The 119,845-nt window shown below is 44.1% G+C and overlaps 6 protein-coding genes and 5 pseudogenes across 11 annotated transcripts; all 11 read right to left on the bottom strand.

Annotated features, from left to right (window-relative positions):
* Positions 1–14,887: 14,887 nt before the first annotated feature.
* Positions 14,888–15,856, bottom strand: LOC311529744 (olfactory receptor 10A4-like; the record flags this gene model as incomplete). The annotated part of the gene is made up of 1 exon (XM_084645942.1): positions 14,888–15,856. The coding sequence occupies one exon, from the start codon at positions 15,854–15,856 to the stop codon at positions 14,888–14,890; it is 969 nt and encodes a 322-aa protein (XP_084502068.1).
* A 7,507-nt stretch (positions 15,857–23,363) lies between these two features.
* On the bottom strand, positions 23,364–24,526 carry LOC311529472 (olfactory receptor 4D1-like; annotated as a pseudogene). Its single transcript has 2 exons — positions 23,943–24,526; positions 23,364–23,604 (listed from the first exon to the last, which is right to left on the bottom strand). The product of its transcript is annotated as an olfactory receptor 4D1-like (transcript).
* A 7,328-nt stretch (positions 24,527–31,854) lies between these two features.
* On the bottom strand, positions 31,855–32,823 carry LOC311529747 (olfactory receptor 10A4-like; the record flags this gene model as incomplete). The annotated part of the gene is made up of 1 exon (XM_084645945.1): positions 31,855–32,823. One exon carries the CDS (start codon positions 32,821–32,823, stop codon positions 31,855–31,857), a length of 969 nt encoding a protein of 322 aa, XP_084502071.1.
* A 7,474-nt stretch (positions 32,824–40,297) lies between these two features.
* Positions 40,298–41,460, bottom strand: LOC311529471 (olfactory receptor 4D1-like; annotated as a pseudogene). Its single transcript has 2 exons — positions 40,877–41,460; positions 40,298–40,547 (listed from the first exon to the last, which is right to left on the bottom strand). The product of its transcript is annotated as an olfactory receptor 4D1-like (transcript).
* Positions 41,461–48,824: 7,364 nt separating this feature from the next.
* LOC311529746 (olfactory receptor 10A4-like) lies at positions 48,825–49,793 on the bottom strand (the record flags this gene model as incomplete). The annotated part of the gene is made up of 1 exon (XM_084645944.1): positions 48,825–49,793. The coding sequence occupies one exon, from the start codon at positions 49,791–49,793 to the stop codon at positions 48,825–48,827; it is 969 nt and encodes a 322-aa protein (XP_084502070.1).
* Positions 49,794–57,271: 7,478 nt separating this feature from the next.
* LOC311529469 (olfactory receptor 4D1-like) lies at positions 57,272–58,434 on the bottom strand (annotated as a pseudogene). Its single transcript has 2 exons — positions 57,851–58,434; positions 57,272–57,521 (listed from the first exon to the last, which is right to left on the bottom strand). The product of its transcript is annotated as an olfactory receptor 4D1-like (transcript).
* Positions 58,435–65,802: 7,368 nt separating this feature from the next.
* LOC311529748 (olfactory receptor 10A4-like) lies at positions 65,803–66,771 on the bottom strand (the record flags this gene model as incomplete). The annotated part of the gene is made up of 1 exon (XM_084645946.1): positions 65,803–66,771. One exon carries the CDS (start codon positions 66,769–66,771, stop codon positions 65,803–65,805), a length of 969 nt encoding a protein of 322 aa, XP_084502072.1.
* A 7,498-nt stretch (positions 66,772–74,269) lies between these two features.
* On the bottom strand, positions 74,270–75,432 carry LOC311529468 (olfactory receptor 4D1-like; annotated as a pseudogene). The gene is made up of 2 exons: positions 74,849–75,432; positions 74,270–74,519 (listed from the first exon to the last, which is right to left on the bottom strand). The product of its transcript is annotated as an olfactory receptor 4D1-like (transcript).
* A 7,368-nt stretch (positions 75,433–82,800) lies between these two features.
* Positions 82,801–83,769, bottom strand: LOC311529745 (olfactory receptor 10A4-like; the record flags this gene model as incomplete). The annotated part of the gene is made up of 1 exon (XM_084645943.1): positions 82,801–83,769. One exon carries the CDS (start codon positions 83,767–83,769, stop codon positions 82,801–82,803), a length of 969 nt encoding a protein of 322 aa, XP_084502069.1.
* Positions 83,770–91,251: 7,482 nt separating this feature from the next.
* On the bottom strand, positions 91,252–92,414 carry LOC311529467 (olfactory receptor 4D1-like; annotated as a pseudogene). The gene is made up of 2 exons: positions 91,831–92,414; positions 91,252–91,501 (listed from the first exon to the last, which is right to left on the bottom strand). The product of its transcript is annotated as an olfactory receptor 4D1-like (transcript).
* A 7,364-nt stretch (positions 92,415–99,778) lies between these two features.
* On the bottom strand, positions 99,779–100,747 carry LOC311529743 (olfactory receptor 10A4-like; the record flags this gene model as incomplete). The annotated part of the gene is made up of 1 exon (XM_084645941.1): positions 99,779–100,747. The coding sequence occupies one exon, from the start codon at positions 100,745–100,747 to the stop codon at positions 99,779–99,781; it is 969 nt and encodes a 322-aa protein (XP_084502067.1).
* Positions 100,748–119,845: the final 19,098 nt, after the last annotated feature.

The following is a 119,845-nucleotide window of genomic DNA, read 5'->3' as shown; positions in this document are numbered from 1 at the left end:
ATTTGGGAAAGTCACACCTCACAGCTGAACCTCGCTCTTCTGACTGGCTGGAGCAGGGGACCTGGTTCCAAACAGGAGAGAATGGTAGAAATCTACCCCTTATATCCCATCTGACCCATGCACCAAGACTGGTGCTAGAATCAAAGACTCTCTCAAATCTCCTGAGCTCTACTGAGCCAGATTGAGAGAGTTCCTGCTTCAGAGATTTGAGAAATGAGTTTTTCATTTTGTTTCATTTTATGTATGTTTCTTTTTAGCCACTCATGATGAACAGGCTTTGGAAATTTACCAGATTGACTGAGCTTGAGACAAAGAGGCTCTATGGGGTACAGGGGCTGCTTACGTTGACCTAACTGTCAAAGTCTCTTCACTTAAATTTGGCTCCTGCCAACATAAGTGCCCCGCCACACTGATTTAATAACACCACCTCCCTGAGTGGCACAGAGTCATGGTCGATGTAAATGATACATTCTAGACACTTAAACGGCAACTGTTATTAGCCCCCAGGAGCTGACCCACGATGCCTCACACTGATCATTCCGGTCACCATTGTGAATTCAGCTGCCCAGGGTTCAGGTGGACAGGAAGCCCCTCCTCCTCTTTAAAGCCCTGCAAATTTTTGAAATTGTTTTTCTTGGTTGCCCAACATGGCAAGCCCACCCAGCAGCTCTCATTTCTTGAGTGTAACTGCCCTGTTGACCATACTGGCTACATGTTGGAGACGTGCTCCTGCCTGTAGTATGCAGGAGATATTGGATTTCTTGGGCCTGTGGGGAGAAGAAGCTGCGCAAGCACAGCTCTGATCCAGCCATAGAAATGTGAACATCTACAAAGCCTCCCTCAGTCATCTAACTCTGGGTTGAGCTTTTTTATATCCCTTGCTCTGGCTGTTCAAATTCACCAGAAAGCCACTCCACCCCAATGGAAACGTCTCCCCCTTCGCTTCACAGATGTTATGAAGGACAAAGGAGGAAGCTATAACCATTGGGATATATTTCTCACTGAATTCCAATCTTGTAAGTACACAACACCAGTGTCCCTTCATATGACCAAAGGCACATTCGTCTGTCTTTCTGTAGCTGAAGCAGTCCTTGGTGCAGTCAAGGTGGCCGGTGCATGGCTTCATGAGCCATGAGAGCAAGGGGTAGTCTGGGTTGCCCGGATCACTATAGGCATTTCAACGTTCCCAAAGGCTTGGGTAAAAAAGTCCCTGCTTGCAGCTTTTTGAATGGGCTTGTGTTCTTAAATATGTGCGCATCATGCACCTTCTCTGAACAGAAAACACTGATGTTGGTGAAGCATGCCTGATGATCCACCAGCACTTGCATAGCCATAGAAAAGTAACCCTTTCTGTTGCTGTACTTTGTGGCAAGTCTGATGCTAAATTAGGGACACCTGTGCCATCTCTGGACCCATAGCAGTTCGGGAATTGCTGCAAATCCATTCACTATGTCCTGCACATGGCCTAGAGTCACAGTCCTGCATAGCAGGAGTAAATTAATGGCCCCATACACTCGCATGAGAGTGGTCTCTGAAATGGATTTCCTGACTCCAGAATGATTCTCAACTGACCGGTAGCAATCGTGTTGCATGTTTCCACAGTGCAATTGCCATTCACTTCTCAAGTGGATCAAGTGGAGTGTCCCAAAGGGTCGGTCCTCGGGCCAGTTTTGTTCAATATCTTCCTTAATGATCTGGAGGATGGTGTGGATTACACCCTCAGCAAGTTTGCAGATGACACTAAACTGGGAGAAGAGGTAGATATGATGGAGGGTAGGGATAGGATACAGAGGGCCCTCGACAAATTGGAGGATTGGGCCAAAAGAAATTTGATGAGGTTCAACAAGGACAAGTGCAGAGACCTGCACTTAGAACGCAAGAATCCCATGCACCGCTACAGACTAGGGACCGAATGGCTAGGCAGCAGTTCTGCAGAAAAGGACCTAGGGGTTACAGTGGACGACAAGCTGGATATGAGTCAACAATGTGCCCTTGTTGCCAAGAAGGCCAACGGCATTTTGGGATGTATAAGTAGGGGCATTGCCAGCAGATCAAGGGACGTGATCGTTCCCCTCTATTCGACATTGGTGAAGCCTCATCTGGAGTACCGTGTCCAGTTTTGGGCCCCACACTTCAAGAAGGATGTGGAAAAACTGGAAAATGTCCAATGGAGGGCAACAAAAATGATTAGGGGTCTGGAACACATGACTTATGAGGAGAGGCTGAGGGAACTGGGATTGTTTAGTCTGCGGAAGAGAAGAATGAGGGAAGATTTGATAGCTGCTTTCAACTACCTGAAAGGGGGTTCCAAAGAGGATGGTTCTAGACTGTTCTCAGTGGTAGCTGATGACAGAACAAGGAGTAATGTCTCAAGTTGCAGTGGGAGAAGTTTAGGTTGGATATTAGGAAAAACTTTTTCATTAGGAGGGTGGTGAAACACTGTATTTAAGAAGTTGTTCTCTTTTACAGTGTGTACATGCCAATACAGAAACACTGATATATGGTTTCCATAGTCCCCATTTGATATGTTTTAAAGCTTAACTCTTTTAAGTGCTCTAAAAATCCAAATAGTTACTTGGTTTGATCTGAAATTTAGTGTGTCTCATTGGGGCACAAAGTCCTGTTAATGTTCCAGATTTGGGTCATTTGACCATGGGGTTCACAAGTTACACCTCACCCAAAATGGTTTTTTTCTGCTGCCTCGTACAGTTAAACTGAGAGTTACTAATTACTGGAGGAATCACGGACCTCACTGAGATTGCTGGCTGTGAATTTGTGAGTTCTGGGTGGCGGTTTCATTTTGGGGGGATGTAATCAAAGTTGACTTTCTTCTTGTTGCTAACATACCTGAAGAAACCCTTCTTGTTACTCTTAACATCTCTTGCTAGCTGCAACTCCAGGTGTGATTTGGCCTTCCTGATTTCACTCCTGCATGGTCGAGCAATATTTTTATACTCATCCCTGGTCTTTTGTCCAATATTCTACTTCTTGTAAATCCAGTAAGGATTTCACTGTTAAGCCAAGATGGTCGCCTGCATATTTACTATTCTTTCTACACATCGGGATGGTTTGTCCCCGTAATCTCAATAAGGATTCTTTAAAATACAGCCAGCTCTCCTGGACTGATTTTCCCCTCATGGTATTCTCCCAGGGGATCTTGCCCATCAGTTCCCTGAGGGAGTCAAAGTCTGCTTTTCTGAAGTCCAGGGTCCATATTCTGCTGCTTTCCTTTCTTCCTTGTGTCAGGATCCTGAACTGGACCATCTCATGGTCACTGCCTCCCAGGTTCCCATCCACGTTTGCTTCCCCTACTAATTCTTCCCGGTTTGTGAGCAGCAGGTCAAGAAGAGCTCTGCCCCTAGTTGATTCCTCCAGCACTTGAATCAGGAAATTGTCCCCTACACTTTCCAAAAACTTCCTGGATTGCCTCTGCACTGCTATATTGCTCTCCCAGCAGATATCAGAGTGATTGAAGTCTCCCATGAGAACCAGGGCGTGCGATCTAGTAACTTCAGCGAGTTGGCGGAAGAAAGCCTCGTCCACCTCATCCCCCTGGTCCGGTGGTCTATAGCAGTTTCCCACCACGACATCACTCTTGTTGCTCACACTTCTAAACTTAATCCAGAGACACTCAGGTTTTTCTGCAGTTTCGTACCGGAGCTCTGAGCAGTCATACTGCTCCCTTACATACAGTGCAACTCCCCCACCTTTTCTGCCCTGCCTGTCCTTCCTGAACAGTTTATAACCATCCATGACAGTACTCCAGTCATGTGAGTTATCCCACCAAGTCTCTGTTATTTCAATCACATCATAATTACTTGACTGTGCCAGGACTTCCAGTTCTTCCTGCTTGCTTCCCAGGCTTCTTGCATTTTTGTATAGGGACTTGAGATAACCCGCTGATCGCCCCTCTTTCTCAGTATGAGGCAGGAGCCCTCCCCTCTCACGTACTCCTGCTCGTGCTTCCTCCCGGTATCCCACTTTCCCACTTACCTCAGGGCTTTGGTCTCCTTTCCTCGGTGAACCTAGTGTAAAGCCTTCCTCACTGGGTTAGCCAGCCTGCTTGCGAAGATGCTCTTCCCTCTCTTTGTTAGGTGGAGCCCATCTCTGCCTAGCACGCCTCCTTCTTGGAACACCATCCCATGTCCAAAGCCTTCTCTCCAACACCACCTGCGTAGCCATTCGTTGACTTCCACGATTCCACGGTCTCTACCCAGGCCTTTTCCTTCCACGGGGAGGATGGACGAGAAAACCACTTGCGCCTCAAACTCCTTTATCCTTCTTCCCAGAGCCACGTAGTCTGCAGTGATCCGCTCAAGGTCATTCTTGGCAGTATCATTGGTGCCCACTTGCAGAAGCAGGAAGGGGTAGTGATCCGAGGTCTTGATGAGTCTCGGGAGTCTCTCCATATGTCTATTAACCGTGATCTTGGAATCTTCCATGAGGTTAAATATGGCATAGTGGTGTTAAGAAATAAGAATCTCAGACAGAAAGATAGACAAAATTAGGCATTACAGGAAGGATATTTAGCTCATGTAAATTACCATAACTCCATTGCACTAAACTAATTCATCCCATCTTTGGAAATGGCAGAATTTACTATTCTGGGGTTATGTCTGGTTTACAGCAGCTAGGAATTGATTTCAATGGAACTGCAGCCATTTACAAAAGGGGGGAACTGACCCATTTAATCCAGTGGAGCTATGGATGGACCCATTGACTCCAATGGAGCTACACTGGTTAACACCAGCTGGACTTCTGGTCCTTTATAACTGTTCACTCTCTCTGAGATAAGTACAACCCGTAGGAGTTAAATGTTTTTAAAATGCCATGCATTTTGTTTTTGTGTCATCTGAGTAAAGGTAAAAAGAAAGAAAGAAAGAAAGAAAGAAAGAAAGAAAGAAAGAAAGAAAGAAAGAAAGAAAGAAAGAAAGAAAGAAAGAAAGAAAGAAAGAAAGAAAGAAAGAAAGGAAGGTCGGGCCATCCATCCCAGCAGAAGTTGAAAATCAGATATAAAAAATCTCTGCAACACTGAATTCCTCCGATATTCTGACCCAGTAGGACTGAATCACTGTGTAGCCATTAAAAGTTCCACTCATGTAAATAATCCCATGGGACAAAGAGCCGTGGAAGGTGTTATAAATATAAACGGAAGGGTAAACACCTTTAAAATCCCTCCTGGCCAGAGGAAAAATCCTCTCACCTGTAAAGGGTGAAGAAGCTAAAGGTAACCTCGCTGGCACCGGACCAAAATGACCAATGAGGAGACAGAGAGAAAAACAAAGGGTCTGGGTCTGTCTGATACTTTCAAAAGCTGGGAGGAGGGAGAAAAACAAAGGGTCTGTGGCTGTCTGTGTCATGCATTTGCCAGGGACAGAACAGGATTGGAATCTTAGAATTTAGTAAGTAATCTAGCTAGGTATGTGTTAGATTATGATTTATTTAAATGGCTGAGAAAATTAAGTTGTGCTGAATAGAATGAATATTCCTGTCTGTGTGTCTTTTTGTAACTTAAGGTTTGCCTAGACGGATTCTAGTTATTCTGTAAGGTATTTACCATCCTGATTTTACAGAGGTGATTCTTTTTACTGTTTCTTCTATTAAAGTGTTTCATTTGAAGAACTGAATTTTTTTTTATTGTTCTCAGATCCAAGGGTTTGGGTCTGTGGTCACCTATGCAAATTGGTGAGGATTTTTACCAAATCTTCCCCAGGAAGTGGGGTGTAGGAGTTGGGAGGATTTTGGGGGGAAAGACGTTTCCAGACAACGTTTTCTCAGGAACCCAGATAAAGTTTGGTGGTGGCAGTGGAAGTTCAAGGGCAAAGGGTAAAATAGTTTGTACCTTGGGGAAGTTTTAACCTAAGCTGGTAAAAGGAAGCTTAGGAGGTTTTCATGCAGGTCCCCACATCTGTACCCTAGAGTTCAGAGTGAGGAAGGAACCATGACAGAAGTGGAGATGGGTTAAGAACTTTTGACTCATCTTTCTTTCAGAATGACAGGCAAAGATTATGGATCTGAAACTGTGTAACAGAGTGGATCCCGAGTGGGAGAAAATCAACCACAGGTCTGTGGAAGTCAATGGGACAGATCCCCAGGTGTTTTAAATCATTGTAGTTCCACTGAAATCGAAGAACCAGATCCGTAGTTGGCATAAATAGCCCTAACTACTCTGGAATCAGTTGAACTGTGTCAGTTTACACAAGCTCAGGACCTGGCCCTTAGTTTTCAGTCTTTGCTTCTGGTTACCTCTTATAGTATGTCTGCACTGCAATTAAAAACCTGCCACTGACCCAAGCCAGCTGATGTGAGCTCACTGGGCTCGGGCGCACAAGCAGTTAAATTGCCATATGGATGTCTGGGCTCAGGCAGCAGCTTAGGCTCTAGGACCCTGCAAGGTGGGGGCCGACAGCTGGGGCCAAGCATAGATGAAGATGCAAGATATGAATATTAAGCTCACAACCATGACCTGGGCTCCGCAGATGGACAGAGCCTTGTGCTTCCCTTCTTGTGACGTTTGTTCTTATCTTTAGTAAGATGACAGTGTAGGAAATAAGCAGGAGGATAAATATTATTTTGACAAGCCCTCTGCCATTAGAGACCATCAGCAACTCAGCCAAGTAGAACTATTTCCCCATGTTTCTTTTTCCCCCTACTGTTCTTCACACATTCTTGTCAATTGCTGGAAATGGCCCACGTTGATTATCACTACAAAAGTTTTTTTTCTCTCCTGCTGGTAATACCTCACCTTACCGCTGATCACTCTCGTTACCCATGTTCTCTGTATATATAAAATTCCCCTACTGTATTTTCCACTGCATGCATCAGATGAAGTGAGCTGTAGCTCACAAAAGCTCATGCTCAAATAAATTTGTTAGTCTCTAAGGTGCCACAAGTACCTCTTTTCTTTTTGCGGACACAGACTAACACGGCTGCTACTCTGAAACCCATCAACCAAGTAGGTGTCCATGCAGGCCAGTTTGATGATTTGAGGGACATGACGGTAGAAATTGTTCAGGATGTTTGGACCACAGAATGGCAACTGGAGGATCAGTCCAATCTGAACAGCAGAGTGAGCCAATCTACCCAGCCAAGCCCTTGCCACCAGCCCCATGCAGACACCATGGTTCATGATAATCAAGTAACGCAGTGGTTTATAGATGGCCACATATCGAACAGCAGCCATCACCATGAGGACTCCAACCATCGCACCAGCGATGAAGTGGAAGAAGAACATCTGGAGGGTGCACTCGTTGAACAAGATGGTTCTGCACTGGGAGAGGAGACCCAACAGCAATTTGGGAGCATTAACTGATGAGTATCTGACATCTAGGAAAGGCAAGCTGGCCAGCAGGAAGTACATGGGGTGTGGAGCTGGTGGCTGGCGATCACAGTGGTGATAATGGTGAAGTTTCCCAGTCACGTTGTCAGATAAACTATTAAGAAGATGACAAAGAGGAATCACTGCACCTCAGCAGTTTGGGTGAGGCCCAAGAGGACAAATTCTGTCACTGTGGTAGGGAGGTTCTCTTGCTCCATTCTGTGTCTTTAAATTGTACCTGAAAAATGAAAAAAATAGTAAATAATAGTTATAATAGTGATTAAAAAGTTCTTGTTTTTTTCTCCCTTTATATTATATTTTCAATATTAACTTCACCTTAAGACCAATGTTGTGTTTGTGAATTTCCTAATTTTCCTAAATTTAACACTTTGTCCTCAGCCCCACTGTAGGGGAACCCTGCTTTAACTAGGAGGGCTTTGCAATCATGAGGTAGTTGGGGGTGAGGACAAGTGGTCTGCTCACCAAACAGGCCCTAGCAAATCATAGACTTCAGTCATGACCTTGCACCCCTTCCATGTTCTACAGAGTCCTCTTGGTATCCAGAGGCCCTGTCCTGGGAATGAGTGGGTTGCACTTATTCAGAAGTTCTCAGAGTCCAGGGATTCTCAACATGAGGGTCACAAACATGTTTCAGGTGGTCACAATGAGCAGACTGATGTACACGTATTGTTCAATGGCAGGGAGATCCCTGCTAGATGAGAGGGGATATGGAACGGACAAGCTTGAGAGCCACTGATTTAGGGGATTCAGATGCTGAATTTATGAACTCACTATCAGAGTTACTGAGCACCTGCATTCCGCAATAACACAGCAAGCAACTTTGCTCTTTCTAGTGGCTCCTCCACAGAAGCAGTTTGAGCCTCATTGAGTGAAGTGTGAAGAGCAGGTGCACCCTACCTCTGGTCACTGTATATTTTATGTTAGTGCCTATGGCTTGTGGTGCTTGCCTTAAATCCCACCATTTGAAATTGTGAACCCAAAAATTTCCATGTCCCTCAGTTCCCCTTACAGACGTGGGGATAATATTACTGTCCCCTCGTTTTGCTGTGAGGCACTCAGGTACAATGGTGATTAGGTGGACAGCTTGAGGGGAAGCCAATACAGATGGCAGCCATTCCCTGGAGTCCTCAGAGACTGCCTTGTCCAGTCCACTTCTTACAACATGGATGTTTGCGTGGCATGTCCATGAGAACTGAAAAACATGAGCTTGTATTGGTTGAGATAAACACTCAGCCCTGGTAGCTCAAAGGTTGTAGGAGTCCCATAAGCCACTGTACGTGCTCTAGTCAGGAAAGGGGAACAGGGAGACCTGCACCCTGCTCTGGAGACATGTCTCTGAGATCAGAGCACCATAGAGCTTCCACATAGGAGAAACAAATTCTGAGTGAGCTAGTAACAGGAAGGGCTAAAATGACCATGGCAACAAAGGTTCTGTGAGCTGTTCTCCCCCTAAATCATGAAGGCTTCTCCGAAAACCCTTTAAAAAAGACATCACTTTTTAAGAGCTAACTTCTTTACCTCCAACCTGGTCTCCCTTTCCTCACAGAGAGAATCTCCCAACCCTCACCTGCAAAGAGAGGTGAACAAACACCTGCTAGTATTAGAATCATAGAATATCAGGGTTGGAAGGGACCTCAGGAATTCATCTAGTCCAACCCCCTGCTCAAAGCAGGACCAATACCCAATTAAATCATCCCAGCCAGGGCTTTGTCAAGATTGACCTTAAAAACTTCTAAGGAACGAGATTCTACCACCTCCCTAAGTAACGCATTCCAGTGTTTCACCACGCTCCTAGTGAAAACGTTTTTCCTAATATCCAACCTAAATTTCCCCCACTGCAACTTGAGACCATTACTCCTTGTTCTGTCCTCTTCCACCACTGAGAATAGTCTAGAACCATCCTCTTTGGTACCACCTCTCAGGTAGTTGAAAGGAGCTATCAAATCCCCCCTCATTCTTCTCTTCCGCAGACTAAACAATCCCAGTTCCCTCAGCCTCTCCTCATAAGTCATGTGTTCCAGACCCCTAATCATTTTTGTTGCCCTTCGCTGGACTCTCTCCAATTTTTCCACATCCTTCTTGTAGTGTGGGGCCCAAAACTGGACACAGTACTTCAGATGAGGCCTCATCAATGTCGAATAGAGGGGAACGATCACGTCCCTCGATCTGCTGGCAATGCCCCTACTTATACATCCCAAAATGCCGTTGGCCTTCTTGGCAACAAGGGCACACTGTTGACTCATATCCAGCTTCTCGGCCACTGTCACCCCTAGGTCCTTTTCCGCAGAACTGCTGCCTAGCCATTCGGTCCCTAGTCTGTAGCGGTGCATTGGATTCTTCCGTCCTAAGTGCAGGACCCTGCACTTATCCTTATTGAACCTCATCAAATTTCTTCTGGCCCAATCCTTAATTTGTCTAGGTCACTATGAACCCTATCCCTGCCCTGCAGAGTATCTACCTCTCCCCACAGCTTAGTGACATCCGCAAACCAGAGCATTAATAAAGATGTTGAACAAAACCGGCCCCAGTACCAACTCCCAAGGCACTCCGCTTTATACCGGCTGCCAACTAGACATCAAGCCATTGGTAGCCCGATGATCTAGTCAGCTTCCAATCCACCTTATAATCCATTCATCCGATCCATACTTTTTTAACTTGCTGGCAACAATACTGTGGGAGACCGTATCAAAAGCTTTGCTAAAGTCAAGATATATCACGTCCACCGCTTTCCCCATATCCACAGAGCCAGTTATCTCATCATAGAAGGCAATCAGGTTGGACAGGCATGACTTGCCCTTGGTGAATCCATGTTGACTGTTTCTGATCACCTTCCTCTCCTCCAAGTGCTTCAAAAAGGATTCCTTGACCACCTACTCCATGCTTTTTCCAGGGAGTGAGGATCCCGCCCCATGGACTTGTGCATGTCCAGCTTTTCTAAATAGTCTTTAACCTGTTCTTTCGCCACTGAGGGCTGCTCATCTCCTCCCCATACTGTGCTGCCCATCCAAGAGCAGCTCCTGCAGAAAGTGGTGAGTCCCATGGAAGGGGATGGCATTCGGGCACTAGACTGTGTAAAATGGGCCTGACAGATGACCCCAGTGCTTTCCTAGGCACTTTTTAGTGGGAAGCCACGGGAGTTGGATGGGACAGGGCAACCTGGGCCCTGCTACTGTCTCCCTACTTAGATGGCAAAGCCCAAATAATCTATATAGCCCTAAATGAAGAGCAGGCCAGGAATTATGAAGCGGTAAAGGCAGCCATTCTTTTGGGTGGAGCTGTCTGCGGAGAAGTACCGCCAGAAGTTCCGAACAGTGAAGTGGATGTGGGCTTGCAGCCCTGGGCATTCACCCAAAAGTTAATGGACTGGGCAACCCAGTGGCTGAGGCCGGATGCCTAGACAGTGGTGGAAATCACTGACGTGCTCATTCTAGAGTAGTTTTAATAGGGTCTCCCCAAGAACATAAAGCTGTGGGTGAGGCGGCACCAAGCGAATACGGTCAAGGCAGCTGTAAAGCTTACGGAGGAGTACACAGAGGTGGACTTTCCAGGAAGGAGGGATGGCAGAGGAAAGAAGTGGAGACAGGGAGAAGGCCCATAGAAACCCCATCTGGGAAGGGCCTGCAGAATAAATGGGAGGACACCTGAGGGGCTCCCACGGGGTTCAGACCGGTGGTCTGCTGGCGGTGCGGACGACCGGGACACAAGAAGGGGGCTGCCTGCACATGGATTGTGGGTGGAATTTTGTGGCTTTGAAAATCCTGGAGGGCAGGGAAAGGGGCAGAAGCTGGCCACCATTCCAGTAATGGTGAGGAGGAAACCTCAGCAAGGCCTGGTGGACTCGGCCTTGGCCTGCTGTCTGGTACAAAGGAAGCTGTTGAGGCCACACTGGTGGATCCCCAGTGCAAAGATTGATGTAGAATGCATCCAGAGGGATAGGAGGCTACCCTATTGCCCAGCTGCCCTATGAGGTTCGGGGCAGGCATAAGTGGCAAACTGGCAACGGGTCGAGGTAGTAAAAGGCCTACATTATCCAGTGGTGGTGGGTACGGACTGGGACCCCTTCCCAGGAAGGAAGGTGGGCAGAGGGAGAAAGCCCAAGAAAAGAAAAAGGGGAGAACCCCTGAAGACGGTGTAGAAATCCCCGAGCAGAAAACCCCTAGACAACAGAGGTGGAGAAGGGAAAGGGAAGTTATGGTCCGGATGTTCACCCCAGGGTCCTTGACCAGAGAGTAAGGCCCGGCAGAGGTCCTTGTTAGCTGACCCCCAGAGGAAGAGACCCAGGCCCCATTGGACGAGCTTGGGGGACAGGAAGCCCTAAGTGTCTGGGAGAGGGCAGGGACCAACCCCAAGCCCCTGATGGAAAGGAAGGAGGGAAAATAAAGGGAACACCCACGGAGCTGTGAATTGTGTGAGGACCTGTGAGTCGGTGGATCTGTGGCGCCATCCAGCCCCCACCCCACACACAGTGTAGTTTCTGTGGGTGGGGGATGAAAGAACCCCACACGGCATACCCTGGAATAGACCCAAAAGAGCTGAAAAGACTCCCCCGTAGAGCTCCCCCCTGCCTCAGGTAGAGGAAGGAAAGGATGCAGAGGGGAGAACCTGGCAGTTGGAGAAGGGGGAACATTCTTCCATCAACCTCGTTACCATTCCTCAGGGGGTTGGAGTTATGACACTGTCAGAAGAACCCCGTCCATTGCTGTGGTATCTTCTGTGTAGCGTCTACACAATACATTATGGCACCATAGCTGGACTCCTAACATTGTGCTCCCTTGAGCTAAAACTCCCTCAAATGCAGATGGCCACCGCAATGCATCACTTAAGAACCAAATCCAGTGCTCAACAGGTGTCTTTCTATTGACTATAGTGAGTACTGGGTCAGACCCTAAAGACCAGTTTTTTAAAAGTATTTAGGTGCTTACAGATGTAGATGCAAACCTAATGGGATTTAGAAAGGTTCCTAAGCAGGTTAGACACCACATTCTTTCAACTAAATGAGAGCCAGGCACTGTTGAAAATCCCTCTAGGCACCTATGTGATCATTACGCACCGACATACCTTTAAAAATTAGGGCCCTTAGGCACTTAAAATGCAGTTAGACTATTAATAGGATTTTTCAAAATCATTCGGGTGACTAAATCCCACCTCTCTAAAAACCTTTCTGTATATTCGAATACATTTAAAAATCTGGTCCTAGCTCCGCTTAGGTGCTTTGAAAATCCTACAAGGTGCTTATTTGCATCCTTAGGCAACCTGGGCACTGAGCTTCCATTTGATTGTTCAAATCCCTTATCTGGCTTTGAAAATATCAGATTTGACCCTTAAAACCATCTATTACTTGAATAAGTTTCTTGGAACATCAGGCTCTCTCCCTCAGGTCCAAAGGAATGGCAAAAATAATTTGTTTAATTTAAATTGTTGCATGGGTGTGAGGGCGCTGGGTGGTGTTGGTAGCAAGTGACATACTTGGAGGTCAGGCTAGATGATTTCATGGTCCCTTCTGGCCTTAAATGCTATGCTGCTTGCTTATGTTGTTAATTTGTTTTCTAGACTGCCAAATATTTTGTGTTGGTCCTGAAGAGACAAACAATAAATAATTGTACTTGATCAAGTTACTTTTTATTTACAGAACAATTTAACTGCCTTTGGGTCATAAAAATCTTTCCTTACAGACAGAACTACTTGAACTATTTTATTGTCAATTACAAACATCTTTCTTTCTTTCTTTCTTTCTTTCTTTCTTTCTTTCTTTCTTTCTTTCTTTCTTTCTTTCTTTCTTTCTTTCTTTCTTTCTTTTGTCTACATTATTGCACCTTAGCCATACGTGAAAATTTATAGCAAACATAAGGGAACAAAATAGTTCTCTGAGCAGTTTATGATCTATTGCTCAATTAAACACAGAACAAATAATAAATAAATAAAGAAGACATGGGGAAGATGATGTTACTTGAACATACTTGGGGCTTGTCTACCAAATAGCTGGAAGTTGAATCTAGGCAAATTCAGACTGGAAATAAATTGTACATTTTTAATGGTGAGGTCAATTAACCACTGGAAAAAATTATTGAGGTATGTGTTGGCTCCAGGCAATACTGGATGTTTTTACTAAAAGTTATGCTTTAGGAATTATTTTGAGGAAGTTCTATGGCCCATGTTATACCGGAGGTCAGACTAGATTATCACTGTGGCTCTGTCTGGCCTTAGAATCTATGAATCTAGATAGACTCCAGCCAGACAAGATATATAAGAGGTGGCAATGGGAGAAAACCCTATAAATGATGTTATCCAACACTTTGATTACAAGACCCCATTTTTAATTCCTTATAACTTCCTAAAACTTTAACCATTTGGGCTGATAGTTTTCGTGTTGGGTGTCTGCCTCAGTAGAAAATTTTCTTAAGGGTTCTCCCAAAAAAGGTTCAGTCATTTCCAAGAAAGAGATTACGGGAAAATACATTGGTTCCCCTGTGTTAACAAAGAGGAATAATTCTCTTTCCGGACACTCTAGCACCGGTAGGCATTGAAGCAAATAAATTAAATATGAGGGGGGGGTCACCCTGGTGTCAGGGATGCACCTTTTGCTGGTATAGGGAACAACACCCAGACTTGGCCAAGTTATGAGCATTTGAAAAAAATCTCAGTTTCAAGCTCAATAGATGCTTCTTAGAGTTCCGGGCTTAGAGCTCCTGTCCATCACTGGACAGTGCATGCCCATCCCCACAGAGCGTGCTCCTGCACGAGGCAAAATAAGCCATGTTGGACATCCCTTGAAATTGCTGATATCAGACTAGATAATCAAATGGTCCCTTATTACCTTAAAATTGATGAATCTATGCTATACACCATAATCGTACAATCTGATCTGCTAGTAAAAAATGCTATGGAAGTCAAGAGCCATCTCCCAGAGTTGTTGTGTGATCTGATCAGGTTGGGCATTGAAAAATCTATCAGTGTCATAGGAAGCCATGCATAAGTGCCGAGGAATGTTATTTTAAATTAGGCCAAGAGGGAGCACTGGGGAAATGCATTCGACTGCCGAAAAACCACAGCCCGACCCAAAACCTAAAATTCTGCACTGGACTTCCAGAGCAGGAAAAGGGGAAGCCTAAATGGACTTTTCTATAGAGCTGGTTGGAATTATTCAACAATTAAAATTTTGGTGAAAATTGTTAAATTCCAACTAACCAAGATGAACATTTTATGAAATGTTTTTTATGTTAAGTTTTTTTTTTCTTTGACATTTCAAATTTTGAAGATGTAAAATCAGGACACTACTTTGATTAAAGATTATCATTTGATTTTTCAATGATCTTTAGATCTGGTCAAAAGGTTCTGGCTATCAAAAGTTTGAAGAAATAAATATTTATTTATTTATTTCATTTAAGAAAAGTTTCTCTTCCTATTTTCCCAACAGGTTTAGAACAGGTCAAAGTTTTTCAAATGGAAAAATTCCAATTAAAAAAGTGGGGGGTCATCGGGAGAAATTCAACAAAATGTTTATGAATTGCCCTTAGTCCCCCCATTTTGATTGACTCTGCTTTTCATTCTTTAATTTATCTGGTTGTGTGAAGAGATGCTCTTCCCTATTATTTTTCTAAAGGCTCCCTTCACCTCTTTGTTCCTCAGAGTGTATATTATGGGGTTCAACACTGGGGTGATAACTGTGTACATGAGGGAAATCATTTGATCACCCTCCGGGGTGGAGATCGACTTGGGCCTCAGGTAGGTGAAAAGGGCTGTTCCATAGAACAAAGTCACCACCATGAGGTGGGAGGAGCAGGTGGAGAAGGCTTTACGCCTTCCCTCTGCCGACGGCAGTTTGAGGATGGTGGAGATAATGCAGATGTAGGACAGGATTATCAGCAGGAAAGGGCTCAGGATAAACAGCACGGACAGAGCCAAGACCACAATTTGGTTTTTGGATGTGTCTGTGCATGCCATCTTTATCACTGGTGGGATGTCGCAGAAGAAGTGGTGGATGCGGTTGGAGCCACAGAAGGGAAGGCTGAAGATCCACGTGGTTTGAGCTGCTTCCACCAAGATGCCAATGGTCCATGAAGCACCCACGAGCTGTGCGCACACCTGGCCACTCATGATGGTTCTGTAGTGCAGGGGGTTGCATATAGCTATGTAGCGATCATACGCCATGGCTGCTAGAAGGCAGCATTCCGTGAGGCCCATGATGGTGAATATGTACATCTGGGCAGCGCAGCCTGCAATGGAGAGGGTCTTTTGCTCCACCAGGAGGTGAGCCAGCAGCTGAGGGACCACACTGCTTGTGTAGCAGATTTCCAAGAAGGACAGGTTGAGCAGGAAGAAATACATGGGGGTGTGAAGTGAGGGATTTAGCTTTATAAGGAGGATAATGAGCAGGTTCCCCACCAGGGTGACCAGGTAGATGACCAGAAACACCAGAAACAGAAGGATTTGGAGTCTGGTAAGGTACGAAAACCCCACCAGGATGAACACATCAGAAATGGTCTGGTTCTCATCAGGCTCTCTCTCAGAATATGTCATCTGCAAGGGTGACAAAGAGAGAGAGACACTGGAGCTGAATCTGAAGAATACCATATATGTGAATGTGAATCATACAATTCTTACTGGTTTCCTACATGTTTTGGACGCGTCAGACAAAAACTTGCTGCAGTTCTGTATATAAAGATGTAACTGGGCCCAATCATCATTGAGTATAAACTGGTATAGCTGTATTGATATCAATCAAGCTATGACTTTGTAGATCACCTGGAGATATGACTGTGACACTGCTTCCCATATTTTTGATAGTAATAATATGATATGATTGTGTCATAATCCTAATGTATTTTATGCAAAATAGCTTATGTGAGGTATCATTGGAGAGGTTATGATCTACTGAATATGATTAGCTTATTTGTATGCAAGTATCATTGCTGTATCTAAAGTTAGCAATATTGACTATACATCTGTACTACAAAAGTGTTTGTATCTGGGGAATGCCCACTAGACAGAATGCAATCATTCTGGCTGGCTAACTGGGAACAAGTCAGTGGACCATTAGGAAGAACAATAGGTCTTTAAAGATGCTAATCTCCCACCTTCCTGAGAAGCTTTCCAGGGAAGCTACAAACTGCCTGTGACCTATGGCTGCTTTGACAGTGCACGGTCATGTGTTCAAGTCACAAGGTTCTGGTTTCCATGATAAAACACCAGTATTTTTCCACTGAGGGGTGTGGGAATAACACTGAAAAATAATAATGGATTCCTGCCATATGTAAATCTTATTTAAGTCAGGGGAGTGAGATAATTAGGGTTCGTTCTTCACTGAATCCCCGCCCAGGATGACTGCTGGAAACACCTAAGGAACAAAGATAAAGGGGGGATAAGGGCTGAGCCCAGGTTGAGAAGGTGTCTGACCTGTGAAAGAAATACCTGGAGTTTTAAGCTGCAAGCAAGAGCAGCATGCTTTCAAGAACGTCTGAAATCTGCCTAAATCAACATTTAGGGTGAGAAATTACTATTTGTAACGAGTTTCTTTAGTATATTAAGCTTATATTGTGTTTTTGTTTTATTTGCTGGCTAATCATAGAATCATAGAAGATGGGGGTTGGAAGAGACCTCAGGAGGTCATCGAGTCCAACCCCCTGCTCAAAGCAGGAGCAACACCAACTAAATCATCACAGCGAAGACTTTGTAAAACCAGGCCTTAAACACCTCTAAGGATGGAGATTCCACCAACTCTCTTTTGAGTGCTGGGCAATTCCCTAGCTGAAGCCTTCCCATGCAGTTCTGATTTCAGTGTCTGTTTCTTTCCACAGCTGGATGTGTCCCTGCCTTCATTTGTGCTGGAGGAGGATGAGGGCCTGGCTCAGCAGGACAATGTAAGGAACCCCAGGCTTGTGGAACAGGTGGGCTGAATGTTACCCCAGTACATCAGGTGGCACCTAGGGGGCGGGGGGGCAACGCATCACAATGACCACTTTGACACCAGTGCAAATACAACTGTTTTACAACACATGGGGATCTGATAAATTTACTCTAAAGGAGCTATATCAGTTTATACCAGCAATGGAGGAATACCAGTCTCCAATAGCAGGGGTTCTGTTCTTCCTCTTCGAACACATTTCTTTTCTGTCTACATGAAAATTCAAAAAGGGAGCTTTCTTTCTTTCTTTCTTTCTTCCTTTCTTTCTTTCTTTCTTTCTTTCTTTCTTTCTTTCTTTCTTTCTTTCTTTCTTTCTTTCTTTCTTTCTTTCTTTCTACAGCCACGTTTATCAAATAAGATTTCTCAAATGAGGGCAAATTCTGATCTCATTCAGATCTTAATCACGAGAATTGTGATACGAATGCAAGTATTCCCACTGCAATTACAATTCACATACGTGAGGACTACTCACATGAGTAAACTGATGCTGCTGAGTCCAACATGATTGAAGCACTTTAAAGAATGAGAAGTGCAATAAATGGTGAAACAATGGGGGATTTTGAACTTTTGTGTACTATTAAAAGTTATTCTTCCTTAAATATTAGAGAACAACGTAAATCATTCCTGCCATTACCATCACAACATTTGTAATGCATTGGTTTCTCTCAATATTCAAAATAAGAGCTAGGGCCAAACCCTTTGCTGGTGTAAATGTTAACCGCTCCGTGGGTATAAAAAGAGCTATACTGCTTTACAACAGTGGAGGATCTTTGTCCAATCACCTTGCTACAAAGAATTTTAGAAGGAAGGTCCTATAATGTATGAAGAGATGATTTCCAGAGAAGTTTTACTTCTAGGTTATTTGTTGACAAGGAACTTCCTAATAAAAGGCATGACAGTGAAATGACAGAGTTGAAATAAAAATGAGCAATAACAATTATTGTATTTTGCATATCCTTACCACCTTCAATATGTGGCTCTCAAAGCAATGTGTCAAATAATAGTGAGCTACTAAGCGGGAAACTGGGAATGATAGGGGTCATGATAGGGATGAAGAGACTGGGTTTACAGAACGAGTCATCATTCCTGATACGTGAAACTCTAGCATAACCACAGAACCATTCTCCTGGAAATTGAACACACTCGCACACAGTCAATGAAATAGAGAAAATTAAATCCAACAACCAAAGCATACTGTAGCGGTGCACTGTGCACAGTGCACTACCTAGAACAACTTAAAACAAAAAGAATTATGTTCTCTAAATAGGGAGACCTGGAGAAGAGGTGGAAATTCTTCAGCCTCTCTTAAGACCTACTTTGGGGAACCTCTATTGAAGTTTGTGAGTACTTTCCTCAGCATGACCTTTGCGGTACGTGCGGAGCTGGCTGGAAAATGGAATTTCCGTCTCTTGGGAAATTCCAATATTCCAATAATTGTTGTCATCCTGAATTGATATGAAAAGTTGAAATAGCGAAAACCTTAAATTTGATTCAGAAGAGTCCACATGAAATCGAATGGAAAATTGAAAACTGACATCAACATTTTCTCATGGAAAACATCAATATTGATTAAACTATTTTTTCAGAAGGGATTTGTATTTCTTTCTTTATTTGTTGGCTGACATTTGGAGTGGCTCTAAATAAATGGAGAAATGTACTCATCATTAGGAATAAGGTCTGTATAGCTGCTTGTTGCTGGCAGTTTAGTGATATTTTCTGAGTTCTTCAAGGCATCTGGACTCTCCATTAGTACACAGGAGAACATGAAAGCAATTAAAGAAGCATAAATTTTGTGGAGGAAGGTTTGAGAAAAATTCAGCTAAAAGAGACACCATTTAACTCTTGGGCAGCAGATGCACAGCATGCGCTATGGTCGTATTCTGGGAGTGGACTCTCTTATTAGAAGAGATCAGGCTGAATCTTCCCAGCCTCAATTGTATTCAGATCCATATACAAGACCCACTTCAAGAAACAACTTTTCCACTCAGACTCAGTCAATGATGATGACAGTTGAGGAACAGAGGGGAGTATGGACGAGATGAGGGAGAAGCAAGAAACCCCAACAATAACACAACAACAAAAATAGTAAGTACAATCATGGCATGATGATGACCATGTTTGGTGCTTATCTATCACCATGGTGGGCGCTACGGAATTATAGGACCAGAACTTCGCCTTGTGTAAATTAGCATAACACCACTGAAGACAAACTCATGACCTGATTCATGATTATTAAACTAGTTGAATTCTGAATGGTAGATTCAGAGACGAATAGCTAGACTGCCAGATGGATTTGACTAGATAGATAGATAGATAGATAGATAGATAGATAGATACGAACACAGACAAAACTCATGTGCTCAGACACACATTAAGATTCTCTGCCCATGTCTGGAAAATTCAGATGAAGAAACCAATGACATGATCTTGCTCCCATTGTAGACTGCGGCACAACACCCATGGATTTCAGTGGGAGAATGGTTAGGGGCTTAAGTCATTCATTTATAACCTACCTTGTTTAAGAAGAGTAGTTCTGTCTCCTAGCTACAAGTGCAATATGTGTTGAAGGAAACACAGGTGTTTTTATTTCATTCATTGGCTTCTGGGACCTAGTCCCTGAAGGAAATTTCTTATAATATTCCTCAGAGGAAGAACAATTCTGCATCAAAGTGCAACAAAACAAAATATACTAGCACAATCATTTCAGAGGAGGTGGTGTCATCATCATCAATCATCATAGTCATCATCATGTGTGTTTTCTAGATGAAAATTGTAATAAGATTTACTAAGTGTGGTAAATTGTGTGACACTATTTTGTCTGGAAAGAGGAATGATTTGTCCAAGGCAACACAACACAAAGAGTCAGGGGCAGAGTCAGTAACAACACCCAAGGCTTATGACTCCAGTTCCCTGATGTTCAGATTGTGCGCCCCACTCCTGTCTCAGAGCCATGATTAAAACCCAACAGATCTGATTCCCAGTCCCCACTACTCTAAACATTATACCCCACTCACGTCCCAGAGCCAGGAACAGAACCCAGGAGTCCTCACTCTCAGACTCTACTGCTCTTACCAACGGGCCCATTTCCCTCCTTGAGGACCAGATACAAAGCCCATAGAAGTCAGTGGGACTATTCGCTTTCATACAGTAAGTTTGCAGCGGAACCAGAATCAGGACTAGTTCCCAGGAACATTAGAATAAACTCTATATATGTGGAAGCTGAGCAGTGCTAGGGGGTAGTGTGCTTCAGGGAGTGGGGTGATGGGCTCATCTGGGAGCACTCTCATTTCTTAAACAGTTCTGACCCCATTACTCCAGCATGGCCATAGGGGGCTGAGGCTGTGCTACTGAGAGTGGGGTGGAGTGCTCAGTTTGGGGCACTCTTCCCCATTAGTCTGTGTGGCTAACAATGACCCCAGTGTAGAACTAGGGGGTGCTAAAATACAGGGATGGGCCTGTAGGGCTCTGTAGGCTGTTCTCAGGTTGTTGGACTCCCAATGTCCCAGTTCAGCAATAGGGGTCGCTGTATTTGAAGGGAACAGGATGGAGGACTCATTAAGGGACATTCTCCTCTGTGGGTCAGTAATAAACCCAGTGCTCCAGAGCAGCTCCAGGCTGCAAGGAGCTGGGTGAGGTTTCATTTCGGGGGCGCTGTTGTCTCTTGGTCCATGCTGACCCCTTGTGCTTCAGCAGGGCACAACATGGACCTGTGCCAAAAGGACCAAGGGGAGGAGCTCAGCTGTGGACCTGTTCCCGTCAGAATTGCTTCTTACCACAGTGCTCCAGCGTGGCTCTCAGGGGCCCTGTGCTGCAGGGGTAGATAGGGTGGCTCAGTACGCGGCACTCTCCCCTCGGAGTTGGTGCCGACCCACAATGAACCATCACAGTGGAAGGGGGCGCTGTTTCTGGTGGCTGTTATAGCTTTTGGATGAACTGAAAGATCTTTCCCGACCACCTGTGGTCATTGACAAGTCAGTGAGGCAGCAGTGGCATGTACACAGGTGCACTGAACATGGCTCATTCCCTTTAGCACGGGGTGACAGACGTACACACACACACTGAGCAGGGTGCATTCCTGTGTGGTTACCTATCTGCTGTTTGCAACACTTGTGATAATGACAAAACAATAAACAGAGCCTTGTAATGTTTTGTGACTTAAGGTCACTGATAGTTTACTTCCTTATGCCAAGTCATTGAGTAACTGCTCCTCTTCAAGCTAGACGGCCTTCTACTTCCCCTAACTGCTTAAGCCATTCTTGTATGCAGTGCTGTTGTAGCCGCCTGGGTCTCAGGATACTAGAGCCACAAAGCGGATGAGGTAATATCTTTTCCTGGACCAATTTCTGTCTCTCTCACCAACAATAAAAGATATTACCTCACCTACCTTGTCTTTCTAAGTAATTTTTACAAGACTAGACCTATAGGTCTCTTGTGTTTCTGATTCCATTTCCTCAACCCTTTATCCTTTACTTCCTATATAACTATCATTATTGAATGGCTATGTAGTCATTGCATGAGCTATAATTGTCTCCATCACACACACATATGGACAGTTTCTATTTGCACAAGGTGTTCTTTCCTTCCTGTCTTAATCATCCGTTGAACAGTGTTGCATGACGTTATATATTCTGCATCCCAGAGGTGCCTCCATTTCAGTGGTTCAGCACAGGGCCCGCCAAGTAAAAGTTCTCTTTTATATTCATTTGATGCCTGGCTAATATACTCTGTGGGCCTGTGTAACGAAACCCAACACAACGTGAGACAGAGGCGGTTGGATGAGATAATCTAGAGGTCCCTTTTGTCCTTAAACTCTGTAACTCTCTGACAATATGAAATACATCAGTGATATGTGACCGTAAATGTTTGGGATGAAGCAAGCACAGATATAGTAGAAGTGAATCTTAAAGACAAACAAAAGGAATCTCTGACTGCCAAACAGCCCCAGAAGAGTAGGAGTGATTATCTTGTGTTTTTTTCAAAGACACAGTCTACACTGCCAACTCCGTAGGGAAATGATGTTAGGAGGAAGTTATAGGACGTTTCATAATCCTTGTTCCTCTACATAAAATGCTTCAGCAGGGCACAACATGGACCTATGCCAAAAGCAGCAAGGGGAGGAGCTCGGCTGTGGACCTGTTCCCATCAGAATGGAAAGGTTATGCTGCCACAGGTGATTTATTTGTTTCCTTATTCTCCAGACTCTGATCAAACCCTTGGTTCTAATTTACAGCAATATTTGAGAAGTAAATCTCCTACTGAAGTCAATGAGACCTCAGCTCCTGTGCAAATAAAGCCCATTCTGAACTGTGATGAATGGAAAATGATCAAAGACCTTGCCAGGTTTCTTCTATTAAAGTGTTTCTTTTGAAGAACTGAATTTTTTTTTATTGTTCTCAGATCCAAGGGTTTGGGTCTGTGGTCACCTATGCAAATTGGTGAGGATTTTTACCAAATCTTCCCCAGGAAGTGGGGTGTAGGAGTTGGGAGGATTTTGGGGGGAAAGACGTTTCCAGACAACGTTTTCTCAGGAACCCAGATAAAGTTTGGTGGTGGCAGTGGAAGTTCAAGGGCAAAGGGTAAAATAGTTTGTACCTTGGGGAAGTTTTAACCTAAGCTGGTAAAAGGAAGCTTAGGAGGTTTTCATGCAGGTCCCCACATCTGTACCCTAGAGTTCAGAGTGAGGAAGGAACCATGACAGAAGTGGAGATGGGTTAAGAACTTTTGACTCATCTTTCTTTCAGAATGACAGGCAAAGATTATGGATCTGAAACTGTGTAACAGAGTGGATCCCGAGTGGGAGAAAATCAACCACAGGTCTGTGGAAGTCAATGGGACAGATCCCCAGGTGTTTTAAATCATTGTAGTTCCACTGAAATCGAAGAACCAGATCCGTAGTTGGCATAAATAGCCCTAACTACTCTGGAATCAGTTGAACTGTGTCAGTTTACACAAGCTCAGGACCTGGCCCTTAGTTTTCAGTCTTTGCTTCTGGTTACCTCTTATAGTATGTCTGCACTGCAATTAAAAACCTGCCACTGACCCAAGCCAGCTGATGTGAGCTCACTGGGCTCGGGCGCACAAGCAGTTAAATTGCCATATGGATGTCTGGGCTCAGGCAGCAGCTTAGGCTCTAGGACCCTGCAAGGTGGGGGCCGACAGCTGGGGCCAAGCATAGATGAAGATGCAAGATATGAATATTAAGCTCACAACCATGACCTGGGCTCCGCAGATGGACAGAGCCTTGTGCTTCCCTTCTTGTGACGTTTGTTCTTATCTTTAGTAAGATGACAGTGTAGGAAATAAGCAGGAGGATAAATATTATTTTGACAAGCCCTCTGCCATTAGAGACCATCAGCAACTCAACCAAGTAGAACTATTTCCCCATGTTTCTTTTTCCCCCTACTGTTCTTCACACATTCTTGTCAATTGCTGGAAATGGCCCACGTTGATTATCACTACAAAAGTTTTTTTTCTCTCCTGCTGGTAATACCTCACCTTACCGCTGATCACTCTCGTTACCCATGTTCTCTGTATATATAAAATTCCCCTACTGTATTTTCCACTGCATGCATCAGATGAAGTGAGCTGTAGCTCACAAAAGCTCATGCTCAAATAAATTTGTTAGTCTCTAAGGTGCCACAAGTACCTCTTTTCTTTTTGCGGACACAGACTAACACGGCTGCTACTCTGAAACCCATCAACCAAGTAGGTGTCCATGCAGGCCAGTTTGATGATTTGAGGGACATGACGGTAGAAATTGTTCAGGATGTTTGGACCACAGAATGGCAACTGGAGGATCAGTCCAATCTGAACAGCAGAGTGAGCCAATCTACCCAGCCAAGCCCTTGCCACCAGCCCCATGCAGACACCATGGTTCATGATAATCAAGTAACGCAGTGGTTTATAGATGGCCACATATCGAACAGCAGCCATCACCATGAGGACTCCAACCATCGCACCAGCGATGAAGTGGAAGAAGAACATCTGGAGGGTGCACTCGTTGAACAAGATGGTTCTGCACTGGGAGAGGAGACCCAACAGCAATTTGGGAGCATTAACTGATGAGTATCTGACATCTAGGAAAGGCAAGCTGGCCAGCAGGAAGTACATGGGGTGTGGAGCTGGTGGCTGGCGATCACAGTGGTGATAATGGTGAAGTTTCCCAGTCACGTTGTCAGATAAACTATTAAGAAGATGACAAAGAGGAATCACTGCACCTCAGCAGTTTGGGTGAGGCCCAAGAGGACAAATTCTGTCACTGTGGTAGGGAGGTTCTCTTGCTCCATTCTGTGTCTTTAAATTGTACCTGAAAAATGAAAAAAATAGTAAATAATAGTTATAATAGTGATTAAAAAGTTCTTGTTTTTTTCTCCCTTTATATTATATTTTCAATATTAACTTCACCTTAAGACCAATGTTGTGTTTGTGAATTTCCTAATTTTCCTAAATTTAACACTTTGTCCTCAGCCCCACTGTAGGGGAACCCTGCTTTAACTAGGAGGGCTTTGCAATCATGAGGTAGTTGGGGGTGAGGACAAGTGGTCTGCTCACCAAACAGGCCCTAGCAAATCATAGACTTCAGTCATGACCTTGCACCCCTTCCATGTTCTACAGAGTCCTCTTGGTATCCAGAGGCCCTGTCCTGGGAATGAGTGGGTTGCACTTATTCAGAAGTTCTCAGAGTCCAGGGATTCTCAACATGAGGGTCACAAACATGTTTCAGGTGGTCACAATGAGCAGACTGATGTACACGTATTGTTCAATGGCAGGGAGATCCCTGCTAGATGAGAGGGGATATGGAACGGACAAGCTTGAGAGCCACTGATTTAGGGGATTCAGATGCTGAATTTATGAACTCACTATCAGAGTTACTGAGCACCTGCATTCCGCAATAACACAGCAAGCAACTTTGCTCTTTCTAGTGGCTCCTCCACAGAAGCAGTTTGAGCCTCATTGAGTGAAGTGTGAAGAGCAGGTGCACCCTACCTCTGGTCACTGTATATTTTATGTTAGTGCCTATGGCTTGTGGTGCTTGCCTTAAATCCCACCATTTGAAATTGTGAACCCAAAAATTTCCATGTCCCTCAGTTCCCCTTACAGACGTGGGGATAATATTACTGTCCCCTCGTTTTGCTGTGAGGCACTCAGGTACAATGGTGATTAGGTGGACAGCTTGAGGGGAAGCCAATACAGATGGCAGCCATTCCCTGGAGTCCTCAGAGACTGCCTTGTCCAGTCCACTTCTTACAACATGGATGTTTGCGTGGCATGTCCATGAGAACTGAAAAACATGAGCTTGTATTGGTTGAGATAAACACTCAGCCCTGGTAGCTCAAAGGTTGTAGGAGTCCCATAAGCCACTGTACGTGCTCTAGTCAGGAAAGGGGAACAGGGAGACCTGCACCCTGCTCTGGAGACATGTCTCTGAGATCAGAGCACCATAGAGCTTCCACATAGGAGAAACAAATTCTGAGTGAGCTAGTAACAGGAAGGGCTAAAATGACCATGGCAACAAAGGTTCTGTGAGCTGTTCTCCCCCTAAATCATGAAGGCTTCTCCGAAAACCCTTTAAAAAAGACATCACTTTTTAAGAGCTAACTTCTTTACCTCCAACCTGGTCTCCCTTTCCTCACAGAGAGAATCTCCCAACCCTCACCTGCAAAGAGAGGTGAACAAACACCTGCTAGTATTAGAATCATAGAATATCAGGGTTGGAAGGGACCTCAGGAATTCATCTAGTCCAACCCCCTGCTCAAAGCAGGACCAATACCCAATTAAATCATCCCAGCCAGGGCTTTGTCAAGATTGACCTTAAAAACTTCTAAGGAACGAGATTCTACCACCTCCCTAAGTAACGCATTCCAGTGTTTCACCACGCTCCTAGTGAAAACGTTTTTCCTAATATCCAACCTAAATTTCCCCCACTGCAACTTGAGACCATTACTCCTTGTCCTGTCCTCTTCCACCACTGAGAATAGTCTAGAACCATCCTCTTTGGTACCACCTCTCAGGTAGTTGAAAGGAGCTATCAAATCCCCCCTCATTCTTCTCTTCCGCAGACTAAACAATCCCAGTTCCCTCAGCCTCTCCTCATAAGTCATGTGTTCCAGACCCCTAATCATTTTTGTTGCCCTTCGCTGGACTCTCTCCAATTTTTCCACATCCTTCTTGTAGTGTGGGGCCCAAAACTGGACACAGTACTTCAGATGAGGCCTCATCAATGTCGAATAGAGGGGAACGATCACGTCCCTCGATCTGCTGGCAATGCCCCTACTTATACATCCCAAAATGCCGTTGGCCTTCTTGGCAACAAGGGCACACTGTTGACTCATATCCAGCTTCTCGGCCACTGTCACCCCTAGGTCCTTTTCCGCAGAACTGCTGCCTAGCCATTCGGTCCCTAGTCTGTAGCGGTGCATTGGATTCTTCCGTCCTAAGTGCAGGACCCTGCACTTATCCTTATTGAACCTCATCAAATTTCTTCTGGCCCAATCCTTAATTTGTCTAGGTCACTATGAACCCTATCCCTGCCCTGCAGAGTATCTACCTCTCCCCACAGCTTAGTGACATCCGCAAACCAGAGCATTAATAAAGATGTTGAACAAAACCGGCCCCAGTACCAACTCCCAAGGCACTCCGCTTTATACCGGCTGCCAACTAGACATCAAGCCATTGGTAGCCCGATGATCTAGTCAGCTTCCAATCCACCTTATAATCCATTCATCCGATCCATACTTTTTTAACTTGCTGGCAACAATACTGTGGGAGACCGTATCAAAAGCTTTGCTAAAGTCAAGATATATCACGTCCACCGCTTTCCCCATATCCACAGAGCCAGTTATCTCATCATAGAAGGCAATCAGGTTGGACAGGCATGACTTGCCCTTGGTGAATCCATGTTGACTGTTTCTGATCACCTTCCTCTCCTCCAAGTGCTTCAAAAAGGATTCCTTGACCACCTACTCCATGCTTTTTCCAGGGAGTGAGGATCCCGCCCCATGGACTTGTGCATGTCCAGCTTTTCTAAATAGTCTTTAACCTGTTCTTTCGCCACTGAGGGCTGCTCATCTCCTCCCCATACTGTGCTGCCCATCCAAGAGCAGCTCCTGCAGAAAGTGGTGAGTCCCATGGAAGGGGATGGCATTCGGGCACTAGACTGTGTAAAATGGGCCTGACAGATGACCCCAGTGCTTTCCTAGGCACTTTTTAGTGGGAAGCCACGGGAGTTGGATGGGACAGGGCAACCTGGGCCCTGCTACTGTCTCCCTACTTAGATGGCAAAGCCCAAATAATCTATATAGCCCTAAATGAAGAGCAGGCCAGGAATTATGAAGCGGTAAAGGCAGCCATTCTTTTGGGTGGAGCTGTCTGCGGAGAAGTACCGCCAGAAGTTCCGAACAGTGAAGTGGATGTGGGCTTGCAGCCCTGGGCATTCACCCAAAAGTTAATGGACTGGGCAACCCAGTGGCTGAGGCCGGATGCCTAGACAGTGGTGGAAATCACTGACGTGCTCATTCTAGAGTAGTTTTAATAGGGTCTCCCCAAGAACATAAAGCTGTGGGTGAGGCGGCACCAAGCGAATACGGTCAAGGCAGCTGTAAAGCTTACGGAGGAGTACACAGAGGTGGACTTTCCAGGAAGGAGGGATGGCAGAGGAAAGAAGTGGAGACAGGGAGAAGGCCCATAGAAACCCCATCTGGGAAGGGCCTGCAGAATAAATGGGAGGACACCTGAGGGGCTCCCACGGGGTTCAGACCGGTGGTCTGCTGGCGGTGCGGACGACCGGGACACAAGAAGGGGGCTGCCTGCACATGGATTGTGGGTGGAATTTTGTGGCTTTGAAAATCCTGGAGGGCAGGGAAAGGGGCAGAAGCTGGCCACCATTCCAGTAATGGTGAGGAGGAAACCTCAGCAAGGCCTGGTGGACTCGGCCTTGGCCTGCTGTCTGGTACAAAGGAAGCTGTTGAGGCCACACTGGTGGATCCCCAGTGCAAAGATTGATGTAGAATGCATCCAGAGGGATAGGAGGCTACCCTATTGCCCAGCTGCCCTATGAGGTTCGGGGCAGGCATAAGTGGCAAACTGGCAACGGGTCGAGGTAGTAAAAGGCCTACATTATCCAGTGGTGGTGGGTACGGACTGGGACCCCTTCCCAGGAAGGAAGGTGGGCAGAGGGAGAAAGCCCAAGAAAAGAAAAAGGGGAGAACCCCTGAAGACGGTGTAGAAATCCCCGAGCAGAAAACCCCTAGACAACAGAGGTGGAGAAGGGAAAGGGAAGTTATGGTCCGGATGTTCACCCCAGGGTCCTTGACCAGAGAGTAAGGCCCGGCAGAGGTCCTTGTTAGCTGACCCCCAGAGGAAGAGACCCAGGCCCCATTGGACGAGCTTGGGGGACAGGAAGCCCTAAGTGTCTGGGAGAGGGCAGGGACCAACCCCAAGCCCCTGATGGAAAGGAAGGAGGGAAAATAAAGGGAACACCCACGGAGCTGTGAATTGTGTGAGGACCTGTGAGTCGGTGGATCTGTGGCGCCATCCAGCCCCCACCCCACACACAGTGTAGTTTCTGTGGGTGGGGGATGAAAGAACCCCACACGGCATACCCTGGAATAGACCCAAAAGAGCTGAAAAGACTCCCCCGTAGAGCTCCCCCCTGCCTCAGGTAGAGGAAGGAAAGGATGCAGAGGGGAGAACCTGGCAGTTGGAGAAGGGGGAACATTCTTCCATCAACCTCGTTACCATTCCTCAGGGGGTTGGAGTTATGACACTGTCAGAAGAACCCCGTCCATTGCTGTGGTATCTTCTGTGTACACAATACATTATGGCACCATAGCTGGACTCCTAACATTGTGCTCCCTTGAGCTAAAACTCCCTCAAATGCAGATGGCCACCGCAATGCATCACTTAAGAACCAAATCCAGTGCTCAACAGGTGTCTTTCTATTGACTATAGTGAGTACTGGGTCAGACCCTAAAGACCAGTTTTTTAAAAGTATTTAGGTGCTTACAGATGTAGATGCAAACCTAATGGGATTTAGAAAGGTTCCTAAGCAGGTTAGACACCACATTCTTTCAACTAAATGAGAGCCAGGCACTGTTGAAAATCCCTCTAGGCACCTATGTGATCATTACGCACCGACATACCTTTAAAAATTAGGGCCCTTAGGCACTTAAAATGCAGTTAGACTATTAATAGGATTTTTCAAAATCATTCGGGTGACTAAATCCCACCTCTCTAAAAACCTTTCTGTATATTCGAATACATTTAAAAATCTGGTCCTAGCTCCGCTTAGGTGCTTTGAAAATCCTACAAGGTGCTTATTTGCATCCTTAGGCAACCTGGGCACTGAGCTTCCATTTGATTGTTCAAATCCCTTATCTGGCTTTGAAAATATCAGATTTGACCCTTAAAACCATCTATTACTTGAATAAGTTTCTTGGAACATCAGGCTCTCTCCCTCAGGTCCAAAGGAATGGCAAAAATAATTTGTTTAATTTAAATTGTTGCATGGGTGTGAGGGCGCTGGGTGGTGTTGGTAGCAAGTGACATACTTGGAGGTCAGGCTAGATGATTTCATGGTCCCTTCTGGCCTTAAATGCTATGCTGCTTGCTTATGTTGTTAATTTGTTTTCTAGACTGCCAAATATTTTGTGTTGGTCCTGAAGAGACAAACAATAAATAATTGTACTTGATCAAGTTACTTTTTATTTACAGAACAATTTAACTGCCTTTGGGTCATAAAAATCTTTCCTTACAGACAGAACTACTTGAACTATTTTATTGTCAATTACAAACATCTTTCTTTCTTTCTTTCTTTCTTTCTTTCTTTCTTTCTTTCTTTCTTTCTTTCTTTCTTTCTTTCTTTTGTCTACATTATTGCACCTTAGCCATACGTGAAAATTTATAGCAAACATAAGGGAACAAAATAGTTCTCTGAGCAGTTTATGATCTATTGCTCAATTAAACACAGAACAAATAATAAATAAATAAAGAAGACATGGGGAAGATGATGTTACTTGAACATACTTGGGGCTTGTCTACCAAATAGCTGGAAGTTGAATCTAGGCAAATTCAGACTGGAAATAAATTGTACATTTTTAATGGTGAGGTCAATTAACCACTGGAAAAAATTATTGAGGTATGTGTTGGCTCCAGGCAATACTGGATGTTTTTACTAAAAGTTATGCTTTAGGAATTATTTTGAGGAAGTTCTATGGCCCATGTTATACCGGAGGTCAGACTAGATTATCACTGTGGCTCTGTCTGGCCTTAGAATCTATGAATCTAGATAGACTCCAGCCAGACAAGATATATAAGAGGTGGCAATGGGAGAAAACCCTATAAATGATGTTATCCAACACTTTGATTACAAGACCCCATTTTTAATTCCTTATAACTTCCTAAAACTTTAACCATTTGGGCTGATAGTTTTCGTGTTGGGTGTCTGCCTCAGTAGAAAATTTTCTTAAGGGTTCTCCCAAAAAAGGTTCAGTCATTTCCAAGAAAGAGATTACGGGAAAATACATTGGTTCCCCTGTGTTAACAAAGAGGAATAATTCTCTTTCCGGACACTCTAGCACCGGTAGGCATTGAAGCAAATAAATTAAATATGAGGGGGGGGTCACCCTGGTGTCAGGGATGCACCTTTTGCTGGTATAGGGAACAACACCCAGACTTGGCCAAGTTATGAGCATTTGAAAAAAATCTCAGTTTCAAGCTCAATAGATGCTTCTTAGAGTTCCGGGCTTAGAGCTCCTGTCCATCACTGGACAGTGCATGCCCATCCCCACAGAGCGTGCTCCTGCACGAGGCAAAATAAGCCATGTTGGACATCCCTTGAAATTGCTGATATCAGACTAGATAATCAAATGGTCCCTTATTACCTTAAAATTGATGAATCTATGCTATACACCATAATCGTACAATCTGATCTGCTAGTAAAAAATGCTATGGAAGTCAAGAGCCATCTCCCAGAGTTGTTGTGTGATCTGATCAGGTTGGGCATTGAAAAATCTATCAGTGTCATAGGAAGCCATGCATAAGTGCCGAGGAATGTTATTTTAAATTAGGCCAAGAGGGAGCACTGGGGAAATGCATTCGACTGCCGAAAAACCACAGCCCGACCCAAAACCTAAAATTCTGCACTGGACTTCCAGAGCAGGAAAAGGGGAAGCCTAAATGGACTTTTCTATAGAGCTGGTTGGAATTATTCAACAATTAAAATTTTGGTGAAAATTGTTAAATTCCAACTAACCAAGATGAACATTTTATGAAATGTTTTTTATGTTAAGTTTTTTTTTTCTTTGACATTTCAAATTTTGAAGATGTAAAATCAGGACACTACTTTGATTAAAGATTATCATTTGATTTTTCAATGATCTTTAGATCTGGTCAAAAGGTTCTGGCTATCAAAAGTTTGAAGAAATAAATATTTATTTATTTATTTCATTTAAGAAAAGTTTCTCTTCCTATTTTCCCAACAGGTTTAGAACAGGTCAAAGTTTTTCAAATGGAAAAATTCCAATTAAAAAAGTGGGGGGTCATCGGGAGAAATTCAACAAAATGTTTATGAATTGCCCTTAGTCCCCCCATTTTGATTGACTCTGCTTTTCATTCTTTAATTTATCTGGTTGTGTGAAGAGATGCTCTTCCCTATTATTTTTCTAAAGGCTCCCTTCACCTCTTTGTTCCTCAGAGTGTATATTATGGGGTTCAACACTGGGGTGATAACTGTGTACATGAGGGAAATCATTTGATCACCCTCCGGGGTGGAGATCGACTTGGGCCTCAGGTAGGTGAAAAGGGCTGTTCCATAGAACAAAGTCACCACCATGAGGTGGGAGGAGCAGGTGGAGAAGGCTTTACGCCTTCCCTCTGCCGACGGCAGTTTGAGGATGGTGGAGATAATGCAGATGTAGGACAGGATTATCAGCAGGAAAGGGCTCAGGATAAACAGCACGGACAGAGCCAAGACCACAATTTGGTTTTTGGATGTGTCTGTGCATGCCATCTTTATCACTGGTGGGATGTCGCAGAAGAAGTGGTGGATGCGGTTGGAGCCACAGAAGGGAAGGCTGAAGATCCACGTGGTTTGAGCTGCTTCCACCAAGATGCCAATGGTCCATGAAGCACCCACGAGCTGTGCGCACACCTGGCCACTCATGATGGTTCTGTAGTGCAGGGGGTTGCATATAGCTATGTAGCGATCATACGCCATGGCTGCTAGAAGGCAGCATTCCGTGAGGCCCATGATGGTGAATATGTACATCTGGGCAGCGCAGCCTGCAATGGAGAGGGTCTTTTGCTCCACCAGGAGGTGAGCCAGCAGCTGAGGGACCACACTGCTTGTGTAGCAGATTTCCAAGAAGGACAGGTTGAGCAGGAAGAAATACATGGGGGTGTGAAGTGAGGGATTTAGCTTTATAAGGAGGATAATGAGCAGGTTCCCCACCAGGGTGACCAGGTAGATGACCAGAAACACCAGAAACAGAAGGATTTGGAGTCTGGTAAGGTACGAAAACCCCACCAGGATGAACACATCAGAAATGGTCTGGTTCTCATCAGGCTCTCTCTCAGAATATGTCATCTGCAAGGGTGACAAAGAGAGAGAGACACTGGAGCTGAATCTGAAGAATACCATATATGTGAATGTGAATCATACAATTCTTACTGGTTTCCTACATGTTTTGGACGCGTCAGACAAAAACTTGCTGCAGTTCTGTATATAAAGATGTAACTGGGCCCAATCATCATTGAGTATAAACTGGTATAGCTGTATTGATATCAATCAAGCTATGACTTTGTAGATCACCTGGAGATATGACTGTGACACTGCTTCCCATATTTTTGATAGTAATAATATGATATGATTGTGTCATAATCCTAATGTATTTTATGCAAAATAGCTTATGTGAGGTATCATTGGAGAGGTTATGATCTACTGAATATGATTAGCTTATTTGTATGCAAGTATCATTGCTGTATCTAAAGTTAGCAATATTGACTATACATCTGTACTACAAAAGTGTTTGTATCTGGGGAATGCCCACTAGACAGAATGCAATCATTCTGGCTGGCTAACTGGGAACAAGTCAGTGGACCATTAGGAAGAACAATAGGTCTTTAAAGATGCTAATCTCCCACCTTCCTGAGAAGCTTTCCAGGGAAGCTACAAACTGCCTGTGACCTATGGCTGCTTTGACAGTGCACGGTCATGTGTTCAAGTCACAAGGTTCTGGTTTCCATGATAAAACACCAGTATTTTTCCACTGAGGGGTGTGGGAATAACACTGAAAAATAATAATGGATTCCTGCCATATGTAAATCTTATTTAAGTCAGGGGAGTGAGATAATTAGGGTTCGTTCTTCACTGAATCCCCGCCCAGGATGACTGCTGGAAACACCTAAGGAACAAAGATAAAGGGGGGATAAGGGCTGAGCCCAGGTTGAGAAGGTGTCTGACCTGTGAAAGAAATACCTGGAGTTTTAAGCTGCAAGCAAGAGCAGCATGCTTTCAAGAACGTCTGAAATCTGCCTAAATCAACATTTAGGGTGAGAAATTACTATTTGTAACGAGTTTCTTTAGTATATTAAGCTTATATTGTGTTTTTGTTTTATTTGCTGGCTAATCATAGAATCATAGAAGATGGGGGTTGGAAGAGACCTCAGGAGGTCATCGAGTCCAACCCCCTGCTCAAAGCAGGAGCAACACCAACTAAATCATCACAGCGAAGACTTTGTAAAACCAGGCCTTAAACACCTCTAAGGATGGAGATTCCACCAACTCTCTCTTGAGTGCTGGGCAATTCCCTAGCTGAAGCCTTCCCATGCAGTTCTGATTTCAGTGTCTGTTTCTTTCCACAGCTGGATGTGTCCCTGCCTTCATTTGTGCTGGAGGAGGATGAGGGCCTGGCTCAGCAGGACAATGTAAGGAACCCCAGGCTTGTGGAACAGGTGGGCTGAATGTTACCCCAGTACATCAGGTGGCACCTAGGGGGCGGGGGGGCAACGCATCACAATGACCACTTTGACACCAGTGCAAATACAACTGTTTTACAACACATGGGGATCTGATAAATTTACTCTAAAGGAGCTATATCAGTTTATACCAGCAATGGAGGAATACCAGTCTCCAATAGCAGGGGTTCTGTTCTTCCTCTTCGAACACATTTCTTTTCTGTCTACATGAAAATTCAAAAAGGGAGCTTTCATTCTTTCTTTCTTTCTTTCTTTCTTTCTTTCTTTCTTTCTTTCTTTCTTTCTTTCTTTCTTTCTTTCTTTCTACAGCCACGTTTATCAAATAAGATTTCTCAAATGAGGGCAAATTCTGATCTCATTCAGATCTTAATCACGAGAATTGTGATACGAATGCAAGTATTCCCACTGCAATTACAATTCACATACGTGAGGACTACTCACATGAGTAAACTGATGCTGCTGAGTCCAACATGATTGAAGCACTTTAAAGAATGAGAAGTGCAATAAATGGTGAAACAATGGGGGATTTTGAACTTTTGTGTACTATTAAAAGTTATTCTTCCTTAAATATTAGAGAACAACTTAAATCATTCCTGCCATTACCATCACAACATTTGTAATGCATTGGTTTCTCTCAATATTCAAAATAAGAGCTAGGGCCAAACCCTTTGCTGGTGTAAATGTTAACCGCTCCGTGGGTATAAAAAGAGCTATACTGCTTTACAACAGTGGAGGATCTTTGTCCAATCACCTTGCTACAAAGAATTTTAGAAGGAAGGTCCTATAATGTATGAAGAGATGATTTCCAGAGAAGTTTTACTTCTAGGTTATTTGTTGACAAGGAACTTCCTAATAAAAGGCATGACAGTGAAATGACAGAGTTGAAATAAAAATGAGCAATAACAATTATTGTATTTTGCATATCCTTACCACCTTCAATATGTGGCTCTCAAAGCAATGTGTCAAATAATAGTGAGCTACTAAGCGGGAAACTGGGAATGATAGGGGTCATGATAGGGATGAAGAGACTGGGTTTACAGAACGAGTCATCATTCCTGATACGTGAAACTCTAGCATAACCACAGAACCATTCTCCTGGAAATTGAACACACTCGCACACAGTCAATGAAATAGAGAAAATTAAATCCAACAACCAAAGCATACTGTAGCGGTGCACTGTGCACAGTGCACTACCTAGAACAACTTAAAACAAAAAGAATTATGTTCTCTAAATAGGGAGACCTGGAGAAGAGGTGGAAATTCTTCAGCCTCTCTTAAGACCTACTTTGGGGAACCTCTATTGAAGTTTGTGAGTACTTTCCTCAGCATGACCTTTGCGGTACGTGCGGAGCTGGCTGGAAAATGGAATTTCCGTCTCTTGGGAAATTCCAATATTCCAATAATTGTTGTCATCCTGAATTGATATGAAAAGTTGAAATAGCGAAAACCTTAAATTTGATTCAGAAGAGTCCACATGAAATCGAATGGAAAATTGAAAACTGACATCAACATTTTCTCATGGAAAACATCAATATTGATTAAACTATTTTTTCAGAAGGGATTTGTATTTCTTTCTTTATTTGTTGGCTGACATTTGGAGTGGCTCTAAATAAATGGAGAAATGTACTCATCATTAGGAATAAGGTCTGTATAGCTGCTTGTTGCTGGCAGTTTAGTGATATTTTCTGAGTTCTTCAAGGCATCTGGACTCTCCATTAGTACACAGGAGAACATGAAAGCAATTAAAGAAGCATAAATTTTGTGGAGGAAGGTTTGAGAAAAATTCAGCTAAAAGAGACACCATTTAACTCTTGGGCAGCAGATGCACAGCATGCGCTATGGTCGTATTCTGGGAGTGGACTCTCTTATTAGAAGAGATCAGGCTGAATCTTCCCAGCCTCAATTGTATTCAGATCCATATACAAGACCCACTTCAAGAAACAACTTTTCCACTCAGACTCAGTCAATGATGATGACAGTTGAGGAACAGAGGGGAGTATGGACGAGATGAGGGAGAAGCAAGAAACCCCAACAATAACACAACAACAAAAATAGTAAGTACAATCATGGCATGATGATGACCATGTTTGGTGCTTATCTATCACCATGGTGGGCGCTACGGAATTATAGGACCAGAACTTCGCCTTGTGTAAATTAGCATAACACCACTGAAGACAAACTCATGACCTGATTCATGATTATTAAACTAGTTGAATTCTGAATGGTAGATTCAGAGACGAATAGCTAGACTGCCAGATGGATTTGACTAGATAGATAGATAGATAGATAGATAGATAGATACGAACACAGACAAAACTCATGTGCTCAGACACACATTAAGATTCTCTGCCCATGTCTGGAAAATTCAGATGAAGAAACCAATGACATGATCTTGCTCCCATTGTAGACTGCGGCACAACACCCATGGATTTCAGTGGGAGAATGGTTAGGGGCTTAAGTCATTCATTTATAACCTACCTTGTTTAAGAAGAGTAGTTCTGTCTCCTAGCTACAAGTGCAATATGTGTTGAAGGAAACACAGGTGTTTTTATTTCATTCATTGGCTTCTGGGACCTAGTCCCTGAAGGAAATTTCTTATAATATTCCTCAGAGGAAGAACAATTCTGCATCAAAGTGCAACAAAACAAAATATACTAGCACAATCATTTCAGAGGAGGTGGTGTCATCATCATCAATCATCATAGTCATCATCATGTGTGTTTTCTAGATGAAAATTGTAATAAGATTTACTAAGTGTGGTAAATTGTGTGACACTATTTTGTCTGGAAAGAGGAATGATTTGTCCAAGGCAACACAACACAAAGAGTCAGGGGCAGAGTCAGTAACAACACCCAAGGCTTATGACTCCAGTTCCCTGATGTTCAGATTGTGCGCCCCACTCCTGTCTCAGAGCCATGATTAAAACCCAACAGATCTGATTCCCAGTCCCCACTACTCTAAACATTATACCCCACTCACGTCCCAGAGCCAGGAACAGAACCCAGGAGTCCTCACTCTCAGACTCTACTGCTCTTACCAACGGGCCCATTTCCCTCCTTGAGGACCAGATACAAAGCCCATAGAAGTCAGTGGGACTATTCGCTTTCATACAGTAAGTTTGCAGCGGAACCAGAATCAGGACTAGTTCCCAGGAACATTAGAATAAACTCTATATATGTGGAAGCTGAGCAGTGCTAGGGGGTAGTGTGCTTCAGGGAGTGGGGTGATGGGCTCATCTGGGAGCACTCTCATTTCTTAAACAGTTCTGACCCCATTACTCCAGCATGGCCATAGGGGGCTGAGGCTGTGCTACTGAGAGTGGGGTGGAGTGCTCAGTTTGGGGCACTCTTCCCCATTAGTCTGTGTGGCTAACAATGACCCCAGTGTAGAACTAGGGGGTGCTAAAATACAGGGATGGGCCTGTAGGGCTCTGTAGGCTGTTCTCAGGTTGTTGGACTCCCAATGTCCCAGTTCAGCAATAGGGGTCGCTGTATTTGAAGGGAACAGGATGGAGGACTCATTAAGGGACATTCTCCTCTGTGGGTCAGTAATAAACCCAGTGCTCCAGAGCAGCTCCAGGCTGCAAGGAGCTGGGTGAGGTTTCATTTCGGGGGCGCTGTTGTCTCTTGGTCCATGCTGACCCCTTGTGCTTCAGCAGGGCACAACATGGACCTGTGCCAAAAGGACCAAGGGGAGGAGCTCAGCTGTGGACCTGTTCCCGTCAGAATTGCTTCTTACCACAGTGCTCCAGCGTGGCTCTCAGGGGCCCTGTGCTGCAGGGGTAGATAGGGTGGCTCAGTACGCGGCACTCTCCCCTCGGAGTTGGTGCCGACCCACAATGAACCATCACAGTGGAAGGGGGCGCTGTTTCTGGTGGCTGTTATAGCTTTTGGATGAACTGAAAGATCTTTCCCGACCACCTGTGGTCATTGACAAGTCAGTGAGGCAGCAGTGGCATGTACACAGGTGCACTGAACATGGCTCATTCCCTTTAGCACGGGGTGACAGACGTACACACACACACTGAGCAGGGTGCATTCCTGTGTGGTTACCTATCTGCTGTTTGCAACACTTGTGATAATGACAAAACAATAAACAGAGCCTTGTAATGTTTTGTGACTTAAGGTCACTGATAGTTTACTTCCTTATGCCAAGTCATTGAGTAACTGCTCCTCTTCAAGCTAGACGGCCTTCTACTTCCCCTAACTGCTTAAGCCATTCTTGTATGCAGTGCTGTTGTAGCCGCCTGGGTCTCAGGATACTAGAGCCACAAAGCGGATGAGGTAATATCTTTTCCTGGACCAATTTCTGTCTCTCTCACCAACAATAAAAGATATTACCTCACCTACCTTGTCTTTCTAAGTAATTTTTACAAGACTAGACCTATAGGTCTCTTGTGTTTCTGATTCCATTTCCTCAACCCTTTATCCTTTACTTCCTATATAACTATCATTATTGAATGGCTATGTAGTCATTGCATGAGCTATAATTGTCTCCATCACACACACATATGGACAGTTTCTATTTGCACAAGGTGTTCTTTCCTTCCTGTCTTAATCATCCGTTGAACAGTGTTGCATGACGTTATATATTCTGCATCCCAGAGGTGCCTCCATTTCAGTGGTTCAGCACAGGGCCCGCCAAGTAAAAGTTCTCTTTTATATTCATTTGATGCCTGGCTAATATACTCTGTGGGCCTGTGTAACGAAACCCAACACAACGTGAGACAGAGGCGGTTGGATGAGATAATCTAGAGGTCCCTTTTGTCCTTAAACTCTGTAACTCTCTGACAATATGAAATACATCAGTGATATGTGACCGTAAATGTTTGGGATGAAGCAAGCACAGATATAGTAGAAGTGAATCTTAAAGACAAACAAAAGGAATCTCTGACTGCCAAACAGCCCCAGAAGAGTAGGAGTGATTATCTTGTGTTTTTTTCAAAGACACAGTCTACACTGCCAACTCCGTAGGGAAATGATGTTAGGAGGAAGTTATAGGACGTTTCATAATCCTTGTTCCTCTACATAAAATGCTTCAGCAGGGCACAACATGGACCTATGCCAAAAGCAGCAAGGGGAGGAGCTCGGCTGTGGACCTGTTCCCATCAGAATGGAAAGGTTATGCTGCCACAGGTGATTTATTTGTTTCCTTATTCTCCAGACTCTGATCAAACCCTTGGTTCTAATTTACAGCAATATTTGAGAAGTAAATCTCCTACTGAAGTCAATGAGACCTCAGCTCCTGTGCAAATAAAGCCCATTCTGAACTGTGATGAATGGAAAATGATCAAGGACCTTGCCAGGTTTCTTCTATTAAAGTGTTTCTTTTGAAGAACTGAATTTTTTTTTATTGTTCTCAGATCCAAGGGTTTGGGTCTGTGGTCACCTATGCAAATTGGTGAGGATTTTTACCAAATCTTCCCCAGGAAGTGGGGTGTAGGAGTTGGGAGGATTTTGGGGGGAAAGACGTTTCCAGACAACGTTTTCTCAGGAACCCAGATAAAGTTTGGTGGTGGCAGTGGAAGTTCAAGGGCAAAGGGTAAAATAGTTTGTACCTTGGGGAAGTTTTAACCTAAGCTGGTAAAAGGAAGCTTAGGAGGTTTTCATGCAGGTCCCCACATCTGTACCCTAGAGTTCAGAGTGAGGAAGGAACCATGACAGAAGTGGAGATGGGTTAAGAACTTTTGACTTTCTTTCAGAATGACAGGCAAAGATTATGGATCTGAAACTGTGTAACAGAGTGGATCCCGAGTGGGAGAAAATCAACCACAGGTCTGTGGAAGTCAATGGGACAGATCCCCAGGTGTTTTAAATCATTGTAGTTCCACTGAAATCGAAGAACCAGATCCGTAGTTGGCATAAATAGCCCTAACTACTCTGGAATCAGTTGAACTGTGTCAGTTTACACAAGCTCAGGACCTGGCCCTTAGTTTTCAGTCTTTGCTTCTGGTTACCTCTTATAGTATGTCTGCACTGCAATTAAAAACCTGCCACTGACCCAAGCCAGCTGATGTGAGCTCACTGGGCTCGGGCGCACAAGCAGTTAAATTGCCATATGGATGTCTGGGCTCAGGCAGCAGCTTAGGCTCTAGGACCCTGCAAGGTGGGGGCCGACAGCTGGGGCCAAGCATAGATGAAGATGCAAGATATGAATATTAAGCTCACAACCATGACCTGGGCTCCGCAGATGGACAGAGCCTTGTGCTTCCCTTCTTGTGACGTTTGTTCTTATCTTTAGTAAGATGACAGTGTAGGAAATAAGCAGGAGGATAAATATTATTTTGACAAGCCCTCTGCCATTAGAGACCATCAGCAACTCAGCCAAGTAGAACTATTTCCCCATGTTTCTTTTTCCCCCTACTGTTCTTCACACATTCTTGTCAATTGCTGGAAATGGCCCACGTTGATTATCACTACAAAAGTTTTTTTTCTCTCCTGCTGGTAATACCTCACCTTACCGCTGATCACTCTCGTTACCCATGTTCTCTGTATATATAAAATTCCCCTACTGTATTTTCCACTGCATGCATCAGATGAAGTGAGCTGTAGCTCACAAAAGCTCATGCTCAAATAAATTTGTTAGTCTCTAAGGTGCCACAAGTACCTCTTTTCTTTTTGCGGACACAGACTAACACGGCTGCTACTCTGAAACCCATCAACCAAGTAGGTGTCCATGCAGGCCAGTTTGATGATTTGAGGGACATGACGGTAGAAATTGTTCAGGATGTTTGGACCACAGAATGGCAACTGGAGGATCAGTCCAATCTGAACAGCAGAGTGAGCCAATCTACCCAGCCAAGCCCTTGCCACCAGCCCCATGCAGACACCATGGTTCATGATAATCAAGTAACGCAGTGGTTTATAGATGGCCACATATCGAACAGCAGCCATCACCATGAGGACTCCAACCATCGCACCAGCGATGAAGTGGAAGAAGAACATCTGGAGGGTGCACTCGTTGAACAAGATGGTTCTGCACTGGGAGAGGAGACCCAACAGCAATTTGGGAGCATTAACTGATGAGTATCTGACATCTAGGAAAGGCAAGCTGGCCAGCAGGAAGTACATGGGGTGTGGAGCTGGTGGCTGGCGATCACAGTGGTGATAATGGTGAAGTTTCCCAGTCACGTTGTCAGATAAACTATTAAGAAGATGACAAAGAGGAATCACTGCACCTCAGCAGTTTGGGTGAGGCCCAAGAGGACAAATTCTGTCACTGTGGTAGGGAGGTTCTCTTGCTCCATTCTGTGTCTTTAAATTGTACCTGAAAAATGAAAAAAATAGTAAATAATAGTTATAATAGTGATTAAAAAGTTCTTGTTTTTTTCTCCCTTTATATTATATTTTCAATATTAACTTCACCTTAAGACCAATGTTGTGTTTGTGAATTTCCTAATTTTCCTAAATTTAACACTTTGTCCTCAGCCCCACTGTAGGGGAACCCTGCTTTAACTAGGAGGGCTTTGCAATCATGAGGTAGTTGGGGGTGAGGACAAGTGGTCTGCTCACCAAACAGGCCCTAGCAAATCATAGACTTCAGTCATGACCTTGCACCCCTTCCATGTTCTACAGAGTCCTCTTGGTATCCAGAGGCCCTGTCCTGGGAATGAGTGGGTTGCACTTATTCAGAAGTTCTCAGAGTCCAGGGATTCTCAACATGAGGGTCACAAACATGTTTCAGGTGGTCACAATGAGCAGACTGATGTACACGTATTGTTCAATGGCAGGGAGATCCCTGCTAGATGAGAGGGGATATGGAACGGACAAGCTTGAGAGCCACTGATTTAGGGGATTCAGATGCTGAATTTATGAACTCACTATCAGAGTTACTGAGCACCTGCATTCCGCAATAACACAGCAAGCAACTTTGCTCTTTCTAGTGGCTCCTCCACAGAAGCAGTTTGAGCCTCATTGAGTGAAGTGTGAAGAGCAGGTGCACCCTACCTCTGGTCACTGTATATTTTATGTTAGTGCCTATGGCTTGTGGTGCTTGCCTTAAATCCCACCATTTGAAATTGTGAACCCAAAAATTTCCATGTCCCTCAGTTCCCCTTACAGACGTGGGGATAATATTACTGTCCCCTCGTTTTGCTGTGAGGCACTCAGGTACAATGGTGATTAGGTGGACAGCTTGAGGGGAAGCCAATACAGATGGCATCCATTCCCTGGAGTCCTCAGAGACTGCCTTGTCCAGTCCACTTCTTACAACATGGATGTTTGCGTGGCATGTCCATGAGAACTGAAAAACATGAGCTTGTATTGGTTGAGATAAACACTCAGCCCTGGTAGCTCAAAGGTTGTAGGAGTCCCATAAGCCACTGTACGTGCTCTAGTCAGGAAAGGGGAACAGGGAGACCTGCACCCTGCTCTGGAGACATGTCTCTGAGATCAGAGCACCATAGAGCTTCCACATAGGAGAAACAAATTCTGAGTGAGCTAGTAACAGGAAGGGCTAAAATGACCATGGCAACAAAGGTTCTGTGAGCTGTTCTCCCCCTAAATCATGAAGGCTTCTCCGAAAACCCTTTAAAAAAGACATCACTTTTTAAGAGCTAACTTCTTTACCTCCAACCTGGTCTCCCTTTCCTCACAGAGAGAATCTCCCAACCCTCACCTGCAAAGAGAGGTGAACAAACACCTGCTAGTATTAGAATCATAGAATATCAGGGTTGGAAGGGACCTCAGGAATTCATCTAGTCCAACCCCCTGCTCAAAGCAGGACCAATACCCAATTAAATCATCCCAGCCAGGGCTTTGTCAAGATTGACCTTAAAAACTTCTAAGGAACGAGATTCTACCACCTCCCTAAGTAACGCATTCCAGTGTTTCACCACGCTCCTAGTGAAAACGTTTTTCCTAATATCCAACCTAAATTTCCCCCACTGCAACTTGAGACCATTACTCCTTGTCCTGTCCTCTTCCACCACTGAGAATAGTCTAGAACCATCCTCTTTGGTACCACCTCTCAGGTAGTTGAAAGGAGCTATCAAATCCCCCCTCATTCTTCTCTTCCGCAGACTAAACAATCCCAGTTCCCTCAGCCTCTCCTCATAAGTCATGTGTTCCAGACCCCTAATCATTTTTGTTGCCCTTCGCTGGACTCTCTCCAATTTTTCCACATCCTTCTTGTAGTGTGGGGCCCAAAACTGGACACAGTACTTCAGATGAGGCCTCATCAATGTCGAATAGAGGGGAACGATCACGTCCCTCGATCTGCTGGCAATGCCCCTACTTATACATCCCAAAATGCCGTTGGCCTTCTTGGCAACAAGGGCACACTGTTGACTCATATCCAGCTTCTCGGCCACTGTCACCCCTAGGTCCTTTTCCGCAGAACTGCTGCCTAGCCATTCGGTCCCTAGTCTGTAGCGGTGCATTGGATTCTTCCGTCCTAAGTGCAGGACCCTGCACTTATCCTTATTGAACCTCATCAAATTTCTTCTGGCCCAATCCTTAATTTGTCTAGGTCACTATGAACCCTATCCCTGCCCTGCAGAGTATCTACCTCTCCCCACAGCTTAGTGACATCCGCAAACCAGAGCATTAATAAAGATGTTGAACAAAACCGGCCCCAGTACCAACTCCCAAGGCACTCCGCTTTATACCGGCTGCCAACTAGACATCAAGCCATTGGTAGCCCGATGATCTAGTCAGCTTCCAATCCACCTTATAATCCATTCATCCGATCCATACTTTTTTAACTTGCTGGCAACAATACTGTGGGAGACCGTATCAAAAGCTTTGCTAAAGTCAAGATATATCACGTCCACCGCTTTCCCCATATCCACAGAGCCAGTTATCTCATCATAGAAGGCAATCAGGTTGGACAGGCATGACTTGCCCTTGGTGAATCCATGTTGACTGTTTCTGATCACCCTCCTCTCCTCCAAGTGCTTCAAAAAGGATTCCTTGACCACCTACTCCATGCTTTTTCCAGGGAGTGAGGATCCCGCCCCATGGACTTGTGCATGTCCAGCTTTTCTAAATAGTCTTTAACCTGTTCTTTCGCCACTGAGGGCTGCTCATCTCCTCCCCATACTGTGCTGCCCATCCAAGAGCAGCTCCTGCAGAAAGTGGTGAGTCCCATGGAAGGGGATGGCATTCGGGCACTAGACTGTGTAAAATGGGCCTGACAGATGACCCCAGTGCTTTCCTAGGCACTTTTTAGTGGGAAGCCACGGGAGTTGGATGGGACAGGGCAACCTGGGCCCTGCTACTGTCTCCCTACTTAGATGGCAAAGCCCAAATAATCTATATAGCCCTAAATGAAGAGCAGGCCAGGAATTATGAAGCGGTAAAGGCAGCCATTCTTTTGGGTGGAGCTGTCTGCGGAGAAGTACCGCCAGAAGTTCCGAACAGTGAAGTGGATGTGGGCTTGCAGCCCTGGGCATTCACCCAAAAGTTAATGGACTGGGCAACCCAGTGGCTGAGGCCGGATGCCTAGACAGTGGTGGAAATCACTGACGTGCTCATTCTAGAGTAGTTTTAATAGGGTCTCCCCAAGAACATAAAGCTGTGGGTGAGGCGGCACCAAGCGAATACGGTCAAGGCAGCTGTAAAGCTTACGGAGGAGTACACAGAGGTGGACTTTCCAGGAAGGAGGGATGGCAGAGGAAAGAAGTGGAGACAGGGAGAAGGCCCATAGAAACCCCATCTGGGAAGGGCCTGCAGAATAAATGGGAGGACACCTGAGGGGCTCCCACGGGGTTCAGACCGGTGGTCTGCTGGCGGTGCGGACGACCGGGACACAAGAAGGGGGCTGCCTGCACATGGATTGTGGGTGGAATTTTGTGGCTTTGAAAATCCTGGAGGGCAGGGAAAGGGGCAGAAGCTGGCCACCATTCCAGTAATGGTGAGGAGGAAACCTCAGCAAGGCCTGGTGGACTCGGCCTTGGCCTGCTGTCTGGTACAAAGGAAGCTGTTGAGGCCACACTGGTGGATCCCCAGTGCAAAGATTGATGTAGAATGCATCCAGAGGGATAGGAGGCTACCCTATTGCCCAGCTGCCCTATGAGGTTCGGGGCAGGCATAAGTGGCAAACTGGCAACGGGTCGAGGTAGTAAAAGGCCTACATTATCCAGTGGTGGTGGGTACGGACTGGGACCCCTTCCCAGGAAGGAAGGTGGGCAGAGGGAGAAAGCCCAAGAAAAGAAAAAGGGGAGAACCCCTGAAGACGGTGTAGAAATCCCCGAGCAGAAAACCCCTAGACAACAGAGGTGGAGAAGGGAAAGGGAAGTTATGGTCCGGATGTTCACCCCAGGGTCCTTGACCAGAGAGTAAGGCCCGGCAGAGGTCCTTGTTAGCTGACCCCCAGAGGAAGAGACCCAGGCCCCATTGGACGAGCTTGGGGGACAGGAAGCCCTAAGTGTCTGGGAGAGGGCAGGGACCAACCCCAAGCCCCTGATGGAAAGGAAGGAGGGAAAATAAAGGGAACACCCACGGAGCTGTGAATTGTGTGAGGACCTGTGAGTCGGTGGATCTGTGGCGCCATCCAGCCCCCACCCCACACACAGTGTAGTTTCTGTGGGTGGGGGATGAAAGAACCCCACACGGCATACCCTGGAATAGACCCAAAAGAGCTGAAAAGACTCCCCCGTAGAGCTCCCCCCTGCCTCAGGTAGAGGAAGGAAAGGATGCAGAGGGGAGAACCTGGCAGTTGGAGAAGGGGGAACATTCTTCCATCAACCTCGTTACCATTCCTCAGGGGGTTGGAGTTATGACACTGTCAGAAGAACCCCGTCCATTGCTGTGGTATCTTCTGTGTAGCGTCTACACAATACATTATGGCACCATAGCTGGACTCCTAACATTGTGCTCCCTTGAGCTAAAACTCCCTCAAATGCAGATGGCCACCGCAATGCATCACTTAAGAACCAAATCCAGTGCTCAACAGGTGTCTTTCTATTGACTATAGTGAGTACTGGGTCAGACCCTAAAGACCAGTTTTTTAAAAGTATTTAGGTGCTTACAGATGTAGATGCAAACCTAATGGGATTTAGAAAGGTTCCTAAGCAGGTTAGACACCACATTCTTTCAACTAAATGAGAGCCAGGCACTGTTGAAAATCCCTCTAGGCACCTATGTGATCATTACGCACCGACATACCTTTAAAAATTAGGGCCCTTAGGCACTTAAAATGCAGTTAGACTATTAATAGGATTTTTCAAAATCATTCGGGTGACTAAATCCCACCTCTCTAAAAACCTTTCTGTATATTCGAATACATTTAAAAATCTGGTCCTAGCTCCGCTTAGGTGCTTTGAAAATCCTACAAGGTGCTTATTTGCATCCTTAGGCAACCTGGGCACTGAGCTTCCATTTGATTGTTCAAATCCCTTATCTGGCTTTGAAAATATCAGATTTGACCCTTAAAACCATCTATTACTTGAATAAGTTTCTTGGAACATCAGGCTCTCTCCCTCAGGTCCAAAGGAATGGCAAAAATAATTTGTTTAATTTAAATTGTTGCATGGGTGTGAGGGCGCTGGGTGGTGTTGGTAGCAAGTGACATACTTGGAGGTCAGGCTAGATGATTTCATGGTCCCTTCTGGCCTTAAATGCTATGCTGCTTGCTTATGTTGTTAATTTGTTTTCTAGACTGCCAAATATTTTGTGTTGGTCCTGAAGAGACAAACAATAAATAATTGTACTTGATCAAGTTACTTTTTATTTACAGAACAATTTAACTGCCTTTGGGTCATAAAAATCTTTCCTTACAGACAGAACTACTTGAACTATTTTATTGTCAATTACAAACATCTTTCTTTCTTTCTTTCTTTCTTTCTTTCTTTCTTTCTTTCTTTCTTTCTTTCTTTCTTTCTTTCTTTCTTTCTTTCTTTCTTTCTTTCTTTCTTTTGTCTACATTATTGCACCTTAGCCATACGTGAAAATTTATAGCAAACATAAGGGAACAAAATAGTTCTCTGAGCAGTTTATGATCTATTGCTCAATTAAACACAGAACAAATAATAAATAAATAAAGAAGACATGGGGAAGATGATGTTACTTGAACATACTTGGGGCTTGTCTACCAAATAGCTGGAAGTTGAATCTAGGCAAATTCAGACTGGAAATAAATTGTACATTTTTAATGGTGAGGTCAATTAACCACTGGAAAAAATTATTGAGGTATGTGTTGGCTCCAGGCAATACTGGATGTTTTTACTAAAAGTTATGCTTTAGGAATTATTTTGAGGAAGTTCTATGGCCCATGTTATACCGGAGGTCAGACTAGATTATCACTGTGGCTCTGTCTGGCCTTAGAATCTATGAATCTAGATAGACTCCAGCCAGACAAGATATATAAGAGGTGGCAATGGGAGAAAACCCTATAAATGATGTTATCCAACACTTTGATTACAAGACCCCATTTTTAATTCCTTATAACTTCCTAAAACTTTAACCATTTGGGCTGATAGTTTTCGTGTTGGGTGTCTGCCTCAGTAGAAAATTTTCTTAAGGGTTCTCCCAAAAAAGGTTCAGTCATTTCCAAGAAAGAGATTACGGGAAAATACATTGGTTCCCCTGTGTTAACAAAGAGGAATAATTCTCTTTCCGGACACTCTAGCACCGGTAGGCATTGAAGCAAATAAATTAAATATGAGGGGGGGGGTCACCCTGGTGTCAGGGATGCACCTTTTGCTGGTATAGGGAACAACACCCAGACTTGGCCAAGTTATGAGCATTTGAAAAAAATCTCAGTTTCAAGCTCAATAGATGCTTCTTAGAGTTCCGGGCTTAGAGCTCCTGTCCATCACTGGACAGTGCATGCCCATCCCCACAGAGCGTGCTCCTGCACGAGGCAAAATAAGCCATGTTGGACATCCCTTGAAATTGCTGATATCAGACTAGATAATCAAATGGTCCCTTATTACCTTAAAATTGATGAATCTATGCTATACACCATAATCGTACAATCTGATCTGCTAGTAAAAAATGCTATGGAAGTCAAGAGCCATCTCCCAGAGTTGTTGTGTGATCTGATCAGGTTGGGCATTGAAAAATCTATCAGTGTCATAGGAAGCCATGCATAAGTGCCGAGGAATGTTATTTTAAATTAGGCCAAGAGGGAGCACTGGGGAAATGCATTCGACTGCCGAAAAACCACAGCCCGACCCAAAACCTAAAATTCTGCACTGGACTTCCAGAGCAGGAAAAGGGGAAGCCTAAATGGACTTTTCTATAGAGCTGGTTGGAATTATTCAACAATTAAAATTTTGGTGAAAATTGTTAAATTCCAACTAACCAAGATGAACATTTTATGAAATGTTTTTTATGTTAAGTTTTTTTTTTCTTTGACATTTCAAATTTTGAAGATGTAAAATCAGGACACTACTTTGATTAAAGATTATCATTTGATTTTTCAATGATCTTTAGATCTGGTCAAAAGGTTCTGGCTATCAAAAGTTTGAAGAAATAAATATTTATTTATTTATTTCATTTAAGAAAAGTTTCTCTTCCTATTTTCCCAACAGGTTTAGAACAGGTCAAAGTTTTTCAAATGGAAAAATTCCAATTAAAAAAGTGGGGGGTCATCGGGAGAAATTCAACAAAATGTTTATGAATTGCCCTTAGTCCCCCCATTTTGATTGACTCTGCTTTTCATTCTTTAATTTATCTGGTTGTGTGAAGAGATGCTCTTCCCTATTATTTTTCTAAAGGCTCCCTTCACCTCTTTGTTCCTCAGAGTGTATATTATGGGGTTCAACACTGGGGTGATAACTGTGTACATGAGGGAAATCATTTGATCACCCTCCGGGGTGGAGATCGACTTGGGCCTCAGGTAGGTGAAAAGGGCTGTTCCATAGAACAAAGTCACCACCATGAGGTGGGAGGAGCAGGTGGAGAAGGCTTTACGCCTTCCCTCTGCCGACGGCAGTTTGAGGATGGTGGAGATAATGCAGATGTAGGACAGGATTATCAGCAGGAAAGGGCTCAGGATAAACAGCACGGACAGAGCCAAGACCACAATTTGGTTTTTGGATGTGTCTGTGCATGCCATCTTTATCACTGGTGGGATGTCGCAGAAGAAGTGGTGGATGCGGTTGGAGCCACAGAAGGGAAGGCTGAAGATCCACGTGGTTTGAGCTGCTTCCACCAAGATGCCAATGGTCCATGAAGCACCCACGAGCTGTGCGCACACCTGGCCACTCATGATGGTTCTGTAGTGCAGGGGGTTGCATATAGCTATGTAGCGATCATACGCCATGGCTGCTAGAAGGCAGCATTCCGTGAGGCCCATGATGGTGAATATGTACATCTGGGCAGCGCAGCCTGCAATGGAGAGGGTCTTTTGCTCCACCAGGAGGTGAGCCAGCAGCTGAGGGACCACACTGCTTGTGTAGCAGATTTCCAAGAAGGACAGGTTGAGCAGGAAGAAATACATGGGGGTGTGAAGTGAGGGATTTAGCTTTATAAGGAGGATAATGAGCAGGTTCCCCACCAGGGTGACCAGGTAGATGACCAGAAACACCAGAAACAGAAGGATTTGGAGTCTGGTAAGGTACGAAAACCCCACCAGGATGAACACATCAGAAATGGTCTGGTTCTCATCAGGCTCTCTCTCAGAATATGTCATCTGCAAGGGTGACAAAGAGAGAGAGACACTGGAGCTGAATCTGAAGAATACCATATATGTGAATGTGAATCATACAATTCTTACTGGTTTCCTACATGTTTTGGACGCGTCAGACAAAAACTTGCTGCAGTTCTGTATATAAAGATGTAACTGGGCCCAATCATCATTGAGTATAAACTGGTATAGCTGTATTGATATCAATCAAGCTATGACTTTGTAGATCACCTGGAGATATGACTGTGACACTGCTTCCCATATTTTTGATAGTAATAATATGATATGATTGTGTCATAATCCTAATGTATTTTATGCAAAATAGCTTATGTGAGGTATCATTGGAGAGGTTATGATCTACTGAATATGATTAGCTTATTTGTATGCAAGTATCATTGCTGTATCTAAAGTTAGCAATATTGACTATACATCTGTACTACAAAAGTGTTTGTATCTGGGGAATGCCCACTAGACAGAATGCAATCATTCTGGCTGGCTAACTGGGAACAAGTCAGTGGACCATTAGGAAGAACAATAGGTCTTTAAAGATGCTAATCTCCCACCTTCCTGAGAAGCTTTCCAGGGAAGCTACAAACTGCCTGTGACCTATGGCTGCTTTGACAGTGCACGGTCATGTGTTCAAGTCACAAGGTTCTGGTTTCCATGATAAAACACCAGTATTTTTCCACTGAGGGGTGTAGGAATAACACTGAAAAATAATAATGGATTCCTGCCATATGTAAATCTTATTTAAGTCAGGGGAGTGAGATAATTAGGGTTCGTTCTTCACTGAATCCCCGCCCAGGATGACTGCTGGAAACACCTAAGGAACAAAGATAAAGGGGGGATAAGGGCTGAGCCCAGGTTGAGAAGGTGTCTGACCTGTGAAAGAAATACCTGGAGTTTTAAGCTGCAAGCAAGAGCAGCATGCTTTCAAGAACGTCTGAAATCTGCCTAAATCAACATTTAGGGTGAGAAATTACTATTTGTAACGAGTTTCTTTAGTATATTAAGCTTATATTGTGTTTTTGTTTTATTTGCTGGCTAATCATAGAATCATAGAAGATGGGGGTTGGAAGAGACCTCAGGAGGTCATCGAGTCCAACCCCCTGCTCAAAGCAGGAGCAACACCAACTAAATCATCACAGCGAAGACTTTGTAAAACCAGGCCTTAAACACCTCTAAGGATGGAGATTCCACCAACTCTCTCTTGAGTGCTGGGCAATTCCCTAGCTGAAGCCTTCCCATGCAGTTCTGATTTCAGTGTCTGTTTCTTTCCACAGCTGGATGTGTCCCTGCCTTCATTTGTGCTGGAGGAGGATGAGGGCCTGGCTCAGCAGGACAATGTAAGGAACCCCAGGCTTGTGGAACAGGTGGGCTGAATGTTACCCCAGTACATCAGGTGGCACCTAGGGGGCGGGGGGGCAACGCATCACAATGACCACTTTGACACCAGTGCAAATACAACTGTTTTACAACACATGGGGATCTGATAAATTTACTCTAAAGGAGCTATATCAGTTTATACCAGCAATGGAGGAATACCAGTCTCCAATAGCAGGGGTTCTGTTCTTCCTCTTCGAACACATTTCTTTTCTGTCTACATGAAAATTCAAAAAGGGAGCTTTCTTTCTTTCTTTCTTTCTTTCTTTCTTTCTTTCTTTCTTTCTTTCTTTCTTTCTTTCTTTCTTTCTTTCTTTCTTTCTACAGCCACGTTTATCAAATAAGATTTCTCAAATGAGGGCAAATTCTGATCTCATTCAGATCTTAATCACGAGAATTGTGATACGAATGCAAGTATTCCCACTGCAATTACAATTCACATACGTGAGGACTACTCACATGAGTAAACTGATGCTGCTGAGTCCAACATGATTGAAGCACTTTAAAGAATGAGAAGTGCAATAAATGGTGAAACAATGGGGGATTTTGAACTTTTGTGTACTATTAAAAGTTATTCTTCCTTAAATATTAGAGAACAACTTAAATCATTCCTGCCATTACCATCACAACATTTGTAATGCATTGGTTTCTCTCAATATTCAAAATAAGAGCTAGGGCCAAACCCTTTGCTGGTGTAAATGTTAACCGCTCCGTGGGTATAAAAAGAGCTATACTGCTTTACAACAGTGGAGGATCTTTGTCCAATCACCTTGCTACAAAGAATTTTAGAAGGAAGGTCCTATAATGTATGAAGAGATGATTTCCAGAGAAGTTTTACTTCTAGGTTATTTGTTGACAAGGAACTTCCTAATAAAAGGCATGACAGTGAAATGACAGAGTTGAAATAAAAATGAGCAATAACAATTATTGTATTTTGCATATCCTTACCACCTTCAATATGTGGCTCTCAAAGCAATGTGTCAAATAATAGTGAGCTACTAAGCGGGAAACTGGGAATGATAGGGGTCATGATAGGGATGAAGAGACTGGGTTTACAGAACGAGTCATCATTCCTGATACGTGAAACTCTAGCATAACCACAGAACCATTCTCCTGGAAATTGAACACACTCGCACACAGTCAATGAAATAGAGAAAATTAAATCCAACAACCAAAGCATACTGTAGCGGTGCACTGTGCACAGTGCACTACCTAGAACAACTTAAAACAAAAAGAATTATGTTCTCTAAATAGGGAGACCTGGAGAAGAGGTGGAAATTCTTCAGCCTCTCTTAAGACCTACTTTGGGGAACCTCTATTGAAGTTTGTGAGTACTTTCCTCAGCATGACCTTTGCGGTACGTGCGGAGCTGGCTGGAAAATGGAATTTCCGTCTCTTGGGAAATTCCAATATTCCAATAATTGTTGTCATCCTGAATTGATATGAAAAGTTGAAATAGCGAAAACCTTAAATTTGATTCAGAAGAGTCCACATGAAATCGAATGGAAAATTGAAAACTGACATCAACATTTTCTCATGGAAAACATCAATATTGATTAAACTATTTTTTCAGAAGGGATTTGTATTTCTTTCTTTATTTGTTGGCTGACATTTGGAGTGGCTCTAAATAAATGGAGAAATGTACTCATCATTAGGAATAAGGTCTGTATAGCTGCTTGTTGCTGGCAGTTTAGTGATATTTTCTGAGTTCTTCAAGGCATCTGGACTCTCCATTAGTACACAGGAGAACATGAAAGCAATTAAAGAAGCATAAATTTTGTGGAGGAAGGTTTGAGAAAAATTCAGCTAAAAGAGACACCATTTAACTCTTGGGCAGCAGATGCACAGCATGCGCTATGGTCGTATTCTGGGAGTGGACTCTCTTATTAGAAGAGATCAGGCTGAATCTTCCCAGCCTCAATTGTATTCAGATCCATATACAAGACCCACTTCAAGAAACAACTTTTCCACTCAGACTCAGTCAATGATGATGACAGTTGAGGAACAGAGGGGAGTATGGACGAGATGAGGGAGAAGCAAGAAACCCCAACAATAACACAACAACAAAAATAGTAAGTACAATCATGGCATGATGATGACCATGTTTGGTGCTTATCTATCACCATGGTGGGCGCTACGGAATTATAGGACCAGAACTTCGCCTTGTGTAAATTAGCATAACACCACTGAAGACAAACTCATGACCTGATTCATGATTATTAAACTAGTTGAATTCTGAATGGTAGATTCAGAGACGAATAGCTAGACTGCCAGATGGATTTGACTAGATAGATAGATAGATAGATAGATAGATAGATACGAACACAGACAAAACTCATGTGCTCAGACACACATTAAGATTCTCTGCCCATGTCTGGAAAATTCAGATGAAGAAACCAATGACATGATCTTGCTCCCATTGTAGACTGCGGCACAACACCCATGGATTTCAGTGGGAGAATGGTTAGGGGCTTAAGTCATTCATTTATAACCTACCTTGTTTAAGAAGAGTAGTTCTGTCTCCTAGCTACAAGTGCAATATGTGTTGAAGGAAACACAGGTGTTTTTATTTCATTCATTGGCTTCTGGGACCTAGTCCCTGAAGGAAATTTCTTATAATATTCCTCAGAGGAAGAACAATTCTGCATCAAAGTGCAACAAAACAAAATATACTAGCACAATCATTTCAGAGGAGGTGGTGTCATCATCATCAATCATCATAGTCATCATCATGTGTGTTTTCTAGATGAAAATTGTAATAAGATTTACTAAGTGTGGTAAATTGTGTGACACTATTTTGTCTGGAAAGAGGAATGATTTGTCCAAGGCAACACAACACAAAGAGTCAGGGGCAGAGTCAGTAACAACACCCAAGGCTTATGACTCCAGTTCCCTGATGTTCAGATTGTGCGCCCCACTCCTGTCTCAGAGCCATGATTAAAACCCAACAGATCTGATTCCCAGTCCCCACTACTCTAAACATTATACCCCACTCACGTCCCAGAGCCAGGAACAGAACCCAGGAGTCCTCACTCTCAGACTCTACTGCTCTTACCAACGGGCCCATTTCCCTCCTTGAGGACCAGATACAAAGCCCATAGAAGTCAGTGGGACTATTCGCTTTCATACAGTAAGTTTGCAGCGGAACCAGAATCAGGACTAGTTCCCAGGAACATTAGAATAAACTCTATATATGTGGAAGCTGAGCAGTGCTAGGGGGTAGTGTGCTTCAGGGAGTGGGGTGATGGGCTCATCTGGGAGCACTCTCATTTCTTAAACAGTTCTGACCCCATTACTCCAGCATGGCCATAGGGGGCTGAGGCTGTGCTACTGAGAGTGGGGTGGAGTGCTCAGTTTGGGGCACTCTTCCCCATTAGTCTGTGTGGCTAACAATGACCCCAGTGTAGAACTAGGGGGTGCTAAAATACAGGGATGGGCCTGTAGGGCTCTGTAGGCTGTTCTCAGGTTGTTGGACTCCCAATGTCCCAGTTCAGCAATAGGGGTCGCTGTATTTGAAGGGAACAGGATGGAGGACTCATTAAGGGACATTCTCCTCTGTGGGTCAGTAATAAACCCAGTGCTCCAGAGCAGCTCCAGGCTGCAAGGAGCTGGGTGAGGTTTCATTTCGGGGGCGCTGTTGTCTCTTGGTCCATGCTGACCCCTTGTGCTTCAGCAGGGCACAACATGGACCTGTGCCAAAAGGACCAAGGGGAGGAGCTCAGCTGTGGACCTGTTCCCGTCAGAATTGCTTCTTACCACAGTGCTCCAGCGTGGCTCTCAGGGGCCCTGTGCTGCAGGGGTAGATAGGGTGGCTCAGTACGCGGCACTCTCCCCTCGGAGTTGGTGCCGACCCACAATGAACCATCACAGTGGAAGGGGGCGCTGTTTCTGGTGGCTGTTATAGCTTTTGGATGAACTGAAAGATCTTTCCCGACCACCTGTGGTCATTGACAAGTCAGTGAGGCAGCAGTGGCATGTACACAGGTGCACTGAACATGGCTCATTCCCTTTAGCACGGGGTGACAGACGTACACACACACACTGAGCAGGGTGCATTCCTGTGTGGTTACCTATCTGCTGTTTGCAACACTTGTGATAATGACAAAACAATAAACAGAGCCTTGTAATGTTTTGTGACTTAAGGTCACTGATAGTTTACTTCCTTATGCCAAGTCATTGAGTAACTGCTCCTCTTCAAGCTAGACGGCCTTCTACTTCCCCTAACTGCTTAAGCCATTCTTGTATGCAGTGCTGTTGTAGCCGCCTGGGTCTCAGGATACTAGAGCCACAAAGCGGATGAGGTAATATCTTTTCCTGGACCAATTTCTGTCTCTCTCACCAACAATAAAAGATATTACCTCACCTACCTTGTCTTTCTAAGTAATTTTTACAAGACTAGACCTATAGGTCTCTTGTGTTTCTGATTCCATTTCCTCAACCCTTTATCCTTTACTTCCTATATAACTATCATTATTGAATGGCTATGTAGTCATTGCATGAGCTATAATTGTCTCCATCACACACACATATGGACAGTTTCTATTTGCACAAGGTGTTCTTTCCTTCCTGTCTTAATCATCCGTTGAACAGTGTTGCATGACGTTATATATTCTGCATCCCAGAGGTGCCTCCATTTCAGTGGTTCAGCACAGGGCCCGCCAAGTAAAAGTTCTCTTTTATATTCATTTGATGCCTGGCTAATATACTCTGTGGGCCTGTGTAACGAAACCCAACACAACGTGAGACAGAGGCGGTTGGATGAGATAATCTAGAGGTCCCTTTTGTCCTTAAACTCTGTAACTCTCTGACAATATGAAATACATCAGTGATATGTGACCGTAAATGTTTGGGATGAAGCAAGCACAGATATAGTAGAAGTGAATCTTAAAGACAAACAAAAGGAATCTCTGACTGCCAAACAGCCCCAGAAGAGTAGGAGTGATTATCTTGTGTTTTTTTCAAAGACACAGTCTACACTGCCAACTCCGTAGGGAAATGATGTTAGGAGGAAGTTATAGGACGTTTCATAATCCTTGTTCCTCTACATAAAATGCTTCAGCAGGGCACAACATGGACCTATGCCAAAAGCAGCAAGGGGAGGAGCTCGGCTGTGGACCTGTTCCCATCAGAATGGAAAGGTTATGCTGCCACAGGTGATTTATTTGTTTCCTTATTCTCCAGACTCTGATCAAACCCTTGGTTCTAATTTACAGCAATATTTGAGAAGTAAATCTCCTACTGAAGTCAATGAGACCTCAGCTCCTGTGCAAATAAAGCCCATTCTGAACTGTGATGAATGGAAAATGATCAAGGACCTTGCCAGGTTTCTTCTATTAAAGTGTTTCTTTTGAAGAACTGAATTTTTTTTTATTGTTCTCAGATCCAAGGGTTTGGGTCTGTGGTCACCTATGCAAATTGGTGAGGATTTTTACCAAATCTTCCCCAGGAAGTGGGGTGTAGGAGTTGGGAGGATTTTGGGGGGAAAGACGTTTCCAGACAACGTTTTCTCAGGAACCCAGATAAAGTTTGGTGGTGGCAGTGGAAGTTCAAGGGCAAAGGGTAAAATAGTTTGTACCTTGGGGAAGTTTTAACCTAAGCTGGTAAAAGGAAGCTTAGGAGGTTTTCATGCAGGTCCCCACATCTGTACCCTAGAGTTCAGAGTGAGGAAGGAACCATGACAGAAGTGGAGATGGGTTAAGAACTTTTGACTTTCTTTCAGAATGACAGGCAAAGATTATGGATCTGAAACTGTGTAACAGAGTGGATCCCGAGTGGGAGAAAATCAACCACAGGTCTGTGGAAGTCAATGGGACAGATCCCCAGGTGTTTTAAATCATTGTAGTTCCACTGAAATCGAAGAACCAGATCCGTAGTTGGCATAAATAGCCCTAACTACTCTGGAATCAGTTGAACTGTGTCAGTTTACACAAGCTCAGGACCTGGCCCTTAGTTTTCAGTCTTTGCTTCTGGTTACCTCTTATAGTATGTCTGCACTGCAATTAAAAACCTGCCACTGACCCAAGCCAGCTGATGTGAGCTCACTGGGCTCGGGCGCACAAGCAGTTAAATTGCCATATGGATGTCTGGGCTCAGGCAGCAGCTTAGGCTCTAGGACCCTGCAAGGTGGGGGCCGACAGCTGGGGCCAAGCATAGATGAAGATGCAAGATATGAATATTAAGCTCACAACCATGACCTGGGCTCCGCAGATGGACAGAGCCTTGTGCTTCCCTTCTTGTGACGTTTGTTCTTATCTTTAGTAAGATGACAGTGTAGGAAATAAGCAGGAGGATAAATATTATTTTGACAAGCCCTCTGCCATTAGAGACCATCAGCAACTCAGCCAAGTAGAACTATTTCCCCATGTTTCTTTTTCCCCCTACTGTTCTTCACACATTCTTGTCAATTGCTGGAAATGGCCCACGTTGATTATCACTACAAAAGTTTTTTTTCTCTCCTGCTGGTAATACCTCACCTTACCGCTGATCACTCTCGTTACCCATGTTCTCTGTATATATAAAATTCCCCTACTGTATTTTCCACTGCATGCATCAGATGAAGTGAGCTGTAGCTCACAAAAGCTCATGCTCAAATAAATTTGTTAGTCTCTAAGGTGCCACAAGTACCTCTTTTCTTTTTGCGGACACAGACTAACACGGCTGCTACTCTGAAACCCATCAACCAAGTAGGTGTCCATGCAGGCCAGTTTGATGATTTGAGGGACATGACGGTAGAAATTGTTCAGGATGTTTGGACCACAGAATGGCAACTGGAGGATCAGTCCAATCTGAACAGCAGAGTGAGCCAATCTACCCAGCCAAGCCCTTGCCACCAGCCCCATGCAGACACCATGGTTCATGATAATCAAGTAACGCAGTGGTTTATAGATGGCCACATATCGAACAGCAGCCATCACCATGAGGACTCCAACCATCGCACCAGCGATGAAGTGGAAGAAGAACATCTGGAGGGTGCACTCGTTGAACAAGATGGTTCTGCACTGGGAGAGGAGACCCAACAGCAATTTGGGAGCATTAACTGATGAGTATCTGACATCTAGGAAAGGCAAGCTGGCCAGCAGGAAGTACATGGGGTGTGGAGCTGGTGGCTGGCGATCACAGTGGTGATAATGGTGAAGTTTCCCAGTCACGTTGTCAGATAAACTATTAAGAAGATGACAAAGAGGAATCACTGCACCTCAGCAGTTTGGGTGAGGCCCAAGAGGACAAATTCTGTCACTGTGGTAGGGAGGTTCTCTTGCTCCATTCTGTGTCTTTAAATTGTACCTGAAAAATGAAAAAAATAGTAAATAATAGTTATAATAGTGATTAAAAAGTTCTTGTTTTTTTCTCCCTTTATATTATATTTTCAATATTAACTTCACCTTAAGACCAATGTTGTGTTTGTGAATTTCCTAATTTTCCTAAATTTAACACTTTGTCCTCAGCCCCACTGTAGGGGAACCCTGCTTTAACTAGGAGGGCTTTGCAATCATGAGGTAGTTGGGGGTGAGGACAAGTGGTCTGCTCACCAAACAGGCCCTAGCAAATCATAGACTTCAGTCATGACCTTGCACCCCTTCCATGTTCTACAGAGTCCTCTTGGTATCCAGAGGCCCTGTCCTGGGAATGAGTGGGTTGCACTTATTCAGAAGTTCTCAGAGTCCAGGGATTCTCAACATGAGGGTCACAAACATGTTTCAGGTGGTCACAATGAGCAGACTGATGTACACGTATTGTTCAATGGCAGGGAGATCCCTGCTAGATGAGAGGGGATATGGAACGGACAAGCTTGAGAGCCACTGATTTAGGGGATTCAGATGCTGAATTTATGAACTCACTATCAGAGTTACTGAGCACCTGCATTCCGCAATAACACAGCAAGCAACTTTGCTCTTTCTAGTGGCTCCTCCACAGAAGCAGTTTGAGCCTCATTGAGTGAAGTGTGAAGAGCAGGTGCACCCTACCTCTGGTCACTGTATATTTTATGTTAGTGCCTATGGCTTGTGGTGCTTGCCTTAAATCCCACCATTTGAAATTGTGAACCCAAAAATTTCCATGTCCCTCAGTTCCCCTTACAGACGTGGGGATAATATTACTGTCCCCTCGTTTTGCTGTGAGGCACTCAGGTACAATGGTGATTAGGTGGACAGCTTGAGGGGAAGCCAATACAGATGGCATCCATTCCCTGGAGTCCTCAGAGACTGCCTTGTCCAGTCCACTTCTTACAACATGGATGTTTGCGTGGCATGTCCATGAGAACTGAAAAACATGAGCTTGTATTGGTTGAGATAAACACTCAGCCCTGGTAGCTCAAAGGTTGTAGGAGTCCCATAAGCCACTGTACGTGCTCTAGTCAGGAAAGGGGAACAGGGAGACCTGCACCCTGCTCTGGAGACATGTCTCTGAGATCAGAGCACCATAGAGCTTCCACATAGGAGAAACAAATTCTGAGTGAGCTAGTAACAGGAAGGGCTAAAATGACCATGGCAACAAAGGTTCTGTGAGCTGTTCTCCCCCTAAATCATGAAGGCTTCTCCGAAAACCCTTTAAAAAAGACATCACTTTTTAAGAGCTAACTTCTTTACCTCCAACCTGGTCTCCCTTTCCTCACAGAGAGAATCTCCCAACCCTCACCTGCAAAGAGAGGTGAACAAACACCTGCTAGTATTAGAATCATAGAATATCAGGGTTGGAAGGGACCTCAGGAATTCATCTAGTCCAACCCCCTGCTCAAAGCAGGACCAATACCCAATTAAATCATCCCAGCCAGGGCTTTGTCAAGATTGACCTTAAAAACTTCTAAGGAACGAGATTCTACCACCTCCCTAAGTAACGCATTCCAGTGTTTCACCACGCTCCTAGTGAAAACGTTTTTCCTAATATCCAACCTAAATTTCCCCCACTGCAACTTGAGACCATTACTCCTTGTCCTGTCCTCTTCCACCACTGAGAATAGTCTAGAACCATCCTCTTTGGTACCACCTCTCAGGTAGTTGAAAGGAGCTATCAAATCCCCCCTCATTCTTCTCTTCCGCAGACTAAACAATCCCAGTTCCCTCAGCCTCTCCTCATAAGTCATGTGTTCCAGACCCCTAATCATTTTTGTTGCCCTTCGCTGGACTCTCTCCAATTTTTCCACATCCTTCTTGTAGTGTGGGGCCCAAAACTGGACACAGTACTTCAGATGAGGCCTCATCAATGTCGAATAGAGGGGAACGATCACGTCCCTCGATCTGCTGGCAATGCCCCTACTTATACATCCCAAAATGCCGTTGGCCTTCTTGGCAACAAGGGCACACTGTTGACTCATATCCAGCTTCTCGGCCACTGTCACCCCTAGGTCCTTTTCCGCAGAACTGCTGCCTAGCCATTCGGTCCCTAGTCTGTAGCGGTGCATTGGATTCTTCCGTCCTAAGTGCAGGACCCTGCACTTATCCTTATTGAACCTCATCAAATTTCTTCTGGCCCAATCCTTAATTTGTCTAGGTCACTATGAACCCTATCCCTGCCCTGCAGAGTATCTACCTCTCCCCACAGCTTAGTGACATCCGCAAACCAGAGCATTAATAAAGATGTTGAACAAAACCGGCCCCAGTACCAACTCCCAAGGCACTCCGCTTTATACCGGCTGCCAACTAGACATCAAGCCATTGGTAGCCCGATGATCTAGTCAGCTTCCAATCCACCTTATAATCCATTCATCCGATCCATACTTTTTTAACTTGCTGGCAACAATACTGTGGGAGACCGTATCAAAAGCTTTGCTAAAGTCAAGATATATCACGTCCACCGCTTTCCCCATATCCACAGAGCCAGTTATCTCATCATAGAAGGCAATCAGGTTGGACAGGCATGACTTGCCCTTGGTGAATCCATGTTGACTGTTTCTGATCACCCTCCTCTCCTCCAAGTGCTTCAAAAAGGATTCCTTGACCACCTACTCCATGCTTTTTCCAGGGAGTGAGGATCCCGCCCCATGGACTTGTGCATGTCCAGCTTTTCTAAATAGTCTTTAACCTGTTCTTTCGCCACTGAGGGCTGCTCATCTCCTCCCCATACTGTGCTGCCCATCCAAGAGCAGCTCCTGCAGAAAGTGGTGAGTCCCATGGAAGGGGATGGCATTCGGGCACTAGACTGTGTAAAATGGGCCTGACAGATGACCCCAGTGCTTTCCTAGGCACTTTTTAGTGGGAAGCCACGGGAGTTGGATGGGACAGGGCAACCTGGGCCCTGCTACTGTCTCCCTACTTAGATGGCAAAGCCCAAATAATCTATATAGCCCTAAATGAAGAGCAGGCCAGGAATTATGAAGCGGTAAAGGCAGCCATTCTTTTGGGTGGAGCTGTCTGCGGAGAAGTACCGCCAGAAGTTCCGAACAGTGAAGTGGATGTGGGCTTGCAGCCCTGGGCATTCACCCAAAAGTTAATGGACTGGGCAACCCAGTGGCTGAGGCCGGATGCCTAGACAGTGGTGGAAATCACTGACGTGCTCATTCTAGAGTAGTTTTAATAGGGTCTCCCCAAGAACATAAAGCTGTGGGTGAGGCGGCACCAAGCGAATACGGTCAAGGCAGCTGTAAAGCTTACGGAGGAGTACACAGAGGTGGACTTTCCAGGAAGGAGGGATGGCAGAGGAAAGAAGTGGAGACAGGGAGAAGGCCCATAGAAACCCCATCTGGGAAGGGCCTGCAGAATAAATGGGAGGACACCTGAGGGGCTCCCACGGGGTTCAGACCGGTGGTCTGCTGGCGGTGCGGACGACCGGGACACAAGAAGGGGGCTGCCTGCACATGGATTGTGGGTGGAATTTTGTGGCTTTGAAAATCCTGGAGGGCAGGGAAAGGGGCAGAAGCTGGCCACCATTCCAGTAATGGTGAGGAGGAAACCTCAGCAAGGCCTGGTGGACTCGGCCTTGGCCTGCTGTCTGGTACAAAGGAAGCTGTGGTACAAAGGAAGCTGTTGAGGCCACCCAGTGCAAAGATTGATGTAGAATGCATCCAGAGGGATAGGAGGCTACCCTATTGCCCAGCTGCCCTATGAGGTTCGGGGCAGGCATAAGTGGCAAACTGGCAACGGGTCGAGGTAGTAAAAGGCCTACATTATCCAGTGGTGGTGGGTACGGACTGGGACCCCTTCCCAGGAAGGAAGGTGGGCAGAGGGAGAAAGCCCAAGAAAAGAAAAAGGGGAGAACCCCTGAAGACGGTGTAGAAATCCCCGAGCAGAAAACCCCTAGACAACAGAGGTGGAGAAGGGAAAGGGAAGTTATGGTCCGGATGTTCACCCCAGGGTCCTTGACCAGAGAGTAAGGCCCGGCAGAGGTCCTTGTTAGCTGACCCCCAGAGGAAGAGACCCAGGCCCCATTGGACGAGCTTGGGGGACAGGAAGCCCTAAGTGTCTGGGAGAGGGCAGGGACCAACCCCAAGCCCCTGATGGAAAGGAAGGAGGGAAAATAAAGGGAACACCCACGGAGCTGTGAATTGTGTGAGGACCTGTGAGTCGGTGGATCTGTGGCGCCATCCAGCCCCCACCCCACACACAGTGTAGTTTCTGTGGGTGGGGGATGAAAGAACCCCACACGGCATACCCTGGAATAGACCCAAAAGAGCTGAAAAGACTCCCCCGTAGAGCTCCCCCCTGCCTCAGGTAGAGGAAGGAAAGGATGCAGAGGGGAGAACCTGGCAGTTGGAGAAGGGGGAACATTCTTCCATCAACCTCGTTACCATTCCTCAGGGGGTTGGAGTTATGACACTGTCAGAAGAACCCCGTCCATTGCTGTGGTATCTTCTGTGTAGCGTCTACACAATACATTATGGCACCATAGCTGGACTCCTAACATTGTGCTCCCTTGAGCTAAAACTCCCTCAAATGCAGATGGCCACCGCAATGCATCACTTAAGAACCAAATCCAGTGCTCAACAGGTGTCTTTCTATTGACTATAGTGAGTACTGGGTCAGACCCTAAAGACCAGTTTTTTAAAAGTATTTAGGTGCTTACAGATGTAGATGCAAACCTAATGGGATTTAGAAAGGTTCCTAAGCAGGTTAGACACCACATTCTTTCAACTAAATGAGAGCCAGGCACTGTTGAAAATCCCTCTAGGCACCTATGTGATCATTACGCACCGACATACCTTTAAAAATTAGGGCCCTTAGGCACTTAAAATGCAGTTAGACTATTAATAGGATTTTTCAAAATCATTCGGGTGACTAAATCCCACCTCTCTAAAAACCTTTCTGTATATTCGAATACATTTAAAAATCTGGTCCTAGCTCCGCTTAGGTGCTTTGAAAATCCTACAAGGTGCTTATTTGCATCCTTAGGCAACCTGGGCACTGAGCTTCCATTTGATTGTTCAAATCCCTTATCTGGCTTTGAAAATATCAGATTTGACCCTTAAAACCATCTATTACTTGAATAAGTTTCTTGGAACATCAGGCTCTCTCCCTCAGGTCCAAAGGAATGGCAAAAATAATTTGTTTAATTTAAATTGTTGCATGGGTGTGAGGGCGCTGGGTGGTGTTGGTAGCAAGTGACATACTTGGAGGTCAGGCTAGATGATTTCATGGTCCCTTCTGGCCTTAAATGCTATGCTGCTTGCTTATGTTGTTAATTTGTTTTCTAGACTGCCAAATATTTTGTGTTGGTCCTGAAGAGACAAACAATAAATAATTGTACTTGATCAAGTTACTTTTTATTTACAGAACAATTTAACTGCCTTTGGGTCATAAAAATCTTTCCTTACAGACAGAACTACTTGAACTATTTTATTGTCAATTACAAACATCTTTCTTTCTTTCTTTCTTTCTTTCTTTCTTTCTTTCTTTCTTTCTTTCTTTCTTTCTTTCTTTCTTTCTTTCTTTCTTTCTTTCTTTCTTTCTTTGTCTACATTATTGCACCTTAGCCATACGTGAAAATTTATAGCAAACATAAGGGAACAAAATAGTTCTCTGAGCAGTTTATGATCTATTGCTCAATTAAACACAGAACAAATAATAAATAAATAAAGAAGACATGGGGAAGATGATGTTACTTGAACATACTTGGGGCTTGTCTACCAAATAGCTGGAAGTTGAATCTAGGCAAATTCAGACTGGAAATAAATTGTACATTTTTAATGGTGAGGTCAATTAACCACTGGAAAAAATTATTGAGGTATGTGTTGGCTCCAGGCAATACTGGATGTTTTTACTAAAAGTTATGCTTTAGGAATTATTTTGAGGAAGTTCTATGGCCCATGTTATACCGGAGGTCAGACTAGATTATCACTGTGGCTCTGTCTGGCCTTAGAATCTATGAATCTAGATAGACTCCAGCCAGACAAGATATATAAGAGGTGGCAATGGGAGAAAACCCTATAAATGATGTTATCCAACACTTTGATTACAAGACCCCATTTTTAATTCCTTATAACTTCCTAAAACTTTAACCATTTGGGCTGATAGTTTTCGTGTTGGGTGTCTGCCTCAGTAGAAAATTTTCTTAAGGGTTCTCCCAAAAAAGGTTCAGTCATTTCCAAGAAAGAGATTACGGGAAAATACATTGGTTCCCCTGTGTTAACAAAGAGGAATAATTCTCTTTCCGGACACTCTAGCACCGGTAGGCATTGAAGCAAATAAATTAAATATGAGGGGGGGGGTCACCCTGGTGTCAGGGATGCACCTTTTGCTGGTATAGGGAACAACACCCAGACTTGGCCAAGTTATGAGCATTTGAAAAAAATCTCAGTTTCAAGCTCAATAGATGCTTCTTAGAGTTCCGGGCTTAGAGCTCCTGTCCATCACTGGACAGTGCATGCCCATCCCCACAGAGCGTGCTCCTGCACGAGGCAAAATAAGCCATGTTGGACATCCCTTGAAATTGCTGATATCAGACTAGATAATCAAATGGTCCCTTATTACCTTAAAATTGATGAATCTATGCTATACACCATAATCGTACAATCTGATCTGCTAGTAAAAAATGCTATGGAAGTCAAGAGCCATCTCCCAGAGTTGTTGTGTGATCTGATCAGGTTGGGCATTGAAAAATCTATCAGTGTCATAGGAAGCCATGCATAAGTGCCGAGGAATGTTATTTTAAATTAGGCCAAGAGGGAGCACTGGGGAAATGCATTCGACTGCCGAAAAACCACAGCCCGACCCAAAACCTAAAATTCTGCACTGGACTTCCAGAGCAGGAAAAGGGGAAGCCTAAATGGACTTTTCTATAGAGCTGGTTGGAATTATTCAACAATTAAAATTTTGGTGAAAATTGTTAAATTCCAACTAACCAAGATGAACATTTTATGAAATGTTTTTTATGTTAAGTTTTTTTTTTCTTTGACATTTCAAATTTTGAAGATGTAAAATCAGGACACTACTTTGATTAAAGATTATCATTTGATTTTTCAATGATCTTTAGATCTGGTCAAAAGGTTCTGGCTATCAAAAGTTTGAAGAAATAAATATTTATTTATTTATTTCATTTAAGAAAAGTTTCTCTTCCTATTTTCCCAACAGGTTTAGAACAGGTCAAAGTTTTTCAAATGGAAAAATTCCAATTAAAAAAGTGGGGGGTCATCGGGAGAAATTCAACAAAATGTTTATGAATTGCCCTTAGTCCCCCCATTTTGATTGACTCTGCTTTTCATTCTTTAATTTATCTGGTTGTGTGAAGAGATGCTCTTCCCTATTATTTTTCTAAAGGCTCCCTTCACCTCTTTGTTCCTCAGAGTGTATATTATGGGGTTCAACACTGGGGTGATAACTGTGTACATGAGGGAAATCATTTGATCACCCTCCGGGGTGGAGATCGACTTGGGCCTCAGGTAGGTGAAAAGGGCTGTTCCATAGAACAAAGTCACCACCATGAGGTGGGAGGAGCAGGTGGAGAAGGCTTTACGCCTTCCCTCTGCCGACGGCAGTTTGAGGATGGTGGAGATAATGCAGATGTAGGACAGGATTATCAGCAGGAAAGGGCTCAGGATAAACAGCACGGACAGAGCCAAGACCACAATTTGGTTTTTGGATGTGTCTGTGCATGCCATCTTTATCACTGGTGGGATGTCGCAGAAGAAGTGGTGGATGCGGTTGGAGCCACAGAAGGGAAGGCTGAAGATCCACGTGGTTTGAGCTGCTTCCACCAAGATGCCAATGGTCCATGAAGCACCCACGAGCTGTGCGCACACCTGGCCACTCATGATGGTTCTGTAGTGCAGGGGGTTGCATATAGCTATGTAGCGATCATACGCCATGGCTGCTAGAAGGCAGCATTCCGTGAGGCCCATGATGGTGAATATGTACATCTGGGCAGCGCAGCCTGCAATGGAGAGGGTCTTTTGCTCCACCAGGAGGTGAGCCAGCAGCTGAGGGACCACACTGCTTGTGTAGCAGATTTCCAAGAAGGACAGGTTGAGCAGGAAGAAATACATGGGGGTGTGAAGTGAGGGATTTAGCTTTATAAGGAGGATAATGAGCAGGTTCCCCACCAGGGTGACCAGGTAGATGACCAGAAACACCAGAAACAGAAGGATTTGGAGTCTGGTAAGGTACGAAAACCCCACCAGGATGAACACATCAGAAATGGTCTGGTTCTCATCAGGCTCTCTCTCAGAATATGTCATCTGCAAGGGTGACAAAGAGAGAGAGACACTGGAGCTGAATCTGAAGAATACCATATATGTGAATGTGAATCATACAATTCTTACTGGTTTCCTACATGTTTTGGACGCGTCAGACAAAAACTTGCTGCAGTTCTGTATATAAAGATGTAACTGGGCCCAATCATCATTGAGTATAAACTGGTATAGCTGTATTGATATCAATCAAGCTATGACTTTGTAGATCACCTGGAGATATGACTGTGACACTGCTTCCCATATTTTTGATAGTAATAATATGATATGATTGTGTCATAATCCTAATGTATTTTATGCAAAATAGCTTATGTGAGGTATCATTGGAGAGGTTATGATCTACTGAATATGATTAGCTTATTTGTATGCAAGTATCATTGCTGTATCTAAAGTTAGCAATATTGACTATACATCTGTACTACAAAAGTGTTTGTATCTGGGGAATGCCCACTAGACAGAATGCAATCATTCTGGCTGGCTAACTGGGAACAAGTCAGTGGACCATTAGGAAGAACAATAGGTCTTTAAAGATGCTAATCTCCCACCTTCCTGAGAAGCTTTCCAGGGAAGCTACAAACTGCCTGTGACCTATGGCTGCTTTGACAGTGCACGGTCATGTGTTCAAGTCACAAGGTTCTGGTTTCCATGATAAAACACCAGTATTTTTCCACTGAGGGGTGTGGGAATAACACTGAAAAATAATAATGGATTCCTGCCATATGTAAATCTTATTTAAGTCAGGGGAGTGAGATAATTAGGGTTCGTTCTTCACTGAATCCCCGCCCAGGATGACTGCTGGAAACACCTAAGGAACAAAGATAAAGGGGGGATAAGGGCTGAGCCCAGGTTGAGAAGGTGTCTGACCTGTGAAAGAAATACCTGGAGTTTTAAGCTGCAAGCAAGAGCAGCATGCTTTCAAGAACGTCTGAAATCTGCCTAAATCAACATTTAGGGTGAGAAATTACTATTTGTAACGAGTTTCTTTAGTATATTAAGCTTATATTGTGTTTTTGTTTTATTTGCTGGCTAATCATAGAATCATAGAAGATGGGGGTTGGAAGAGACCTCAGGAGGTCATCGAGTCCAACCCCCTGCTCAAAGCAGGAGCAACACCAACTAAATCATCACAGCGAAGACTTTGTAAAACCAGGCCTTAAACACCTCTAAGGATGGAGATTCCACCAACTCTCTTTTGAGTGCTGGGCAATTCCCTAGCTGAAGCCTTCCCATGCAGTTCTGATTTCAGTGTCTGTTTCTTTCCACAGCTGGATGTGTCCCTGCCTTCATTTGTGCTGGAGGAGGATGAGGGCCTGGCTCAGCAGGACAATGTAAGGAACCCCAGGCTTGTGGAACAGGTGGGCTGAATGTTACCCCAGTACATCAGGTGGCACCTAGGGGGCGGGGGGGCAACGCATCACAATGACCACTTTGACACCAGTGCAAATACAACTGTTTTACAACACATGGGGATCTGATAAATTTACTCTAAAGGAGCTATATCAGTTTATACCAGCAATGGAGGAATACCAGTCTCCAATAGCAGGGGTTCTGTTCTTCCTCTTCGAACACATTTCTTTTCTGTCTACATGAAAATTCAAAAAGGGAGCTTTCTTTCTTTCTTTCTTTCTTTCTTTCTTTCTTTCTTTCTTTCTTTCTTTCTTTCTTTCTTTCTTTCTTTCTTTCTTTCTTTCTTTCTTTCTTTCTTTCTACAGCCACGTTTATCAAATAAGATTTCTCAAATGAGGGCAAATTCTGATCTCATTCAGATCTTAATCACGAGAATTGTGATACGAATGCAAGTATTCCCACTGCAATTACAATTCACATACGTGAGGACTACTCACATGAGTAAACTGATGCTGCTGAGTCCAACATGATTGAAGCACTTTAAAGAATGAGAAGTGCAATAAATGGTGAAACAATGGGGGATTTTGAACTTTTGTGTACTATTAAAAGTTATTCTTCCTTAAATATTAGAGAACAACTTAAATCATTCCTGCCATTACCATCACAACATTTGTAATGCATTGGTTTCTCTCAATATTCAAAATAAGAGCTAGGGCCAAACCCTTTGCTGGTGTAAATGTTAACCGCTCCGTGGGTATAAAAAGAGCTATACTGCTTTACAACAGTGGAGGATCTTTGTCCAATCACCTTGCTACAAAGAATTTTAGAAGGAAGGTCCTATAATGTATGAAGAGATGATTTCCAGAGAAGTTTTACTTCTAGGTTATTTGTTGACAAGGAACTTCCTAATAAAAGGCATGACAGTGAAATGACAGAGTTGAAATAAAAATGAGCAATAACAATTATTGTATTTTGCATATCCTTACCACCTTCAATATGTGGCTCTCAAAGCAATGTGTCAAATAATAGTGAGCTACTAAGCGGGAAACTGGGAATGATAGGGGTCATGATAGGGATGAAGAGACTGGGTTTACAGAACGAGTCATCATTCCTGATACGTGAAACTCTAGCATAACCACAGAACCATTCTCCTGGAAATTGAACACACTCGCACACAGTCAATGAAATAGAGAAAATTAAATCCAACAACCAAAGCATACTGTAGCGGTGCACTGTGCACAGTGCACTACCTAGAACAACTTAAAACAAAAAGAATTATGTTCTCTAAATAGGGAGACCTGGAGAAGAGGTGGAAATTCTTCAGCCTCTCTTAAGACCTACTTTGGGGAACCTCTATTGAAGTTTGTGAGTACTTTCCTCAGCATGACCTTTGCGGTACGTGCGGAGCTGGCTGGAAAATGGAATTTCCGTCTCTTGGGAAATTCCAATATTCCAATAATTGTTGTCATCCTGAATTGATATGAAAAGTTGAAATAGCGAAAACCTTAAATTTGATTCAGAAGAGTCCACATGAAATCGAATGGAAAATTGAAAACTGACATCAACATTTTCTCATGGAAAACATCAATATTGATTAAACTATTTTTTCAGAAGGGATTTGTATTTCTTTCTTTATTTGTTGGCTGACATTTGGAGTGGCTCTAAATAAATGGAGAAATGTACTCATCATTAGGAATAAGGTCTGTATAGCTGCTTGTTGCTGGCAGTTTAGTGATATTTTCTGAGTTCTTCAAGGCATCTGGACTCTCCATTAGTACACAGGAGAACATGAAAGCAATTAAAGAAGCATAAATTTTGTGGAGGAAGGTTTGAGAAAAATTCAGCTAAAAGAGACACCATTTAACTCTTGGGCAGCAGATGCACAGCATGCGCTATGGTCGTATTCTGGGAGTGGACTCTCTTATTAGAAGAGATCAGGCTGAATCTTCCCAGCCTCAATTGTATTCAGATCCATATACAAGACCCACTTCAAGAAACAACTTTTCCACTCAGACTCAGTCAATGATGATGACAGTTGAGGAACAGAGGGGAGTATGGACGAGATGAGGGAGAAGCAAGAAACCCCAACAATAACACAACAACAAAAATAGTAAGTACAATCATGGCATGATGATGACCATGTTTGGTGCTTATCTATCACCATGGTGGGCGCTACGGAATTATAGGACCAGAACTTCGCCTTGTGTAAATTAGCATAACACCACTGAAGACAAACTCATGACCTGATTCATGATTATTAAACTAGTTGAATTCTGAATGGTAGATTCAGAGACGAATAGCTAGACTGCCAGATGGATTTGACTAGATAGATAGATAGATAGATAGATAGATAGATACGAACACAGACAAAACTCATGTGCTCAGACACACATTAAGATTCTCTGCCCATGTCTGGAAAATTCAGATGAAGAAACCAATGACATGATCTTGCTCCCATTGTAGACTGCGGCACAACACCCATGGATTTCAGTGGGAGAATGGTTAGGGGCTTAAGTCATTCATTTATAACCTACCTTGTTTAAGAAGAGTAGTTCTGTCTCCTAGCTACAAGTGCAATATGTGTTGAAGGAAACACAGGTGTTTTTATTTCATTCATTGGCTTCTGGGACCTAGTCCCTGAAGGAAATTTCTTATAATATTCCTCAGAGGAAGAACAATTCTGCATCAAAGTGCAACAAAACAAAATATACTAGCACAATCATTTCAGAGGAGGTGGTGTCATCATCATCAATCATCATAGTCATCATCATGTGTGTTTTCTAGATGAAAATTGTAATAAGATTTACTAAGTGTGGTAAATTGTGTGACACTATTTTGTCTGGAAAGAGGAATGATTTGTCCAAGGCAACACAACACAAAGAGTCAGGGACAGAGTCAGTAACAACACCCAAGGCTTATGACTCCAGTTCCCTGATGTTCAGATTGTGCGCCCCACTCCTGTCTCAGAGCCATGATTAAAACCCAACAGATCTGATTCCCAGTCCCCACTACTCTAAACATTATACCCCACTCACGTCCCAGAGCCAGGAACAGAACCCAGGAGTCCTCACTCTCAGACTCTACTGCTCTTACCAACGGGCCCATTTCCCTCCTTGAGGACCAGATACAAAGCCCATAGAAGTCAGTGGGACTATTCGCTTTCATACAGTAAGTTTGCAGCGGAACCAGAATCAGGACTAGTTCCCAGGAACATTAGAATAAACTCTATATATGTGGAAGCTGAGCAGTGCTAGGGGGTAGTGTGCTTCAGGGAGTGGGGTGATGGGCTCATCTGGGAGCACTCTCATTTCTTAAACAGTTCTGACCCCATTACTCCAGCATGGCCATAGGGGGCTGAGGCTGTGCTACTGAGAGTGGGGTGGAGTGCTCAGTTTGGGGCACTCTTCCCCATTAGTCTGTGTGGCTAACAATGACCCCAGTGTAGAACTAGGGGGTGCTAAAATACAGGGATGGGCCTGTAGGGCTCTGTAGGCTGTTCTCAGGTTGTTGGACTCCCAATGTCCCAGTTCAGCAATAGGGGTCGCTGTATTTGAAGGGAACAGGATGGAGGACTCATTAAGGGACATTCTCCTCTGTGGGTCAGTAATAAACCCAGTGCTCCAGAGCAGCTCCAGGCTGCAAGGAGCTGGGTGAGGTTTCATTTCGGGGGCGCTGTTGTCTCTTGGTCCATGCTGACCCCTTGTGCTTCAGCAGGGCACAACATGGACCTGTGCCAAAAGGACCAAGGGGAGGAGCTCAGCTGTGGACCTGTTCCCGTCAGAATTGCTTCTTACCACAGTGCTCCAGCGTGGCTCTCAGGGGCCCTGTGCTGCAGGGGTAGATAGGGTGGCTCAGTACGCGGCACTCTCCCCTCGGAGTTGGTGCCGACCCACAATGAACCATCACAGTGGAAGGGGGCGCTGTTTCTGGTGGCTGTTATAGCTTTTGGATGAACTGAAAGATCTTTCCCGACCACCTGTGGTCATTGACAAGTCAGTGAGGCAGCAGTGGCATGTACACAGGTGCACTGAACATGGCTCATTCCCTTTAGCACGGGGTGACAGACGTACACACACACACTGAGCAGGGTGCATTCCTGTGTGGTTACCTATCTGCTGTTTGCAACACTTGTGATAATGACAAAACAATAAACAGAGCCTTGTAATGTTTTGTGACTTAAGGTCACTGATAGTTTACTTCCTTATGCCAAGTCATTGAGTAACTGCTCCTCTTCAAGCTAGACGGCCTTCTACTTCCCCTAACTGCTTAAGCCATTCTTGTATGCAGTGCTGTTGTAGCCGCCTGGGTCTCAGGATACTAGAGCCACAAAGCGGATGAGGTAATATCTTTTCCTGGACCAATTTCTGTCTCTCTCACCAACAATAAAAGATATTACCTCACCTACCTTGTCTTTCTAAGTAATTTTTACAAGACTAGACCTATAGGTCTCTTGTGTTTCTGATTCCATTTCCTCAACCCTTTATCCTTTACTTCCTATATAACTATCATTATTGAATGGCTATGTAGTCATTGCATGAGCTATAATTGTCTCCATCACACACACATATGGACAGTTTCTATTTGCACAAGGTGTTCTTTCCTTCCTGTCTTAATCATCCGTTGAACAGTGTTGCATGACGTTATATATTCTGCATCCCAGAGGTGCCTCCATTTCAGTGGTTCAGCACAGGGCCCGCCAAGTAAAAGTTCTCTTTTATATTCATTTGATGCCTGGCTAATATACTCTGTGGGCCTGTGTAACGAAACCCAACACAACGTGAGACAGAGGCGGTTGGATGAGATAATCTAGAGGTCCCTTTTGTCCTTAAACTCTGTAACTCTCTGACAATATGAAATACATCAGTGATATGTGACCGTAAATGTTTGGGATGAAGCAAGCACAGATATAGTAGAAGTGAATCTTAAAGACAAACAAAAGGAATCTCTGACTGCCAAACAGCCCCAGAAGAGTAGGAGTGATTATCTTGTGTTTTTTTCAAAGACACAGTCTACACTGCCAACTCCGTAGGGAAATGATGTTAGGAGGAAGTTATAGGACGTTTCATAATCCTTGTTCCTCTACATAAAATGCTTCAGCAGGGCACAACATGGACCTATGCCAAAAGCAGCAAGGGGAGGAGCTCGGCTGTGGACCTGTTCCCATCAGAATGGAAAGGTTATGCTGCCACAGGTGATTTATTTGTTTCCTTATTCTCCAGACTCTGATCAAACCCTTGGTTCTAATTTACAGCAATATTTGAGAAGTAAATCTCCTACTGAAGTCAATGAGACCTCAGCTCCTGTGCAAATAAAGCCCATTCTGAACTGTGATGAATGGAAAATGATCAAGGACCTTGCCAGGTTTCTTCTATTAAAGTGTTTCTTTTGAAGAACTGAATTTTTTTTTATTGTTCTCAGATCCAAGGGTTTGGGTCTGTGGTCACCTATGCAAATTGGTGAGGATTTTTACCAAATCTTCCCCAGGAAGTGGGGTGTAGGAGTTGGGAGGATTTTGGGGGGAAAGACGTTTCCAGACAACGTTTTCTCAGGAACCCAGATAAAGTTTGGTGGTGGCAGTGGAAGTTCAAGGGCAAAGGGTAAAATAGTTTGTACCTTGGGGAAGTTTTAACCTAAGCTGGTAAAAGGAAGCTTAGGAGGTTTTCATGCAGGTCCCCACATCTGTACCCTAGAGTTCAGAGTGAGGAAGGAACCATGACAGAAGTGGAGATGGGTTAAGAACTTTTGACTTTCTTTCAGAATGACAGGCAAAGATTATGGATCTGAAACTGTGTAACAGAGTGGATCCCGAGTGGGAGAAAATCAACCACAGGTCTGTGGAAGTCAATGGGACAGATCCCCAGGTGTTTTAAATCATTGTAGTTCCACTGAAATCGAAGAACCAGATCCGTAGTTGGCATAAATAGCCCTAACTACTCTGGAATCAGTTGAACTGTGTCAGTTTACACAAGCTCAGGACCTGGCCCTTAGTTTTCAGTCTTTGCTTCTGGTTACCTCTTATAGTATGTCTGCACTGCAATTAAAAACCTGCCACTGACCCAAGCCAGCTGATGTGAGCTCACTGGGCTCGGGCGCACAAGCAGTTAAATTGCCATATGGATGTCTGGGCTCAGGCAGCAGCTTAGGCTCTAGGACCCTGCAAGGTGGGGGCCGACAGCTGGGGCCAAGCATAGATGAAGATGCAAGATATGAATATTAAGCTCACAACCATGACCTGGGCTCCGCAGATGGACAGAGCCTTGTGCTTCCCTTCTTGTGACGTTTGTTCTTATCTTTAGTAAGATGACAGTGTAGGAAATAAGCAGGAGGATAAATATTATTTTGACAAGCCCTCTGCCATTAGAGACCATCAGCAACTCAGCCAAGTAGAACTATTTCCCCATGTTTCTTTTTCCCCCTACTGTTCTTCACACATTCTTGTCAATTGCTGGAAATGGCCCACGTTGATTATCACTACAAAAGTTTTTTTTCTCTCCTGCTGGTAATACCTCACCTTACCGCTGATCACTCTCGTTACCCATGTTCTCTGTATATATAAAATTCCCCTACTGTATTTTCCACTGCATGCATCAGATGAAGTGAGCTGTAGCTCACAAAAGCTCATGCTCAAATAAATTTGTTAGTCTCTAAGGTGCCACAAGTACCTCTTTTCTTTTTGCGGACACAGACTAACACGGCTGCTACTCTGAAACCCATCAACCAAGTAGGTGTCCATGCAGGCCAGTTTGATGATTTGAGGGACATGACGGTAGAAATTGTTCAGGATGTTTGGACCACAGAATGGCAACTGGAGGATCAGTCCAATCTGAACAGCAGAGTGAGCCAATCTACCCAGCCAAGCCCTTGCCACCAGCCCCATGCAGACACCATGGTTCATGATAATCAAGTAACGCAGTGGTTTATAGATGGCCACATATCGAACAGCAGCCATCACCATGAGGACTCCAACCATCGCACCAGCGATGAAGTGGAAGAAGAACATCTGGAGGGTGCACTCGTTGAACAAGATGGTTCTGCACTGGGAGAGGAGACCCAACAGCAATTTGGGAGCATTAACTGATGAGTATCTGACATCTAGGAAAGGCAAGCTGGCCAGCAGGAAGTACATGGGGTGTGGAGCTGGTGGCTGGCGATCACAGTGGTGATAATGGTGAAGTTTCCCAGTCACGTTGTCAGATAAACTATTAAGAAGATGACAAAGAGGAATCACTGCACCTCAGCAGTTTGGGTGAGGCCCAAGAGGACAAATTCTGTCACTGTGGTAGGGAGGTTCTCTTGCTCCATTCTGTGTCTTTAAATTGTACCTGAAAAATGAAAAAAATAGTAAATAATAGTTATAATAGTGATTAAAAAGTTCTTGTTTTTTTCTCCCTTTATATTATATTTTCAATATTAACTTCACCTTAAGACCAATGTTGTGTTTGTGAATTTCCTAATTTTCCTAAATTTAACACTTTGTCCTCAGCCCCACTGTAGGGGAACCCTGCTTTAACTAGGAGGGCTTTGCAATCATGAGGTAGTTGGGGGTGAGGACAAGTGGTCTGCTCACCAAACAGGCCCTAGCAAATCATAGACTTCAGTCATGACCTTGCACCCCTTCCATGTTCTACAGAGTCCTCTTGGTATCCAGAGGCCCTGTCCTGGGAATGAGTGGGTTGCACTTATTCAGAAGTTCTCAGAGTCCAGGGATTCTCAACATGAGGGTCACAAACATGTTTCAGGTGGTCACAATGAGCAGACTGATGTACACGTATTGTTCAATGGCAGGGAGATCCCTGCTAGATGAGAGGGGATATGGAACGGACAAGCTTGAGAGCCACTGATTTAGGGGATTCAGATGCTGAATTTATGAACTCACTATCAGAGTTACTGAGCACCTGCATTCCGCAATAACACAGCAAGCAACTTTGCTCTTTCTAGTGGCTCCTCCACAGAAGCAGTTTGAGCCTCATTGAGTGAAGTGTGAAGAGCAGGTGCACCCTACCTCTGGTCACTGTATATTTTATGTTAGTGCCTATGGCTTGTGGTGCTTGCCTTAAATCCCACCATTTGAAATTGTGAACCCAAAAATTTCCATGTCCCTCAGTTCCCCTTACAGACGTGGGGATAATATTACTGTCCCCTCGTTTTGCTGTGAGGCACTCAGGTACAATGGTGATTAGGTGGACAGCTTGAGGGGAAGCCAATACAGATGGCATCCATTCCCTGGAGTCCTCAGAGACTGCCTTGTCCAGTCCACTTCTTACAACATGGATGTTTGCGTGGCATGTCCATGAGAACTGAAAAACATGAGCTTGTATTGGTTGAGATAAACACTCAGCCCTGGTAGCTCAAAGGTTGTAGGAGTCCCATAAGCCACTGTACGTGCTCTAGTCAGGAAAGGGGAACAGGGAGACCTGCACCCTGCTCTGGAGACATGTCTCTGAGATCAGAGCACCATAGAGCTTCCACATAGGAGAAACAAATTCTGAGTGAGCTAGTAACAGGAAGGGCTAAAATGACCATGGCAACAAAGGTTCTGTGAGCTGTTCTCCCCCTAAATCATGAAGGCTTCTCCGAAAACCCTTTAAAAAAGACATCACTTTTTAAGAGCTAACTTCTTTACCTCCAACCTGGTCTCCCTTTCCTCACAGAGAGAATCTCCCAACCCTCACCTGCAAAGAGAGGTGAACAAACACCTGCTAGTATTAGAATCATAGAATATCAGGGTTGGAAGGGACCTCAGGAATTCATCTAGTCCAACCCCCTGCTCAAAGCAGGACCAATACCCAATTAAATCATCCCAGCCAGGGCTTTGTCAAGATTGACCTTAAAAACTTCTAAGGAACGAGATTCTACCACCTCCCTAAGTAACGCATTCCAGTGTTTCACCACGCTCCTAGTGAAAACGTTTTTCCTAATATCCAACCTAAATTTCCCCCACTGCAACTTGAGACCATTACTCCTTGTCCTGTCCTCTTCCACCACTGAGAATAGTCTAGAACCATCCTCTTTGGTACCACCTCTCAGGTAGTTGAAAGGAGCTATCAAATCCCCCCTCATTCTTCTCTTCCGCAGACTAAACAATCCCAGTTCCCTCAGCCTCTCCTCATAAGTCATGTGTTCCAGACCCCTAATCATTTTTGTTGCCCTTCGCTGGACTCTCTCCAATTTTTCCACATCCTTCTTGTAGTGTGGGGCCCAAAACTGGACACAGTACTTCAGATGAGGCCTCATCAATGTCGAATAGAGGGGAACGATCACGTCCCTCGATCTGCTGGCAATGCCCCTACTTATACATCCCAAAATGCCGTTGGCCTTCTTGGCAACAAGGGCACACTGTTGACTCATATCCAGCTTCTCGGCCACTGTCACCCCTAGGTCCTTTTCCGCAGAACTGCTGCCTAGCCATTCGGTCCCTAGTCTGTAGCGGTGCATTGGATTCTTCCGTCCTAAGTGCAGGACCCTGCACTTATCCTTATTGAACCTCATCAAATTTCTTCTGGCCCAATCCTTAATTTGTCTAGGTCACTATGAACCCTATCCCTGCCCTGCAGAGTATCTACCTCTCCCCACAGCTTAGTGACATCCGCAAACCAGAGCATTAATAAAGATGTTGAACAAAACCGGCCCCAGTACCAACTCCCAAGGCACTCCGCTTTATACCGGCTGCCAACTAGACATCAAGCCATTGGTAGCCCGATGATCTAGTCAGCTTCCAATCCACCTTATAATCCATTCATCCGATCCATACTTTTTTAACTTGCTGGCAACAATACTGTGGGAGACCGTATCAAAAGCTTTGCTAAAGTCAAGATATATCACGTCCACCGCTTTCCCCATATCCACAGAGCCAGTTATCTCATCATAGAAGGCAATCAGGTTGGACAGGCATGACTTGCCCTTGGTGAATCCATGTTGACTGTTTCTGATCACCCTCCTCTCCTCCAAGTGCTTCAAAAAGGATTCCTTGACCACCTACTCCATGCTTTTTCCAGGGAGTGAGGATCCCGCCCCATGGACTTGTGCATGTCCAGCTTTTCTAAATAGTCTTTAACCTGTTCTTTCGCCACTGAGGGCTGCTCATCTCCTCCCCATACTGTGCTGCCCATCCAAGAGCAGCTCCTGCAGAAAGTGGTGAGTCCCATGGAAGGGGATGGCATTCGGGCACTAGACTGTGTAAAATGGGCCTGACAGATGACCCCAGTGCTTTCCTAGGCACTTTTTAGTGGGAAGCCACGGGAGTTGGATGGGACAGGGCAACCTGGGCCCTGCTACTGTCTCCCTACTTAGATGGCAAAGCCCAAATAATCTATATAGCCCTAAATGAAGAGCAGGCCAGGAATTATGAAGCGGTAAAGGCAGCCATTCTTTTGGGTGGAGCTGTCTGCGGAGAAGTACCGCCAGAAGTTCCGAACAGTGAAGTGGATGTGGGCTTGCAGCCCTGGGCATTCACCCAAAAGTTAATGGACTGGGCAACCCAGTGGCTGAGGCCGGATGCCTAGACAGTGGTGGAAATCACTGACGTGCTCATTCTAGAGTAGTTTTAATAGGGTCTCCCCAAGAACATAAAGCTGTGGGTGAGGCGGCACCAAGCGAATACGGTCAAGGCAGCTGTAAAGCTTACGGAGGAGTACACAGAGGTGGACTTTCCAGGAAGGAGGGATGGCAGAGGAAAGAAGTGGAGACAGGGAGAAGGCCCATAGAAACCCCATCTGGGAAGGGCCTGCAGAATAAATGGGAGGACACCTGAGGGGCTCCCACGGGGTTCAGACCGGTGGTCTGCTGGCGGTGCGGACGACCGGGACACAAGAAGGGGGCTGCCTGCACATGGATTGTGGGTGGAATTTTGTGGCTTTGAAAATCCTGGAGGGCAGGGAAAGGGGCAGAAGCTGGCCACCATTCCAGTAATGGTGAGGAGGAAACCTCAGCAAGGCCTGGTGGACTCGGCCTTGGCCTGCTGTCTGGTACAAAGGAAGCTGTTGAGGCCACACTGGTGGATCCCCAGTGCAAAGATTGATGTAGAATGCATCCAGAGGGATAGGAGGCTACCCTATTGCCCAGCTGCCCTATGAGGTTCGGGGCAGGCATAAGTGGCAAACTGGCAACGGGTCGAGGTAGTAAAAGGCCTACATTATCCAGTGGTGGTGGGTACGGACTGGGACCCCTTCCCAGGAAGGAAGGTGGGCAGAGGGAGAAAGCCCAAGAAAAGAAAAAGGGGAGAACCCCTGAAGACGGTGTAGAAATCCCCGAGCAGAAAACCCCTAGACAACAGAGGTGGAGAAGGGAAAGGGAAGTTATGGTCCGGATGTTCACCCCAGGGTCCTTGACCAGAGAGTAAGGCCCGGCAGAGGTCCTTGTTAGCTGACCCCCAGAGGAAGAGACCCAGGCCCCATTGGACGAGCTTGGGGGACAGGAAGCCCTAAGTGTCTGGGAGAGGGCAGGGACCAACCCCAAGCCCCTGATGGAAAGGAAGGAGGGAAAATAAAGGGAACACCCACGGAGCTGTGAATTGTGTGAGGACCTGTGAGTCGGTGGATCTGTGGCGCCATCCAGCCCCCACCCCACACACAGTGTAGTTTCTGTGGGTGGGGGATGAAAGAACCCCACACGGCATACCCTGGAATAGACCCAAAAGAGCTGAAAAGACTCCCCCGTAGAGCTCCCCCCTGCCTCAGGTAGAGGAAGGAAAGGATGCAGAGGGGAGAACCTGGCAGTTGGAGAAGGGGGAACATTCTTCCATCAACCTCGTTACCATTCCTCAGGGGGTTGGAGTTATGACACTGTCAGAAGAACCCCGTCCATTGCTGTGGTATCTTCTGTGTAGCGTCTACACAATACATTATGGCACCATAGCTGGACTCCTAACATTGTGCTCCCTTGAGCTAAAACTCCCTCAAATGCAGATGGCCACCGCAATGCATCACTTAAGAACCAAATCCAGTGCTCAACAGGTGTCTTTCTATTGACTATAGTGAGTACTGGGTCAGACCCTAAAGACCAGTTTTTTAAAAGTATTTAGGTGCTTACAGATGTAGATGCAAACCTAATGGGATTTAGAAAGGTTCCTAAGCAGGTTAGACACCACATTCTTTCAACTAAATGAGAGCCAGGCACTGTTGAAAATCCCTCTAGGCACCTATGTGATCATTACGCACCGACATACCTTTAAAAATTAGGGCCCTTAGGCACTTAAAATGCAGTTAGACTATTAATAGGATTTTTCAAAATCATTCGGGTGACTAAATCCCACCTCTCTAAAAACCTTTCTGTATATTCGAATACATTTAAAAATCTGGTCCTAGCTCCGCTTAGGTGCTTTGAAAATCCTACAAGGTGCTTATTTGCATCCTTAGGCAACCTGGGCACTGAGCTTCCATTTGATTGTTCAAATCCCTTATCTGGCTTTGAAAATATCAGATTTGACCCTTAAAACCATCTATTACTTGAATAAGTTTCTTGGAACATCAGGCTCTCTCCCTCAGGTCCAAAGGAATGGCAAAAATAATTTGTTTAATTTAAATTGTTGCATGGGTGTGAGGGCGCTGGGTGGTGTTGGTAGCAAGTGACATACTTGGAGGTCAGGCTAGATGATTTCATGGTCCCTTCTGGCCTTAAATGCTATGCTGCTTGCTTATGTTGTTAATTTGTTTTCTAGACTGCCAAATATTTTGTGTTGGTCCTGAAGAGACAAACAATAAATAATTGTACTTGATCAAGTTACTTTTTATTTACAGAACAATTTAACTGCCTTTGGGTCATAAAAATCTTTCCTTACAGACAGAACTACTTGAACTATTTTATTGTCAATTACAAACATCTTTCTTTCTTTCTTTCTTTCTTTCTTTCTTTCTTTCTTTCTTTCTTTCTTTCTTTCTTTCTTTCTTTCTTTCTTTCTTTCTTTCTTTCTTTCTTTCTTTTGTCTACATTATTGCACCTTAGCCATACGTGAAAATTTATAGCAAACATAAGGGAACAAAATAGTTCTCTGAGCAGTTTATGATCTATTGCTCAATTAAACACAGAACAAATAATAAATAAATAAAGAAGACATGGGGAAGATGATGTTACTTGAACATACTTGGGGCTTGTCTACCAAATAGCTGGAAGTTGAATCTAGGCAAATTCAGACTGGAAATAAATTGTACATTTTTAATGGTGAGGTCAATTAACCACTGGAAAAAATTATTGAGGTATGTGTTGGCTCCAGGCAATACTGGATGTTTTTACTAAAAGTTATGCTTTAGGAATTATTTTGAGGAAGTTCTATGGCCCATGTTATACCGGAGGTCAGACTAGATTATCACTGTGGCTCTGTCTGGCCTTAGAATCTATGAATCTAGATAGACTCCAGCCAGACAAGATATATAAGAGGTGGCAATGGGAGAAAACCCTATAAATGATGTTATCCAACACTTTGATTACAAGACCCCATTTTTAATTCCTTATAACTTCCTAAAACTTTAACCATTTGGGCTGATAGTTTTCGTGTTGGGTGTCTGCCTCAGTAGAAAATTTTCTTAAGGGTTCTCCCAAAAAAGGTTCAGTCATTTCCAAGAAAGAGATTACGGGAAAATACATTGGTTCCCCTGTGTTAACAAAGAGGAATAATTCTCTTTCCGGACACTCTAGCACCGGTAGGCATTGAAGCAAATAAATTAAATATGAGGGGGGGGGTCACCCTGGTGTCAGGGATGCACCTTTTGCTGGTATAGGGAACAACACCCAGACTTGGCCAAGTTATGAGCATTTGAAAAAAATCTCAGTTTCAAGCTCAATAGATGCTTCTTAGAGTTCCGGGCTTAGAGCTCCTGTCCATCACTGGACAGTGCATGCCCATCCCCACAGAGCGTGCTCCTGCACGAGGCAAAATAAGCCATGTTGGACATCCCTTGAAATTGCTGATATCAGACTAGATAATCAAATGGTCCCTTATTACCTTAAAATTGATGAATCTATGCTATACACCATAATCGTACAATCTGATCTGCTAGTAAAAAATGCTATGGAAGTCAAGAGCCATCTCCCAGAGTTGTTGTGTGATCTGATCAGGTTGGGCATTGAAAAATCTATCAGTGTCATAGGAAGCCATGCATAAGTGCCGAGGAATGTTATTTTAAATTAGGCCAAGAGGGAGCACTGGGGAAATGCATTCGACTGCCGAAAAACCACAGCCCGACCCAAAACCTAAAATTCTGCACTGGACTTCCAGAGCAGGAAAAGGGGAAGCCTAAATGGACTTTTCTATAGAGCTGGTTGGAATTATTCAACAATTAAAATTTTGGTGAAAATTGTTAAATTCCAACTAACCAAGATGAACATTTTATGAAATGTTTTTTATGTTAAGTTTTTTTTTTCTTTGACATTTCAAATTTTGAAGATATAAAATCAGGACACTACTTTGATTAAAGATTATCATTTGATTTTTCAATGATCTTTAGATCTGGTCAAAAGGTTCTGGCTATCAAAAGTTTGAAGAAATAAATATTTATTTATTTATTTCATTTAAGAAAAGTTTCTCTTCCTATTTTCCCAACAGGTTTAGAACAGGTCAAAGTTTTTCAAATGGAAAAATTCCAATTAAAAAAGTGGGGGGTCATCGGGAGAAATTCAACAAAATGTTTATGAATTGCCCTTAGTCCCCCCATTTTGATTGACTCTGCTTTTCATTCTTTAATTTATCTGGTTGTGTGAAGAGATGCTCTTCCCTATTATTTTTCTAAAGGCTCCCTTCACCTCTTTGTTCCTCAGAGTGTATATTATGGGGTTCAACACTGGGGTGATAACTGTGTACATGAGGGAAATCATTTGATCACCCTCCGGGGTGGAGATCGACTTGGGCCTCAGGTAGGTGAAAAGGGCTGTTCCATAGAACAAAGTCACCACCATGAGGTGGGAGGAGCAGGTGGAGAAGGCTTTACGCCTTCCCTCTGCCGACGGCAGTTTGAGGATGGTGGAGATAATGCAGATGTAGGACAGGATTATCAGCAGGAAAGGGCTCAGGATAAACAGCACGGACAGAGCCAAGACCACAATTTGGTTTTTGGATGTGTCTGTGCATGCCATCTTTATCACTGGTGGGATGTCGCAGAAGAAGTGGTGGATGCGGTTGGAGCCACAGAAGGGAAGGCTGAAGATCCACGTGGTTTGAGCTGCTTCCACCAAGATGCCAATGGTCCATGAAGCACCCACGAGCTGTGCGCACACCTGGCCACTCATGATGGTTCTGTAGTGCAGGGGGTTGCATATAGCTATGTAGCGATCATACGCCATGGCTGCTAGAAGGCAGCATTCCGTGAGGCCCATGATGGTGAATATGTACATCTGGGCAGCGCAGCCTGCAATGGAGAGGGTCTTTTGCTCCACCAGGAGGTGAGCCAGCAGCTGAGGGACCACACTGCTTGTGTAGCAGATTTCCAAGAAGGACAGGTTGAGCAGGAAGAAATACATGGGGGTGTGAAGTGAGGGATTTAGCTTTATAAGGAGGATAATGAGCAGGTTCCCCACCAGGGTGACCAGGTAGATGACCAGAAACACCAGAAACAGAAGGATTTGGAGTCTGGTAAGGTACGAAAACCCCACCAGGATGAACACATCAGAAATGGTCTGGTTCTCATCAGGCTCTCTCTCAGAATATGTCATCTGCAAGGGTGACAAAGAGAGAGAGACACTGGAGCTGAATCTGAAGAATACCATATATGTGAATGTGAATCATACAATTCTTACTGGTTTCCTACATGTTTTGGACGCGTCAGACAAAAACTTGCTGCAGTTCTGTATATAAAGATGTAACTGGGCCCAATCATCATTGAGTATAAACTGGTATAGCTGTATTGATATCAATCAAGCTATGACTTTGTAGATCACCTGGAGATATGACTGTGACACTGCTTCCCATATTTTTGATAGTAATAATATGATATGATTGTGTCATAATCCTAATGTATTTTATGCAAAATAGCTTATGTGAGGTATCATTGGAGAGGTTATGATCTACTGAATATGATTAGCTTATTTGTATGCAAGTATCATTGCTGTATCTAAAGTTAGCAATATTGACTATACATCTGTACTACAAAAGTGTTTGTATCTGGGGAATGCCCACTAGACAGAATGCAATCATTCTGGCTGGCTAACTGGGAACAAGTCAGTGGACCATTAGGAAGAACAATAGGTCTTTAAAGATGCTAATCTCCCACCTTCCTGAGAAGCTTTCCAGGGAAGCTACAAACTGCCTGTGACCTATGGCTGCTTTGACAGTGCACGGTCATGTGTTCAAGTCACAAGGTTCTGGTTTCCATGATAAAACACCAGTATTTTTCCACTGAGGGGTGTGGGAATAACACTGAAAAATAATAATGGATTCCTGCCATATGTAAATCTTATTTAAGTCAGGGGAGTGAGATAATTAGGGTTCGTTCTTCACTGAATCCCCGCCCAGGATGACTGCTGGAAACACCTAAGGAACAAAGATAAAGGGGGGATAAGGGCTGAGCCCAGGTTGAGAAGGTGTCTGACCTGTGAAAGAAATACCTGGAGTTTTAAGCTGCAAGCAAGAGCAGCATGCTTTCAAGAACGTCTGAAATCTGCCTAAATCAACATTTAGGGTGAGAAATTACTATTTGTAACGAGTTTCTTTAGTATATTAAGCTTATATTGTGTTTTTGTTTTATTTGCTGGCTAATCATAGAATCATAGAAGATGGGGGTTGGAAGAGACCTCAGGAGGTCATCGAGTCCAACCCCCTGCTCAAAGCAGGAGCAACACCAACTAAATCATCACAGCGAAGACTTTGTAAAACCAGGCCTTAAACACCTCTAAGGATGGAGATTCCACCAACTCTCTTTTGAGTGCTGGGCAATTCCCTAGCTGAAGCCTTCCCATGCAGTTCTGATTTCAGTGTCTGTTTCTTTCCACAGCTGGATGTGTCCCTGCCTTCATTTGTGCTGGAGGAGGATGAGGGCCTGGCTCAGCAGGACAATGTAAGGAACCCCAGGCTTGTGGAACAGGTGGGCTGAATGTTACCCCAGTACATCAGGTGGCACCTAGGGGGCGGGGGGGCAACGCATCACAATGACCACTTTGACACCAGTGCAAATACAACTGTTTTACAACACATGGGGATCTGATAAATTTACTCTAAAGGAGCTATATCAGTTTATACCAGCAATGGAGGAATACCAGTCTCCAATAGCAGGGGTTCTGTTCTTCCTCTTCGAACACATTTCTTTTCTGTCTACATGAAAATTCAAAAAGGGAGCTTTCTTTCTTTCTTTCTTTCTTTCTTTCTTTCTTTCTTTCTTTCTTTCTTTCTTTCTTTCTTTCTTTCTTTCTTTCTTTCTTTCTACAGCCACGTTTATCAAATAAGATTTCTCAAATGAGGGCAAATTCTGATCTCATTCAGATCTTAATCACGAGAATTGTGATACGAATGCAAGTATTCCCACTGCAATTACAATTCACATACGTGAGGACTACTCACATGAGTAAACTGATGCTGCTGAGTCCAACATGATTGAAGCACTTTAAAGAATGAGAAGTGCAATAAATGGTGAAACAATGGGGGATTTTGAACTTTTGTGTACTATTAAAAGTTATTCTTCCTTAAATATTAGAGAACAACTTAAATCATTCCTGCCATTACCATCACAACATTTGTAATGCATTGGTTTCTCTCAATATTCAAAATAAGAGCTAGGGCCAAACCCTTTGCTGGTGTAAATGTTAACCGCTCCGTGGGTATAAAAAGAGCTATACTGCTTTACAACAGTGGAGGATCTTTGTCCAATCACCTTGCTACAAAGAATTTTAGAAGGAAGGTCCTATAATGTATGAAGAGATGATTTCCAGAGAAGTTTTACTTCTAGGTTATTTGTTGACAAGGAACTTCCTAATAAAAGGCATGACAGTGAAATGACAGAGTTGAAATAAAAATGAGCAATAACAATTATTGTATTTTGCATATCCTTACCACCTTCAATATGTGGCTCTCAAAGCAATGTGTCAAATAATAGTGAGCTACTAAGCGGGAAACTGGGAATGATAGGGGTCATGATAGGGATGAAGAGACTGGGTTTACAGAACGAGTCATCATTCCTGATACGTGAAACTCTAGCATAACCACAGAACCATTCTCCTGGAAATTGAACACACTCGCACACAGTCAATGAAATAGAGAAAATTAAATCCAACAACCAAAGCATACTGTAGCGGTGCACTGTGCACAGTGCACTACCTAGAACAACTTAAAACAAAAAGAATTATGTTCTCTAAATAGGGAGACCTGGAGAAGAGGTGGAAATTCTTCAGCCTCTCTTAAGACCTACTTTGGGGAACCTCTATTGAAGTTTGTGAGTACTTTCCTCAGCATGACCTTTGCGGTACGTGCGGAGCTGGCTGGAAAATGGAATTTCCGTCTCTTGGGAAATTCCAATATTCCAATAATTGTTGTCATCCTGAATTGATATGAAAAGTTGAAATAGCGAAAACCTTAAATTTGATTCAGAAGAGTCCACATGAAATCGAATGGAAAATTGAAAACTGACATCAACATTTTCTCATGGAAAACATCAATATTGATTAAACTATTTTTTCAGAAGGGATTTGTATTTCTTTCTTTATTTGTTGGCTGACATTTGGAGTGGCTCTAAATAAATGGAGAAATGTACTCATCATTAGGAATAAGGTCTGTATAGCTGCTTGTTGCTGGCAGTTTAGTGATATTTTCTGAGTTCTTCAAGGCATCTGGACTCTCCATTAGTACACAGGAGAACATGAAAGCAATTAAAGAAGCATAAATTTTGTGGAGGAAGGTTTGAGAAAAATTCAGCTAAAAGAGACACCATTTAACTCTTGGGCAGCAGATGCACAGCATGCGCTATGGTCGTATTCTGGGAGTGGACTCTCTTATTAGAAGAGATCAGGCTGAATCTTCCCAGCCTCAATTGTATTCAGATCCATATACAAGACCCACTTCAAGAAACAACTTTTCCACTCAGACTCAGTCAATGATGATGACAGTTGAGGAACAGAGGGGAGTATGGACGAGATGAGGGAGAAGCAAGAAACCCCAACAATAACACAACAACAAAAATAGTAAGTACAATCATGGCATGATGATGACCATGTTTGGTGCTTATCTATCACCATGGTGGGCGCTACGGAATTATAGGACCAGAACTTCGCCTTGTGTAAATTAGCATAACACCACTGAAGACAAACTCATGACCTGATTCATGATTATTAAACTAGTTGAATTCTGAATGGTAGATTCAGAGACGAATAGCTAGACTGCCAGATGGATTTGACTAGATAGATAGATAGATAGATAGATAGATAGATACGAACACAGACAAAACTCATGTGCTCAGACACACATTAAGATTCTCTGCCCATGTCTGGAAAATTCAGATGAAGAAACCAATGACATGATCTTGCTCCCATTGTAGACTGCGGCACAACACCCATGGATTTCAGTGGGAGAATGGTTAGGGGCTTAAGTCATTCATTTATAACCTACCTTGTTTAAGAAGAGTAGTTCTGTCTCCTAGCTACAAGTGCAATATGTGTTGAAGGAAACACAGGTGTTTTTATTTCATTCATTGGCTTCTGGGACCTAGTCCCTGAAGGAAATTTCTTATAATATTCCTCAGAGGAAGAACAATTCTGCATCAAAGTGCAACAAAACAAAATATACTAGCACAATCATTTCAGAGGAGGTGGTGTCATCATCATCAATCATCATAGTCATCATCATGTGTGTTTTCTAGATGAAAATTGTAATAAGATTTACTAAGTGTGGTAAATTGTGTGACACTATTTTGTCTGGAAAGAGGAATGATTTGTCCAAGGCAACACAACACAAAGAGTCAGGGGCAGAGTCAGTAACAACACCCAAGGCTTATGACTCCAGTTCCCTGATGTTCAGATTGTGCGCCCCACTCCTGTCTCAGAGCCATGATTAAAACCCAACAGATCTGATTCCCAGTCCCCACTACTCTAAACATTATACCCCACTCACGTCCCAGAGCCAGGAACAGAACCCAGGAGTCCTCACTCTCAGACTCTACTGCTCTTACCAACGGGCCCATTTCCCTCCTTGAGGACCAGATACAAAGCCCATAGAAGTCAGTGGGACTATTCGCTTTCATACAGTAAGTTTGCAGCGGAACCAGAATCAGGACTAGTTCCCAGGAACATTAGAATAAACTCTATATATGTGGAAGCTGAGCAGTGCTAGGGGGTAGTGTGCTTCAGGGAGTGGGGTGATGGGCTCATCTGGGAGCACTCTCATTTCTTAAACAGTTCTGACCCCATTACTCCAGCATGGCCATAGGGGGCTGAGGCTGTGCTACTGAGAGTGGGGTGGAGTGCTCAGTTTGGGGCACTCTTCCCCATTAGTCTGTGTGGCTAACAATGACCCCAGTGTAGAACTAGGGGGTGCTAAAATACAGGGATGGGCCTGTAGGGCTCTGTAGGCTGTTCTCAGGTTGTTGGACTCCCAATGTCCCAGTTCAGCAATAGGGGTCGCTGTATTTGAAGGGAACAGGATGGAGGACTCATTAAGGGACATTCTCCTCTGTGGGTCAGTAATAAACCCAGTGCTCCAGAGCAGCTCCAGGCTGCAAGGAGCTGGGTGAGGTTTCATTTCGGGGGCGCTGTTGTCTCTTGGTCCATGCTGACCCCTTGTGCTTCAGCAGGGCACAACATGGACCTGTGCCAAAAGGACCAAGGGGAGGAGCTCAGCTGTGGACCTGTTCCCGTCAGAATTGCTTCTTACCACAGTGCTCCAGCGTGGCTCTCAGGGGCCCTGTGCTGCAGGGGTAGATAGGGTGGCTCAGTACGCGGCACTCTCCCCTCGGAGTTGGTGCCGACCCACAATGAACCATCACAGTGGAAGGGGGCGCTGTTTCTGGTGGCTGTTATAGCTTTTGGATGAACTGAAAGATCTTTCCCGACCACCTGTGGTCATTGACAAGTCAGTGAGGCAGCAGTGGCATGTACACAGGTGCACTGAACATGGCTCATTCCCTTTAGCACGGGGTGACAGACGTACACACACACACTGAGCAGGGTGCATTCCTGTGTGGTTACCTATCTGCTGTTTGCAACACTTGTGATAATGACAAAACAATAAACAGAGCCTTGTAATGTTTTGTGACTTAAGGTCACTGATAGTTTACTTCCTTATGCCAAGTCATTGAGTAACTGCTCCTCTTCAAGCTAGACGGCCTTCTACTTCCCCTAACTGCTTAAGCCATTCTTGTATGCAGTGCTGTTGTAGCCGCCTGGGTCTCAGGATACTAGAGCCACAAAGCGGATGAGGTAATATCTTTTCCTGGACCAATTTCTGTCTCTCTCACCAACAATAAAAGATATTACCTCACCTACCTTGTCTTTCTAAGTAATTTTTACAAGACTAGACCTATAGGTCTCTTGTGTTTCTGATTCCATTTCCTCAACCCTTTATCCTTTACTTCCTATATAACTATCATTATTGAATGGCTATGTAGTCATTGCATGAGCTATAATTGTCTCCATCACACACACATATGGACAGTTTCTATTTGCACAAGGTGTTCTTTCCTTCCTGTCTTAATCATCCGTTGAACAGTGTTGCATGACGTTATATATTCTGCATCCCAGAGGTGCCTCCATTTCAGTGGTTCAGCACAGGGCCCGCCAAGTAAAAGTTCTCTTTTATATTCATTTGATGCCTGGCTAATATACTCTGTGGGCCTGTGTAACGAAACCCAACACAACGTGAGACAGAGGCGGTTGGATGAGATAATCTAGAGGTCCCTTTTGTCCTTAAACTCTGTAACTCTCTGACAATATGAAATACATCAGTGATATGTGACCGTAAATGTTTGGGATGAAGCAAGCACAGATATAGTAGAAGTGAATCTTAAAGACAAACAAAAGGAATCTCTGACTGCCAAACAGCCCCAGAAGAGTAGGAGTGATTATCTTGTGTTTTTTTCAAAGACACAGTCTACACTGCCAACTCCGTAGGGAAATGATGTTAGGAGGAAGTTATAGGACGTTTCATAATCCTTGTTCCTCTACATAAAATGCTTCAGCAGGGCACAACATGGACCTATGCCAAAAGCAGCAAGGGGAGGAGCTCGGCTGTGGACCTGTTCCCATCAGAATGGAAAGGTTATGCTGCCACAGGTGATTTATTTGTTTCCTTATTCTCCAGACTCTGATCAAACCCTTGGTTCTAATTTACAGCAATATTTGAGAAGTAAATCTCCTACTGAAGTCAATGAGACCTCAGCTCCTGTGCAAATAAAGCCCATTCTGAACTGTGATGAATGGAAAATGATCAAGGACCTTGCCAGGTTTCTTCTATTAAAGTGTTTCTTTTGAAGAACTGAATTTTTTTTTATTGTTCTCAGATCCAAGGGTTTGGGTCTGTGGTCACCTATGCAAATTGGTGAGGATTTTTACCAAATCTTCCCCAGGAAGTGGGGTGTAGGAGTTGGGAGGATTTTGGGGGGAAAGACGTTTCCAGACAACGTTTTCTCAGGAACCCAGATAAAGTTTGGTGGTGGCAGTGGAAGTTCAAGGGCAAAGGGTAAAATAGTTTGTACCTTGGGGAAGTTTTAACCTAAGCTGGTAAAAGGAAGCTTAGGAGGTTTTCATGCAGGTCCCCACATCTGTACCCTAGAGTTCAGAGTGAGGAAGGAACCATGACAGAAGTGGAGATGGGTTAAGAACTTTTGACTTTCTTTCAGAATGACAGGCAAAGATTATGGATCTGAAACTGTGTAACAGAGTGGATCCCGAGTGGGAGAAAATCAACCACAGGTCTGTGGAAGTCAATGGGACAGATCCCCAGGTGTTTTAAATCATTGTAGTTCCACTGAAATCGAAGAACCAGATCCGTAGTTGGCATAAATAGCCCTAACTACTCTGGAATCAGTTGAACTGTGTCAGTTTACACAAGCTCAGGACCTGGCCCTTAGTTTTCAGTCTTTGCTTCTGGTTACCTCTTATAGTATGTCTGCACTGCAATTAAAAACCTGCCACTGACCCAAGCCAGCTGATGTGAGCTCACTGGGCTCGGGCGCACAAGCAGTTAAATTGCCATATGGATGTCTGGGCTCAGGCAGCAGCTTAGGCTCTAGGACCCTGCAAGGTGGGGGCCGACAGCTGGGGCCAAGCATAGATGAAGATGCAAGATATGAATATTAAGCTCACAACCATGACCTGGGCTCCGCAGATGGACAGAGCCTTGTGCTTCCCTTCTTGTGACGTTTGTTCTTATCTTTAGTAAGATGACAGTGTAGGAAATAAGCAGGAGGATAAATATTATTTTGACAAGCCCTCTGCCATTAGAGACCATCAGCAACTCAGCCAAGTAGAACTATTTCCCCATGTTTCTTTTTCCCCCTACTGTTCTTCACACATTCTTGTCAATTGCTGGAAATGGCCCACGTTGATTATCACTACAAAAGTTTTTTTTCTCTCCTGCTGGTAATACCTCACCTTACCGCTGATCACTCTCGTTACCCATGTTCTCTGTATATATAAAATTCCCCTACTGTATTTTCCACTGCATGCATCAGATGAAGTGAGCTGTAGCTCACAAAAGCTCATGCTCAAATAAATTTGTTAGTCTCTAAGGTGCCACAAGTACCTCTTTTCTTTTTGCGGACACAGACTAACACGGCTGCTACTCTGAAACCCATCAACCAAGTAGGTGTCCATGCAGGCCAGTTTGATGATTTGAGGGACATGACGGTAGAAATTGTTCAGGATGTTTGGACCACAGAATGGCAACTGGAGGATCAGTCCAATCTGAACAGCAGAGTGAGCCAATCTACCCAGCCAAGCCCTTGCCACCAGCCCCATGCAGACACCATGGTTCATGATAATCAAGTAACGCAGTGGTTTATAGATGGCCACATATCGAACAGCAGCCATCACCATGAGGACTCCAACCATCGCACCAGCGATGAAGTGGAAGAAGAACATCTGGAGGGTGCACTCGTTGAACAAGATGGTTCTGCACTGGGAGAGGAGACCCAACAGCAATTTGGGAGCATTAACTGATGAGTATCTGACATCTAGGAAAGGCAAGCTGGCCAGCAGGAAGTACATGGGGTGTGGAGCTGGTGGCTGGCGATCACAGTGGTGATAATGGTGAAGTTTCCCAGTCACGTTGTCAGATAAACTATTAAGAAGATGACAAAGAGGAATCACTGCACCTCAGCAGTTTGGGTGAGGCCCAAGAGGACAAATTCTGTCACTGTGGTAGGGAGGTTCTCTTGCTCCATTCTGTGTCTTTAAATTGTACCTGAAAAATGAAAAAAATAGTAAATAATAGTTATAATAGTGATTAAAAAGTTCTTGTTTTTTTCTCCCTTTATATTATATTTTCAATATTAACTTCACCTTAAGACCAATGTTGTGTTTGTGAATTTCCTAATTTTCCTAAATTTAACACTTTGTCCTCAGCCCCACTGTAGGGGAACCCTGCTTTAACTAGGAGGGCTTTGCAATCATGAGGTAGTTGGGGGTGAGGACAAGTGGTCTGCTCACCAAACAGGCCCTAGCAAATCATAGACTTCAGTCATGACCTTGCACCCCTTCCATGTTCTACAGAGTCCTCTTGGTATCCAGAGGCCCTGTCCTGGGAATGAGTGGGTTGCACTTATTCAGAAGTTCTCAGAGTCCAGGGATTCTCAACATGAGGGTCACAAACATGTTTCAGGTGGTCACAATGAGCAGACTGATGTACACGTATTGTTCAATGGCAGGGAGATCCCTGCTAGATGAGAGGGGATATGGAACGGACAAGCTTGAGAGCCACTGATTTAGGGGATTCAGATGCTGAATTTATGAACTCACTATCAGAGTTACTGAGCACCTGCATTCCGCAATAACACAGCAAGCAACTTTGCTCTTTCTAGTGGCTCCTCCACAGAAGCAGTTTGAGCCTCATTGAGTGAAGTGTGAAGAGCAGGTGCACCCTACCTCTGGTCACTGTATATTTTATGTTAGTGCCTATGGCTTGTGGTGCTTGCCTTAAATCCCACCATTTGAAATTGTGAACCCAAAAATTTCCATGTCCCTCAGTTCCCCTTACAGACGTGGGGATAATATTACTGTCCCCTCGTTTTGCTGTGAGGCACTCAGGTACAATGGTGATTAGGTGGACAGCTTGAGGGGAAGCCAATACAGATGGCATCCATTCCCTGGAGTCCTCAGAGACTGCCTTGTCCAGTCCACTTCTTACAACATGGATGTTTGCGTGGCATGTCCATGAGAACTGAAAAACATGAGCTTGTATTGGTTGAGATAAACACTCAGCCCTGGTAGCTCAAAGGTTGTAGGAGTCCCATAAGCCACTGTACGTGCTCTAGTCAGGAAAGGGGAACAGGGAGACCTGCACCCTGCTCTGGAGACATGTCTCTGAGATCAGAGCACCATAGAGCTTCCACATAGGAGAAACAAATTCTGAGTGAGCTAGTAACAGGAAGGGCTAAAATGACCATGGCAACAAAGGTTCTGTGAGCTGTTCTCCCCCTAAATCATGAAGGCTTCTCCGAAAACCCTTTAAAAAAGACATCACTTTTTAAGAGCTAACTTCTTTACCTCCAACCTGGTCTCCCTTTCCTCACAGAGAGAATCTCCCAACCCTCACCTGCAAAGAGAGGTGAACAAACACCTGCTAGTATTAGAATCATAGAATATCAGGGTTGGAAGGGACCTCAGGAATTCATCTAGTCCAACCCCCTGCTCAAAGCAGGACCAATACCCAATTAAATCATCCCAGCCAGGGCTTTGTCAAGATTGACCTTAAAAACTTCTAAGGAACGAGATTCTACCACCTCCCTAAGTAACGCATTCCAGTGTTTCACCACGCTCCTAGTGAAAACGTTTTTCCTAATATCCAACCTAAATTTCCCCCACTGCAACTTGAGACCATTACTCCTTGTCCTGTCCTCTTCCACCACTGAGAATAGTCTAGAACCATCCTCTTTGGTACCACCTCTCAGGTAGTTGAAAGGAGCTATCAAATCCCCCCTCATTCTTCTCTTCCGCAGACTAAACAATCCCAGTTCCCTCAGCCTCTCCTCATAAGTCATGTGTTCCAGACCCCTAATCATTTTTGTTGCCCTTCGCTGGACTCTCTCCAATTTTTCCACATCCTTCTTGTAGTGTGGGGCCCAAAACTGGACACAGTACTTCAGATGAGGCCTCATCAATGTCGAATAGAGGGGAACGATCACGTCCCTCGATCTGCTGGCAATGCCCCTACTTATACATCCCAAAATGCCGTTGGCCTTCTTGGCAACAAGGGCACACTGTTGACTCATATCCAGCTTCTCGGCCACTGTCACCCCTAGGTCCTTTTCCGCAGAACTGCTGCCTAGCCATTCGGTCCCTAGTCTGTAGCGGTGCATTGGATTCTTCCGTCCTAAGTGCAGGACCCTGCACTTATCCTTATTGAACCTCATCAAATTTCTTCTGGCCCAATCCTTAATTTGTCTAGGTCACTATGAACCCTATCCCTGCCCTGCAGAGTATCTACCTCTCCCCACAGCTTAGTGACATCCGCAAACCAGAGCATTAATAAAGATGTTGAACAAAACCGGCCCCAGTACCAACTCCCAAGGCACTCCGCTTTATACCGGCTGCCAACTAGACATCAAGCCATTGGTAGCCCGATGATCTAGTCAGCTTCCAATCCACCTTATAATCCATTCATCCGATCCATACTTTTTTAACTTGCTGGCAACAATACTGTGGGAGACCGTATCAAAAGCTTTGCTAAAGTCAAGATATATCACGTCCACCGCTTTCCCCATATCCACAGAGCCAGTTATCTCATCATAGAAGGCAATCAGGTTGGACAGGCATGACTTGCCCTTGGTGAATCCATGTTGACTGTTTCTGATCACCCTCCTCTCCTCCAAGTGCTTCAAAAAGGATTCCTTGACCACCTACTCCATGCTTTTTCCAGGGAGTGAGGATCCCGCCCCATGGACTTGTGCATGTCCAGCTTTTCTAAATAGTCTTTAACCTGTTCTTTCGCCACTGAGGGCTGCTCATCTCCTCCCCATACTGTGCTGCCCATCCAAGAGCAGCTCCTGCAGAAAGTGGTGAGTCCCATGGAAGGGGATGGCATTCGGGCACTAGACTGTGTAAAATGGGCCTGACAGATGACCCCAGTGCTTTCCTAGGCACTTTTTAGTGGGAAGCCACGGGAGTTGGATGGGACAGGGCAACCTGGGCCCTGCTACTGTCTCCCTACTTAGATGGCAAAGCCCAAATAATCTATATAGCCCTAAATGAAGAGCAGGCCAGGAATTATGAAGCGGTAAAGGCAGCCATTCTTTTGGGTGGAGCTGTCTGCGGAGAAGTACCGCCAGAAGTTCCGAACAGTGAAGTGGATGTGGGCTTGCAGCCCTGGGCATTCACCCAAAAGTTAATGGACTGGGCAACCCAGTGGCTGAGGCCGGATGCCTAGACAGTGGTGGAAATCACTGACGTGCTCATTCTAGAGTAGTTTTAATAGGGTCTCCCCAAGAACATAAAGCTGTGGGTGAGGCGGCACCAAGCGAATACGGTCAAGGCAGCTGTAAAGCTTACGGAGGAGTACACAGAGGTGGACTTTCCAGGAAGGAGGGATGGCAGAGGAAAGAAGTGGAGACAGGGAGAAGGCCCATAGAAACCCCATCTGGGAAGGGCCTGCAGAATAAATGGGAGGACACCTGAGGGGCTCCCACGGGGTTCAGACCGGTGGTCTGCTGGCGGTGCGGACGACCGGGACACAAGAAGGGGGCTGCCTGCACATGGATTGTGGGTGGAATTTTGTGGCTTTGAAAATCCTGGAGGGCAGGGAAAGGGGCAGAAGCTGGCCACCATTCCAGTAATGGTGAGGAGGAAACCTCAGCAAGGCCTGGTGGACTCGGCCTTGGCCTGCTGTCTGGTACAAAGGAAGCTGTTGAGGCCACACTGGTGGATCCCCAGTGCAAAGATTGATGTAGAATGCATCCAGAGGGATAGGAGGCTACCCTATTGCCCAGCTGCCCTATGAGGTTCGGGGCAGGCATAAGTGGCAAACTGGCAACGGGTCGAGGTAGTAAAAGGCCTACATTATCCAGTGGTGGTGGGTACGGACTGGGACCCCTTCCCAGGAAGGAAGGTGGGCAGAGGGAGAAAGCCCAAGAAAAGAAAAAGGGGAGAACCCCTGAAGACGGTGTAGAAATCCCCGAGCAGAAAACCCCTAGACAACAGAGGTGGAGAAGGGAAAGGGAAGTTATGGTCCGGATGTTCACCCCAGGGTCCTTGACCAGAGAGTAAGGCCCGGCAGAGGTCCTTGTTAGCTGACCCCCAGAGGAAGAGACCCAGGCCCCATTGGACGAGCTTGGGGGACAGGAAGCCCTAAGTGTCTGGGAGAGGGCAGGGACCAACCCCAAGCCCCTGATGGAAAGGAAGGAGGGAAAATAAAGGGAACACCCACGGAGCTGTGAATTGTGTGAGGACCTGTGAGTCGGTGGATCTGTGGCGCCATCCAGCCCCCACCCCACACACAGTGTAGTTTCTGTGGGTGGGGGATGAAAGAACCCCACACGGCATACCCTGGAATAGACCCAAAAGAGCTGAAAAGACTCCCCCGTAGAGCTCCCCCCTGCCTCAGGTAGAGGAAGGAAAGGATGCAGAGGGGAGAACCTGGCAGTTGGAGAAGGGGGAACATTCTTCCATCAACCTCGTTACCATTCCTCAGGGGGTTGGAGTTATGACACTGTCAGAAGAACCCCGTCCATTGCTGTGGTATCTTCTGTGTAGCGTCTACACAATACATTATGGCACCATAGCTGGACTCCTAACATTGTGCTCCCTTGAGCTAAAACTCCCTCAAATGCAGATGGCCACCGCAATGCATCACTTAAGAACCAAATCCAGTGCTCAACAGGTGTCTTTCTATTGACTATAGTGAGTACTGGGTCAGACCCTAAAGACCAGTTTTTTAAAAGTATTTAGGTGCTTACAGATGTAGATGCAAACCTAATGGGATTTAGAAAGGTTCCTAAGCAGGTTAGACACCACATTCTTTCAACTAAATGAGAGCCAGGCACTGTTGAAAATCCCTCTAGGCACCTATGTGATCATTACGCACCGACATACCTTTAAAAATTAGGGCCCTTAGGCACTTAAAATGCAGTTAGACTATTAATAGGATTTTTCAAAATCATTCGGGTGACTAAATCCCACCTCTCTAAAAACCTTTCTGTATATTCGAATACATTTAAAAATCTGGTCCTAGCTCCGCTTAGGTGCTTTGAAAATCCTACAAGGTGCTTATTTGCATCCTTAGGCAACCTGGGCACTGAGCTTCCATTTGATTGTTCAAATCCCTTATCTGGCTTTGAAAATATCAGATTTGACCCTTAAAACCATCTATTACTTGAATAAGTTTCTTGGAACATCAGGCTCTCTCCCTCAGGTCCAAAGGAATGGCAAAAATAATTTGTTTAATTTAAATTGTTGCATGGGTGTGAGGGCGCTGGGTGGTGTTGGTAGCAAGTGACATACTTGGAGGTCAGGCTAGATGATTTCATGGTCCCTTCTGGCCTTAAATGCTATGCTGCTTGCTTATGTTGTTAATTTGTTTTCTAGACTGCCAAATATTTTGTGTTGGTCCTGAAGAGACAAACAATAAATAATTGTACTTGATCAAGTTACTTTTTATTTACAGAACAATTTAACTGCCTTTGGGTCATAAAAATCTTTCCTTACAGACAGAACTACTTGAACTATTTTATTGTCAATTACAAACATCTTTCTTTCTTTCTTTCTTTCTTTCTTTCTTTCTTTCTTTCTTTCTTTCTTTCTTTCTTTCTTTCTTTCTTTCTTTCTTTCTTTCTTTCTTTCTTTTGTCTACATTATTGCACCTTAGCCATACGTGAAAATTTATAGCAAACATAAGGGAACAAAATAGTTCTCTGAGCAGTTTATGATCTATTGCTCAATTAAACACAGAACAAATAATAAATAAATAAAGAAGACATGGGGAAGATGATGTTACTTGAACATACTTGGGGCTTGTCTACCAAATAGCTGGAAGTTGAATCTAGGCAAATTCAGACTGGAAATAAATTGTACATTTTTAATGGTGAGGTCAATTAACCACTGGAAAAAATTATTGAGGTATGTGTTGGCTCCAGGCAATACTGGATGTTTTTACTAAAAGTTATGCTTTAGGAATTATTTTGAGGAAGTTCTATGGCCCATGTTATACCGGAGGTCAGACTAGATTATCACTGTGGCTCTGTCTGGCCTTAGAATCTATGAATCTAGATAGACTCCAGCCAGACAAGATATATAAGAGGTGGCAATGGGAGAAAACCCTATAAATGATGTTATCCAACACTTTGATTACAAGACCCCATTTTTAATTCCTTATAACTTCCTAAAACTTTAACCATTTGGGCTGATAGTTTTCGTGTTGGGTGTCTGCCTCAGTAGAAAATTTTCTTAAGGGTTCTCCCAAAAAAGGTTCAGTCATTTCCAAGAAAGAGATTACGGGAAAATACATTGGTTCCCCTGTGTTAACAAAGAGGAATAATTCTCTTTCCGGACACTCTAGCACCGGTAGGCATTGAAGCAAATAAATTAAATATGAGGGGGGGGGTCACCCTGGTGTCAGGGATGCACCTTTTGCTGGTATAGGGAACAACACCCAGACTTGGCCAAGTTATGAGCATTTGAAAAAAATCTCAGTTTCAAGCTCAATAGATGCTTCTTAGAGTTCCGGGCTTAGAGCTCCTGTCCATCACTGGACAGTGCATGCCCATCCCCACAGAGCGTGCTCCTGCACGAGGCAAAATAAGCCATGTTGGACATCCCTTGAAATTGCTGATATCAGACTAGATAATCAAATGGTCCCTTATTACCTTAAAATTGATGAATCTATGCTATACACCATAATCGTACAATCTGATCTGCTAGTAAAAAATGCTATGGAAGTCAAGAGCCATCTCCCAGAGTTGTTGTGTGATCTGATCAGGTTGGGCATTGAAAAATCTATCAGTGTCATAGGAAGCCATGCATAAGTGCCGAGGAATGTTATTTTAAATTAGGCCAAGAGGGAGCACTGGGGAAATGCATTCGACTGCCGAAAAACCACAGCCCGACCCAAAACCTAAAATTCTGCACTGGACTTCCAGAGCAGGAAAAGGGGAAGCCTAAATGGACTTTTCTATAGAGCTGGTTGGAATTATTCAACAATTAAAATTTTGGTGAAAATTGTTAAATTCCAACTAACCAAGATGAACATTTTATGAAATGTTTTTTATGTTAAGTTTTTTTTTTCTTTGACATTTCAAATTTTGAAGATGTAAAATCAGGACACTACTTTGATTAAAGATTATCATTTGATTTTTCAATGATCTTTAGATCTGGTCAAAAGGTTCTGGCTATCAAAAGTTTGAAGAAATAAATATTTATTTATTTATTTCATTTAAGAAAAGTTTCTCTTCCTATTTTCCCAACAGGTTTAGAACAGGTCAAAGTTTTTCAAATGGAAAAATTCCAATTAAAAAAGTGGGGGGTCATCGGGAGAAATTCAACAAAATGTTTATGAATTGCCCTTAGTCCCCCCATTTTGATTGACTCTGCTTTTCATTCTTTAATTTATCTGGTTGTGTGAAGAGATGCTCTTCCCTATTATTTTTCTAAAGGCTCCCTTCACCTCTTTGTTCCTCAGAGTGTATATTATGGGGTTCAACACTGGGGTGATAACTGTGTACATGAGGGAAATCATTTGATCACCCTCCGGGGTGGAGATCGACTTGGGCCTCAGGTAGGTGAAAAGGGCTGTTCCATAGAACAAAGTCACCACCATGAGGTGGGAGGAGCAGGTGGAGAAGGCTTTACGCCTTCCCTCTGCCGACGGCAGTTTGAGGATGGTGGAGATAATGCAGATGTAGGACAGGATTATCAGCAGGAAAGGGCTCAGGATAAACAGCACGGACAGAGCCAAGACCACAATTTGGTTTTTGGATGTGTCTGTGCATGCCATCTTTATCACTGGTGGGATGTCGCAGAAGAAGTGGTGGATGCGGTTGGAGCCACAGAAGGGAAGGCTGAAGATCCACGTGGTTTGAGCTGCTTCCACCAAGATGCCAATGGTCCATGAAGCACCCACGAGCTGTGCGCACACCTGGCCACTCATGATGGTTCTGTAGTGCAGGGGGTTGCATATAGCTATGTAGCGATCATACGCCATGGCTGCGAGAAGGCAGCATTCCGTGAGGCCCATGATGGTGAATATGTACATCTGGGCAGCGCAGCCTGCAATGGAGAGGGTCTTTTGCTCCACCAGGAGGTGAGCCAGCAGCTGAGGGACCACACTGCTTGTGTAGCAGATTTCCAAGAAGGACAGGTTGAGCAGGAAGAAATACATGGGGGTGTGAAGTGAGGGATTTAGCTTTATAAGGAGGATAATGAGCAGGTTCCCCACCAGGGTGACCAGGTAGATGACCAGAAACACCAGAAACAGAAGGATTTGGAGTCTGGTAAGGTACGAAAACCCCACCAGGATGAACACATCAGAAATGGTCTGGTTCTCATCAGGCTCTCTCTCAGAATATGTCATCTGCAAGGGTGACAAAGAGAGAGAGACACTGGAGCTGAATCTGAAGAATACCATATATGTGAATGTGAATCATACAATTCTTACTGGTTTCCTACATGTTTTGGACGCGTCAGACAAAAACTTGCTGCAGTTCTGTATATAAAGATGTAACTGGGCCCAATCATCATTGAGTATAAACTGGTATAGCTGTATTGATATCAATCAAGCTATGACTTTGTAGATCACCTGGAGATATGACTGTGACACTGCTTCCCATATTTTTGATAGTAATAATATGATATGATTGTGTCATAATCCTAATGTATTTTATGCAAAATAGCTTATGTGAGGTATCATTGGAGAGGTTATGATCTACTGAATATGATTAGCTTATTTGTATGCAAGTATCATTGCTGTATCTAAAGTTAGCAATATTGACTATACATCTGTACTACAAAAGTGTTTGTATCTGGGGAATGCCCACTAGACAGAATGCAATCATTCTGGCTGGCTAACTGGGAACAAGTCAGTGGACCATTAGGAAGAACAATAGGTCTTTAAAGATGCTAATCTCCCACCTTCCTGAGAAGCTTTCCAGGGAAGCTACAAACTGCCTGTGACCTATGGCTGCTTTGACAGTGCACGGTCATGTGTTCAAGTCACAAGGTTCTGGTTTCCATGATAAAACACCAGTATTTTTCCACTGAGGGGTGTAGGAATAACACTGAAAAATAATAATGGATTCCTGCCATATGTAAATCTTATTTAAGTCAGGGGAGTGAGATAATTAGGGTTCGTTCTTCACTGAATCCCCGCCCAGGATGACTGCTGGAAACACCTAAGGAACAAAGATAAAGGGGGGATAAGGGCTGAGCCCAGGTTGAGAAGGTGTCTGACCTGTGAAAGAAATACCTGGAGTTTTAAGCTGCAAGCAAGAGCAGCATGCTTTCAAGAACGTCTGAAATCTGCCTAAATCAACATTTAGGGTGAGAAATTACTATTTGTAACGAGTTTCTTTAGTATATTAAGCTTATATTGTGTTTTTGTTTTATTTGCTGGCTAATCATAGAATCATAGAAGATGGGGGTTGGAAGAGACCTCAGGAGGTCATCGAGTCCAACCCCCTGCTCAAAGCAGGAGCAACACCAACTAAATCATCACAGCGAAGACTTTGTAAAACCAGGCCTTAAACACCTCTAAGGATGGAGATTCCACCAACTCTCTCTTGAGTGCTGGGCAATTCCCTAGCTGAAGCCTTCCCATGCAGTTCTGATTTCAGTGTCTGTTTCTTTCCACAGCTGGATGTGTCCCTGCCTTCATTTGTGCTGGAGGAGGATGAGGGCCTGGCTCAGCAGGACAATGTAAGGAACCCCAGGCTTGTGGAACAGGTGGGCTGAATGTTACCCCAGTACATCAGGTGGCACCTAGGGGGCGGGGGGGCAACGCATCACAATGACCACTTTGACACCAGTGCAAATACAACTGTTTTACAACACATGGGGATCTGATAAATTTACTCTAAAGGAGCTATATCAGTTTATACCAGCAATGGAGGAATACCAGTCTCCAATAGCAGGGGTTCTGTTCTTCCTCTTCGAACACATTTCTTTTCTGTCTACATGAAAATTCAAAAAGGGAGCTTTCTTTCTTTCTTTCTTTCTTTCTTTCTTTCTTTCTTTCTTTCTTTCTTTCTTTCTTTCTTTCTTTCTTTCTTTCTTTCTACAGCCACGTTTATCAAATAAGATTTCTCAAATGAGGGCAAATTCTGATCTCATTCAGATCTTAATCACGAGAATTGTGATACGAATGCAAGTATTCCCACTGCAATTACAATTCACATACGTGAGGACTACTCACATGAGTAAACTGATGCTGCTGAGTCCAACATGATTGAAGCACTTTAAAGAATGAGAAGTGCAATAAATGGTGAAACAATGGGGGATTTTGAACTTTTGTGTACTATTAAAAGTTATTCTTCCTTAAATATTAGAGAACAACTTAAATCATTCCTGCCATTACCATCACAACATTTGTAATGCATTGGTTTCTCTCAATATTCAAAATAAGAGCTAGGGCCAAACCCTTTGCTGGTGTAAATGTTAACCGCTCCGTGGGTATAAAAAGAGCTATACTGCTTTACAACAGTGGAGGATCTTTGTCCAATCACCTTGCTACAAAGAATTTTAGAAGGAAGGTCCTATAATGTATGAAGAGATGATTTCCAGAGAAGTTTTACTTCTAGGTTATTTGTTGACAAGGAACTTCCTAATAAAAGGCATGACAGTGAAATGACAGAGTTGAAATAAAAATGAGCAATAACAATTATTGTATTTTGCATATCCTTACCACCTTCAATATGTGGCTCTCAAAGCAATGTGTCAAATAATAGTGAGCTACTAAGCGGGAAACTGGGAATGATAGGGGTCATGATAGGGATGAAGAGACTGGGTTTACAGAACGAGTCATCATTCCTGATACGTGAAACTCTAGCATAACCACAGAACCATTCTCCTGGAAATTGAACACACTCGCACACAGTCAATGAAATAGAGAAAATTAAATCCAACAACCAAAGCATACTGTAGCGGTGCACTGTGCACAGTGCACTACCTAGAACAACTTAAAACAAAAAGAATTATGTTCTCTAAATAGGGAGACCTGGAGAAGAGGTGGAAATTCTTCAGCCTCTCTTAAGACCTACTTTGGGGAACCTCTATTGAAGTTTGTGAGTACTTTCCTCAGCATGACCTTTGCGGTACGTGCGGAGCTGGCTGGAAAATGGAATTTCCGTCTCTTGGGAAATTCCAATATTCCAATAATTGTTGTCATCCTGAATTGATATGAAAAGTTGAAATAGCGAAAACCTTAAATTTGATTCAGAAGAGTCCACATGAAATCGAATGGAAAATTGAAAACTGACATCAACATTTTCTCATGGAAAACATCAATATTGATTAAACTATTTTTTCAGAAGGGATTTGTATTTCTTTCTTTATTTGTTGGCTGACATTTGGAGTGGCTCTAAATAAATGGAGAAATGTACTCATCATTAGGAATAAGGTCTGTATAGCTGCTTGTTGCTGGCAGTTTAGTGATATTTTCTGAGTTCTTCAAGGCATCTGGACTCTCCATTAGTACACAGGAGAACATGAAAGCAATTAAAGAAGCATAAATTTTGTGGAGGAAGGTTTGAGAAAAATTCAGCTAAAAGAGACACCATTTAACTCTTGGGCAGCAGATGCACAGCATGCGCTATGGTCGTATTCTGGGAGTGGACTCTCTTATTAGAAGAGATCAGGCTGAATCTTCCCAGCCTCAATTGTATTCAGATCCATATACAAGACCCACTTCAAGAAACAACTTTTCCACTCAGACTCAGTCAATGATGATGACAGTTGAGGAACAGAGGGGAGTATGGACGAGATGAGGGAGAAGCAAGAAACCCCAACAATAACACAACAACAAAAATAGTAAGTACAATCATGGCATGATGATGACCATGTTTGGTGCTTATCTATCACCATGGTGGGCGCTACGGAATTATAGGACCAGAACTTCGCCTTGTGTAAATTAGCATAACACCACTGAAGACAAACTCATGACCTGATTCATGATTATTAAACTAGTTGAATTCTGAATGGTAGATTCAGAGACGAATAGCTAGACTGCCAGATGGATTTGACTAGATAGATAGATAGATAGATAGATAGATAGATACGAACACAGACAAAACTCATGTGCTCAGACACACATTAAGATTCTCTGCCCATGTCTGGAAAATTCAGATGAAGAAACCAATGACATGATCTTGCTCCCATTGTAGACTGCGGCACAACACCCATGGATTTCAGTGGGAGAATGGTTAGGGGCTTAAGTCATTCATTTATAACCTACCTTGTTTAAGAAGAGTAGTTCTGTCTCCTAGCTACAAGTGCAATATGTGTTGAAGGAAACACAGGTGTTTTTATTTCATTCATTGGCTTCTGGGACCTAGTCCCTGAAGGAAATTTCTTATAATATTCCTCAGAGGAAGAACAATTCTGCATCAAAGTGCAACAAAACAAAATATACTAGCACAATCATTTCAGAGGAGGTGGTGTCATCATCATCAATCATCATAGTCATCATCATGTGTGTTTTCTAGATGAAAATTGTAATAAGATTTACTAAGTGTGGTAAATTGTGTGACACTATTTTGTCTGGAAAGAGGAATGATTTGTCCAAGGCAACACAACACAAAGAGTCAGGGGCAGAGTCAGTAACAACACCCAAGGCTTATGACTCCAGTTCCCTGATGTTCAGATTGTGCGCCCCACTCCTGTCTCAGAGCCATGATTAAAACCCAACAGATCTGATTCCCAGTCCCCACTACTCTAAACATTATACCCCACTCACGTCCCAGAGCCAGGAACAGAACCCAGGAGTCCTCACTCTCAGACTCTACTGCTCTTACCAACGGGCCCATTTCCCTCCTTGAGGACCAGATACAAAGCCCATAGAAGTCAGTGGGACTATTCGCTTTCATACAGTAAGTTTGCAGCGGAACCAGAATCAGGACTAGTTCCCAGGAACATTAGAATAAACTCTATATATGTGGAAGCTGAGCAGTGCTAGGGGGTAGTGTGCTTCAGGGAGTGGGGTGATGGGCTCATCTGGGAGCACTCTCATTTCTTAAACAGTTCTGACCCCATTACTCCAGCATGGCCATAGGGGGCTGAGGCTGTGCTACTGAGAGTGGGGTGGAGTGCTCAGTTTGGGGCACTCTTCCCCATTAGTCTGTGTGGCTAACAATGACCCCAGTGTAGAACTAGGGGGTGCTAAAATACAGGGATGGGCCTGTAGGGCTCTGTAGGCTGTTCTCAGGTTGTTGGACTCCCAATGTCCCAGTTCAGCAATAGGGGTCGCTGTATTTGAAGGGAACAGGATGGAGGACTCATTAAGGGACATTCTCCTCTGTGGGTCAGTAATAAACCCAGTGCTCCAGAGCAGCTCCAGGCTGCAAGGAGCTGGGTGAGGTTTCATTTCGGGGGCGCTGTTGTCTCTTGGTCCATGCTGACCCCTTGTGCTTCAGCAGGGCACAACATGGACCTGTGCCAAAAGGACCAAGGGGAGGAGCTCAGCTGTGGACCTGTTCCCGTCAGAATTGCTTCTTACCACAGTGCTCCAGCGTGGCTCTCAGGGGCCCTGTGCTGCAGGGGTAGATAGGGTGGCTCAGTACGCGGCACTCTCCCCTCGGAGTTGGTGCCGACCCACAATGAACCATCACAGTGGAAGGGGGCGCTGTTTCTGGTGGCTGTTATAGCTTTTGGATGAACTGAAAGATCTTTCCCGACCACCTGTGGTCATTGACAAGTCAGTGAGGCAGCAGTGGCATGTACACAGGTGCACTGAACATGGCTCATTCCCTTTAGCACGGGGTGACAGACGTACACACACACACTGAGCAGGGTGCATTCCTGTGTGGTTACCTATCTGCTGTTTGCAACACTTGTGATAATGACAAAACAATAAACAGAGCCTTGTAATGTTTTGTGACTTAAGGTCACTGATAGTTTACTTCCTTATGCCAAGTCATTGAGTAACTGCTCCTCTTCAAGCTAGACGGCCTTCTACTTCCCCTAACTGCTTAAGCCATTCTTGTATGCAGTGCTGTTGTAGCCGCCTGGGTCTCAGGATACTAGAGCCACAAAGCGGATGAGGTAATATCTTTTCCTGGACCAATTTCTGTCTCTCTCACCAACAATAAAAGATATTACCTCACCTACCTTGTCTTTCTAAGTAATTTTTACAAGACTAGACCTATAGGTCTCTTGTGTTTCTGATTCCATTTCCTCAACCCTTTATCCTTTACTTCCTATATAACTATCATTATTGAATGGCTATGTAGTCATTGCATGAGCTATAATTGTCTCCATCACACACACATATGGACAGTTTCTATTTGCACAAGGTGTTCTTTCCTTCCTGTCTTAATCATCCGTTGAACAGTGTTGCATGACGTTATATATTCTGCATCCCAGAGGTGCCTCCATTTCAGTGGTTCAGCACAGGGCCCGCCAAGTAAAAGTTCTCTTTTATATTCATTTGATGCCTGGCTAATATACTCTGTGGGCCTGTGTAACGAAACCCAACACAACGTGAGACAGAGGCGGTTGGATGAGATAATCTAGAGGTCCCTTTTGTCCTTAAACTCTGTAACTCTCTGACAATATGAAATACATCAGTGATATGTGACCGTAAATGTTTGGGATGAAGCAAGCACAGATATAGTAGAAGTGAATCTTAAAGACAAACAAAAGGAATCTCTGACTGCCAAACAGCCCCAGAAGAGTAGGAGTGATTATCTTGTGTTTTTTTCAAAGACACAGTCTACACTGCCAACTCCGTAGGGAAATGATGTTAGGAGGAAGTTATAGGACGTTTCATAATCCTTGTTCCTCTACATAAAATGCTTCAGCAGGGCACAACATGGACCTATGCCAAAAGCAGCAAGGGGAGGAGCTCGGCTGTGGACCTGTTCCCATCAGAATGGAAAGGTTATGCTGCCACAGGTGATTTATTTGTTTCCTTATTCTCCAGACTCTGATCAAACCCTTGGTTCTAATTTACAGCAATATTTGAGAAGTAAATCTCCTACTGAAGTCAATGAGACCTCAGCTCCTGTGCAAATAAAGCCCATTCTGAACTGTGATGAATGGAAAATCATCAAGGACCATGCCAGGTCCAGGCACATCCCTGCCCTGACAACATTCACAAGTATAGGGCAAAAAGTTCAGCAAAACAAACAGGGAAATTTTACTTTATCTGTAGCAAATAGTTACACTGTTGGAGTAATGAATTCCCTTGGTAATAATTAATCTTCCTAGTGGCTCTGAGGCTGGGGATTGGCTTTGACAACAGGGGAATACACTGTTCTTTATAAACAAGGGAGTCTAAAACTGCAGGAGCTGAAAAATCTAAATCAATTTTAAATTTGGTGTTTATTATATTATTATATTATAGGCAATTATATAGGTAGGCAAGCAAACAGAGTTGTATTTCTTATGATAAGACTATATAAATGTATTTTATCATTTAGTTATAGATATATGCACAGGCATTTGGCGCAATATTGTTATACACTGATTGAACCGCTTGTAGTTATATGAGTTTTTAACCCAGCTATTATTTTACATATGTAATATTAAACATGTGCAGTGCTTCTCTAACTCAGGAATCACCAGGTGAAATTCTCTGCCCTGCGTTAAGGAGGCTGTCAGACTACAAAATGGTTCCTTATGGCCTAATGGCTTATGGCCTAACAAGCAGGTTCCCTATCAGGGTGACCAGGTAGATGACCAGAAGCAACAGAAACAGGAGAATTTGCAGCTTGTTAAGGTACGAAAACCCCTCCAGGATGAATACATGGGAGATGGTCTGGTTCTCTCCAGGGTCACTCACAGAAGAGGTCATCTGTAGGGGCAACATAGAAAGAGCCTGAATCTGAGGAATACCAAACATGTGGATGTGAATCAAATAATTCATACTGGTTTCCTTTCTGTTCGGACGCTTGAGAATAAAACCTGCAATTCTGTATATAAATATGTAACTGGGCCCAATAATCATTAATGATCTGGGGGATGGTGTGGATTGCACCTTCCACAAGGTTGCAGATGACACTAAACTGGGAGGAGAGGTAGATACGCTGGAGGGTAGGGATAGGATACAGAGGGCCCTAGACAAATTAGAAGATTGGGCCAAAAGAAATCTGATGAGGTTCAACAAGGACAAGTGCAGAGTCCTGGACTTAGGACGGAAGAATCCTATGCACCGCTACAGACTAGGGACCGAATGGCTAGGCAGCAGTTCTGCGGAAAAGGACCTAGAGGTGACAGTGGCTGAGAAGCTGGGTACGAGTCAGCAGTGTGCCCTTGTTGCCTAGAAGGCAATGGCATTTTGGGATATATAAGAAGGGGCATTGCCAGCAGAGCGAAGGACGTGATCGTTCCCCTCTGTTCGACATTGGTGAGGCCTCATCTGGAGTACTGTGTCCAATTTTGAGCCCAAAACCTCAAGAAGGATGTGTCTCTCAAAGCAATGCATCAAATAATATTGAGCTATTAAGGGGGAAACTGGGAATGATAGGATGAATAGACTGGATTTACACAGCTAGTCAGCATGCTGAGAAATGGAACTGACGCGTCCTGATACCTGAAACTGTGCCATAACCACAGGACCATTCTCCTGGTAATTCAACATAGAGAGCCAGAGAGAGAGAGAGACATTCAAAGGGAATCAGATAGAGGAAATTAAATTAAACTACCAAAGCAAACTTTGATGGAACACTTTGCAAAGTGTACTACCTAGAACAATTTAAAACAAAATGGAATGATGTCCTCTAAATACGGAGATCTGGTTGAGAGGTTGAAATTCTTCTGCCTCTCTTAAAACCTACTTTGGGGAACCTCTAATGATGTTTGTGAGTACTTTCCTCAGCACGACCATTGCGGTACATTCAGAGCTGGCTGGAAAAATGGAATTTCCGTCTCTTGGAAAATTCCAATCATTGTTTTCACCCTGAATTGATATGAAAAGTTGAAATAGCGAAACCTCTAATTTTGATTCATAAGAGTCCACATGAAATTGAATGGAAAATTGAAAATTGCTATCAGCATCAATATTTTATCATGGAAAACATTAATATTGATGAAAACATGGACTTCAGTGGGAGAATACTTGGGGCTTACGTCATGTTTAAGAAGAGTAGTTCCCTCTCCTTACTGCAGCCACTATATGTGTTGAAGGAAACAGAGGTGTTATTTCGTTCACTGGCTTCTGTGACCTAGTCCTTGAAGGAAATTTATTGTAATATTCCTCAAAGGAAGAACAATTCTGCATCTACCTGCAACAAAACAAAATTCACTAGGGCCATCATTTCATAGGAGGTGGTAGCATCATCATCACAATGTGTGTTTTCTAGATGAAAATGGTAATGACACGTTTTTATCAGAAGGAGGAATGATTTGTCCAAGGCTACACAACACAAAGAGTCAGGGGTAGAGTTAGTAACGATACCCAAGACTCATGACTCTGATTCCCTGATGTTCAGACTGTGTGCCCTACCCCTGTCTCAGAGCCATGATTAAAACCAAGGAGATCTGATTCCAAATCCCCACTAAACATTACATCCCACTCTCCTCCTAGAGTTGGGAACAGAACCCAGGAGTCCTCACTCTGAGACTCTACTGCCCTAATGAAAGGGCCCATTTTCCTCCTAGAGAAACAGATCCAAAGCCCATAGAAGTCAGTGGGACTATTCCCAAGTTTGCAGCAGGACCAGAATCCGGACGAGCTCCCAGGAACATTAGAATAAACTATGTGGAAGCTGAGCAGTGCTAGGGGGTAGTGTGCTGCAGGGACTTGGGTGATGGGCTCATCTGGGAGCACTCTCATTTCTTAGACAGTTCTGACCCATTACTCCACCATGGCTGTAGGGGGCTGTCATAAATATAAAGGGAAGAGTAACCACCTTTCTGGATACAGTGCTATAAAATCTCTCCTGGCCAGAGGCAAAATCCTTTCACCTGTAAAGGGTTAAGAAGATAAGGTAACTTCGCTGGCACCTGACCCAAAATGACCAGTGAGGGGACAAGCTACTTTCAAATCTGGAGAGGGGGGGCTTTTGTCTGTCTGTGTGATATCTTTGCAGGGAACAGATCAAGGATGCAAGCCCTCCAATTCCTGGAAAGTTAGTAAGTAATCTAGCTAGAAAATGCTTTAGGTATTCTTTGTTTTGGCTTGTAAATTCGCTGTGCTGGAGGGAATGTGTATTCCTGTTTTTATGTCTTTTTGTAACTTAATGTTTTGCCTACAGGGATTCTCTATGTTTTGAATCTGACTGCTTGTGAGATTATCTTCCCTTCTAATCTTACAGAGTGTTTCTTTAATCTTTGTTTTGTTATTCTAAGAAAGTTCTGTTTTTTTTAAGAATCTGATTGGGTTTCTAGGGTCCTAAGAAATCCAAGGCTGGTGTATGCTCAACTTGTTTATTCTCAAGCCTCCCCAGGAAAGGGGTGTAAGGGCTTGGGGGGATATTTTGATGAAATAGGAACTCCAAGCGGTCCTTTTCCCTGGTTCTTTGTTAAAGGACTTGGTGGTGGCAGCATATTTTGTGCCTTTGGGGAAGTTTTAACCTCAGCTGGTAGAAATAAGCTTAGGGGGTCTTTCATGTGGGTCCCCACATCTGTACCCTAGAGTTCAGAGTGGGGAAGGAACCTTGATATGGTGGCGGAGAAGTGGGATCATTTTGAACCAAAAGCACAGACCTGAAGATATTTTTTTTAACTGAAAGCAGTTAGAGTTTTTTCTGTCCCTTTGCCTGGAGGCAGAGGTGTCAGTGGTTTTAACAAATGGATTTTTCTGTAGGCTGGGAACAGCTATCAGAGACAAAGGTATCAGGTTACAGCACAGCAAATTTTACAAGCAAGGATTTTTTTTCTTTCTAACTCTCAGGTATAGCTAGGTTAAAAACAGGGAGGCTAGTATGACAGAAAGCAATGTCCAACAGAAACTGGAGTTAGCCAGACTGTAAGCAGAAGAGAAAGAAAAGGAACAGCAGAGTCTGGTCAAATTAAAACAACTTGAAAAGGAGGCAGAGGAGGCTGCCCACTAGAGAGCTATGGATGCAACGAAAGAGGCAGATAAAGCCCAGGAAGCTGCCCAACAAAAAGCTATGCAGGCAAAAGAAAAAGAAATGGAGGAGAGGGAAAAAGAGAGGAAGCATGCAGTGGAGATAGACAAGGCAAGGGCTCAGCAAAATATACCAAATAACCCTAACAATCCTTCCCCAACAATACACAAATGGGAGCGACTATGGCCACAGTATGATGAATCCAGGGATATTGATGAATATTTGTTCACCTTTGAGAGACTGTCAACACTCCATCAAATTCCTGACTCTCACAAGATGACCACATTGGTAGCAAAATTGACTGGAAAAGCTCTGGACATATTCAGTAAGATGCCTATTGAGGAACCTTCTGACTATATTAAATTCAAGGATTTGGTTTTAAAATAATTTCAAGTTACACCTGAAACTTTCAGAGTAAAATTTCGAATCCTTAAGAAAGAGCCTGGACTAAGTAATGTGGCTTATGTAAACCAGATAAAGGATCTGTTAGCTAAATGGCTCAAAGGATGGGATGTAAATAGCTTTGGAGGAATGCGGGATTTGATGCTACAGAAGCAATTCCTGAATATGTCCAAGGATGATATAAAACAGTGTTTATGGGATAAGAATATGGACTCAGCAGGAAGTCTTGCGTCTTATGCTGATCAATACGAGCAGTCCCAGGCTGCCAGAGAGGCTGGGAAAACTGGAACAAAATGGGTGGAGGGAGGAGAGAGAAACGACGCTGGTCGCAGTTTGAGTGGATACCATAAGGGACACCCTCAGACCACACCCTACTACCGGGGGCAACCCAAAGCCCCGACTACCTTCCAGGAAAAACTCCAAACTCCGTATCATCTCACCACACTATTCTCCAGCAACCCACCTCCCCCCAGTGACCAGTCAGCTGGGCGATGTTTTGAATGTAATGAGCTGGGGCATGTCAAGGCCAACTGCCCCAAGAACCCCAACAGACTGCAGTTCATTACACCGGGGTCACACCAAAGGTCCACAGGCCCAGATGCCTCCCAGATACCCTCAAAGTGGAGGGAAACTATGAGTGTGTCTGGGAAGAAGGTTACAGCGTGGATGTAGAACTGATCAATGAAATTGTTTTTAATTGTTCACTTTATTAATATAACTTCATAAGTAAAGTATTATGAATGAAACTACATTCATTTATAAAACCAGGTACCCCAATAACTCCCTAATTGAGTTTCACTTTCAATCCAATTGCTGCTTAAATCACTGAAACTTGCACTGCTTCAACATTGTAACTTCTGTTCACTGTTTGCCATTCCTGACACTTGTCCATGTTGTAACCCATTTTAAAATGCTCACTTAATTTTTGCTAAACCCTGCTGTAATCTTATTAGTTTAGTTTAGATGTGTGAATGAGGTAAGTATGGATGACAGAATCAACCTCCAGCCCCAGCCTGTCCTGATGAAATAAAGTGTAAACACAAGCAGCTGAAGATGCAGACAACAGCCCTGACAAAGCAAGAGGAGTCCACCCTAAAAAGTGCAATTGAAGAAACATCAAAGCCAGGTCCTAGGCTGAAAGTCATGTCTGCAATTGACGAGTGATCAATCACACCGAACCCAGAGGCAGCGTGACACAGCAAGGCCCATAGACTCTGGATTCAAACTAAAGCCTACAAAAAGGATGGGTGAGATGGAAGACTTTGGAGGGTAACATTCTGCTGCCAACATGGAAGGGCATCGGTGCATGCCCAACAGAGACCCAGTTCTTCCTTGTGCCCGGCTTTCCTGGCCAGTTAGCCGCCACAAGCTACGAACCCAAGCCACGAACTCAAGCTAAATTCAGGACTGGTAACAATATAGCAGCTGCAGAACATTTGGTGTGTGTGTGTATACATAGGTATTAGATATTAGTTATTGGTCTTAAATCAAATTGTGTTATTATAATAAACGTGACATCTTATCTTGTCCCCTGAAATGATCCTATGTAGTTTTGTCTGTATAACATGGAGTGTCAGCTGTCCACGCTTCCTTAGTGGACCCCAATTTAATCAACCCAGAGATCCAAGTGATGATTCAACACTTCAAGTCAAACTCTTTTCACTTGCCTGCAGCCAAGTTGCCTGTCCGGACAAGGGCTGGTCAGGAACGTGGACTTTTGCAGTCTATGATGATTATCCCATCCCCATGCTGTTGGGGGAAGACTTTGCCAACCATGCGAAGCTAGCCAAGAGGGTGGGAATGGTCACCCGCAGCCAGGCTAAACAAGCTGTCATGCCTAGCTCTGTTCCAGAAACTTCTACCAGGACCCAGTCAGAGGTGATGGATCCGGACCCCATGCCAACGTCTGCAACAGCAGTAGTGGATCCAGTCCCAGAGACCCAGATGGAACCAGTCCCAGAACCGGAACCGGTGGAACAACCAGCACCAGACCCATTGCCAGCACTGAATCCAGTACTTGCAACTTCAACACCAGCGGGCCCCACCGAACCTGAACTGGCAGCAGCAGATAACCCCACACAAGAGGCTCAGCTGGAGCTTGAACCCCAACATAGTGTCCCAGCGGAGAGCGGTTCACAGTCAACAGAAACAGCCTCATCACCTGCATCGCTTCCAGAGGGACCAGGCCCAGGTCCACAATCCAATGAGGAACTGATGTCTCCAGCATCAAGGCAACAATTCCAGATCGAACAGGAAGCAGATGAAAGACTCCACAGAGCTTGGACTGCGGCACGGAGCAACCCACCGCCTCTCAGCTCTTCTAATTGATCCAGGTTTGTTGTAGAAAGAGGACTTTTATACAAGGAAACTCTTTCTGGTGGAGACCAGGAAGACTGGCATCCTCAGAGACAGTTGGTAGTTCCAACTAAGTACCAGGTAAAGCTCTTGAGCTTAGCCCACAATCATCCTAGTGGCCATGCTGGGGTGAACAGGACCAAAGACCGTTTGGGGAAGTCCTTCCACTGGGAGGGAATGGGTAAGGATGTTTCTTCCTATGTCTGATCTTGTGAGATATGCCAAAGAGTGGGAAAAACCCAAGACCAGGTCAAAGCCCCTCTCCAGCCACTCCCCATAATTGAGGTGTCATTTCAGCGAGTACCTGTGGATATTCTGGGTCCTCTTGTTAGGGTTATCTGGTAGATTCAGCTTAGCCTTTTTCAGATCTAAGCGCTTCAGCGCTAATTCCGTCTCCAAGCGTTGCTTCTCCACCTCCGACTCCAAGCATTTCGCCTCTTTCCTCTCCTCTGCTTCCAACTCCAAGCGTTTTAAGGCTATCTGTCTGTCATGCTCTTTTTGTCTCTCTTCAGCTTCAAATTAAGCTAATTCTAGTTGCTGTTGGATATTGCGTCTTGCTATCCTAGCTTCTGCTTACCTAGCTTATCCGAGATTTAGAAAGGAAAAAAAAAGACCTGCCTGTGAATTTCCAATTCGCTGTGCTGTAATCTGATATCTTTGCCTTTGATACCTTTGCCTGCAGCTGTTCCCAGTTAACAGAAACATCCTTTTGTTATGCAGCTTCTCCTAGCTAACAAAACCTCTTCAGTCTGTGCTTTTTCAAAAATGATCTCTGCTTCAAAATGATCTCTTCTTCAAAATGATCCCACCTTTGCCACCATGTCGGGTTTCCTTCACCACTCTGAACTCTGGGGTACAGATGTGGGGGCCCATATGAAACACCCCCTAAGCTTATGCTTATAAGCTTATACCAGGTTAGGTTAAAACTTCCCCAAGACACAAAATTCCTTGTATCTGGGATTCAGTATGCTGCCACCACGAAGCGATTTTAACAAAGAATCAGGGAAGAGACCACTTGGAGACATCTTCCCCCAAAATATCCCTCCAAGCCTTACACCCCCTTTCCTGGGGAGACTTGAGAATAAACAAGATGAGCGGAGACCAGCCTTGGGTTTTTAGGACCCTAAAAACCCAATCAGATTCTTAAAAAACAAAACTTTATTTCAAGAACAAAAAAAAATAAAAGAAAAGAAACACTCTGTAAATTTAGAATGAAAACAATCTCACAGGCAGTCAGATTCAAAACATAGAGACTCCCTGTAGGCAAAAAGAGACAAAAACAGTAATACACATTCCCTCCAGCACATCAAATTTCACAAGCCAAAAAGAAAAGAAAATCTAATGCATTTTCTAGCTAGATTACTTACTAACTCTATAGGATTTGGATTGCTTGCTTTCTTGATCTGTGCCCAGCGGAGGCATCACACAGACAGTCAGACAAGCCTTCCCCCCCCCAAAAAATTTGAAAGTATCTTGTCCCCTTATTGGTCATTTTGGTCAGGTTACTTGAGCTTCTTAACCTTTTACAGGTAAGAGGATTTTATAGTACTGTATCAGAGCTTCTTAACCCCTTCCCTTTATATTTATGACAACATGTCATCGCGAGTGCATTTTTTTCACCATCTAATCTGCGATATCCTCAGGGACGGAGATGATAGAGGGAGCACAGAAACATTTGCACCTAGGGGGAGATAAAAAGGGAAAGTAAAATGTAAGATGATACATTTCTGAGAACAAAAGGGAGACTCTTTCACAGTGAATCAAGCAATTCACAGCAGACAGCACATGTGCTTTAGGTACAAGGTCACATTTTGCCTTTTATATTGAGTGTCTGCCAGTATGGTGACACATCACAAATGGCTGGGCAACAGAATTTGATTTCCAGGCAGCCATGGTAAGCCTTTTGATATGTAGGGTTGGCTTCTTACACCTTCAAAACATGTGGGAATGGTTTCAAACTGCAGCGCCCTCCTTTCCCATAGCAAGCAATGCCAGTTGGGTTTCACATTTAAAACAAGGGACTGCGGTTTTTGGGTGGATCTGCAGCAGACACCTCCCCCAACCCCATCACATGGCTATTCTCTGGGATGATGCCTTTTAGCCAAGAGCAAATAGCCCAGCATGAACGGGGTCCTTTTACTGTTCCCTTACAAAAATTCTCCTATTTCAGCTAGGTGACTATGAATGATATCACTCTCCTGAGGCTAACACAGAAAGATATATACTGTATGTTGCTTGAATGCGACCAAAACCCAGGACCATTCGCTGCCATGCATTGTGCTGCAATGATTCCAGACTATTTGCTACTGGATTAGCATGGTAAAGTGTCCTACCATGGAGGATGAAATAAGGCAGCCCTCCCCAGTAACCTTCTGCAAAGGCTTTCAGAGTACCTCCAGGAGAGCTTCCTGGAGATGTCCTTGGAGGAGATCTGTACTGGCTGTGAATGCATCCCAATTCTTCAGGGCAAATCAAACATTAAACACTATTGCTTTTAAACCCTGTACTGTAGTTACAAATGTGCACTCACCAGAGGTGCCTTCTCCAGCTTCAGGCCTGGGGATCCCGTCTTGGGAAGGTATTGGCTCCAGGGTGATGAAAAGGTCCTGGCTGCCAGGGAAAATGGATTCACAGCTTGCCAGCTGCGCATTCTCCTCCTCCTCCTTCTCCTCCTCTTCCTCATCCACAAAATCCTCCTCCCTGTTGCGTGAGACTCCCCCGTTGCAGGTGTCCACGGACAGTGGTGGGGTAGTGGTAGGGTCCCCCCTAGAATGCCATGCAGCTGATCATAGAAGCGATATGTCTGGGGCTCTGACCCAGAGCGACCATTTGTCTCCTTTGTCTTTTAGTAGGCTTGCCTGAGCTCCTTAACTTTCACACGGCACTGCTGTGTATCCCTGTTGTAGCCTCTGTCCAACATGCCCTATGCGATTTTGGCATATATATTAACATTTCTTCTTTTTGATCAGAGTTTGGCCTGCACAGATTCTTCTCCACATACAGCAATAAGATCCAGTGTCTCCTGTTCAGTCCATGTTGGAGCTCGTTTGCGATTCTGGGGGGACTGCATGGTCACCTGTGCTGCTGAGTTCGCCACGCTGACCAAAAAGGAACTGAAATTCAAAATTTCCCAGGGCTTTTCCTGTGTACCTGGCTAGTGCATCGGAGTTGAAAGTGCTGCCCAGAGCGGTCACATTGGAGCACTCTGGGATAGCTCTTCGATGCCAATACTGTCAATTTGCATCTGCATTACCCCTGATTCGACCCAGCAAGGTTGATTTTAGCTCTACTTGCCTCACCAGGGAGGATTACAGAAGTGAATTTTAAGAGCCCTTTAGGTCGATGGAGCAGGATTGGTTGTGTAGACGCATTCATTTTAAAATCTACCTAAAACAACTAAAGTTGACCTAACCCCGTAGTGTAGACCAGGGTTTAGTCACTCCTTTCTCACTGCTGTTATACAGTATAACAGATAGTTCCCTGTCGTCCATCATCTGCAGCACTCTGCTGCTTATGTTTGATAAATTGTACAGTCAATTGCTTGACTGTCAGGTTTATTGCTAAAAGTCAATCATAGTATCGTACTGGGAAAAGGTTTAATATGATACCAGTCTCCAGGAAGCTGTCTCATGTTAAATTCATCTTGCACAGAAGGTGGGCTTCCAAATTTATACATTTCAACGAGGAGTAACTCAAGTTACAAAACTTTTTACATGTCACAGAAATCCAGCCTGTCTGTTCATCCCTGTTCCTTAACTTGTTAGTCTGAACCTTGACCATCCATATCTTACTTTTGGACACAGCATTCCATGTCCTGGTCCGTGAAGTTTCCCCACAATTTGTACTAAGCTATTGAACTAATGTATCTTGACTTTGACAAGTTTCCCATCCGCTTATGTTAAACACTAAGTTATACTGTTTCTTGGTAATGTGGGGTGTAGGTTAGCATGAGTGCACAGAACACTGGGAAGAACATATGCTAATTCAGCTTGTAGAACTGGCAGGTATTCACATAAAGGGGTGTATACTAATTTAACACATATGTGTTCACTGACATGCCATGGCTTGTTGCTCTGATTATTATTGTATGAGGGTCACACCTTTGCTGAATTAATTAACAAAGCAGAGATGAGAGCATTTATGTGGGATTTTTCTTTTTAATCAAATTGTGTAAATTGTTGGGTGTGTAGAGTGGGAAACCAAGTCACACATCCACAAAATTTAGGCTTAATCAGTTTTACCTTTATTTAATACAATTTCAAACAGAATTAATCTCACTTATAGTGTATGGAAATACATTTCTGCCTCACAAGTAATAACAGACAAGATGGAATAGGTGAATGGGCCCAAGTTAACACATTCTGGTGTGACAGATTTATGTTACCAATCTGCCTGAGGCATCAGGTGATCAGTCTGAGGCCCGCAGGATCATGGGGGTGGAGATGGAGGAGCAGACCAAGTGACTAAATTTTAAAGCTTTATTAATAAAATGACAGCGGTGAGCGCTGGGACCGTTCCCATGTCACTCAGAGGAAGGAAGGAAGGAAGCGTTAGTGCCCCATTTCTAACCCACTTTCATACTCACACACGCACAGCCCGAAGCTGGCCAAGTCTGGGTGTAACTTAAGAAGAAGAGGGGGAGGGGTAGACTGGAGTTCTGTCCTGTGCACAGGCTGTCTAGGGTCTGCTGTTGATCTCTGGCTTGGTTCAGCTCTCGGGAGGGTTTTTAAGTCTTGGGTTCTTCTGGGGGCATTTTGTCCAGGGACCTTTGTTCTCCGTGCTCTCTGTACCAGTCTGAACCGGCCTTCTGCAGCTTCTTTAGAGTCCCCAAAACATTCCAGCTTCAGGGTCACGATGTTATGTTCCCACTCACTAACCTTCACCCTCTCACTAGGCTTTGCAATCCTCTGCAGTTCTATTCAGTTTACTTCTCTTTTCTCATGGCTGGTCAGGGTTGGAATCCAGACTCCCAGCTTTCTTGGCATCAGAGAGTCTGTCCGTGACCTTCAGCTTCTTATCTTCGGACCTAGCTGGAGTGTCAAGTTAACTTACCCTTCCTCCCCTTTGGCCTCTCACAACCTGCAAAGGAATCTTTCACTTCACACTAAGACCTTCAGCCCTTCCCAAAGCACCTCTCAAGGCATGTCAACGTTAGCAATATATAATGCTGATCTGTCTCCCTCGGGAACCCTCTGAAGGAGGGGGCCATTGGATTGTGACACTGGGGCACTGAGAAATTCTTCCTTCCTTCATGATGTCAGTCCTCCTCACTTGCCTGGATCTCCTGTTCAGGTCCTTCAGCCTCATTCATTGGTTTCTGATCCAGCATTTCTCCAGCCCATTTTAAATGTATTTACTTATTTTATATGTATTTCACATATGTATTTTATAGATATTTTGCATATATACATATGTATTTTGTATATGCACATATGTACATAGGTATTTTTACATATTCTGCGTATTTTACATATGTATTTTACACATATTTATATGTATTTTTGTATGTATTTTTATACATTTACACGTTATCTATTGCTTAATTTTCCTCCATTCTTTAGTCAACACATTATCCATTGAATTTTACATAACCTGTGCATTACTTATCCACAAATGTTAATCATCAAATGTCTACAATTTTCTTGCTGAATTTGTAGTTTCTGGGTCATGTTGGCCTGGGCCACTCTGCTTCT

The sequence above is a fragment of the Lepidochelys olivacea genome, assembly GCF_965140295.1.
Source record: "Lepidochelys olivacea isolate rLepOli2 genome assembly, chromosome: 13".
In the NCBI taxonomy this organism is placed as follows: Eukaryota; Metazoa; Chordata; order Testudines; family Cheloniidae; genus Lepidochelys; species Lepidochelys olivacea.
This window is presented reverse-complemented; position numbering and strand designations above follow the sequence as displayed.